The sequence below is a fragment of the Malus domestica genome, chromosome 15 (genome assembly GCF_042453785.1).
Source record: "Malus domestica chromosome 15, GDT2T_hap1".
Taxonomy (NCBI): domain Eukaryota; kingdom Viridiplantae; phylum Streptophyta; class Magnoliopsida; order Rosales; family Rosaceae; genus Malus; species Malus domestica.
Window position 1 is genome coordinate 6547068 of NC_091675.1, and position 113338 is coordinate 6660405.

Sequence of the window (113338 nt, forward strand, 5' to 3'; positions counted from 1 at the left end):
AAAAAATTAACACGTAAACGTGTTTTTTCCTTTCGAAAAATTAATGAGTATAATTGAAACAAACACAAATTTCTTATAAACTGAAATTCTTTTGAGAAATGCTAAGCACCGTAAAATCATATTGAGCTTGTAGCATTTGTCTTGAGGCTCTCTGCCATAGCACATCATGTAAATTTAACGTTGTTTACTATTAAAATTTAACGAATAAGGTTCACAATGAATGCGTTGAGTTGGAACTGCCGAGGACTTGGGGACTCTTGTGCAGTTCAAGCTTTGTAGGAAAGTATCTAACGGCAACGTTCCCGCTTGTTTATTTTTTGTGTGAAACCAAGTGTAGTTCAACATTTATTGTGAACTGTATTCGTTAACATCAACGTCCCCGTACTCAACGCATTAAAATTTAACATTTGGCATTTCTTTGTTGAACCGTATTCGTCAATTTTCTTCATTAATTACAACTAAATGTTTTAATAGTTTTGCTTTTGTTTAATTTTTTGTAAGGATGATCTATGAATGATGTGTTAAAATATAGATGGTTCGAATACTTAAGAAACATTGCAAAGTAAGCCCTTCAAAATAGGTGTTAAAATGTGTGTCAAAATGTGTCTCCATATCCACCCCTATATATAGTTGTAAGCCGCCGCTCTGAGAGGTAAGGACGCAGAAAGAGAGAGATGGCATTTTCGTGTATGCCATTGCAACTGAAATGCTTTGCTCTTAAGACCATCTCTAAACCTGGGTTAAAAGTCAAATTACCCCCCCCTCCCAAAAACTCTCCAACCCATGTTAAAATTTTAGGCTAAATGCCAAATGTTATTTCTGGGCCAAATACCCCCCCAGCTTTCCCCCCGGGCTAAATGTCAAATGTTTATCGGAATTTAAATTTTTTTAGATTAAAATGTTCATAAAATTAATTTACAATAATCTACATTTTTATTTTTTTATTTTTTTAAATTGATTTAAGAAAAAAATTAGCTTAAGTTCATTCTTTAATAATTCCGGGCTAAAATTTTAGGGGCAGAAGGGTTGGAGCAGAAAAGATGTTTCTGGGCTAAAAATCAAATTTTCCGGGCTAAAAAATTTGGCTTTTAGCCCAAGGGTTGGAGATGGTCTAAGAAGAAGCCCTCTGTCTCTAAAAATCTTTGTTACTTGAACACCCTCTCCTCAGCTTTCATGGTGAGCAGTTTTCAATAATTCAAATGCATATATATATATGTGTGTGTGTTTGTGTGTCTACATTTATGTTATAAACACATCTTATACCTGACTTGATCGACTATATGTAAAGAACAAGATTCAGCCATTTATGATGGGAAAAATGGAACAAGTAATTCCCATGCAAATAGATGTCACAAAAACTTTCAAGAACACTTCTGGCAAAGTGTTGGACTTCTTGGTAGATTCAATGTTCGAATTCGTCGATCAAGAGTTTCTTCCATCTCAGGTAGCTTACGATCACTTCCAGGCACTACAGTAGCTAGTTTCTCACAAATTAATGTTGTACAAAATTTCAAATTAATTACTTTGAAACTTGTGTTGATTAATGTAGAGCAACTTCGGGCCGGTCAATGAGTTGGGAGGAGAAGTTGCTGTCACCAGCGGCATCAGAGGGAAAATCCCAGATGATTTTCCAGAGGGTATCTACATAAGAAATGGTCAGTACTATTTATATATTATTCGTTAATTAAGATGTCAGATCAATACAATATTTTATTGTAATTGATAGAACATTTTACTGTTTTTTGTGCGAATTTCTCAAGGGAAACATTAACCTATATCGAAATTCTGCCGTACATCACATAATATTTAACGCTCTTCCTTATATTTTTTCTGGTTCTATGCATTTAATTATGTGTACATGATGTAGGGAAGGTTATACATGCTTAGCAAGCTAACTTCGGCAAAATTAAGTTTTTAATTTTTAGATCTTTGAACTCATGACCTTCTCTAACAAAGTTGAGATAGGTGCCGCTAGATGAACTTGGCAAACTAATTATGGTAAGATTAGTATTATATATTATACTAATCCAACTAAGTTGTCAAATATGAGTTTTTTTTCTTTAACATTTTCTTTATTTGGGCTTATACTTAATTGAGCTAATTATCAGTTCAACACAATACTGGTCAAAATTGAATATATGCCAGAAGAAGTAACCTGGCTAACAATATGATTTGCGAAATCAGAAAGGAATTTTATTAGTAGATGCTCCCTTACCACTCCAGCACTGGAGCTAATTGGAGACCACTCAACTGTTTGAATTATTTTGTGCATGTGCTGCATTGAGTTATATTTCAATTTATATATTTGTTTTGTGACAAATTTTCAATTTATATATTATGTAGGGCCAAACCCTCTATTTGGGGGATTGAAATCAACAAGATCTGTGTTGGGAAAGTCAAGTCACTTAGGGTGCGTTTGTTGCACCGGACTGTCTCGGACTGGACTAGCTACAGGGACTAAACTGGACTGGCTTAGACTAGACTAAGCTGGACTAGTTTAATGAAGCGTTTGGTGCAGTGTCAGTACTAAAAAACAGACTAATAACAAATTTTAATATTATATTATTTAATTCATATTTATTAATATTTTACATTATTTAATAAATATTTTGTAATATTTTATTATTAACTCTGCCTTATCTCCGCCCCTCTTCCATCCCAATTCCATTCATCCTCTCTTTCTGCCTTTTCTCCGCCCCTTTCCCTCTGTTTTCTTCCTAATGTTACTTCGTCCCTCTCCCTTTTTTTCTTCGTCCCTCTTCCTCTTCATCTCCATCTTCTTCTTTTGTTCTCCGTTCAAACGACAATGCAAGAAAGAGAGGGACGAAGCAAGAAAGAGATAGAAAATTTAGGAGATGGGATTGGGTTGCATGTGCGATTGGCTCGAAAGTGGGAGATGGAGAAGGTCTGCAATCAAGGAGTTTCATGTTTTCTGGGTTCGGTTTGCCTTCAGTCAATCCCATCGTCGATTTAAGCTTATACCCACTGCAGATTTTTTTTTTTTTTTTTTGTGTGTGTTTTATGGTTTCTGAGTTCGATTTAAGCTTGTAGATTTTTGTGTTTTATGGTTTCTGGGTTCGATTTAAGCTTGTGGGTTCGATTTAATTTTGTGTTTTATGGTTTCTGGGTTCGATTTTTTTTTTTTGGGTTCGATTTAAGCTTGTAGGTTGGATCTGAATTTGAAAAATGGAACAACTGCATATTTTATTTTTGTTTTGAATTTTGCGGGATGTGGGTTTGCAAATGGTTGTGGAAGCGAGGAAGAAGATGGAGCAGGGCAAAGAGGGAACGATGTGCAACGAGCAGGACGAGCGACGTTGGGTCTTGGACGACTGACTCTCGCGATTTTCTCTTTATCAAAAGAGGGCTTACGAATCCGGCCGAAATTGGGGTTGCTCGTTAAGAACGGCTAAGGAGGTAGTTAATCCAAGCGAGTCCGGGTTAAGCTCATTAAAGCTAATCCGGATGCACACCAAACAAAGGACTATAGTCTAGTCCAGTCCAATCCTTCTTAATCCTGTCAAACAAACGTGCCCTTATGGATTGAAGGAGAAGGCATGCTACATGCTTTATATTTTAGTAGGGACGGCGACGTCGGTGATGGAGGCTGGACTGTCCACTACAACAACAGACACGTTGAAACTGAAACGTTCAAGCTCGAAAAACAGCGAAACAAGCCATCTTTTCTTCCCGCCATAGGCGGCGACCCGCCGGCTATTTTATCCGCTTACCTGCTCAATTTGGTAGGCACGCTATAACGTAGTTTATTTCAAAATCTCTGTGTCGCTTTCATTAACTTGTTAGGATTTCATCCACTCCGTGCTTGTGGTTCGAGGAACCGCCAAATTTCACCATGATAATTTGTACGAGGATTCTTCTCCTCTCCAGTAGTCTAGGCTGCTGTGAATTTTGGGGAGGGTTTTGTTTGCCTTGTGTGCAGCTTTGGCTGTTTTAGGTTTCTCCGTAACGTATAGTTTTAATGAAAATCTATCGCTTGGGTTAAAAAAAAAAGTAAAAAACTTATAAGGGCTTTTCATATCTATCAACTTAAAGTACATATATAACCTGATATAATTATAAGTTTGTTCTTATTAATTTGTGATGCTTCTTACAGTTGAGGTTTGGCAAAGTGAACAAGTATTTGAGCAACACCAATGTTTTCGAACATTCGGGGGAAGTTCTACTCCATAGCTGAAAATCACATACCTCAAGAGATTGACATCATTACATTAGAAACTTTAGGCAACTGGGATGTCTCTGGAGCTTGGAACAGACCTTTTACCAGCCACCCAAAGGTGGGTGTGTGTGTGTGTGTAATTAGGGCTATATATAGCCCTTAACTTTCATTTTAAATAAAGGAAATGTTATTATAGCACTCCAAAAATTTCATTATACACTCATCACAACTATATTTTTTTTTTCTAATTATAGAAAGTTTGGAGTGTAAAATGAGATTTTTAGAGTGTCATTAACAATTCCTTTAAATTATATACTAATTAGGGGGTGTAGTCAAACTCGGATTTGAGAGGATTTTAAAAGACTTTAAAATCTTAGTATAGTCAATTAAAAGATTTTAAAAGATTTTAGAATCCATTCAAATCTAGGCATAGTCAATTAAAAGATTTTAAAGGATTGTAGAATCCATTCAAATCTATGTATAGTCAATTAAAAGATTTTAAAAGATTTTAAAGGATTTTAAAATCCATCCAAATCTAAGTATATTGAAAAAATTAAGATTTTGTAGGATTTCAATAAGTTGTGGATTTTGTGGGATTTGAGAGCAAAAAGTATATATAACCAAGACTAAAAGGAATCCAACCTTACCCCCTAGGATTTCAAATCCTTCCACCACAATCCATTCAAATTCTTTAAAATCCATATGAATTTATGTTTGGGCCCAAAATATTGGTTTGGGCTAGGCCTGGCAAACGGGTCGTGTCAGTCGTGTTCGTGTAACACCTGTTATCTTAACAGGTCGTGTCGTGTCACACATGTTATCTTAACGGGTCCTTAACAGGTTGGGTCACTTTACCCAACGGGTAAAGTGACCCGACCCGTTATGACCCGTTAAGAAAAATATTTTTTTTCTTCTTAAATTTGCACATACCACACATTGTCACATAAATATTACTTCAAAACATTAAAACACATTTGTCGTTTAAGTACTACATGTACACTCGAAAATAAGAGCCTCATAAAAAATACATCCATACACTACTAATCTATTACAAATATTAAATGTGCAAGGATATGCAAAATGAAAGCGTTTTTGTTTTAAAGGTTGTGAAGCCTTTCTTAAAAGTTTAGACCTTGCCAATGGAACTCAATGCTTAATGAAAGTGACCCACTAGTGTGTTTATTCATACTTTCATTAAGTATAACATAAGATTTTGTGGTATCCACTAGTGTAAATATTTTAAATTGAAGATCGAATTCATTCATTGTATTCATAAAGAGTCAAGGAGCGTAGTTGTAAAAAATCATCAAAATCGGAGTTAAAATAACCGTTAAATTGTGATTTTTCGTTTATAACCGTCGAAAAGTTTTGTCCCGTTACTTAATCTTTAAATGTTTATTTTTTACAATTTTTGGCGTATGCGATCTCGAAGGATATACAAACAAGTGACGGTTAGATCGTTGAAACTAGTTTCGTAGAATGCATATCTCATCAAAACAATAGATTCACTAACACTTAAGAGTTTATTCTTACTTTTATTAAGTATAACATAAGATTTTGTGGTATCCACTAGTGTAAATATTTTAAATTGAAGATCGAATTCATTCATTGTATTCATATAGGGTCAAGGAGTGTAGCTGTAAAAAATCATCAAAATCGGAGTTAAAATAACCGTTAAATCGTGATTTTTCGTTTATAGCTGTCGAAAAGTTTTGTCTCGTTACTTGATCTCTAAATGTTTGTTTTTTGCAATTTTTGGCATATGCAATCTCGAAGTATATACATACATGTTTGATGGTTGGATCGTTGAAACTAGTTTCGTAGAATGTGTATCCCATCAAAACAATAGATTCACTAACACTAAGAGTTTATTCATACTTTCACCAAGTATAACATAAAATTTTGTGGTATCCACTAGTGTAAATATTTTTAATTGAAGATCAAATTCATTCATTGTATTTATATAGGGTCAAGGAGTGTAGCTGTGAAAAATCATCAAAATCGGAGTTAAAATAATCGTTAAATCATGATTTTTCGTTTATAACCGTCGAAAAGTTTTGTCACGTTACTTGATCTTTGAATGTTTGTTTTTTGCAATTTTTGGCATATGCGATCTCGAAGCATATACAAACAAGTTTGACGGTTGGATCTGAAACTAGTTTCGCAAAATGCGTATCTCATCAAAACAATATATTCACTAACACTTAAGAGTTTATTAATATTTCATAAGTATAACATAAGATTTTGTGGTATCCACTAGTGTAAATATTTTAAATTGAAAATCAAATTCATTCATTGTATTCATATAGAGTCAAGGACTGTAGCTGTGAAAAATTATCAAAATCGGAGTTAAAATAACCGTTAAATCATGATTTTTCGTTTATAACCGTCGAAATTTTTTGTCCTGTTACTTGATCTCTGAATGTTTGTTTTTTGTAATTTTTGGCGTATGCGATCTCGAAGTATATACAAACATGTTTGACGGTTGGATCGTTGAAACTAGTTTCGTATAATGCGTATCCTATAAAAACAATAGATTCACGAACACTTAAGAGTTTATTCATACTTTCGTCAACTATAACATAAGATTTTGTGGTATCCACTAGTGTAAATATTTTAAATTGAAGATCGAATTCATTCATTGTATTCATATAGGGTCAAGGAGTGTAGATGTAAAAAATCATCAAAATCGGAGTTAAAATAACCGTTAAATCGTTATTTTTTGTTTATAACCGTCGAAACGTTTTGTCCCGTTACTTGATCTATGAATGTTTGTTTTTTGCAATTTTTGGCGTATGCGATCTTGAAGCATATACAAACAAGTTTGACGGTTGGATCGTTGAAACTAGTTTCGCAAAATGTGTATCTCATCAAAACAATAGATTCACTAACACTTAAGAGTTTATTCATATTTTCATTAAGTATAACATAAGATTACTAGTGTAAATATTTTAAATTGAAGATCAAATTCATTCATTGTATTCATATAGGGTCAAGGAGTGTAGCTGTAAAAAATTATCAAAATTGGAGTTACAATAACCGTTAAATCGTGATTTTTCGTTTATAACCGTCGAAAAGTTTTGTCTCGTTACTTAATATCTGAATGTTTGTTTTTTGCAATTTTTGGTGTATGCGATCTCGAAGTATATACAAACATGTTTGACGGTTGGATCGTTGAAACTAGTTTCGTAGAATGCGCATCCCATCAAAACAATAGATTCACTAACACTTAAGAGTTTATTTATACTTTCATTAAGTATAACATAAGATTTTGTGGTATCCCCTAGTGTAAATATTTTAAATTGAAGATCGAATTCATTCATTGTATTCATATAGGGTCAAGGAGTGTAGCTGTAAAAAATCATCAAAATCAGAGTTAAAATAACCGTTAAATCGTTATTTTTCGTTTATAACCGTCAAAAAGTTTTGTCTCGTTACTTGATCTGTGAATGTTTTTTTTTTGTAATATTTTGCTAATGCGATCTCGAAGCATATACAAAAAAGTTTGACGGTTTGATCGTTGAAATTAGTTTCGTTTAATTCGTATCTCATGAAGTTCAATGGTGTGTGTGTGTGTATATATATTTATTTATTTATTAAGTAGATTTAAATCTATTTATTTTTTATGTATAATTATTATATTTTTTAGGGGTATAAAATTTAATATATATATATATATATATATATATAACTATTATAGTTAATATTTTTGGGGTATAATTATTATAGTATATATAGTTATTATAATTATTATAGTTAATTTAATATATATATATATATATATATATAATTATTATAGTTTTTAGGGGTATAAAATTGTTAAATTAATATATATATAATTATTATAGTATTTTTTTAGGGTTATAAAATTATTAAATTAATATTCTGCTTATCGTGTTACCCACGTGTATACCCGAACCAACCCGTTATCTTAACAGGTGCTTATCGGGTTACCCGATAACGATCCGTTTCGTTATCGTGTCGACCCGAACACCTATTAATTTAGTGTCGTGTCGTATCAGGTTATCGGGTCGTGTCAGGAATTGCCAAGCCTAGTTTGGGCCGAGCACTAAGTTGTTTTCGGCCTAAAGGCCGTACTTAAGAGTCATTGGGGGTCATCCGGTTTATGGGCCACATAGCCAAGGCCTGCCGTGTCCTATTAGGAATCCATGGGTAGTTGAATCCTGATACGAGATGGAGTTTCGATAAGATAAGGATGTTGGAGTTTGGGATTGAATCCGGCTTAATAACGGGTTGAGTTCAAAATCCTAGTAGGAGTAGGATTGGTTGAGATAAGGGGGGATCGAGGAAATGAGTCTTACTCTGAGAATGGTTGTGATTTGATCGGAAGTAGGTTAGCTACTATAAATAGAGGGAGGAGGACATCATTCAACCCCCTTCAATTCAACACACAAACTGCCCTGCGCAAACTCTCGCTCTACGCTAAACCTCTCAACAACCTTGAGATTTTTACTTTCTTTTTCCGCTGACACATCTTCAGTTTGGATAAACAATACTGTGGAGGCAACCGACGAACATCTTTAGTTTGGATAAACACCACTGTTGCCATAGAATCAGCCGACCGTGAAGCACCTTTAGTTTGGATAAACAGCATTGCGACAGGGTCGACTGGTTATCTATCCAAGTCTCGATTGAGAAGGATTTTCGGATCTTTATTGGCAGAGGTCATCTCATCAGCCTTCTCAACGAAGTGATGTGTTACTCGGACTCGGCACATTGAACGCCGAGTTGTTTTATGATTGGATACTCACAAGTAAGCTTTAGAGTTCGACATTCTGACGGCTGAACCACATTTACCATCAAGACATATATCTGTTTTGATGTATGTGCCCCTATACTCTGGTGTTGATTTGACGTGCTTATACTCTTACGAATATAATCACTGTGACCGAATCTGGCGTCGACGATTTGTGAACTTCGCAGAACTAGTCTATAACCCAAAGGTTGGGACGTGTTCCTTCCTTGGCCGCAGTCGCAAGATTGAGAAGCCAGCCGCGCGGTCAACGCAACATCAACATATTTCACTCCTTGACCGACGAGTTGGCACGCCCAGCTTCAACCGAAGGATGTAGTTAGCTTATTAGTTACTCGGCCTGCGCGTCACATAGACTTGGTAGTTTTTAGGGTTAACAATTTTGTAGAAGTCTTTAATCCTCTTAAATCCTATAAAATTTACAACTTTTAAAATCCTTTAAAATCTTAGGAGGTGTAGTCAAACTAAGATTTTAAAGGATTTTAAAAGTGATAGATTTGATAGGATTTAAGGGGATTAAAGACTCCTACAAAATTCATATGGATTTTAAAGAATTTGAATGGATTGTGGTGGATTGTGGGGGAAGGATTTGAAATCCTAGGGGGTGAGATTGGATTCTTTTTAGTTTTGGTTATACATACTTTTTGCTTTCAAATCCCACAAAATCCACAACTTATTTAAATCCTCCAAAATCTTAATTTTTTTTAATACACTTAGATTTGGATGGATTCTAAAATCCATTAAAATCTTTTAGGGGAAATTTGATATAAGTCCATTTTTTTGAGTCAATAGTAGGAATAATCCAATTTATTAAAATAAGTCCAATTCCTTAAATTTAATTATTTTATTATCAATAATTATCTCTTCAATGAAAAATTTTATTGTAAAAATCAAATTTCTTCCTAATTATCTCTTTGATTATTTCTTTTTATTTATTTTTTTTGTTATTTCTTGTTCTTGCTCTTGCTTTATCCTATTTATAGATTTTATTTTAATTTTTATAATCAACCTATATTACAGGTTAATTGTATTTATCTACCTATATGACAGATTTTTTTCATAGTCAACCTTTCACGGATTAATGTGTCTTGCTTGTAGGTATATTTTGTTTTTTTCTACCTTTTAGTTAGGTTTCATATCTCACTTATAGGTATAATATACATTCATAAATTTGCTACTTGAGTTAGGGTATAATGTTTTGCAGATAGATTTATGTTAGTATATTAGTTTTTTTGTTATAAGATATTAATTAGATATTTTGGAGTTGGAAAATGCATAATATTAAAGATTTTAATTGATTTTTAATATTTTTAGAAAACATTAAATGTGTCACAGCCCGTCCCGAATAATTGATTTCTGACAGTGCGAAATGACGGTTCTAACCTTTGAACGTTAAAGCTGTAATGTGTGTGTGACTTGTTTTGGAGACTTGATATTTTTCCTTGGTTGGTTAGTGACCACGTGGAACTCACACACACAATACTCACTATCTCTCATCTCCCTTATCCTCTCATCTTTCTCAGACTATCTCTCTCTTTCCCTTACGTACGGACAAGACACAAAGCTCACCCTCGAGCACGGATCGAAGCTTTAAAGGTAAGGTCCTTGTTCATTGTAACCTCCTGAGTCTATTGATACCCTTGTTTGGATGGGAATGCGTCGGAAACCCGAGAAACACTAACCCTGATTTTGTGCATTGTTCATGCACACGTAAAACCTTGCATTATAGGGAATTCGAAGCACATAGAAGGCTTAAGGAGGTCCTCACGAGCCTTGGGGTAGTTCGTTGGAAGAGTTTGGATGTTGGAGGGCCGAGATCGAAGCTTTTCAAAGTCGACCGGATAATTGAGCTTCCTCAGGTAGATTCTAGTGGAATTCAAGGCTTAAAAATAGTATAACGTGATTCTACATGTTATTAGCTTCATTTTGGTACCAATTGCATGAAAAATGGTGAAGAAACAAAAGAGAATAGTGAGTTTGAAGTTTTGCCCAATTTTCGGCGCCGATGACAGTCGCCAGAGCTGGAGGTAGGAGGTAAAGGAATATTCCGTCAAGTATGACGGAATATTCTCACGCCGTCAGTTATGATTGACGGTTACCGTTAGGATTTAACGGAATATTCCTGACGCCGTTGAAGGATCCGTCAGGATCTCCTGAGCGTGGCTGCGCGTATTGCCGTGCCTTGGTCGGCGCGTGCGGGGTCAAAAAATTATTTTGAAAATTTGGATAGGTCCGTGGAGTTATGTAAATCATTGTGATATATTCATATACCCAAATTGAGCAATGTATGAGAAGTTATTAGCTAGTTTTGTATATGTGCTTTAAAATAACGTTTTTATAGTTAACTCGCATATAGGTGAGGCCTATCCCGAGGACGAGCGTATCCACGGGCAACTCGGGGGCTACTCTTCGACATACCAGTGAGTGGACTTTTGTTTTCAGTATATATCTATATACTTAATATATTTCCCAGAAATGCATTTTTTAGTAAAGTATGCTTTGAAATAATCTGCCAATTGCTTTTATATTCTGAATATGCATTTCATGGTTGCATATATATATAAATGTGGTGTTGTGGAGGCACATGTAAGTGTAGGTAAGTTATGTTTGGTTATGTGAATCATCGATGATGTGATATGTGATTGAATAATGTTGAGCTTATAAAACTGCACCTAGAGTGATTGTGATTTAGCCAGAGATATGAGGTACATGCCTGTTTATTTACGTCACCTCCCGCACTATAAAATAACGTTTTTATAGTTAACTCGCATATAGGTGAGGCCTATCCCGAGGACGAGCGTATCCACGGGCGACTCGGGGGCTACTTTTCGACATACCAGTGAGTGGGCTTTTGTTTTCAGTATATATCTATATACTTGATATATTTCCCATAAATGCATTTTTTAGTAAAGTATGCTTTAAAATAATATGCCAATTGCTTTTATATTCTGAATATGCATTTCATGGTTGCATATACATATAAATGTGGTGTTGTGGAGACACAGGTAAGTGTAGGTAAGTTATGTTTGGTTATGTGAATCATCGATGATGTGATATGTGATTGAATAATGTTGAGCTCATAAAACTGCACCTAGGGGGTGATTGTGATTTAGCCAGAGATATGAGGTACATGCCTGTTTATTTACATCACCTCCCACACTATATGCTCATACTGGATCCAACTTAAGTGCACAATCTTGTCATATAGACCTTATTCATGGTTCCGACTCGTAGGTGACTAGCGATTTATCACCCGACTATTATGAGAGAATAGAGTTGAGCATAATTATATTTCACCTAATCTTGTCGTACAGACCCTCTTTAATGGTTCCGACCTATGTGCAGTATATTGTCGTATAGGTCATTGTAGTGACTCCGGCCATATTGACTTTTGAGCTATGAATTCAGCCGTACAGACTACCTCAGGGGTTCCAGCTAACATATCATATTTCTATGAAATCATTCTTACCTAAATGGTTTACTTTGTTATATTTTGGCATGGCATACATATGAATATGATTATGTGAAGCATGAATTGAGTTGATATATTTCATATCTAATTATGTATATGCTTATATTCTGAATCTGGGAAAAATTATACATGTTTTATAGCGAGGGGTTAGTATATTGATAAATGAAATGATTTTGTAAAACATTTGTTTTTGCTCACTCACGTTTTCTGTTTTGCACCCCTCCAGGTTCTAAATAAGCTTGTTGTTGGTGGCTCGGGATTGTCAGCTATTCTGACCTATTTGATTAATAGTAGGACATTCCTAGTACTGTGTAATTAGTATTTGTCCTACTGGACTGCACCTAGACTTATTATGCTCTGATTAGGAGTGTTTACTGTTGTAACTAACTCCTATCACATTCTATTTAGTAGTGCACTCTAGTAATTTGGTTCTTAATTATTCATATAATTCTTATCTTTATTACTTCCGCACTGTGCACATGGCTACGTCACTCTCACGTGACAGCCAGCATGCCTTGATCTCGGTCGGGATGTGTCAAAATGAGTATAAAAGAAATAAATACATATAATTAGATAACTAGATTCATTATTAAAAACACTCTATGATTTTGGACATGGATCTAAAAGCCCCAATCTTTTAATTGACTACATCTAAATTTTAATGGATTCTAAAATCTTTTAATTGACTACACCTAGATTTTAAAGGATTCTAAAATCCTTTAAAATCTTTTAATTGACTACACTAAGATTTTAAAGTCTTTTAAAATCATCTCAAATCCAAGTTGGATTACACCCCTTAGTTTGATACACCCCCCAATCTCTCGGTTTCGTCACATGTACTTGGTTCTCTTTTGTCTTCTTTTCAATGTTCCAGAGAGCTCCAGGGTCAGAGGAGCTGGTCATTCTCGGAGTTGACGCAGTAAAACCATTATGGAAATTGGAATAATTTCAGGTATTGTTTTATTGACACTCTTTAATAGAGATTGACCTATCACTGTATGTACGACACTTATCTGTATTAAAGAGAGTTTTTAAGTGTTACAGATAGCATTGCCCATTTCATAAATATCATTTAAAAACAATCCAGGACTTCAGTAATAACAAAGAAGACATTCGGAAATTCTGACGTGTCACGTATTTTCCCCTTACTCAGCTGATGGAAAGAAACTAATTCACAAAGCAGATTTCAAACTCAACAGGTGCAGCCTTTGCCATGAATTAGGGGTCACAGAAAGGTACTAAAGCTAGTGATCATATTTTGTTAATCTCTAAGACAACTTTTGCAACTTAATTAACTGAAAATCGTGCATAATTTGCTTGCAGGTATAATGTAATCATGGATTTTCCTCTAACTTTAGACATAAACAGACTCGTTAACGGAGGCCCGTAAGTGATGCATCCTTCATAGTTCCACTCTACACATTCTGATTATATCCCCATAAAAACATGTGTGCAATGTTATATATATTGCTTGATCTGCTGGTTTTGATATGCAGATTAGTAGAGTACAATCATGAAGGATGTGCAAGAATAGGTGTGATGCCACGCTACGGAGATGCAGATTCAGTCCGCTGGTTTAAAGTTGAACCCAATTGCACATTTCACATCATCAATAGTTTTGAAGATGGTGATGAGGTAACTTAAACAAATTGGCAATTTCATTTGAAATTTCACCATGTTATTGGAGGAATTATCTCCAATTATTGTTGTTTGTATACAGCAAACTGGGACACATTTTTTGAGACGCTTTTTAATAGAGGTGTTCATTCCTTTGTATGTGAGACCACTCATATTAGTGTGTCAGCAAATGAGTAAGTTTTGTTTCCCATGCTTTAGACTTCCAATTAACTTGCAAACCAAACCGCATTTGGAATCTAATTTTGTTTGTGGTGGGAAGAGCAGGTTGTTGTGTGGGCTTGTAAAGCTCTGGACTCAGTTATACCAGGACCTGACATGGCATTGAATCAATTTGGGTGGTTGCCAAGAAAATTGAAGCCTACAAGTACAAGTAAAGAAAATGATATCTCACCAGATAAGGGAAACTTACTTTCTCATGCTTATGAATGGAGATTAAACATGCAAAGTGGGGAAGTCAATGAGAAATATCTCACTGGAAAAAGGTTATCCATGGATTTTCCCATGATCAACGGTGCTTTTTCCGGCTATAAAAATAGATATGGCTACGCCCAAGTGGTTGATTCCGTCGCAAGCTCTGCCTCAGGTAATTATGCTTTATCATTCCCAAAAATAACTTAACTACTCTCTAAATTGCACATCTCAGACCATTAATGGTTATGATATATGGCTATATGTCTTTCAGGAATGCTCAAATACAGTGGTCTAGCACTTTGAAGAACCAGCTGGTGTTTCTTCGGTAATTAAATTGGCCTGAACATTTTTTCAAGTGAATTTTTCTCCTGCAATTGTATGCATGGATATGTGACCACTATTATTTGTTCTTTTATTGCATGGATTACTAGATAAGCGAAGGCCAATTAGAAGAGGAAATAAAGGTGGAAAATCATATGTTTGAGGAGAACAGCTTTTGCAGTGGAGCTTCTTTTGTCCCAAACCGAAGGGGTCTTGAAGAAGATGATGGATGGGTTATCACTTTTGTTCACAACGAAGATACCAACATATCTCAAGTATATTTCAAGTCTTGTTTTGAGAAATTTTATTATTTTTCTTTAAATTGATTCACATTTATATGTGTTGAAGTGCTATCTAGTTAGTATAACTTTGTATATTATTTTTTCAGGTTTATGTGATTGACACAAAGAAAATTTCTAGTGAGCCTGTTGCTAAAATTACATTGCCACGTAGAGTTCCATACGGATTTCATGGAGCTTTCAAGCCAATCTCATCCTCCACGTAATGTCATCATCAAGTTCTGAGATTTCACGCTTTTTTTGTCGCAGTTTCGGGGTTTATAGAATGTTAATTGTGGACGAGTAATGCTATTTATATTATGTTTTTAAACCACATATTTATACCACCTTAGTTGGCATCTGATGTGGACAACCACATCATTTGGAAAATTTGCAAAATCCAAAGAAATAAAGGAGAAAGACTCATCGTATACCACAATCATCATTTAATTAACTAGTTTTTCTTAATTATTAGTTTATTAAATAATGAACTAAATTTAAAAATCTGATTAATTCAAATGATGTGGCTGTCTACATCAAATGCCAACTAAAATGGTATGCAAATGTGGTACAAAAACATGGTAGTAATCGATGGACTGCCATTATGTGTATTCGTTTGCTGCAGGACAATGTAATGGCTTGTAAATTTGTAATTAACTGAGAAAACGGTAGAGTGTAATTAAAGGGTCTAGATTAAGGAGTCCGAACTTTGGCATTAGATCTACAACGATTACATAACACTATTGCATTCGCCAAACTTAGTGGGAGAAGTACAAAATTAAATTGATGTTCCTACATATCTAAGATATATTCTGAAATCACAACAACAATAAAAACATCTACTTGTCTAATTATTTGTAAACTTTGTCATCTAAGATTGCCAACCCTCCACAATTAGTTTTTTCCCCAGAAAGAAACAAAGGAAATCCTTATAGGAAGGTCATGCAATTAGAAGCCAAGCTAAACTTAAGAGTAATGTTATTCATATCACGTTTTTATATCACATTTTCATATCATCTTAGGTGACATCTGATGTGGACAGCCATATCATTTGAAAAATTTGCAAAACCCAAGAAATGAAAGAGAAAGATTCCTTATATATCACAATCATCATTTAATTAACTAGTTTTTCTTAATTATTAGTTTATTAAATACTGAACTAAATTTAAAAATCTGATTAATTCAAATGATGTGGTTGTCTACATCAAATGACACCTAAGATGATATGAAAATATGGTATGAATAACATTACTCTAAACTTAATCCAAATCCTCCATGCATATCACCGGGCCACATGCAGACAGTATTGGGAAGGAACTATATAGCATTTTTGCTACTCGGTATTGTTTTAGTATTTTTATATACAATTAAAAGGAGATCACCCTTCCCCTTTACCCCTCCCAACACAGGTTGGTGGTCGATGTAGTGTATGAGAATAAATGGCTGGTGTGACTTCTCATTTTTCAAAGAACATAATTAAAGTTCTCTTAATTAGGTTGCATTGTAACTAAAAGATGTTTTTTTTAGTTTGAATTCTCTCTTCTATCAATGAGTATGTATCTTACTAACCCACCCTCTCTGCCTTTCTTTCCTTTCCTTCCTCCTGGCAGGACCCCCACTCTACCGCCATATTTCCTTCCGAACCCAGCCATGAAAATCTTAGCTTTTAAAAAAAAAAAAAAAAAATTTCTTCTTTCAACATACCTTTAAGATAATGGTTTATCCATTTTAATCCAATCCTTTACCAAACGAGGCATATCCTATGTGTTGAATCCAATACTGTACATAGCAGATTTCACTTTGGCTCCAAGAGATCCACATATATCCACTGGAGGCCTCTTAAAGAATCGAGTGTACTCGAATTCTCTCAAGTGGTTTAATTTTTAGAAGTCTAAAAAAATAAGATAAATTTGTTTAGAAGTGCTTTTAAGATAATAAGAAGCACTTCAGGTGCTATTTGGAGAAGTTTTTTTTATTAAAAATATGGATGTGAAGCTGAAAGTTTTAACTTGTCTACTTTTCAAACAAAAATGATATTCCTACCATTTTTTTGTAATACGATAATGTTAGGGAGATCAAAATTTAAACCAAATGATGTGTAACCAATAAAAAATAAATACGTTAATCATCACTTAAGTACACTGTTCCAAAAATCCTCGCCTAGCACTACCCCAATTAATGCCTAGGCGTTTGAAAATTAAGAAAGGACGCCTAGACCTGCTGAGGCGCCCGCTTAAACCGCTTAGGCACCCGTCTAGCCTACCCAGACCTGCCTAGACACCTGCCAAGATTGCAACTCGCTTAGATAGAAAATAAATAACTTTCCTTTTGCATTTTATTATTTCCAATATATTGTAAGAGACTTATTGAACACTTAAATAAACAAACATTATATGTTTGCTCCCTATATTTTCATTATGTTCCAATATTTCATAATATATATGTCATTCTATTTTCTAGTTTATGATGAAATTATATATATTTTAAGTATAAACATACACTTATTTACACAAAATACAATAGATTTACTTAAATTCGTCTAGTCCGCTCATGCGCCCGCCTAGGCTCCGTCTAGCTACCTAGGCACTAGGCCTCAATCTACTGTCCGACTAGCGCATAACATCTTTTAGAATCTTGCTTAATTAATAATCAAATAATCAACCATAGAGCGGAGGGACCTAAGGACCACAATAATCCTAGGCCTACCCTGCCTTTGTAAAAAAAAAAAAAAAATATTAGTACATGTTTGGCCGTCTTCCCTGTCCAACTTCTGTAATTCAGACATGTATCCTACTTGTAGCACAATGATTTATACCATTTCCAATGGGACCAGGATGCTCTCCTAAGTTAAGGGTGAGGATCCTCCTGAGCAAGCCAATCGGGCCATTAAAATTGTATTCAACAACTACAAACAAGGTACCCCTCTAAAAGTTATAATAATTGTAACCGTTGGATAAAATTTCAACGGTCCGATAGGCTTACTCATGAGGATATCCTCACCCTTAGCTCAGGAGAGGATCCCGATCCATTTCCAATGCACTTCCTAATCAGATTGGCCCCCTTTTTAATATTGTTATTAGTTGATATAGACATTTACTCAATTGGCCCCCTTTTCAATATTAAAATATTTAATTGATATAGACTTTTAGAGCAACTCCACCGTTGCTAAGGCCCCCCCAGGGCTATTCACTATTTAATCCACCTAGTGAACAGTAATTGCCCCTTAATAAACAGTAACTGTCTTTTGTATCTCCACCCCTACACTGAATAGCCCTGGCAATAGATAATAAAATAATAGTAATTTTTTTTATTTATAAAATAATACAAAATAATTATTTTAAGAAAAGTACAAATTAAAGATTAAAGATTAAGGATGCAAATTCCATTGCAAAGTTAATGCAACTTCTCACATTTTAACTAGTCAAATTTTGACTGAAGTTTTCATCTTTAAAACAGTTTGCTCAAGCAATTAACTAATCAAATCAAAACTTGCACAAACCCCATAAGCAAATTTCAATGGCGTTGAGAATATCTCTGAAGAGCAAGGGCAAGACTCCGGCGAAACCTTCCAAGGGCTCGGATGAGCACTCGGTGGCTCAATCCTTCAAGGAGTGGAGCACGTGGGCCCTAAAGAAGGCTAAGGTCGTCACCCACTACGGCTTCATTCCCCTAGTCATCATCATCGGCATGAACTTGGAACCCAAGTCGCAACTCTCCCAACTTATCAGCCCCGTCTGATTTGATCCGGGTCGGATCATCCAATTTCGGTGCTGTATTTTTGGTATTGTCTCTAATGGGTTTTGTTTTATAAAATTTGGGGTTCCTGCTTCGTAAAATTTGGGATTTCTGCTTCGTTGCCGCACCCATCCACCGTGAGACGACGATGTCGTTCAAGAACCATAAAGGTTGAGAGAGAGAGAGAGAGAGAAAAGGAAGTTCGGCCCATCCACCACGTGGCTGACGTCGCCCAGACGTCAGCCTTGCGTCACATGCCCTTCGGGCTGTCGAGCTGGCAACTCCTGCCTGGCCTCTCCCTAAGGCCAACTCGGGCTTCATCGATAGCACACGCCAAACCAAGTTGCTCGGGCTTTTTGGCCCTGTTTGAGAGCCAGTCCATCGGGCTATTGCCCACGATAGAACTGCTCTTACACAATCTGATCATCTCCATTCTGCTTCCCAATAATAAAATAAATATTTTATTTGAAACAAAAGGATTTCACTGCATCCCCATCATATAACTCTCGGTTTCTTTTTCTCTCACACTGTCTCACTGAAGCAGCAATTACAGTGGAGCATGAACTTCAAAACTCCATAGGTTCTCATCTTTAATTCTTTGTAATTTGTCAACGTTATATAGATTGTAATCTCTATATGTAAATTAATTCAACATATTATATTTGTTTTGTAGATTAGAAGATTAAGTCCATTTTTCCAACAAAGAAAAAGAAATTGAAGTTTAGTTAGTTAACCTACAACCCAAAGTATGCATTTTACTCTCAATCCCTCTTGCAATAGTATAGAGGATGAGGCTATCATACAATGGTTTCAAATAGTTTTGCAAATACTATCCGTTTAATTTTTTTTCTAACATTTGTACGAGGCCCCTCCTAAGTCAAAATACTGGCTATGCCACTAATCAACCACCACATCATTTAGTTTAAAAATAGGTCTTCATGACATTACTCTTTATACTATTATTTATACCATCTCTCTAATAGAGATGAAACTCACATGTGCTGATGGACCCTATCTTTATTAGAGAGATGGTAGAAAGTGTGTCACTGCCTACTCCTTTTCAAAATGGGAAAGGGATCCTCTTCGGATCCCTTTTTCTAATCCATCAAGTCCGGGGATTCGGGCCGTTGAAATTTGATCTAACGGCTAAAGTTATTATAACTTTTAAAGTAGATCCATGCTTGTAGCCGTTGAATTAAATTTCAATAGCCCGGATCCCCAAACTTGATAGATTAGGAGGAAGGAATCCGGAGAGGATCCCTTTTCTTCAAAATGTCCCTGTTTTGACTTGCTGAAGATTACAAAAGAGCTTCATCTTCTTTGTAATTTTATATGAAATAAACCCACCGTTGTTAGCCAGTTGGCTTATTTCTAGATCATATTCCAAAGCGTTCAACCACTAATCCAGAAGCATTAGACAAGGGAAGATGCTTTTAAGCTCAAACGAATCTTCATTTTTTACGTGAACAATTAATTAATCCAATGCTAAGATAGATACTAACGTCCAATAAGCAATTGCTAGATATTTTCTTTCTTTATACATGCATTATTATTGTGATAACTTTAACGAAAAACTCCCGATACTGTTTACTTTAACGAAAAATCATATTTTTACACTAAAAAGTCAATCTTTGTATTATTCACTTTACCTTTTATTTTGTTCTTATCGTTAAAATTTAAAATTTTCAAACTCTTTTTATTAGTTTCCCTTATTATAAATGCTTGAAAACTGATTAAGATTGGTCAGCTGCCTATTAAGACTGGTTGTTTTTAGCTTCTGCCTTCGTCTTGTTAACAACTTTTATTATATTGGCTGACATAATTGGTCTAAAAACAATGTGTCGTATTTGATGATACTGGTTACTTTCTTTAGACAAATGAATAAATTAATGAATACATTCTCTCTCAATTTTCTTTAAAAAAAAATATGTTAGACATTCTACATTTTTAAATTACGTTAGTGATCATTTGATGTACCACATGATGTATACATATTAGGTCAACTAATAAATCTATTTAATTGAATATTAGTTGTATGCATCCATAACACATGAGATAGTAATCATTATAGTTTAAAAATAAGGAAAACTAATGAAAATGGCTTGAAAATTTTGAGTTTTAATGATAAGGACAAAATAAAGGGTAAAGTGAATAGTACCAGGATTGACTTTTTAGTGTAAAAATGTGATTTTTCGTTAAAGTGAACAATACCATGTACTTTTCGTTAAAGTTCCCTTAAAAATAGTCTCCCTAATATTACTTTTCTTTTAATCACCAAAAAGTAGATGAGACCAAAGGTATGTTTACGAGTAATGTTATTCATACCATGTTTTTATACTATATTTTTATATTACATTGGGTAACATCTGATGTTAACAGCTACATCATTTGAATGCAAAACCCAAGGAAAGGAAGGAGAAAGACTTCTCGTATACCACAATCATCATTTAATTAACTAGTTTTTGTTAATTATTAATTTATTAAATACTGAACTAAATTTAAAAATCTGAATAATTCAAATGATATGACTATCAACATCAAATGTCAGTATAAAATTATAATACAAAAACATGATATAAATAATATTACTCGTTTACTAAAGGGGAATGAAACACTGGGAAACGGAATTGCACATTTACCAGTCGTTTTTTTTTAAAACGTCAGGAATTTAAAAAAAAAATAGTGGAACCCGCATAAATCAGGAATCCAACTCCTAAATTGGCCGGAGTCAAATTCTTGGGTGAAATGAGGTATTTGGATTCCTGCAAATGGTGTCCATCAGAATTTAAGTTAACAGTGTCAGGAACGAACCAAGGGATGGTGGTGTTTGCAGCCCTTGCGATGTGATGGCTGGCCATAGAGCTTGCCTTCAAGCCCTTGTTCGACAAGGCCCGCATGGCCGCACCGCCAAGGATAGCTCGACCCGGCTTGCGATCCCGACGAAGACCCAAGAACAAGGAAGATGGTGGTCTCGCAATCAGGAAAGATGGTAGACAGATAAAATTGCAACAAATTACTGGTGCCTGGGGAATGTTAGAGAGGGATGGGTCGGCAGCAGAGAAAGATGGGGAGAGAGAGAAGAAAGTGAACATTTTTTTGTCTACTTTATGCTAGTAAAAAAAAAGTTTTACTAGAAATAAAAAAAAAAATTTATTCTCTCTACCCAAAAAATAAAATAAAAATTTTATTAAAAATAATTAGCATATAAAATAGAGTTTGGTCACATTAGTTTTATTCTGATTCAAGTAGATTAGTAAACAATTTATATAGATCAATATCATTCTTACGTTGATTTCAGACATTAAACAACTTCAATAAGAATTTGATTCTGATTCCATCTCATTTTAATTCTTCCTCATAAATTTAATTCTTTTCAATCTGATTACGGATTAGTAAACGAGTCATAAGTGATATTTGTAGTTGTATTGTTAGCAACTATGGGATGTGTCATGTAGGGTTTGTTTGGAGTTTTAGAATGATTATGCTCAATCAACAATGCAACCATGGCATCTGAAACAATGCCTTGCGACAATACAATTATTATACAACGCAACCATGACATGCATAAACTATTATTCTAGTCATATTGGCTGCAAGATCATTAAAATATCAAATCGCTTAAATAGTAAGTTACTCGAAAATCAATTGATTCGATTGACAAGTACATTGATACTCACAATAATTACATAGACAATCAAATTGATGAGAACAAAAGAACAAAAAAAAAAAACCTATAGACAAGTGATACTGAAAAAAAAAATATTTGAACACATAACCTCATGTGGATACACAAATATACGCTAGAAATTTAATAGTCCTCCTTCGAGGCTACTTGTCTTTTATTTTATACATATCCTTCCTCTTACGGCAAGTTTTTTTAAAGAATATTACTAAGGTTGCTAGACCCAAGGCCAGAGCACTTTTAATGCAGCTTCGGTCTTCATTTTTTTGACATGTAGGCATTGTTAAGAACAACAACAACCAAAAAAATACCTCTACTTGTCCGATTATTTGTAAACTTTGTCATCCAAAATTCCTAACCCTCCACCATTATTTTTTTCTCCCGAAAGAAACAAGGGAAAACCTTCATTATAGGAGGTCATGCAATTAGAAGCCAAACTAAACGTAATCCAAATCCACCATGCTTATCACCGGGCCACATACAGACAGTATTGAGAAGGAACTAATATTTACAGGGGAGCATTTTACCCCTCCCAACACAGGTTCGTGGTAAACCGGAAACATAACCCGCCCTCTCTGCCTTCTTCCTTTCCTCCTGGCAAGACCCCCACTCCATAGCCATATTTCTTTCCAAACCCAGCCATGAAAATCGTAGCTTTTCCGTCGAGATCCTCAATCGCCCTCAAAGCGTAGCCTTTGCAACAGCACCTCCACGTCGCCGGTGCCAAACCCTTCTCCATGCCGCCCATGCCAACTCCTTCAGCTTGACAGTTGCCTCCATCGCCGTTCCACCTTACCTTCAACCAAGAGCATCGTGTATGTCAATTAGTTTTTTTTTGTTTTTTAGTTTTTAGTTTTTATAAAAATTTTGCTTTTTTAAAAAAAAATTTTAATATAAATTTTAATATTAAATATATTAAAAAGTAATGAACATAACCAACCAAAGTTTTCATTATGTTGGTTTTTCCGAGATTTTAATTATAATTTTTGAAACAGTTGGATAAGTGTTGTGTTTTGAGAGAACGGACATTATAGGATAACAAAAATACCACCCTTGTTTTTATCGTGAATTATATAAGAATGGGGCACGTGCAGACCTCATATACGCCTACCCTTCAAAACTAGGACTAATATCCAGAGGATATGTTAAGAATCTTGATGCCGTGCCTGTGATCGTTCCAACACAAAAATTTATATTCAATTTTGATGTCATCGTATATAGGAGTTTTTTCAGCGTATTACCAAAATATAAAGCAGTATCTTATGTATCATAATGTATAAATAAAAATATTTAAAAAATATTTAAAATGAAACATATCAAAATATATCTTCTATTATATTATAACATGTGTTGTCCTCTGTTGTATTTCGAGTTAGCCTAAAGATTCCTCATTGTATTAAATGTTAGGACTCCCTATTATAAATAGCCCGGAAGTCGGTCTAAGCAAGATACTATTTCTGATCCTAAACAGTGGTGTTAACTAGGGACGGAGATCCATGGCAAGCTCTGCTTATGCTAACTTACATGCAATTAATGGGTCTTTTCAAACCCATTTCATATCTCACAGCTTTAATCACCTGAAAACCTCTCTTTCCTTGACTGTTAAGGTCTCTCTCTCTCTCTCTCTCTCTCTCTCTCTCTCTCTCTCTCTCATTTATTAGGGTTATGCTTAAATTGACAATTATTTTCTGAACTTGATTTGAGATTTTGTTCATATTACTTTCTGTTTTTCTAGCCTCTACTCAAAGAGCTGGAGAAATTTTCATTGATAAAGGTGGATGTGTCTAAAAACATGAAAAACGCTTCTGGGAAGTTGTTAGATGCACTCATGAACTCCATGTTCCAATTCGTGGACCAACCATTGCTTCCATCTCAGGTTGGTTGTTTTCACACTTCCATCTTGGTACTAATTTCACTCGGTCACCCAAAAGTATTTAGCCTTGTAAGGTATTTTGAGAATGCAAATCTCACATCAAAAATTTAAGAGACTTTACCAGTGCTTATAAGAAGTTGTTTCTCCCTATATATGCCAATTGATTTCCAACTGAGTCCGATCAAGCTAGAGTTATATTTTCATTTTTTTTCAAGCTTAATTATTAGCTATATTTTTTTGCTAGCTAATTAATCAATTTACAGCTTATGAGACTGCATGGTCGTATTCCCATAATTTACATTTGATGTGGAAATTTATTTTCCAGCATTACATTAATTAGCACTTCACTACCATGGTCGATGCATTTGATATAAATCTATATCACGTTCTTACAGGAAAACTTTGCTCCAGTTGAAGAGATTGGAGACCTTGTTGAGGTCATCTGCACTGAAGGAGAAATTCCCGCTGACTTTTCTGAGGGTGTGTTCATAAGAAACGGTATGTGCAATGGTATAGTCAAGAATTATTTCGATGGGCAGGCTATAAGCTAAAATTATTACTTCGAAATCAAATGCTCAATTTTTTTGTTGGCTACGTAAAGCTATATAATAATAAACTTGAAAGTGGTAATTTGAAGTAAAAAATTTATAGTCTGTTTTCTAGGGGGTGGATTGTCTGCCCTCCCATTTCCATACCATTCCCATCTCCTCTTGTTTGTGTGGTCACAGTTAAGCCACGTCAACATTTTATATTAATTTTTTTATAAAAATAATAAAACAAAAAGTAATAAGAATATAAAATGTTGACGTGACTTAACCATGACCACACAAAACAGGAGGAGATGGGGAGAGTATGAAAATGGGAGGGCAGACAATCCACCTCTGTTTTCTATACTTCTAGCCTTCAAACTTTTAAATGAATAATATAATTAAGGGAACCATATGTGTGGTGTAGAAGTTTTAATTTATTGCTATTAAATTAGTATTGGTTAATATGATGAGTTTATTTAACATTAGTTAACTTTTATTTTCCTAAAAACAGCTCTAAAATACAGACTTTTCCTTTGCTAAGTGGGCTAAGACAATTAAAAATCATAAAATAACCCAAATGACTAGTACTTTTAAGCTTAAAAACTAAAACTCTCCGCTATAGCCTGGAACCTTGTACTTGGCGTATGTGACCTCCAAACACTTTCTTATTGTTGTTTCTTTATTGCCAAAAACTAATTTTCTTATATGTGACGATTAGCGTTAAATAATAATGGCTTGTGACTTAATGTTTGTATTGTTCGTTCTTGACTAATTCCATATTAGCTCAAGTTTTTGAAGTTTAGTGTAACATGGTATCAGAGTTCTCATCATCCGAAATTAGCTTGATATTGCAATTCATAAAATATATATGATCCTCCGATTAAGTTGAAATAATTATTTGCCACTAGACCAAATGAGATCACTATTAACTCAACGTACATATTTTTGTCAGCTTACACTTTCGGGGTCTAGTCCTTATTTAACATATATGTTACATATTTCCAGGAAACAATCCTTTATTTGGAGGTCTGAAATCCGCAGTTTCAATTTTTGGGCAATCAAACCAGACTTGGGTAGACGGAGAAGGAATGCTTCATGCAGTATACTTTAAAAAAGATCCAAATGGAAGTTGGATTGTCTCGTACAAGAACAGATATGTTGAGACAGAAACATTTAAGCTAGAGAAACAAATGAATAACAAGCCATGTTTCTTACCAGTCCTAGAAGGAGATGCTTCAGCAGTTTTAGCAGCGCAGCTTCTAAATGTGGTAGTTATATCGAAAATTACTATTTGTTTGGTGCAAATCATATACATATAACCCTATATCTGCTATTTAAAAAAAAATTGTTTTCTTACGAGATTGTTTCATAAAGTTGTTTTCTGTCATATTGTGACATTTGTTAGACAATAAGTCTCGCAAGAAAACATTACTTGTGATTTAGAACTATAATATATGCATCCTTATACGCAGACTATATAATTAAGTTTGTTTTTCTTCTGTAAAATCTCGCAGTTGAGATTTGGCACAGTCAATAAATACTTTAGCAACACCAATGTTTTTGAGCACTCAGGAAGGGTTTACTCGATTACAGAGGATCACCTGCCTCAAGAGGTGGACATCTCAACCTTAGAAACTCTTTCTGATTGGGATGTCAATGGTGCTTGGGATCGACCTTTCACTAGCCATCCAAAGGTTTTTTCGTTTCTCCTATGTATTTTCCCATTTACATATACATATATATATGTGTGTGTGTGTGTGTGTGTGTATAGTATTTAATTTGCCTAAAATAGTTAATTATTAATCTTGATTTTAATATGCAATGCAGAAAGCTCCAGGTTCCGGAGAGTTAGTCATGATGGGGACAGCTGCAAAGAAACCTTACTATGTTCTGGGGGTTATTTCTGGTATTTAATGAATTGGTTTGATTTGTAACTACATTGTGTTATTTATATATGTTGGAGTTTAAACATGTAATTAATTGGTTTTACTGTTATTTCAGCTGATGGAAAGAAATTGCACAAGGCTGATCTCAAATTCAAAAGAAGCGTCCTCAGCCATGATATAGGAGTCACGCAGAAGTAAGTGCTATAAAACTATAAATTGACGTTCCCCCACCCCCAGAAAAATAAGAGCCAAATATCAATCCTGCAAATTATTAATTACTTTCTATTATAAATACTGATTAAATTGTAAATTTATAACCCTTTTTGTTTGCTGTTCTCTTGGCACCAGGTACAATGTAATCATTGATCACCCCCTTACCATGGATATAAAGAGACTTGTCATGGGTGGCCCGTAAGTAAAAATACATGTCTGGTTTAGTGGCATTCAAGTATTATATGTATATGTTCTGAATTTAAATCTTGTAAGAATTGTTGAATTTAAAAAGAAGTAATATAGCTGTTCTTGTGATATTTTTAATGTGCTCATGTTATATATTTACACATTTATGTGCATATAGATTAATGAAGTATGAAACGGAAGGGTATGCGAGGATTGGAGTGATGCCACGTTATGGTAATGCAGAGTCAGTCAAATGGTTTGTGGTACAAACCAATTGCACATTTCACTTTCTCAATTGCTTTGAGGAGGACAATGAGGTAATTAATTAATTAAAACTATAGTGAACTTAATTACAGGATGATCAAGATTAAAATTTATTAATATTTACCGTGTTATATATAGTTTATATTTATTGATAAATAAATAATTGCACAGGTTGTTGTGGTGAGGGGATGTAGGGCTCTCACATCTCTCATACCAGGTCCTGATGAACGAGTTGGTAATTTTGGTAACAAGTTTGAGTGGTTCTCCAAGGGGTTCAATTTTGCACATCATGATGATTCTGCGGCAGATGATGATGCTGGAACCGGATATTTCTTTGCTCGTGTATATGAATGGAGACTGAACATGGTGTCTGGGGAAGTTGAGGAGGAGAAAAATTTAACTGGAACTGAATTTGCCATGGAATTTCCTTTTATCAACGAACGATACACTGGTTTAAAACACAAGTATGGTTATACTCAAGTCATTGATTCTGTGGCAAGCTCTAACTCTGGTAATTAACGAAAATATAAACTTTACTTGATTCTCAAATTGTTGATGATTTTAAATATTATTGACTTGATATTTATTACTTTGTATTAGGCTTGGGTAAATTTGGAGCTCTAGCAAAATTATATTTGGATGATCAATCACATTCCACACCATCTGGGGTAACGAATTCATATTTCGTTTTAGTTTACAGTTTTTTTTTAGTCAAATAATCTAAGGCTCAATTTGGGTGAGAGATTTCTAGGTGCCAAATGGGATGGGCATCAACTTAGTAAGGAATGATTGATCCAGAAAATGTTCGAGAGAGGGATATTAGGATTGCCCTTCATGACATGAGCATTGCAAATTAATGCATGTAAGAACGCTTCGTAGAATATAGATATATAAAACATCTATAGCAGAAGTTGCTAATTTTTTTTTACTTTACATCTTTAAGTCGGGGAGGCCATAAGGCTTCCCCAATTAGACAAAAGATTATTTACCTTAATTCCATATTTCTGTGCGAGGTGCAAACTGGAAGCTAAAACCAAATTAGCTTCTCCCAATTCCCATTGTCTTTGACCTAAAGAAAAACCCTTCTCCCATTGAACATACTCTTAAAAGGCATGACCCCAACAATTTATGAGACTTAGCTTTTGTCCTTATCTCAACAGGAATCCCTTACGTTTTTGTGATTGTTCATATTTATATTTGTGATACTGATAATAATAGGATCAGGAGGAAAGATGTAGCGATCAGCAGTGGATAAAGGTGGAATACCATAAGTTTGAGGAGAACAACTTTTGCAGTGGAAGCGTTTTTGTGCCTAGACATGGAGGCATAGAGGAAGATGATGGTTGGATTGTCACTTTCGTCCACAATGAAAACACTCATGTAACCCAAGTGAGTTCTGACCCAATTGTAACTTTGTTTTTCTGTATCACATATATATATATATATATATAAACAATTATATATCTTGCTGATGCAGGTTCATGTAATTGATGCAATGAAGTTTCAGAGTGAACCGATTGTGAAAATCACATTGCCACAGAGGGTGCCATATGGTTTCCATGGGACTTTTGTGTCAATGCTTAATTAGTCAATATTAGTATTAGGCATGGCATAGCTTCACAGAGTCCCATGCATATTCATACTCTCTAGTCTAAGGAAACTTCGCCAATACAAAGGACTGAAACAGAAAAAGAAAATTACACTTAGTCGGGGACATAAACTTTGTACTTAGTCCTGTGCACATGTGACAGGTGACAGGTTTCATTAGATTAGAGACTCTGGCAGTCAAGTTTGTTAAAGTTCTCATATTGTGAGTGAAAGATAAGAGTGGTTAGTCTTGTTATTAAGGAGTACTGTGGTTAACAAGCATACGTTCCTTTGTACGTAATTGTATCTGTAAGCATCTTCCTATGCACATGGAAATCATCAGTTTATCTCTATGTTTCAATCTCTCTATGTTGTCTCTTTCTAATTTAACATGGTAGAGCCGGGTTTCTCTCTGTAATTGTATGGTAATCATCTTCTTTTGTATAATGAAATCAGCCTCTCTCTATGCCTCTCTTAACAAAACGTACGTTAATCAGCTGAAGAATTTCTTTAATGAGTCAATGACAGCAGATAAAAATAATAATTAGTTGTTGATAGAGGTATGTGTTGATCACATTAATCCGACCTACCCCTCATCAAATGCTCCCAACCGTATCTTGCTACAATATTGTTTCACCGTTCCACCTTCACCTAATATGGATATAGCAATCAAAACGAACCACCAGCAATATGTTGGCTTATAGATCTTATACAAGCCTTTTCTGTTACCCAAATTAATGTTTATGGGATAAGGACGGTGGGGTTGGAACTTGGAAGAGGAAATTCATTAAAGGAAAGTTAGCAACTATGTATTGGATCCTACCTACAGATTTTCCAAATCAAAGTATAGTATATATATAGTCATTGATATCTCTAGCATTAAAGAAAAATTAGAAAGTACATAATACATCTACCTTTCTAAATTTTTATGTCTAGCGAGCCTTCCTGCTAATTGCTATAAACCCTAATTCCCTGGATTCCATGGCAAGAAATCTGTCTTTGGCTTCCTAGATGTAGAAGAAAGTGACGCAATAGAAGACTCCCCCAATGACCTCCCCGACAATGATCACCAAGTCATGTGTGACTTAGGTCTCCAACTGATAATTGGCAGCCCCTTCAATGTATTCTATCCCCCACACTACAATACTTACCCTAATGCCACCCCCAAGCCCCGAGTCCCCATGGACCCTCTCCCCACTCCAAACTCCATCCCCTTCACTTCTCTACCACTGCGCATCGCCTCACCCCACCACCGCAAAGGCACCATCTACAGCCTACTCCATTGCAATTTCAAGGCGGCATGGAGTAGGCTTTACTGGCTCCAAGAGTACCCAAATCTGCGCATGGAGGCAACCAGACTACATGGAGTTTGGATGCCTCCAGGCGACTCCAGCTGAAATAAGAAGCATTTTGGCTTATAGTAACATGCTTTTCACCACACGCAAAGATCAAAAATCAGAATATGGAATACAGCCTCGGACAATTTTAAATCCAAAAAGTTTTCCTCCATTTCCAAGAAAAAAAAGGCTTGTTTCCTTTATTTTCAGAAACCAACAAAAACCTAAAACACAAAGAATGTGTTTCCTACTTAGCATATTTATTGTCATGCAGAAGGTTTGATATACATCGGCTTACAGGACACAACAGTTAAACCCTGGAGAATTTTAACCGAGAACTGCGTGGACTCGTTTGTGGCACATGAACTGCAATTATGGTGAACCGATGATGGATGTGTCTTCACTTGCTCCTCTGATGGGTCAGTAAAAATTTGGAAAAGAGTTTTGGGGGAAAAACTCTCAAACTCTCACCATGACTGAAATTCCCCATAAACGCTATAGCCCCAAACACTTCATCACTTAACTCTAGTTGCTTCCTCTACTCTGGATCTTCAGATGGAATCATTCATTTTTGGAAGAAGGAGAAGTTGCCTGTAGATTTAACCATGGTGGGGTTTTAAAGGGTCACACGTTTGCGGTGCTTTGCCTAGTGGTTGTGGAGGAGTTGATATTTAGTGGGTCAGAGGATACAACAATTAGGGTTTGGAGAAGAGAGGAAGGGAATTGCTTATGAGTGTTTGGCTGTGTTTGATGGGCATAGAGGGCCTGTCAGGTGTTTGGCTCCTTGTTTAGAGATGGACAAAATTGTAATGAGGTTTTTGGTTTATGGTGCAAGTTTGGACCAGAGTTTTAAGGTCTGGCGTGGGATTGAACTATAGGGACAGGAGTTTATCTAACCCTGTTTTGTCTCCTTCATGGGTTGAGAGGAAGCTGCTTCAAAGGTATTTATTTTCAGTAGGTCATAAAGTATCAGAATAATCAATAATTTCTGTAGCTGCACGCAACCTTTTTATTTTATACCAAGAATGATTATGAAAAACATATTTTCCATGCACTTTGTGTATTTGATCTTTGTTATTTTAACTAAGTCTTAGAGAAACTACTAGAAGTATATAGAGCCCACTGGTCCGACAAATCTTCATTAACAATTACACCGACATGCAGTATTATAGTATTCTCTAAAATTTGATCATGTATTCTCTAAATTTCGACCATGATTGAAGATATTACCATTCCTATTGTTATCAGCCATTTATATTGATTAATTTGCGCATTGAGATAATTAGCACGAATGATGCTTACTGCAATTAGTATTGTCATAATTTTGGGTAGCTAAATTAAAATTTCATAAGCAATGATTCCAACAATGTGTACCAACCCATTCATCGCTGTTACTTCCTGACTTCTTTTTTTTTTTCAGCCACTCCAATGCCCATACTGCCACAATGAACAAGGAGATTTGTGAAGCTTCAGCTTGGTCCACAAAGAAAGGAGGGAAAGACTCGAAATTTTTTACATTAGTTTGAGAATAATGCTACAATTTTGTTGCTTATGCGTGCATGAATGAAAATGTGTAAATATATAAAATTGCTTTGGGGTTGAATTATTGAGTTACCCACCCACCAAATACAATAGTTACATAACAAGCAGAGCTGCAGATTAACCTAACAAAGCAGCTTCCGCTGTAGGAATTGGGAGATGAGCTTGCCCGATAATGAAGAAATTTTCATAAATGAACCCAGCAAGTCCACCGCCAATCAGAGGACCAACCCAATAAACCCAATGGTCAGTCCAATTCCAGCTTACCAAAGCAGGACCAAAGGACCTCGCTGGGTTCATTGAAGCTCCTGAGAAGGCTCCTCCAGCTAGGATGTTGGCGCCGACAACAAATCCAGTTAATGTAGGGCCTAATCCATTAAGAGATCCTCTTTTGTCGACAATTGTAGCATAGACTGTGAATAGCAAGGAGAATGTGAGGACAATCTCCCATATCACACCTTCTAAATAGCCCACCCCACTTGCAAGTGAATGAATTGGAGTAGTCTGCCAAAAAAATAACAATTCAATTATGTGACATGTAACATGACCATATAAATGAGATTCATGATGAATTTAGATTTGAATAACTACAGCGTGATGAAAAATTCTAAACATACCAATCCACTGAGGTACTCTAGAAGGTAACAAGCTGCAGCAGCTGCTAACAATTGATCGATCCAGTAGAGTATAGATCGGAAGAGGGTAATATGACCACCAAACAGGAGGCCAAGAGTGACGGCAGGGTTAAGGTGACCGCCAGATATGTGGCCGGCGGATATCATCACGGCCACAACTAGTGCATGTGTCACAGCTACGGCAAACAACCCCACTAGTGCATCTGCTGCTAGCTTATCTGCCCCACCACAACTCAGACGGTTACCATATACATAATATAACCAAAAATACATGACTAGTAATCATGTAGTAAACGACAGAGAAATTATGATCTTGGATCTGTGTCCATGATAGTGATGATGAACTACCAAACCCAAACATATTAGTGATTAAACATTAAATATTCGATATAAGAGTTTTGGTCATTAATCAACGAGAGGTTTTTCCAAGTACTCGGTATTTCACGTGTAGGGTGATTAATTAATAGTTGGAGAGATTATATATTTCCTCGTTTCTCTTTGAAATTATCTTAATGAACAATTCATGTGGTTTATATGAGATTTGAAATCAGAGATGTTTTCATTAAATGGAATATTTGTAGGTCACGAGACTAAATGGTTATTGAAAGACTGTAAAGGATAAAGCAATGGCATATAATTAATTGGGTGTGTGTGTATAAATTACCAGTAGCCATGGCTGATGCAACACCAGCAAAGACGAAGAGGAAGGTAGTGATAAACTCAACCACAAGAGCTCTCCAGACTTCTGGAAGGGCACCCTCACCGGTGGTTCCCAAGGCTATTTTCGCCATTATATGCTCTGGCCTATAGGGTCTCTCGACTTTGCAGTTGCTAGGACAATGAAAATGTATACACTATTTATAAGGATATCAACATTGACGAACCAGATTATATATATGTATATATGCGTATCTAGCTGGGTCCAATAATATAACTATTGAGTGCTTCAGACGTTCTCCAATTATCAAGCAAGCCAGATATGACAATATAGCTAGTCCAATTTCAGTACTATTGGAAATTTGAATGGTAACTTTACCTTGTTTGGCATCAAGATCAGAAAGGAGATACGATATCTTTGTATATAAATTATTTTGTAAACAAGGATCATCGTCCTCTTCTTTTAAAAAATTAAAATCTTGGAAGGGATTTGTGTTGAAAAAAAAATTAATTAGTTAACTAATTGGTCTATTATTGTTTACTTTAAGGTACAATGGTATTTGATGTCTTACATTATGTTTGGATGATGGAAATAAATTTGAGATTTTAACAAAAGTCAGAATTTATAAATTGATATACACCAAATCCTTTGTTTGGATTCATACACATATAAATTTGGAATTTCCTGGTGGAAAAAGAACTTGGAATTTGGGACCTACAATTCTCAAGTTTAAATTCTATGTAAATAGATGTCATTTTCCAATTTCTATGAGTGAGAGTTTAAAAATAACAATTTATGTATTCAAATTCCGTTGTTTTTTTAGGTTAACCAAACAAGAAAATTTACAAATTCTAGATAACAAAATTCCGTCATTTTGAAATTCTTTAGTAATCTTAAATTTCCTCATCCAAGGATTAAACTTGTGTTCCTTACCCATAAGGATTAAAGTTTACAAATAATGTTCTAATTTGTTTTAGGATTAGTTCTCAATTTATAAATACACTTTTTGTAACTCGTAAAAGATAATATGGCAAAATGTAGTACTATGATAATGTAGCCGTCTATGCACATGAAAAAAACCTTAGTAACACATTCATGTAATTGTAGCCAAAACTAAAAAGCTATATTAGTGTGCTATTCCACCTTCTACTCCCTAATTTGTTTTCTCGGTTTGCAGTGTGTTTCTTCTGTAACTCTTAAGCATAAAAAATAGGGTTTGAGTTTTGATAGTGCCATGCACCAACCCTCTGTGATCCCATCATCCGAAAAGCCGAGATTAATGGATAAAAGTTAAAACAATTGCGATATTCTAATATTATTAGTGTCCTCTGAGTGTGCACTTTGTGTCCTCTTCTTCCATATATGCATTTCCTTTACGTGATTATATATATTATATATGGCCAACTGACATTAAATAAATAGTAAAATAGTTTCAATTATTGATGGTTTCAAGGATTATTTTTGTTGCATTATCCTTTAGTGAACATTAATTTCGATCGTAAATATGAACTGATACTATATATATATGTTAGTTATCAGCGGAAACTTAGGCTTATTCAGTTATTCACATAATTATGTAAAAGGTTTATCTACCAAAAGTTCAAAATTATATACTATAATAACATTGCTGTCTGTGCAGCTGTGGCCAAACTATATAGATAATTTGCAAGAAAATGAACTATTAAATAAACGTTCATTAAACCAAAGGGATATACACAAAGGCCACCTCCAAAGACCCAAGCCGAATGCTAACATAACCCTGACCCATACACAACCCTAATGCAGAAAAAAAAAGACACAAAAAAGCAAAATTCCCAGCTGAAGGAGGCCGACGGTACCCGCCGCGGTAACCCCATGTAAATCAGCCAGCCAACCCCAAGTTGCCAGAATCGCCCAATTTCCCTCACAACCCTAGCCATCCTGATGAACATCTCTTAAGTAGCCATGTAGTTTTAGCATTACGGCAAAACGAAGTTTTAAACTCATTATTATTAAGGGAGGACCAAAACTACTACAATAACTTAAAAGAAGATTTAAACTCAGAACGCATAAGAATCAAGCATTATGTCTATTAGAATATTAAGGACTCATTTGGTAAGTGCTTTTAAATGACTGAAAGCACTTTTTAGATAAAATGTTTTTGAGTTTCAAAAGTACTTGAAGCGCTTTATGCTAAAAGCACCAGTTATGTGCTTCTTGTTGTAAGCACTTAAAGTGATTTTCCAGATTCAACTTGCATTTTTACTAGAGTTTGATTTCAAAAATATTTTGAGTAATGTTATTCATACCATGTTTTTATACCACATTAGGTGGCATCTGATGTGCACAACCACATCATTTAAAAAATTTGCAAAACCCAAGGAAATGAAGGAGAAAGACTCCTCGTATACCACAATTATCATTTAATTAATTAGTTTTTCTTCATTATTAGTTTATTAAATAAGGAAAACTAATGAAAATGGTTTGAAAACTTTGAGTTTTAACGATAAGGACAAAATAAAAGGTAAAGTGAAGAGTATCATGATTGACTTTTTAGTGTAAAAATGTGGTTTTTCGTTAAAGTAAACAGTACCGGGAGCTTTTCGTTAAAGTTTTCTATTTAATAATGAACTAAATTTTAAAATATGAATAATTCAAATGATGTGGTTGTCCATATCAAATGTCATCTAAGGTGATATAAAAATGTAGTACAAAAACATGATTTGAATAACATTACTTAAATATTTTACCTAAAAACGATTTTAGTTGTTTAGAAACACTTGTCAAACGAGCTATAAACCACGTATTGAAACTTTTGAAATGAAAATATTTCTATTAGAAGTTGGACCAAAATCCAAGTCATTAAAAAAACAAATGGGTCCATCATTAGCACATGCAAGGCCCAATTACAATCTCTCCAGCATGCAGATAACTCAGAGTGAGCGGGATAGAGTGTGGTGCAGAAGAAAGGGAACCAAAAAATGTCATCTTTATCGGCTACTCTGAATCTCTTAAGACCCTCTCTGGCTCCATCGCCACCGTCCGTGAGGTTTTTTGGTGTGCGAAACTCTGCCTCTTCTTATTCTACTTCTCGGAGACTCACTCTCTTTCAACTCGGCTCTGGTAATTACTTCCTCCAAAGTATCAAAAACCCATGTTTGTTTTCCATTACATTTTGTGTTTGTGAAATTTGTATTGATTAATTGTGGGTTGTTTTGGTTTTATAATTTTATAATGTAGCAATAGAATTTAACTCAAATGTGCAATGTATATGTGTTATGCTGAGTTCTGGGTTGAATAATGTATGATATAGCAGAGTGGAAATTTTTTGCTTCATTTTTTTCTTCTTGGGCAAAATCAATGTAGTTATATCAAATTTCGTAATGCGGTTTTCGTGAAGATTAAGAAAATTCAAATTATACGAAAGCTTTAGTTTAACTGTTATAATTCTGAAGATACATTGCCTTTGCATAAGTTCCTACATCAAAAAGAAAACCTTTAAATTAATTCCAATATAAAAATAAATAAAAGCTGTGACCTTTACATGATTCAGCATAAATTAATTTGTATAATGCTTCACCTTTGCAAAAAATTTACCCCTGTTTTTCATTTATTTTGTCTACTTTTAATCAAGTTAAGAATTTTAACAAAGATTTTGGGGCACTCGGTTTAATTAAATTTACATTTTGATTAACTAAATATATCAGTTGGTTATAATATGCCTTGCGCTTATGATTTGGGGTGGTTTTCCAGCTCTGCCTCAATCACAACTGTTAGGTGCAAAAGCATCTGAGTTGCTAAGAGGAGAGGGAAACCCTTCAGAGGCTGCCCCAGTTGCGAATTTGGCACAGGCAGGCACCGCTATTGCCAAGGAAAATGCACTGGAGTGGGTAAAAAATGACAAAAGAAGAATGCTTCATGTTGTCTATCGTGTTGGGGACTTGGACAAGACTATAAAGTATGCGTCTATTTAGTAGAAGAAATATTGATTCCGTATCGCGTAGTTCTTTGGACAAGACTATAATCTTTTGTGATGCAGATTCTATACTGAATGTTTGGGGATGAAGCTGTTAAGAAAACGTGACATACCTGAGGATCGATATTCGAATGCTTTTCTTGGATATGGACCAGAAGAATCCAATTTTGTGGTTGAACTTACATACAGTAAGTATTTTATAAGTAATTCTGTGTAATTCAAGATTATTTTGTAGTTTAATAGAAATACTTTTTATATTGTATGCTTTCATATGAATGTGAAATTGCATTATGTTATACTCGTAGATTACGGAGTGGACAAGTACAACATTGGGACTGGTTTTGGCCATTTTGGCATTGCACTTGAAGATGTAAGTTCTTTTTTTCTTAATATCGCTGTGGTTTTTCTCTCATGACAAACTACTCTTATTTGTGCGTTTTCTTGGTTTGGATTTTTAATTCATTGTCCATCTACTGAACTATAAAACCAATGAATTTTACTTACAATTATAAGCAATACTCTTCTCAGCTTTAACTTTTAAGCTGAATGAATTCATTGTCTATCTTTTTACCTTCTGCCCTTCTCTTTTGTCTTTTCAACATCCCTACTCTTCAGAAGCTTTGGAGCATTATCTCTTACAATTTTCATTTCTTATCCATAATGTTTTATATGCCAATTTTTTTTTTCTTTAAGTTACGCAAGTTTTTTGTAGGTAACCAAAACCGTGGAACTTATAAAGGCAAAGGGAGGGAAAGTTACCGAGGAACCTGGTCCTGCTAAAGGTGGCAGCACAATAGTTGCCTCTGTTGAGGATCCCGATGGCTACACGTTTGAGCTTTTGGAGAGAGGGCCTTCACCTGAGCCCTTCCGTCAAGTGATGCTTCGTGTAGGTGATCTTGACCGTGCTATTAACTTTTATAAGAAGGTGAGATGTCTTAAACGAATTTCTTTTATTTTTTAAATATTTGTTCCTGGTTCGGCTTTTTATAGGTAAGCTTTCCTGAAGCTTTGACCATTGTGTTTTTTTTTTTTTAACATGAAGGCTTATGGGATGGAACTTCTCCACAAGAGAGATAATCCTGAATACAAGGTAACTTCACACATGCGACCCACTGACAAATTCCCTGATAGGCTGATAGGCAGGATACCCTTGGAATAATAGAAATTGTGACGGAAACATGCCATCGCAAATTTGCCATTTATGTGGCTGTTTGTGTAGGAGTGATATGGGCATGAAGACCCTTATGAATTGATGTAGTGCCCGTACATAGTGATACCACTTTGTATTTAGAGGCCATCTTTTGTGAGCTGTCTGTTCATTATTTTCACAATGCTTCTTGCTTCCTGGATTCTGGGTACATGGCAGTAGTTGTGTACTGAAGGCATCCCATAACATACCTTCTTGCTGGATTATGATTTTGAGCCTGCTACTCTACCTACCTAATAGCTGGTTCTGCTTGTTTACCAGTGTACTGTTGCCGTGTTGGGCTACGGTCCTGAAGATAAGAACGCAGTGCTTGAACTGACGTACAACTATGGGATCACAGATTATGACAAAGGAAATGGTTACGCGCAGGTATTTACAAGATATTTTATTTCTCAAAGCACTGATATGAGCTATACCAGTCTGCTCACCAATTTCCATGTTATTATACGAAGAATACTAAATCTGCATCCCAAATTGTAACAGATCGCAATAGGCACAGATGATGTTTACAAGACTGCAGAAGCAATCAAACTAAGTGGAGGGAAGATTATTCTTGATCCTGGGCCTTTGCCAGGCATCAACACAAAGATAACTGCTTGCCTCGACCCTGATGGCTGGAAATCGGTATGTCCTGTCCAATTTAGTTGCATTTTTTCTTAGTCGGTAGTTCTGGTACCAATTAGAGTGCAAAATTCAGTATTGAAATAGCACATTGGTGTTATGTCATATTCGTACCTTTTATCATGAATCATTATCATATTTTAAAGCAAACGATCCGATTTTTTTGGCCTCCCCAATTTGCAGGTCTTTGTTGATAATGCTGATTTTCTGAAGGAATTAGAGTGAAGAAAAGCATCACCAACAGCTCAAAAATTGAGCCCGTGGAAGATTTGTAACAATTTTGACTGTACATTATCCTAACCTCGTTATCTTGAAGCAGCCATGAGAGAACATATTAAAACCAAACTTGTAGATGCATTACTTTGTATAAGATAGTAACAGTTGTTATAAGTTCCATTCTTTCCCACCGAAACGTAGATATAGAATTGGATTCTGAGATAACTGCACGTTGATTGTTGTGAAAAACTTAACACGTTCAATTTTACATAAATCCAAATTTTAACCTTTCTTGGAATTGTGTTATGTTGGCATGAAATTCAACATATGACGGATCCCTTCAGTCCACATATGTTTGTCACCTTGACTTCTGCATTCAAATTCTATTGTCCTTTCAGCTGTTTTTATCCCAAAGTATGCCCTTGGTTTGCTGCCGTCTTCTCTTTCCCTGCCGGGCCAAGCTGGGATGTCACAGTAGACTCCAGAGACCACACCTGTATGCATCACAGCGTGGCATCACGGTTGACAGGATAGAAGTCAATGTAAAATGTTTGCTCTAGGTATGAGAATTTTCTTACATTTCTTCTTTTTCGTAAATGTTCCCGCCATATGCTTGCTTTTCATTTTGGCTACAACCTGTTATTATTCCATTTCTGAATAAGTATCTGGTGATGCTGTTTTAGAAATATTAGGTCTATAACTAATCAGTAAATCTTCAACTTAGAAGTTGATACTTTTTTCCAAATTTTCGTGTATCGGGTATTTTACCTGCCCATTTGAGTTAGTATTGAAAGAAACCCTCTTCCAGTGAAGAGCACCTGCATTCATAAGTTACATGATGGTGAGTTCAACTTATCCATGAAGTTATTTAGCTGAATTCATTATTGCTGCATTAGCGTATCTTAATAATGCCGTTTGTTTACCTTTCCTCGTACGTTTAAGGAGCTCCCCACCCTTTGAGACAAAGTTCAATGCTGCATTTGATTGGTTGCCTTCACATCTCTCCTCGGCCAGAGCAACAGTTGTGCCACCATACTCCTTTTGCAGCCTCACTTTAAGTGTGGCAGCTCCGCGTAAAGCTGCGCATTGATCATAGACTGCTTTAGCTAATTCAATCAAGTTTAGCCATTGCTAATATGTTTTAAACTAGTATGCGCTTAGCTTTATTGAGTTCTGCGTTTGATTAGCTTAAAATTTGGTTGAATATACGTTTAAAACGATGGAATTTAGTACATCTTGTAGAGTCTTAGTGTACCTGTAGCTGCTCCTGCAGTTAAGGTCATGATATCTCCATTAGTCCTTGCATTAACTGCAGAACTGACAACTGATAGAATATGATCATGCTCAGCTCCCATTTCCTCCGCAATCTCAATGCAACGCGAAGCGACTAGAGCTGCTGCGGATGCTAGCGCAGCTGATGTTTCCGTCCTCAATTCGGATACTGGTGTTTTCTGGTGGGCAGCTGATGTTTCAGGAAATACAGTTGAAGCTGCAATTGATGCTACAGCAGCAGCAACCCCAGCCACAGAAACAGCAGCGTGCAACTGCGCATTTTGGGTTCGGATTTCATGCTTCTTCCTCTCCTTCTGATCTTTTAACCATCTGCCCATTGTTTTCCCTCGCAAAATGCTCTTGTATAGCTGCAGGGATACAACAATGAGGAATTGAAAAATTACGACGACAAATGATTTTCGGACACCCTCTTTCCCTCTGCCCGTATTTGCATTCTGGCATTTCGATTGAATTAATCAAAAGAGAATCAAGGGTCATAAATAAAGAGGCCCGCGGAAATCACAATTACGCTTCAGGAATTTCATGTACATGATAAGTTGAGTGGTGCAAACTGAAGTTACCCCATGATTGAGAAATTGTTGCTGGCTGGAAAGGAAGTCTGGGTGGAGTGCTTGGTGTAGTAAAAGTAACTCCTGCACATATTAACCGGCCTAAAACAGTAAAAGCTCCTGCCTCTGATTGTGCCCCAGTATACAATATTTAAATCGAAAAAGAAGCTTTTTGTAATCGAGTATCAGTAACTTAGCATATATGATAAAATAGTAGGTACGAAATTATAGATTTGGTTTAAAATCATGCACTCGTGCACATATACACATGATGATGATTCTGCACTCCCAAATCAAATTTCATAAATAATACAACCTCCAAGCAAACATTCATCAATTGTACGCGTTATTTGGTCTAGCAGCACCTAAGTTTTTTCTTTGTTAGACGAGGTCATATTTCATCAACTAAATCTCATAAACGATAGTTAATAACTATTCACAAGTTAGCCCTCAAAATTCATAGATATAAAAAACACTTAAAATCACATTTTATAGGGAAAAACTTGGAATATTAGTTGTTATTATATCCGAATACTATTAATTGTCAGAAGCATAAAACAATTATGTCGTCTACTCATATCATATTAAGTAGTGGTTATATCAAGTGCATGTGTTATAGTACTAGACAATCATTTTTCAAGAGAGAGAGTGAGAGTACCTTCATCTCTTCACTGTCTCTTGGCGAAACTGGAGGGCTAACTCCACTGGGTAACTGCTGAAGCAGCCAAGATGTTCATAAGATCACATCTAACACAAATATAGATTATAGCATAATTTGCTAAGTATAATTAAGAAACTAATTAACTTACAGATTCCATTAAACGCATGGCACTTCTGTCGTGTGATTCAACACCATCATCAGAACTGAACGCTGACTTGTCAAGGGTCTTGGAAGCAACGTTCACACGTGTGTGGGAAAGAGCTTTGGAGATCTCCATGGCTGAGAGACTCCACGATCTGGCCAGAAACTCCATCGACTCCGTTGGAGTTTCTGGCGGCGGCGCCGACGACCCCTCTGTTCCGCTCACTATACCTCCATTTTCATCTATGTTCTCCAGCACGCCATGCAGTAGTCCGTTTGTTGAGCATTTCAAACTGCAGGAGCTCACTATCACCAAAACACACAGAGTTAGATTACACCAGTCATTATTTAAATAAATAAATAAATAAATATTATGAAGTTTTTGTTTTCTTACTTTTGAAGCCAAATAAATATTTTCATTCAGTGATGACTCATCGGAAAAGCTCTGGTATTGGGAGCATCTCAGTTGAGCTATGAAAGCAAGAGTGAATGAATGAGATGATGAAGAGGAGGGTGTACTATGCAGTACCTATTTAACATGGCTTAGCAAAAGTAAGTTGCATGCTTTTTTTATTGAAAAATACTTGACTTCTCACGGCAATAAGGCTAGTAATATTTTATGGCACGGAAGTTGAGTGGTAAAAAATAACGAGTGCAAAAAAGTGAAAATGAGAATCTTTCGTTGGATGTGCAAACACATGATGATGAATAAGATTAAGAATGAGGATATTCGAGGTAAAGTAGGAGTGGCCGCAATTGAAGATAAGATGAGAGAAAACTGGTTAAGGTGGTTTGGCCACGTGAACCGAAGATCGACAGATGCTCTAATTAGAAGATACGACTATGAGACAGATGCTCGGGATAAAAAGGACAGAGGAAGACCTGGAAAAACTTGGAAAGAAACTTTAAAAAAAATTATAGAGCATCTGAGCTAATGAAAGATAGATAAGGTACAAAACATAATGAGATAAGGCTTGATTCATGTTGTTGTTTGTGTTAGCAAGTGGCTTCAATATACATATCAATTCTCGATTTGCAATAACAAATGAATGACTCCATTACACGTTAGGAATGGACATTTCTTCCTTGCAGACAAATAGTAATTTGACGAGTGTATATCTTTTTTTTCTTTTTGTGTTACTATATGACTTCAGTAAACATGTCAATTTTGATTTGTAATTACGGATTGATGACTATTCAGCTAAAAGAAGCCAAACAATGTTCTTATTTGTTGTGAAAAATGTTACTAATTTATTAGCAATTTTAATATTGTATTAAAAAAAAATTCAACCACTCGTAATAAAATCGACGCAGATAAAATATAAAGTGTAAAAATCATTTCCCTGCAAATTCAAATGGACACAAATAAAGCTGAATAATATTCATCTTTTGTCGCCACTTCATTATTCCTTCTCCTTTTCCTCAACTCAGTGCTTTATTATACATAAATAGGTAAAGATCCATTTTCAGAGCGGCCATTGTTCATCATTACCAGAGTTTCCTTTTGTCACCATTATCTACGTCTTAAAGTTATATACGGGGCTGACGGGCCCTTGGCAATACAGTGCCCTCTAGACTTCGAGTACAATTTATATGATATAAATATATTATCTCATAATGTTCTGTGTAATAAAATAAAATTATATAAACGAAAATTTACGTATATTTTTATTTTATTGATATAAAACGTCAGCGGTACACACGTGTCCATTCTCCTGAATTTGTGGGATCCATGGGCCATGGCTGCCACGTCCACTAAGCCTATAATCATGAAATCTATGGAATATTCGACCAAAATATATTATGCATGAAATCTAACAAATGTGTGCCCTACGTTAAGGTTTAAAGTAAGTCTGTATAAAGCTGCTTCTTCACTTTCTCTTATATATAACTTTTCTAGTCAAAACAATAAAACCAAAACGCTTTTACTGTTTCCGAGTAGCGTAAAGGGTTCTTTCTACAAGAAATTGTTCGGTGGAACTGTCACACAAACGTAAAATACTGCAATCCACTGATATGATAACATGTAATCGATTTACTAGTTTAATACTCTTAAAGTCTAAACACACAAATCTATCATCCATTTGCATTATAAGACATGAACTAATAACAAGACGCTACCACAATCACACCCGTGTTTCATTTTTGTACTTCCACTCCAACAACCCTAGAAGGCTAGAACTTCACCATCACAGTAGTGGTGGCATAACTTAATAGTTTCAAGACCCACGCACCAAGAGCAATTGGCATCAGTTTAAGATCCAACTTGTATCATTACTTGGAGCCTAATCATGTCTCGGTTGTGACTTGTGACAGTGAGGACCAACAATTCCGAGGTCCCCCACTCCTACATCCAATAATTTATTTAAAATTCGTGATTAATTATCTAAATCCAAATAATCATACCCCCTAATCTCTCAGCCTTACGAGGCTGATACACTTGCAATTTCCGACCTATAAAAATTAAAAGTGGCAATTAACAAATACAAAGGGTTATAGAATACCACAAGAAGTCCAGCAACAAAGAGGAGAGACAAAATTTAGCCTTGTAGAATGGATGGAGAAAAACATCTTTCAGACATTTGTATTTATGTGATGTAAGAAAATGCATCGTAAGTTCATAACTACGATTGGCATCGGAGGAATTAGGGTTCGTTACTGCTTCAAATTATGGACTGCTTAAAGCTTCTAAACACAAAGCTCGAAGGATTTAACGAACAATAGAAAGATCTCTAATACCCTCTTCAATGAGATCAAGACGCCCAATGAAGTTCTCCCATTCAAGATCTGAAGCAAAGAAAAATAAGATTAATGAGCATTTTATGTACAAATGAAACATAGCAACTCCAAAAGGGACATTTCCCTTGAGAAAAAGGTCAATGTAGTCGATACCTGAAATACTAGTTTACTCTTTTTTCCAGGTTCTGAAGGACCTGGTGAACATATCCAGGGCTTTGATCCGAAAAAGATTAAGAACAGAAAGCAACTCAATCCTGAATTGAATGAAATACATGGTCAAAACAACCTTATAACGCCGCAAAACAAAATGAAATAGTATGATCTATCTATCATCTATCAGAATAATGGAAAATACACTTTACACATCATCCACACAACACGATATGGGCTGTCATTTTTGCCACCTATGCACGCGGAAACTCCATCCTGTGGTGTGAAGTCCAAGCACATCCTGTGTGTTCAAGTTTTGCCAGTTGAAGTTTTCACATGTGTTATGCAATCTGTCATGGGAGAAACAAGCAACCCAAACTTCATGGCATTTGCTACCGAAAGACACATGCTCTGAGCAATCTCCTTCAGATCTATAGCTGAATAAAAATAAAAATAAAAAATAAAAAAAACAAGGCTGAATAGCTTGAAAACTATTTATGCAGTTTGGAGCGATTATCTTTCATTTGATACACAAAACAAATGTAAAGCAAACAAAAGATAATTTCGCACGATAAAAATCCATACCTATTACTTTGCTGAAGAAATTTGGTTTACTGATGACATCCAACTGCTTGAAGCACCATTTTGATTCCCAACTCTACGGCCTAAGTTTGCATTTTCAACCGGCCCCTCTGGTTTTTGAAAATGTCTTCTGAGAGAAAATGCAGTAGGTGGCATAGGTGCATTACTCGCATTCTGAAACAATTACCCAGTACAGCATAACATGAAATACATGAGTACATCTTCCGTGCAAACAGGAATAGATATTGGAGGTGACTCGAGAGAGATACATGCAAAAGTAAACATTAATGTTTTACATTACAAGTTACGTACGTGTTTCTCAACAGTATTATTAGCACCCGAATTCTGGGCTGTTGATGATCTATATTGCATATGAACATCTGGATGCGCATGATTGCTTGGCCGCTTATTTGCTGTGACCTCAGCTGGTCTAGGAACATCATGAATGCCTGGAATCCATAAATAAAACCTTAGACATGAAAAATATTTGATAAACCAACATTTTCTGGATAAACAGACTCCTCGAGAATGTAAACAACAAGGCTTTAGTATAACAAAAGCCTTCCCTCAAGTGAAAACCGGAGTACTGGACCTTTACCTTTAAGCCTCATCGCATCCGCAGGCACTGCTTGACCGCTAGGAATTTCTCGACCAGAGACAACTACAGGTGGCTGCGGTTTCTGAGATGAATTTAGAAGAAACAAAATCAAACAAGCAAGAATGATAACATCAGTACTTGGAAGGAAAATTAGATACATACAAGGAACAGAACTTGGACCTGTGCATACAATTTTAGCAGCAGTTAATAGGAGAAAGTAATAAAAGAAAGTGTAATGAAGTACTAACAGATGATTGACCCTGAGTCCTTGTATGCTGTGCCTGCTGGTATTTTAGAATTGTCCAGTCAAATATATAGTCAAACTCGTATCCTGTGAGATATGGAAAGCAATTTTAAACATCAATAGACAAAGATTGCCAGTTCAAAATACACCTAAATCGGCACATTTAATAATTCTATACACTTTTCCATGAAGCAGAAGCTCATTTGTACAAAGCACTGGCATTTTTACAACTATTTATAGGTTGCAGGAATATAGAAATGGTGAAATAAATATCATACCTTCGCGGCTAAATAAATCACGAAACAGGCGCTTCAAGAATGCATAATCAGGGCGTTGATCAAATGTTAAAGAGTGGCAATAATGGAAGTAGGATGCAAACTCCACAGGATGCGATTTACATAAGACCTGGAAAACAAATGGGCATCAGTACATAGAGAATACAAATTTAAAGACACAAAAAGGATGCACCATAAATTCTTGCTCAATTGTAATCAATCTCTGGAAAGCTTCCAAAAGAAATTAGTAAACCCCACTCCTGAAAGGAAAAAAAAAAACAAACAAACAAAAACAAAAAAAATTGGAAGCTGTTTTATAATTGCATACTTCTTGAGAAGAATTCTTAAAATCTGAACTCATTTAGATTATATGGGGCAATTCCCGGTAAACTCTATATGTAACATAAAATGGGAAAGAACTAATACAAATGCCTAATACAAAATTTTAGGAGACGAGGATGTAACAGAAACAGCATTCAACAAGTCAGCCCTGTTGGATTGAGTTCTAAACATGATCCTCCTATCCACAAGATGCACATACCTCAATGGGAGTTGATAGCTTCTTCTCACAAATCTTATCATATTTTTGCTTCTTTGTTGCAGCTTTTAGACCCTGCCAAGGAAGGCTAAATGCAGAAACCAATTAGTCAGCCAGGCCGAAAAATAGTATAGAGGAGTACCCAGATATCTGGTCAAAACATTGTGCGAAGAGTGCTTGTCATCAAAATGAAATTGCAATAGCCAACGCATTGGTTTCACCAATAAAAGTAAATCAGCAATTCAAAATATAAAATTCTCATTCAGAAAAGTGGTTCGACTTTATGGCATACCTTCCTCTTAAGAAGTACAGAAGAACATATCCAAGTGACTCCAAATCATCCCGACGACTCTGATCTAGAACAATGAACCCAAAAAATGAGAAAAAAAGATAGTCAAAACATTTCAAACAAAATTAAATAAACAGTACATCTCTACTTACCTATTCCCAAATGGGTATTGCAACTAGCATAGCGTGCAGTTCCTGTTAAGCTTTTGTTTTCTCTGTATGAGTTTGAAAAAGAAAAGATAAACACATACTGAAAAGCAAAATACCGTTGAGAGTAGGAAAAGCTCATTCAAGACACAAAATTCCCACTAGATTTAAGCGCGAACCAAATTATGGAATTTTACCTGTACGGAATATGCCGGTGTGTATTTTGGTCCCGAAATCTTTTTGCAAGTCCAAAATCAATAACATAAACCTGATTAATGTGTATTTAACAATGGTTAATAACAGAGAAATCCTAAAAGCTTTATTGTTCCTGCAAGTTAGATGTTGAAGAGGAATGCATTAACATTACCTGATTTGCTTTCCTGCCAAGACCCATGAGGAAGTTGTCTGGTTTGATGTCTCTATGCAAAAACCCTTTAGAATGTACATATTCTATTCTTGTAATCTGCAATTGAATGAACAAAGGAATCATATTTACCGATCCACAAACATTTAGCATTCAGTAATCAGGTGCGGGTTTTAAAAAGTGAGACCTTTTAAATTGCAACTGACGAAATAATATGGCAAGAATTTATGTAAGCAATCCATAAGACATAAGCAAAACCGCTTTCTAACAACAACTAATTATAAGCTTAACAAATTATAAGCCATCACAGAGAATATTCAAGATTACCATCTGATCAGCCAACATTAAGACTGTCTTCAGTGAAAACCTCCTCCCACAGTACACAAAGAGGTCTTCAAGACTCGGTCCCAGCAAGTCAATGACGAGGACATTATCGTCCCTATCAAATCCCGCCCATCTTATGCTTGCAATACCACCTGAAGGGTCATAAACTCAAGTCATTATATATATGTGTGTGTGTATATATAGTGAAAATAAGATCCAAGGTGATAGCTTATGAGAGCACGTAGTTCCCAAAAAAACACTACTTCTATTGAATCCTTACTTCCTCCCTGTAGAATTTTATAAAGCTTTGCCTCGTACAAAAGTTGTGGATGTTTTGTCTTGTTATTTTCCTGCCAAAATAAAAAATAAAACAAATTACAACCAATCGCTCGTACATCATTCTATTCGTCTGCAATACTATCCTAACACGCAGTCGCCCACCTGTACCAAAATACGTAGAACCTTACCTAATTCTGACACAAGATTCCACTAACAATCACAAGAACCATAATTTTATCAGCTCAAAATGCAGGCTATTAATTCACAAACAATGCAGACTCAATTTTTTCCCGGAAACTATTTTCCTCGGAAACAAACACTCAAACTATCCGATCACATTTGAAAAATGAATGGGATCGAATCGAAACTTACAATCTTCGCCGCCAAATTCTCGCCAGTCTCTATATGGGTTGCTGAAAAACCAAAAAAAATCAAAATAAAAATTTACAAAAATTAACCAGGAGGATCAAAAATAACAAAATTTTAAAGAAAAAGGGAGTAAATATAGCTAATTGAAGGATTCACAAACCAAGATACAATTCGCCGAACGATCCGCTCCCAATTTTGCGACCTAATTTGTACTTCTCTGCGATGATCCTCTCCATAAAAAGCCCTAATTTCTCTGGAACTGATTGAATTCGTCGACGAGGAGAGAGAAAGATAGGGTTTTTAGGGCAAGGTTCAGATCGAATAGCAGAGACGACGATTCGGTCAAATGCGATTTGGGGATTTTCAGGGAGGGAGAGGTTGAAAAAAATAAACGAACAGGACTCGGATGGCGGCCACAGAAGAGAGAGACGGGATCTAAAAAGTGAAAGTGAAAAAGAGTTGGGCGAATATGGTAATTACGGATCTTGAAATGAGGGGTAAATTTTGGTATTTGTGAAATTTAGGGGTGGGTATTGAATTCCTGAAAGTATTGGGAAGCGCAGCTACGATGGCGGTAAAATTATTTTCAAAGTGTTGGAAATTAAAAGTCGGTTGTGGAGAATTTTTTACCCGAATAAAAAAAAGGTAAAAAGTAAAATTCGGTTCTTCTATTGGTCAAAGAAACGAACAGTTTCTCTTTTTTTTTTTAACAAAGAAAGCAAAAGGTAATTAACTTACCAAACTTTGCTTTTGTTGGAACTAATTACCATATTAATTAATTAAGAGAAAAGACAAATAAATTAGTTCAAGCCTTTGAAATATTGTATAATATTTGGTTTTTAGAATCGACGACTGACCAAAATGTTTGAATTTGGACTAACGCTTAATGTTCAAGGGAGAAATTTAGACGATAATTATGTTGTTTTCCCTAATCATGCATTGCTTAACAAGTATATTTTTTGTCCTTTAATACTTCGATCTAGTGATATTCCTCTTTATTTGTAAGTGAGATGTCTTAAGTTTGATTATCGCCAAATGCGAATTTAAACCACATTATTGATAGCCCATTGTGAGGCTAAGCCTACTCCCTCCCCCTTAGTGTAAATAATATCGTTTGTTAAAAATAAAAAAAAATGTGTGATATCCACACACCCTTTTTTACTTCTCCCACACCTTTTTGGTTTTCGGTCATCGGATCGGATGAATTGAAGAATATCAACGGACATAAATTAATAAGGGGTGTGTAAGAAGTAAAAAATGGTGTGTGGATAGCACACCCCTAAAAAAACAAAAAAAACAAGTATATATTTTGGAGTTTGGTAAAGTAATTTGGTTGTTATGATGTTGTTGCCTATACTTATATCTAGTTGCATCTCATTGCATCACATAAACCTTACCCTTCACAGTGACTGTTACGGTAGCTCGCATGATAACCACAGTTAGCTTAGGTATTTTTTTTTCCTTTCCTTTTGCCCATTTCGATAGGGTTTTCTTTTGCTAACCTTATTGCTCGACCCACTTAATAGATTCAAGTTTTTTTTTGTGAGAAGTATATTCAAGTTTACGATGCAATCAATGAAAAATATGTATCAATGTATGTACAACAACCAAAAAAGATGCATGCAATCCTCTATGAAATTTGCACCCATATCCCAGAACTCAGAACTCCATTGTGCACAACAAAGATCAAATAAAAACCCGGAGGAGCAATCTCCGCCGATGGCGGCGCTACAACCTCCACCCGAAAAAATTCCGATTCCACAATTTCCAACTTCTTTATGGCCAATACCAAAAGCCTTTGGCCCATGGAAAAACCATGGGTTGTGAAAGAGAGTACATGGTCACCTTCAAATCTGATTGGTCCACCTTAGCTTTCTTCAACTTGAACTCCACCACAATATATCCTCTGTATTTTACCATGTTGCCCTTGTAATCGGATGTTATCGCAGGTCTGTCCGAGATGAGTAAAGGATCGAAGTATGGTGGGCAAAATTTCTTGACCCGAAGTTCTGTCGGATACTTTACTCCTGTGAAATTGTAGTAGTAATTTGTGTTGCTCCCAGCCACTAATATTTTGCCATCTAGCAATACCATAAAGGTTGAACCGTACATTCGTGGTATGGTTGTCGCCTTTAGCTCTGTGAACCGTTGGGTTGTTGGGTTGTCGGGTCTAAAAATTAATGGGGTCGGGTTCGGATCTTGTGCGAAGTTCCACCCGGATATTCCCTCTTTGGCCCCATTGACTATAAGGATATCACTTGTGGGAAGGATCAGCAGATCTCCCATAGTCCTTAGTGATGGCGTCATCTGCTTCTGCCATGTGGATTTAGGGTCTGTTATATCAATCCTTCCACAATCTTGCAATGCAGTTACGAAAATACCCTTCTTAACTAACTTTCCCGCTCTAGGATCCGCTCCACCGCATATTATAATTTCGGCCAGGATTGCTTTCGGGTTCGGGTCACTGAGATTTATAGGTAGCAATGTCGCCGTGCCGGATGCAGGGTAGTTTCAAGACCCACCATTAAGGATAGGAAGCTCCCGGACAATCTTATTGGTGGTCGGATTGAGTAGAATTGAACGGTTATTAGCAAAGATTAGAATGTTGCCATCCGTGGAAAGAAAGACAAACGGGTAGAGATTATTCTGAAACAGGTAAGTGGTCTCTTGGAGAAATGGTAATGGAAATTAAACATCATTAAAACCTCCCCCCTTAGGGATATACTCGTAATTGAACATGCGCCGGCCTCCGACCAATATGAAATTGCCATTTGGCAAGATATGTTGCGTAGAAAACCTATTTAAAATGTAAAATACTTAAAATTAGTAGTCATCAATATTCGTTTTAACTCTGCAATCAACAATTTACAGTTATTTATAAGCATATTGGATATAATTAATGAAGAATTAACAAATTAATATAACATACCATCTTGAGGCAGAAAGTGACATGGGGTGCTCCTCCCAGTCACAGGTATTGCATCCGGAGAGGTATCTCACAGACCTCCCTCCAACAGCCCATCCACCGGTTTGCACAAGAGTGCCATTAGCTGATAATCCACCAGATGAGCACCATGTGTCTGTCAAGATCTGATTTAAACTAACAAAGACAAAAGTAAGTTACAGCAAAACAAATGGAAATATGCACAAATATTTGAACTGGTTAAATTTTTTTAACCAAAAATTGAATCGAGACACTAATACAAACAACAGTTTAGTGCCTTTATATATTTTGTTTAGTGTTCCTCGTTCTTTTTTTTTTTCGATTTAAAGTTCGTAACCGATTCTCAAAATATTATGTAGTTATGAAACCCTTAAACTAGTTTATACATACCTTAAGCGGCCTAATAGCTGCAGTCCCAGTGTCAAATTCCACAGCATGAGCCCAGCAATCCACTTCATAGTATTCTCCAGTTTCATCCCTCTCATCGAAAACCCGACGACAATCTCTAGGAAGCAACGAGATCTCCGATGGACCGAAACCGGCAGCGTCAAACATAATGGCCTTGTTACTATTAGGCATGATGGTCATGTGCATGGCCGATACACCTGAATTCTCCGAAACCAATTCCCACCCACCTCTATACTCTCCCTCATCATACTTGGCGGCTCCATTTTCTTCACCACCTCCATTGTATATAACTATGACTGGGGTTTCACGAACCCTAGAGTTTCCAAACACATTAGGGTTTGTGAGACAGTAGGTGAAGAAGAAGAGGGAGAGAAGAGGGAGGGGTTTGAGAAAGATGGACATTATTTTACAGGGTGCGCAGAAAAAGGATCTTTTTGCAATGTTTTCTCTTATTTCTTGGTGCTCCTTTTATGCCTTCTAAAATTTTCCAGCTTTGAATGATTTTTTGGATGGCTTTGCCATCTTCAACTCTCTAAGTACCAGTTTTTTGGTCAGCTGAAATTCCCTTAAAAAAAAGTGGATACCAAAAAAAGCAAGCATTTGGCAAAAAAAAAAGCAACCCATGCCCATTTTTAAGTTATAAATTGAAAATGTTGTCCAAATAAAAAAGATTTAAGTTGAACATAGTAGTGTGAACTTGTAATTAAACATGACATTAAAGTAATTGATTGAATGATGAAAGATGAGTCAAGATAGTGAGACATTTATCATCATCTCTTGTTGAGATTAAATTAAGTAAAAAAAAAATTTCGGCCTAGACAATTCTTCGACAATTAATATAGTTAACGTGTAACATGATGGAGTTAGGAAAAAAAACTGTTTGTCGTACTAAAATTTAGTTTTGAGATTACAAAATTTAACTTTAAACACATTTGGGTTGGAATCAGCTTTAGAGCTCATGGGAAGCACCAAATTAGATTTCAATTGTCACCATGTTTCGAATTATTGGGTCAAATATTTGGATATTGCAGACAAAGAAAACGTGTGACAATGATTTGGACACATAATTAATAAATTAATAACAATGATAAGGAGATGGTGTGGATTATGACAGAAACAGGCATAACATTGTTTTGTTCCATTATACTGATTAGCCATTTATGATAAATTAATATAAGTGTTTAGTTTTTAATTCTGATTTGTTTAAGTTTTGGTGCTACATTTGTCAGATTATGATATCATCTGTCTGAATGTGTTTTGTATGTGCTGATTTGCCTATTCCTTGGCATATTCAATCAATTCTTCACTTTATATGCATCTTCCGGAGAAAATTAATCATGTATTTGATTAAGTAATAGGTTAAATTTTAAGGAAAACTAATGAAATAGACTTCAAATCTTTACATTTTAATCAAAAGTCATACACTAAATTTTATTTAATGATAAGAACATAAAATAAAAATAAATAAAAAACTTTTAAAAAAATCCAAGTGTGCTGAGCTACGTCCCTTCCCGTCCCAAACTCTGTAACTCCAACTCGCCCTCCTCCGTAAACCCCATCCCAATTCCCTCTCCCACAATACCTATAGTCTATCCCTCCTTCACTAATACCACTAATTGCGCTGCAAGATCACCTCCATCCTCCACTCCCGTCGCTCGTTACTCCTCGCCATCGTCAATTTTCGATCCCCCAGCCTTTACAAAAAGCTTCACCTACGACCCATCTGCCCAACACTTCATCGTTAGCTCCATCCACAAACGCACCATCCTCTCTGTCTCCATGCCTCCTTCCACGACAAAGCCTAGCAAACCTATACCCTAATTGCCTAACCTTCAAATCAAACTCAATTTCCTCCGTGCCTCATTTTCTAGAAAGCCATAGATTGATGCAACAAGGTTGCATAAGGGACGGTTTGCCAATAATAGAATGGAAAATATCAAATCAAATCGAGTCCATTAACTGCCTTTTCAATACAAAGTGAATTGTTTGAGAAAATTGCAAATTCTGATTAATCCATGGTACCACAGGTTTTAGATGGTTGCTAACTCTGACTGTATTTTCATAAACAGTATAGTAAGTTTCATAAACAGTGTCTAAGTTTTCATAAACATTGTAGTAAGGTTCATAAACAGTGTCGTAAGTTTCATAAACAATGTAGAAAGTTTCATAACTAGTTTGTGAGCGTGTCAGATTTTTTTTTAATATTAAAATTATGTCTTTTTCATTAAAATTTAAGTTCCCTTGTCATTTTTATTAAAAATTAAGGGATTTTCATTAAAGTTTAAGTTTTTTAATTAAATAAAGTTACAGCTTGGTTTTTTATTAAAATAAAGTTTGCCCAAGCCCTTTTCATGAAAGTTCCCTAAATTTTAATTTGTATTATGTTTTAGGATCCAACCAGGATCCTTTTTATTGTTTTTTAATTTCTAAACAAAAAACAAATGTGATTGAGGCCTATGATATTGCTAATTAAGTACACACAGGCCTTAAAAATCTTAGAACCCACATTGTGATTAAGAGCTAAGAACATCTTCAAATGAGATGTCAAAATTCTAGGTGGAATGCTACTGTGCATATTTGACATCAAAAGTCTATCCAACCAAGGGATTTGAAGGCTTTGTGATTTTGAGTCAAATTTGACATCAATGTTAAATTTATTTTTAATTCATTTAAATAGTGGGTCTATTATACCACTAACATTCCAACCAATAAAAATTTTGTTTCAACATTTTTTAATAGAGTAAATTGTAGTTATGGTCTCTTAACTTTAACTCAATTGAAGCAATGGTCCCTCAACTAAAAATTCATTACCATTGATCCCTCAACTTATCAAAACGTGCAGCTATGGTCCCTCAACTAAAAGTCCATTACCATTGGTCCCTCAACTTGAATTCAACTTGAGAAATGGTCCCTTAACTTTAACCCAATTGTAGCAATGGTCCTTCCAACATAACTTGTTTTGACAAAAATTTTGATATAGTTGACGAAAATGACCATAATTACACACCTTGATGAGTTGAGGAACCCTAATTATATAAATGGTTATTCCAACATAATTTATTTTGGCAAAATTTTGACGAAATTGATGAAAATGACTATAGCTACAAATTTTGATAAGTTGAGGGACCAATGGTAATAAATTTTTAGTTGAGAGACCATTGCTCCAATTTGATTAAAGTTGATGGACCATTGCTACAATTTACTCTTTTTAATAATTACAACCATTTAAAGCACTATTTAAATAATAAAATGACATTTGACAATTCGGTTGGAGAAGTACAAAATTTGATATAAGACTTCAAATTATACATCAATCATCAATTGTAATTTGAATCTTATAATTTGACATTCCTTTGGAGGTGGTCTAAGTTAAGTAAAACATGCCCTAGTTATTTGAATTCCAAAAGTCACATACAAGTTAATCAAAAGAAGCAAGATTAATCAATACTAGACATTTGTTCAATGAGTCTGCTGATGAAGTGATAACCGTCTGATAAATTCCACAACTGCCATAACTGAATTTTTCGAAGCGAGAGATATGAAGTTGGCAGCCTCGTTGGGTTCGGAGGTGCCGGATAAAGAAGACGAGAGAGCCTTGATGACAATGAAAGGCACCCTTTGCTGAAGACAAACTAGGGCAACAGAAGCACTTTCCATGTCCAGAGGGCTAATGTTGAACTTATCAAATAAGAAGCTACGATAAGCTGCATTGGATAGAAAAATGCCTGCACTTGTTCCCCTTTCGACTCTATACACTTTTGGTGTATGAGGCAAACATGTCGTTGAGTTTAGGCAACGTTCAAGTTCCAAGTCCTACGTAAACAAGAAGAATGCATGAGTTATAAGTTAATGATCATGTTTTAAATGTACCATTACATCTTTAATTACATATAAATATTGTTTTAGGGTTTAGGGTTTATATTTGAAAGGTAATTAGATCGAGACTTAAAGCGGCGTAGTTTATGAGAGCACAAGTATCATAACATAAATCCGGAGGGAAATACTTGGCTCCTTCTCTTGAAAGTGGTCAATCATGCTTACCTGTCAATCACAGATTCACAGTTTGACACGTGTCAAACTGTGACTGCAAGAAAACAGAATGACTGATTTCAAGGGCGGAGCCAATCGGTGTCCAAATTTGGACTCTCGATTAGGTAACTTTTACCTCCAATTTTTGGGAGATTTCATAGTAGAGGGGATCAACAGCAACCCAAAAGGCATGTTGTCTTTCCTCCGGAGTTCCATCTATGGGGAAGACTTCCTCTGGTTGAAACCAAATGTTGTTCAAGAGGTTGTCATATGAGCTTCCATCTGTCACATTTGTTGTGTAATTTGCAACATTTAAGTATCCAATTTCTCTGGTGTAGTCTCCATCTTTTTCAAGGGGTAGCTCATCTTCAGGCCCATTTCCATATCTCTACACCATGCAATTTGTAAAAATGAAAAATAGACAACCACATAATATAGATATGTGTATGTGAACACCGTGCGCCTCGTTGCAATCTTAAATTGCAAATCATAAACTAACACATCTACTTAACCGTCTTGCAAAAACAAACAAAAAGAAATGTTTTGCTTGTACTCCAGACTGATTTTTCTGCAAGGAGCCAAATATGGAGCTAGCTAAGTTAGGTTTGGGGGGGGGGGGGGGGGGATTAGCTAGTACCAACCTGCCAGCTCCAAAGAGCAGAATGAGACCAATACTGAGGAATGACCACATCTGCAAGACTGAGGGATGGGTTTGCATGCCCTGCTATGCCATAGTGCACCACTCCTTCTATATCAAACTGGCTCAGTAATAGCTGAGTAGTTATTGCTGCATTAATCTACAACAATCGAACACCAAAAAAGAAATATTATAACAGAAATGGAAAAAAAGAGAGGAAATCAAATGAAAATTAAGAAAATTGAAGTAAAGCAGATATACTACCATTGACAGTCCTGTCATGACCAATATGACTGGCTTATTAGCAATTGTTCCGAATCGAAATCTCCTCCCTTAAAACCCGAAAAATGAGAAGAAATTTAAGGTAATTTAGCCAGGGAAGAAGTTTAATTTGTGTTAATTTGCAATGGGATACATTTCTTACCAGAGAAATCTATGAACAGGTTACTTGAAGTGAAGTTTGGAGATTGCAGAAGAGGATCCATTTCATAAGAATTTGGAATGACAAGTCCTAAATAAGGGCCACTCATGTTGGCCTCCTCAATCAACATTTGTGTCTCAGTTGACAATGCAACATTTAACTGCAGTGGACTAAGCATCAAGAGAGTATAGAGAAGTATGGAAGCTACTGATAAAGTTCTCATTGTTCCTGCAGAGAGAGAGAGAGCAGAAGAATATAGAAACCAGTAGTGAAACTGGAAGCATCAGAAACTTGTGTGCAAACTGTCATACTAATCATGTCATCGGGCTGACTTGGTGAAGAAACTTTTCTTTATGTGATTTTAACGATTTATTTTTGGATACATGTCAGAGTGTGATTTGCAAATGAATGAGGACTTAAAAGAAGATTTGGTATACACTAGTGATATTAAAGAATGAAGAATCGAACACAAAAATATTAGAGTTGAAAGAATCGAACACAGAACTTCAAGTTCCCATATACAAAGTGGACAGCAGGATAGGGGAGATTCAAGAGTTAACAGAACCAAGCGCAAAGGAAAATGGAAGAAACTTTAAGACTGTACCGAGAGCAAATACTTACAAATAATCTTGAAGCTAGAAAACCAGATAGCAGAAACAAACTCCAAGCTGAGGGCAGGCAGTCTCCTCCTCACTCAGTCACAGATCTCAGAAATCGATAGGGTGGGGGTTTGAAATATAATATTTAAATATTGTGGTGTGTTGGGATAAAGAGAGTGAATTATTAAATAGGGTTAATATCAGTTTATTACTTTCGAGTCTTTTAGTTTTGGTGTATTAAATTTTTTTTATCCTAATAACATAATTTATTAAACAATTATTAAACCCGTAGAGACAGAAATGTGCAGAGAGAAGAGAGATGCTAATTATGAGTGTCACATTCCTAATGATTAGGGTGCAACATTTCCCTCTTTCTTCATCAACTCCCCCTTTCTCTTTCCCTCCCTCTCCACAACCACCACCTTCTTCACCATTCCTCTCCTAAACCCCACCCTCCTCCTTATCCTACACCCCAACCCAGACCCAGACCCAAACCCACCATGGCCATGCAGACCTCAGCCTCCGTGACCTCCGCGCGACACTCTCGCCTTCCAGCACGCACTTACATTCCAATTTCCAGTCTTGCCTCTTGTCCTTCCTGAAAACTCCCTTCAACACCTTCTCCTTCCTCAGATACACGTCGAACCAGATCCCGTCGCCGACCCCGACCCGTTCCCTGTACCCGAACACCACCTTTCTTTCCCTCACATTCCTGTTCACGACCCGGTACAGTGCAAACGCCAGCGATTCATGTCGGATCTTCGACCAGTCGATCTCAAGCTCGTTCTCGTTGATCCGCAGAAGATAATTAAGAGTGAGCGATTCAGGTGATGGTTCCCGAGTATTCAAACCCGAAAACTGCAGAAGAAAAAAATCCCGAATCTTCAATCGATCTCTGCGTGACTGGATTCTGTGGTAGTCCGTCGATCTGCTTGTCTGAGTCTGGGTTGGGGTGCAAGATAAAGATGAGGGTGAGGCTTAGGAGAGGATGGTGGAGGAGGTGGTGGTTGTGGAGACATAGGGGAGAGAGAAAGGGGGAGTCGAAGAAGAAAGGGGGTGAGAAATGTTTAGGTTAATTTTTTTAAATTTTTAAATTTTTTTAATGTTCATGTGACATGTAGCCTCTAGTTATTATTCATCTGAGCATCACGTCATCACTTAACAATTGATTTAACAATAACAACAACCTTAACAGAAGTATGAAATTGTCCCAAAATTTTAACTTCAAGTATCATCCTATGATGAAAAAAATTTGATGTACCAAATGTTGAAAATAAACTAAGATTAACCATATTAAATATTTATAGGTTAATTTAATTTAATAATTACATCCAACTCATTTAAAAAAGAAAGGGATTTTATTTTCTTCTATATCCCATGTGTAATGTGTGTTGTTTTTATAATTTGGGCCAACTAAACAATTTTTTTTTTTGACTAAATCAAGGGTATCCCAAAGGCTTCCTAGGCCCAAGGACTAATCCCTCCGGCGCATGTGAAATGCTCCGACCGTGCATTGCAGCACGGTGCCTTTCCATTTTGAGCCAACTAAACATTTTACACCATTCAAGTTTGTAGTGATTTTTAAAATGAATTGTCAAGTTCTAATTTTGTGACATTGCACATTTGAGATTTTAAAATGGTATCAGTTTGCACATTTGAGATTTTAAAATGGTATCAGTTTACACATTTTGTCTCTTGAACATCTAATCATTCATTAAATTGATTTGAGTTTTTTTGTCAATTTAGTGCAAATGTGACTTATATATTAGTCCATTAGGTTCTCAACCTCACTCCGTCATCAATTTAATGAATGATCATACATTCAATCAGACTGAAAGCACAAATTGATAGAAATTCAAGATTTTAGAGTGCAATATAAAAACTTGAAACTTTGTGGTCCATTTTAAACAAGTACCCACATATAAGGGGTATAGAGTAATTAACGCTTATAAATTCATAGCATAGAAAACATGAATTATAGCAATTAACAAACTGCTACCATATGATTATTGAGAATTGTTATTGGCTCTCAAAACATTTAATTTTACACTCCAAATCAAGGGATTCAATTCACGAAAGCCCCTCAGTTTTATTCAAATTCCAAAAGTGGCATACCAAAAAAAGTTCTTAGAGTGAGTGATCACTTTGAAGCTGATAACTGCTTGACAAATTCCAAAACAGCAGTGACTGAGTTTTTGGAAGCGAGAGTTAAGAACGTGTCGACCTCATTCGAATCGGCGCCGCCGTCGCCAGCTAAGTCGGAGACAGCCCTGATGACAATGAAAGGCACCCTTTGTTGAAGACATATCAAGGCAACATAAGCACTTTCCATTTCCGCAGGGCTGACGTTGAATTTGTTATATATTTTGGAGTTTGGTAAAGTAATTTGGTTGTGATGATGTTGTTGCCTATACTTATATCTAGTTGCATTTCATCGCATAAACCTTACCCTTTAGAGTGATCGTTACGGCGACTCGCATGATAGCCATAGTTAACTTAGGTGTTTTTTTTTCTTTCCTTTTGCCCCTTTCGATAGGGTTTTCTTTTGCTGACCTTATTGCTCGACCCACTGAATACATTCAATTTTTTTTTTTTGTGAAAAGTATATTCAAGTTTACGATGCAATCAATGAAAAATAGGTATCAATGTATGTACAACAACCAAAAAAAGATGCATGCAATCCTCTATGCAATTTGCACCCATATCCCAGAACTCGGAACTTCATTGTGCACAACAAAGATCAAATAAAAACCCGGAGGAGCAATCTCTGCCGATGGCGGCGCCACAACCTCCACCCGAAAAAATTCTGATTCCACATTTTCCAACTTCTTTATGGCCAATATCAAAAGTCTTTGGCCCATGGAAAAACCATGGGTTGTGAAAGGTGGCGAGTACATGGTCACTTTCAAATCTGATTGGTCCACCTCAGCTTTCTTCAACTTGAACTCCACCACAATATATCCTCTGTATTTTACCATTTTACCCTTGTAATCGGATGTTATCATAGGTCTGTCCAAGATGAGTAAAGGGTCGAAGTATGGTGGGTAAAATTTCTCAACCCGAAGTTCTGTCGGATACTTTACTCCTGTGAAATTGTAGTAGTAATTTGTGTTGCTCCCAGCCACTAATATTTTGCCATCTGGCAATACCATAGAGGTTGAACCGTACATTCGTGGTATGGTTGTCGCCTTTAGCTCTGTGAACCGTTGGGTTGTTGGGTTGTCGGGTCTATAAAGTAATGGGGTCAGGTTCGGATCCTGTGCGAAGTTCCACCCGGCTATTCCCTCTTTGGCCCCATTGACTATAAGGATATCACCTGTGGGAAGGATCAACAGATCTCCCATAGTCCTTGGAGTTGGCATCATCTCCTTCTGCCATGTGGATTTTGGGTCCGTTATATCAATCCTTCCACAATCTTGCAATGCAGTTACGAAAATACCTTTCTCAACTAACTTTCCCGCTCTAGGATCCGCTCCACCACATATTATAATTTCAGCTAGGATTGCTTTCGGGTTCGGGTCACTGAGATTTATGGGTAGTAATGCCGCCATGCCAGATGCAGGGTAGTTTCGAGACCCACCATCAAGGACAGGAAGCTCCCGGACAATCTTGTTGGTGGTCGGATTGAGTAGAATTGAACGGTTATTAGCGAAGATTAGAATGTTGCCATCCGTGGAAAGGAAGACAAACGGGTAGAGATTATTCTCAAACGGGTCAGTGGTCTCTTGGAGAAATGGTAATGGAAAGTAAACATCATTAGAACCTCCCCCCTTAGGGATATACTCGTAATTGAACATGCGTCGGCCTCCGACCAATATGAAATTGCCATTTGGCAAGATATGTTGGGTAGAGAACCTATTTAAAATGTAAAATAATTAGTAGTCATCAATGTTCGTTTTAACTCTGCAATCAACAATTTACAGTTATTTATAAACACATCGGATATAATTAACAAGGGTAAATCTCAGTTAACTACCCTCAAGTTTCTTGGTTTTTAACATTTAGTACATGAAGTTTTTTTCGTCCCAGAGTCATACATAAAGTGTTAATTTTGTGACAGTCTCATACATTCGTTAGTTTGGTGGTTAAATCAGCAATTAACTGATGATGTGACGCTCACGTGGATAATGATTGGACGGTGTCAATATGGGTTCATGTGAATATTAAAAAAAAAAAATTAATTTTAATTTTAAAAAAAAAAAAAAAATTCTGGGCAACCACCCATTCCCCCTCCTTCCTTCTCCCTGCCTTCTCTTCCCTGCACCTATCCTCCCCGCACGCCCACCCATTCCCCTCATTCTCACTCCATTCTCTCCTCTGCACTCACCAATTTATCACGATTGCTTCTGCGATTGGGAATTAGGGTTTTTGGGGTGCGTTTCAGATTCAGATTTTGTAAAATCAAATTGGGTTTTGATTGTTGGGGTTTAATTTGTGGTTGCAGATGGCCCGTACCAAGCAAACTGCTCGGAAGTCCACCGGACGCAAGGCTCCAAGGAAGCAACTTGCTACCAATGTTCGCAGATACCTTCTTCAAACCCTAATATTTACTCCCTTTAATCTGCTTTGTTTTCTTTCAATGTGTTGATTCTATTTTGGGATTTTCTCAGGCTGCTAGGAAATCAGCCCCTACCACCGGAGGCTTGAAGAAGCCCCACAGATACCGCCCTGGAACTGTTGCTCTTCGTTATGTATTCGAACCCCCATTTAGTTACCCAATTAATCTTAAAATTTGTAATTTTGATTGTGGGTAATTACGGAAATCAATTAAGGATTGGTAATTAATCATTCTTGTTTTGTGATTTAACGTTGCTGGATTGTGATTGTAATGTGTTTGTGAATATGCCGCAATGAAATCCGCAAGTACCAGAAGAGCTCAGAGCTACTGATCAGGAAGCTCCCGTTCCAGAGGCAGATGGGTGGGTGTGCGGGGAGGGTGAGTGTGCAGAGGAGAGAAGGGAGGGAGAAGGACGGGAATGGGTGGGTGTGCGAGGAGGATGGGTGCAGGGAAGGGAAGGGAAGGGAAGGGAAGGGGAATGGGGGTCATGGATCTACCGTCTCCAATTACGTGTCTTTTTTATGTCTCCTTTATGTTTTTTTGACATGTTTCCTCTAAGTTAACCAATACTTAAAGACTGTTAAATTTTATTATTTTGTGTTGAAAAAATAAATTTAGACCAGCTATATTATCTCTTCCCCCATCTTCTTAACGACGACCAAGGTACCCACCCTTCCGCCATCTTCTCATTGACGCCGGCGTCCCTCCATCTCCTCCTCTTCCTTCGTCTCCCTTTGCTCCTCCATCCTCCTCTATTTTAGCCCAAACAATTGCTCTCTCCAACTAAATCAATGACACCGACTCCAATTCGAAGGCCTACAAACTTCCGTCCATCTGTGCGGTGGTGCAGATTATGTAAAGCATGGTGGTAAGATCCTTGCAACTAGTATCGTTGCATCTGGTGGCTATGCAGATGATTTCGATATCAAATTCCTTGATTATACAGGCCAAGTAGGAAATGTGATGATTACTGATTTGGAACCTGAAGATTAAAAGCTTGAACTGGGAAACCTTGCTTTGAAGAATAAGTCTGGATGAAAAGAATGGATAAAAGATTGGAAGAAATCATGAGCTACACGGAAAAAAAGTGAAGAATTCTGGATTTACTAACTGAACAGTTAGTCTGATTATTTTGGTTTTTATTTATTTTTTACTTCTAAATATTAGATAAAAAGTTAACAGAGTTATATCTATGTTATGTTAAATGATATGTGTCAAAGTATTAGGAAAGAGACACACAAAAGGGGACAGCAGATCTGAAGCGGGGAATGGGTGGGTGCCCAGATTTTTTAAATTTTTTTTTTTTAAGTTTTTAATTTTTAATTTTTTTAAATTTTTTAATATTCACGTGGTCTCATATTGACACGTGACGTCCAATCATTGTCCACGTGAGCGACACATCATCAGTTAACGGTTGATTTAACAGTCAAACTAACGGATGTATGAGACTGTCCCAAAATTAACACTTTAGGTACAATTTTGGGACGAAAAAAACTTCATGTACCAAATGTTGAAAACCACAAAACTTGAGGGAAGTGAACTAAGATTTACCCAATTAACAAATAACTAACAAATTAATATAACATACCATCTTGAGGCAGAAAGTGACATGGGGTGCTCCTCCCAGTCACAGGTATTGCATCCGGAGAGGTATCTCACAGACCTCCCTCCAACAGCCCATCCACCGGTTTGCACAAGAGTGCCATTAGCTGATAATCCACCAGATGAGCACCATGTGTCTGTCAAGATCTGATTTAAACTAACAAAGACAAAAGTAAGTTACAGCAAAACAAATGGAAATATGCACAAATATTTGAACTGGTTAAATTTTTTTAACCAAAAATTGAATCGAGACACTAATACAAGCAACAGTTTAGTGCCTTTATATATTTTGTTTAGTGTTCCTCTTTCTTTTTTTTTTCGATTTAAAGTTCGTAACCGATTCTCAAAATATTATGTAGTTATGAAACCCTTAAACTAGTTTATACATACCTTAAGCGGCCTAATAGCTGCAGTCTCAGTGTCAAATTCCACCGCATGAGCCCAGCAATCCTCTTCATAGTATTCTCCAGTTTCATCCCTCTCATCGAAAACCCGACGACAGTCTCCAGGAGGCAACGAGATCTCCGATGGACCGAAACCGGCAGCGTCAAACATAATGGCCTTGTTACTATTAGGCATGATGGTCATGTGCATGGCCGATACACCTGAATTCTCCGAAACCAATTCCCACCCACCTCTATACTCTCCCCCATCATACTTGGCGGCTCCATTTTTTTCACCACTTCCATTGTATATAACTATGACTGGGGTTTCACGAACCCTAGAGTTTCCAAACACATTAGGGTTTATGAGACAGTAGGTGAGGAAGAAGAGGGAGAGAAGAGGGAGGGGTTTGAGAAAGATGGACATTATTTTACAGGGTGCGCAGAAAAAGGATCTTTGCAATGTTTTCTCTTATTTCTTGGTGCTCCTTTTATGCCTTCTAAAATTCTCCAGCTTTGAATGACTTTTTGGATGGTTGTGCCATCTCCAATTCACCTAATTAAGTACCAGTTTTTTGGTACAGCTGAAATTCCCTTAAAAAAAAAGTAAGTACCAAAAAAGGGGCATTTATAACTTGAAATGCCCGTTTTTAAGTTATAAATTGAAAATATTGTCCAAATAAAAAAGATTTAAGCTAAACATAGTAGCGTAAATTTGTAATTAAACATGACATTAAAGTAATTGATTGAATGATGAAAGATGGGATGGGTCAAGATGGTGAGACATTTATCATCACCTCTTGTCAAGGTCAAATTAAGTAAAAAAAAAAAAAAAAATTCAGCCTGACAATTCTTGTACAGTTAATATAGTTAACGTGTAACATGATGGAGTTAGGAAAACAAAATTTTGTCGTACTAAAATTTAGTTTTAAGATTACAAAATTTAACTTTAAACACATTTGCGTTGGAATCGGCTTAGAGCTCATAGGAAGCACCAAATTAGATTTCAGTTGTCACCATGTTTCGAATTATTGGGTCAGACATTTGGATATTGCAGACAAAAGAAAAACGTGTGACAATGATTTGGACCCATAATTACTAAATTAATAACAATGAATTAATAAATTAATAACAATGATAAGGAGATGGTGTGGATTATGACAGAAACAGGCATAACATTGTTTTGTTCCGTTAAACTGATTAGCCATTTATTATGATAAACTAATATAAGTGTTTAGTTTTTAATTTTGATTTGTTTAAGTTTTGGTGCTACATTTGTCAGATCATGATATCATCTGTCTGAATGTGTTTTGTATGCGCTGATTTGCCTATTCCTTGGCATATTCAATCAATTCTTCAAATTATATGCATCTTCCGGAGAAAATTAATCATGTATTTGATTAAGGAATAGGTTAAATTTTAATTTGTATTATGTTTTAGGATCCGACCAGGATCCTTTTTTAATGTTTTTTTGTTCTTTCTTTATCAAGTTGGGAATATCACTGACTGTGAGCTTGTACAACTAGTTGTTGATTCATTTTGAATAATCAACATTATTTCTTACAATGTTTTGGGCGTATGAATAACACAAAGAAAACGGTCATGATACAAGCTGAGTAATAGTAATACTAATTAGTAAACAACTTGTAGATGATATTTGCTTATAACCAAGTGGTATGAAGGGACAAATGTGTAGGTGGAATAGTATTATTAAATGCATGATGTTTGTTTGCTTATAACCAAATGGCATGAAAGGACAAATGTGTAGGTTTCATGCATGACCTGTAGTAGTATTAGTAAATGCATGATGTTTACTTATAACCAAGTGACATGAAATGACAAATGTGTATGTTTCATGCATGACTTGGAATAGTATTAGTCGTCGGGAGATTTTGCATCAATTTGTTTTTGTTTTTAATATGTGTATATTAAGTTTTATTTTAAGAGGATTGCTCATCATCCCTAAGTTGTGATAATGGCTTTATTTATCGTTGTTAAGTGAGTTTAATTAAATTTTGAGATTATGTTTATTCACTACATATGTTTCAATTTTTTTTTTTTTGAGTCGAGTGATATCATTACTAGTAAGTTAGATGTTAGATTAGTCACCGACATAATTCGAACTCACGCCGTCATGCAAGAGCACAACACTTTTTCACCACTGTGGTAAAGTACCACTTGCTAACAAGTTGATTGGCCTGTGTGACTTTACTCAACCACATAATTTCATTAAAGTCAAATCTAACGGTTAAGAGAGTGTCCTTTTTTTTTTTTTGAAAAATGGAGATCCATTCCCTTAAAGGGCCTATATAGATATGTGTGTGTGAACACCGCGACTCGTTACAATTAAAAAGTCATTCTTCTAAACTGCAAATCATAAACTAACACATCTAGTGATGCGTCTTGCAAAAACAAACAAAAAGAAATGTTTTGCTAGTACTCCAGACTGACTTTTCTGTTAGGAGCCAAATATGGAGCTAGCTAAGTTAGGTTTGTGGGGGAAGGGATTAGCTGGCACCAACCTGCCAGCTCCAAAGAGCAGAATGGGACCAATACTGAGGAATGACCACATGTGCAAGATTGAGGGATGGGTTTGCATGCCCTGCTATGCCATAGTGCACCACTCCTTCTATATCAAACGGGCTCAGTAATAGCTGAGTAGTTATTGCTGCATTAATCTACAACAATCGAACACCAAAAAAGAAATATTATAACAGAAATGAAAAAAAAAAGAGGAAATCGAAGGGAAATTAAGAAAATTGTAGTAAAGCAGATATACTACCATTGACAGTCCTGTCATGACCAATATGACTGGCTTATTAGCAATTGTTCCGAATCGCAATCTCCTCCCTTAAAACCAGAAAAATGAGAAGAAATTTAAGGTGATTTAGCCAGGGAAGAAGTTTAACTTGTGTTAATTTGCAATGGGATACATTTCTAACCAGAGAAATCTATGAACAGGTTACTTGAAGTGAAGTTTGGAGATTGCAGAAGATGGTCCATTTCATAATAATTTGGAATGGCAAGACCTAAATAAGGGCCACTCATATTGGCCTCCTCAATCAACATTTGTGTCTCAGTTGACAATGCAACATTTAACTGCAGTGGACTAAGCATCAAGAGAGCATAGAGAAGTATGGAAGCTACTGATAAAGTTCTCATTGTTCCTGCAGAGAGAGAGAGAGCAGAAGAATATAGAAACCGGTAGTGAAACTGGAAGCATCAGAAACTTGTGTGCAAACTGTCATACTAATCATGTCATCGGGCTGACTTGGTGAAGAAACTTTTCTTTCTGTGATTTTAATGATTTATTTTTGGATACATGTCAGAGTGTGATTTGCAAATGAATGAGGACTTAAAAGAAGATTTGGTATACACTAGTGATATTAAAGAATGAAGAATCGAACACAAAAATATTAGAGTTGAAAGAATCGAACACAGAACTTCAGAGTTTCCATATACAAAGTGGACAGCAGGATAGGGGAGATTCAAGAGTTACAGAACCAAGCGCAAAGGAAAATGGAAGAAACTTTAAGACTGTACCGAGAGCAAATACTTACAAATAATCTTGAAGCTAGAAAACCAGATGGCAGAAACAAACTCCAAGCTGAGGGCAGGCTGTCTCCTCCTCACTCAGGAGAAATTTTTTATTGTGACCAACAATCAATAGGTCTCCTCAGGAGAAAACTCTCACTCGGTCACAATCTCACAGATCTCAGAAATCGATAGGTTGGGGAGTTGAAATATAATATTTAAATATTGTGGCGAACAAGTGGACTAATATTGGGATAAAGAGAGTGAATTATTAAATATTTATAGGTTAATCTAATTTAATATTTACATCCAACTCATTTAAAAAAGAAAGGGTTCTATTTTCTTCTATTTCCCATGTGTAATGTGTGTTGTTTTTATAATTTGGGCCAACTAAACATTTTACACCTTTCAAGTTTGTAGTGATTTTTAAAATGGATTATGAAGTTCTAGCTTTGTTAAATTGCACATTTGAAGTTACAAAATTGTATCAGTTTATACATTTTGTCTCTTGAACATCTAATCATTCATTAAATTGATTTGAGTCTTTTTTTTTTTGTCAATTTAGTGCAAATGTGACTTATATGTTAGTCCATCAGGTTCTCAACCTCACTCCGTCATCAATTTAATGAATTATCGTACAATTAATCAAACCCAATGCACAAATTGATAGAAATTCAAGATTTTAGAGTGCAATATAAAAACTTAAAACTTTGTGGTCCATTTTAAAAAAGTACCCACATATAAAGGGTATAGAGTAATTAACCCTTATAAATTCATAGCATAGAGGCAATAAACAGGAATTATAGCAATTAGCAACCTGCCTCCATATGAATATTGAGAATTGTTATTGGCTCTCAAAACATTTAATTTTACACTCCAAACCAAGGGATTCAGTTCACGAAAGCCCCTCAGTTTTATTCAAATTCCAAAAGTGGCATACAAAAAAAGTTCTTAGAGTGAGTGATCACTTTGAAGCTGATAACTGCTTGACAAATTCCTTTGAAGCTGATAACTGCTTGACAAATTCCAAAACAGCAGTGACTGAGTTTTTGGAAGCGAGAGTTAAGAATGCGTCGGCCTCATTCGAATCGGCGCCGCCGCCGCCGGCCAAGTCGGAGATAGCCCTGATGACAATGAAGGGCACCCTTTGCTGAAGACATATCAAGGCAACAGAAGCACTTTCCATTTCCACAGGGCTGACGTTGAATTTGTTGTATATGAAGCCTCTGTAAGCAGCATTGTCTAGATAAATGCTTGCACTTGTTCCCCTATCAACTCTTGCCACTTTTGGTGTATGGGACAAACATGTCGTCGAGTTCAGGCAGCCTTCCAATTTCAGGTCCTAGACACAATGTGCAATTTTCCAATTTTAATTGAACGCTAAAGATAATTATATGCATCGCATTTAATTTTAGACCGCATTGGTTAACAACATGATGGTGTCATTAAATATCTAGGAGACTAGGAATATTGACAAAAATGATCACAAATCAATTTTCAATTGTTGAACCAATCAAAATCAAATATCAAAGAAATACCAATTTGAATAATGATGACATACTGATCATCGATATGTCATTATTGTGACGTGCTAATGTTTGTTGTAATTGAGATATTTTTTGACTTTTTAGGATGTGGAAATAAGCGTGCCTTAAACTATACTCATTTTAAGGCATGAAAAAAAAAACGTCGTGAAAGGAAAGATGTCTTTTACACCACCGCGAACTTTTTTTTTTGGTTTGCCAAAATTAAATTTCCCAGCATTTAGGCCTCTTCAAGCCGTGCTATTACCTCCAATTTTTTAGAGATGTTATAGTAAAGGGGATCAACAGGAACCCAAAAGGCATGTTGTCTTTCCTCTGGAGTTCCATCTATCGGAAAGACTTCCTCCGGTTGATACCAAATATTGTTTAACAGGTTGTCATATGAGGAGCTGCTTGCATTGACTGTATAATTTGCAAATTTTAAGTAGCCAATTTCTCTGGTGTAGTCTCCGCTTGCTTCAAGGGGTAGCTCGTTTTCTGGCCCTTGTCCATATCTCTGCACCATGTCACACGCACACACAAGCACACTAATAACCGCAAATTCATATTTACTAACAAAAAGAGGGAAATAAAGAAGGGATAACTCATAAGCTGAAAAGAAAAATTGACGTTACTCAAGGAGTTAAGTGAGGTCTAATTAACAACTATTGAATGTCAGGGATTAGTTAAGCGGCATTTAAATTTCGGGAGCTTAAATGAACGATATAAGTAGCTCTAGACAGTGTTTGCTCTAAATCTGCGAAACCTTGAGTTCAAGCTCATTTACTAATTAGGTTAGTTTCATGTGCTAGATGATATATATTTGAGAAAGTAACCCCTTCCAAGTAATACTTCCATCCCAAATTGCTTAACTTCAAAGTTTGTAATGAAATTCGTGCATCGAATTCTCTCTATGTACTTGCTTACATGTTTTGAAAACCTAGTTAATTAATAATAAGGTTGTGTGAATTTCCAGTTAGTTGGTAAAAGCGACTTGTGGCCGTAATTAGGAAGAGGAGGCACCTGCCAGTTCCAAAGAGCACTATGGGCCCAATACTGAGGAATGACCACGTCGGCAATGTTTATGGATGGGTTTGCATTACCAGCTATGCCATAATGCACCACTCCTTCTATGTCGAAGAGGCTTAACAAAAGCTGAGTAGTAATTCCTGCATTAATCTGCAAAAACATAAAAATGATAACACATGCAATCAGAAAAGAGGATACAACGAGAAACTTTGAGTGCGGCGATCATAACTTGACATGATGTTACTAATTTACGTATTATATATAAATAAACGATGTAATATATGTAATAGAGTATAACTAATGTCAATAAACATGCCACAACCTGAGTGAATCAATAACACCGTGTTGCGATGTGATTCGCACCCAGGCTGAAATATTACTCGAAGAAAAACTAAAGTGAATTAGAAAGTCAGAAGGTACATGATAATATATATGTATGTGTGTATGTACCATTGAGAGTCCTGTCATAACCAATATGACTTTCTTGTTAGCAATGGTTCCGAACCGAAATCTTCTTCCTTTGAAAACCACAGAAAGAAAGTATATAAGAAAGTATATATTTCATACTAATTATTTGCTTCATTTTGTTTTTCAAAAGGTCTAAGTTCGAATCCCCGTCTTCTTTTCCAGATGAAGAAGTAGAACACGATTTGTATGCGTACCGGAGACATCTATGGTAAGGTTAGTTGAGGTGAAGTTTGGAGATTGAAGAAGAGGGTTCATTTCGAAAGCGTTTGGAATGACCACGCCTAGATAAGGGCCACTCTGGTTCGCCTCGTCGATCGACTTGTATGTCTCTGCGGACAATGCAGCATCTGCCTGCAGTTGTCTGTTAAGCATGAAGAAGCTGATCATCATCAGAGAAGCTACTACTGATGAAGCTCCCATCTTTGTGTGTGAGAGAAAGAGAGAGAGGTGCCCTAAGGAATAAAGAATTAGAGAATTTATAAAGATTTTTCTCGGAATATGGACGATACACTACGTATTAGTACATAAATAATGAAATACTTCTATTAAAAATTAACAACTTATAAAATAAAACTTTTTTTTATTTATATAATGATACGTAGTATATTATTCGTGTTCTTAGTACTTATCAATCGATTCAAAATTTCTCCGGGGGCGTGTGTTACTTATCAATCGATTCAATCCCATGCCATGTGTTGAAGTACACTGACCAAACCCATATGTCTCTGTCTGCTATTATTTCACAAACACGTGTCATCATCTGGGTGGATTAATTAAAGCAATAATTTGTCAAAAGTTAATGAGATTAGGAAGTGGACCCAACCTTGATATAACGAACAAAAATTCGTACGCATTTAGTAATTATTGAGATTAGGACGTAGACCTAACCTCCAGCTCATGAACGCATTTACTCTTCTCGAGAGTAACACGTGATTGGCGTTTTAAAATAACTGAGACATTGTAATTTTGATAAAAATGAATAAATAAAACGAGCTCCAAAAATGTATTGCCATGTTTTGAGGCCATGCATAATATTTTGTAAAGTCTCATATTCCAATTGAGATATCAAATTAAAATGTTGTTTGGTTATTTATAAAACCAAGCGGGTCATAATTTAATAATAAAATAGTTAATAAGTGAAGAAAAATATACATGTGGACCCAACATTAAAACAAAACAAAAACAGATTTTACCATTGCCTTCAAATTTGGTAGTAAAGTGGAGAATGTCGGTCCATGTAGAATTTTAGCATCTCTTCTGAAACGAGAAAATCACCTAATTTTTAGCTCTCCTTGCCCTCATGCCATGTGTAGACTCTTACCTAACAACGTGATACCAATTGTACAGATTTAATAACAACACGTGAGCTAGCTACCACTTGCTCACAATATGAGTGAGTGAGAGAAGCATCAACAGCACACAAGTTTACTTCAAAACCAAAAGTAAGTTCCTTTTGTTACTTAAGAGTTTTGGAGCTTGTTTGGATATGCTTTTAAAATAATTAAAAATGTTTATAATGAAAATATTTTTGAAAACAATCCTTAGACCATCTCCAATGGTTTGGCTAAAAGCCAAATATTTTAACCATGGGCTAACTTTTTCAACCTTCAATCATCCTCTATATTCACCAATCTTTCAACTTTCAAATAATTTTTGTTTCCTAAAAATCCTCAATATCTCATCAATGGGTGATAAAAGAAGGCGTAGCATGGCAATGCAAATGGCACAATACCAAGCAAGGATTGAGATTGAGGATGAATAATTGTTCAACGCCGAAGTTGAACTTATCAACTCGTTTATGATTTTATCCCACAAAACTTTCTTATTTTGATTTGTACCAACTGCACCATCTTCGCTAACAGAAACCCATGCCAAGCATAGAGCAACATCTTCCTCACAAGTCCAATTACGACATCTAATATGCTCTCTTGCCATGTTGAACAATTTGGAAATGGAAAGAAATGGTAGAAAGATAAATTAGAAGATTTGTAAGAGAAAATTGAGTTTTGTGTGGATGTTTGAACAAATACATAGGTATTTATAGAGTTTTTGAGTGAATTTTTAGTTAAATAATATTTTTAAATTATTTTAGCCATTGGATTTAAATTTGGACCGTTAGATCTTTTTTTTACCGTTAGATTTAATTATATTCGATCTCAGCCATTGGATTCAATGTATTTTAAAATAACATATTTAAAAAAAAATCAAATTTGAATTTGGACCGTTGGATCAACCAACGGTCTGTGAAAACCAGCCATCAGATTGAAAATGTAGCTGTTGGACTGCATTGGGTGGCCGACAAACTGCTGAAAGCGGGGCCCACCCCTGTCGGAAACGAATTGCAAGCGCTTCGCGTGGGGGCGAGTTGGAGCATGAACGGGCCAAGGCTGGCCTAATGTCCAGCGAGTCCAGCCGTGGGGGGGGGGGTATTTGGCCCAACTTTAACATTTGGCATTTAACCCAATGTTTTAGCATGGGTTGGAGATGGTTTTGGGTGGGGGGGGAGGGGAATTTAACATTTAACCCACCATTGGAGATGGTCTTAGTAAAAATACTAATAAATCCTGAAAAAACACCTAAAGTGCTTCAATGCTTCTAGTAGAAAGCACTTAAAGTGATTTTGGAACCCAAAAACATTTTCACTAGAAACATTTTCAATTATTTTAAAAGCACGTACAAACGAGCTATCGAACGTTTGAACCAAAGATTTCGGATTTGACATAACCAACATTGGTTTTGTTTCTTAGGAACCGAAAATGTGTAGAAAAACCAACTCAAACTCATTTTATGGTTCCGAATTGGTTTTCGAAAATGTTACGAAGCTCAATTGCCGGGTTGTTTTCACTTTTCTGATGGAAAAAGACGACGATTTACAAAGACTTAACTTGGAAAAGTGCTCCCATATTTACACCGTTTAACATGACAAACTATTACGTATTTCAAACTTGAACTTTGTAAGCAAATGATAACACAAGTTTTATCGTCAACAAAGCGTTGATCAATGGGCTACAGACCAGGGGGTTTCAATAACGGAACCAGATTGTATACCCCTTCCACATCGACGGGCACTCTGAGAGCCCGGCTAAGGAGCTCGGGTGTAGTAGTCTTGCCCTTCCAAGTACTGAACCATGGTCCTCCTCCAACTTCCACTGCGGCCATGTTACTTGTAACATCCAATATCATCTAAAAGATAGACAAAATCAAAAGGTTCAAATCACACAAAAATTTTGCCCAAGTGATCAAATCATTAACTATATCACACTACAGTATATAGGTAAGCCAGAAACATACGTGTTGGGGGAAAAATGAAAAGGGGGAAACTATGCGGCATGGTCACTGGTTATGGCTTGTTTAATGTTCTTTTTTCTCGGTTACAGTGGCTTGTTTAATCTAGACGAACAGTTGGAAGAGCAAATAGTTACCTAATGATGGGTGTTATGACAGGCTATGTAGAACTAGTCATTCCTGCTAAAAAAATTTTGGGCTGATATCGGGTTTAGAAGTACTTTCAGCTAAAGATTGATATGTTCTAACCCAGGTCATCTAGATAACTGTTGCTTATTTATCCATGACTTCTTTATCTCTACTGTGGCAAACCAGGGAAGGAAGTGTGCTCTAATGGACTATGGCATAGTTTTTTATTCGCACGGCAAACTTAAATCAAAGTCACAATAGATCTTGTCAAATAACTGGTCAACTTAGAGTTGTATGTCTTGCCTAGAACCAGGTTAGCTCTTTCATTTTCCTCAATTTATCAGAGTCCCAGACATATTGCAAGCCTGGGACAGGAAAAAAAAATTAAAGAAAAGAAAAATTGAAGAAAAAAAAAGAACCGAGACCAATAAATACGTGTGTGTGTATGAGTGAAAAAATGTGCACCTTCCCCTTGCTGCCATCATATCTTCTTTCCCACATTTTCAATTTTAGATCACCAAAACAAGTATCTTTACAAGCTGGGGCAAGTCCAGCTTCTGATGTTGGGGCACGCAACGTTGTACCAGGATCCTCTGTTGTTGCCTCTAATTCAACCTGCTCATTAACAAGACCAATACGTTGGTGACTACAAAGGTTTTTATTACTTAGCACAACTATAGAGATTTCATTCCCAGGTGTAAACTTCTATAATGTTTGAGGGAGGGGCAAGATGAAAGAGATGTTCAATTACCATGTATGTTTCATTCTCTGCAACAATGGACCAATAACCCCAAGGAGCAACTTCCCAACTAACAAGGCCATTCCAGGGGACAAATTCATAAAACTTTCCACCATAGTGAACTCCAATCTGCATCATAAATGCATGAATTGTGAACATGTTAAAGGAAACAAATGCACGACTATTTGTTTGCAATAAAGGGCGACGTTTGCTCTAACTTTACTTGGAAATTTTATTTTCATGGATATCTATCCAATTCCTAATTTATCACGAGCAATTGTACAATGCAAAGGATGAGCCTTTATTTCATCTTCATCTATTTTCCTATAACATATCTTATGAAGAAAATTTTACAGAGACCAACACAAACAACAAGATTCTGAATGCCAAAGCAACTGCTCAACCCCTACTTCTCCCTCCTCTCTGAATCTCATTAAAAATATTCCTCTCAAAGATAATTTAGTGGAACATAAACTGCGCAGAAACAAACTAGGGAAAACAAAGCAATGTTTTAGAGCAAAATCCACCGGTGAAGTACCAAAGCAGCATTTTCAAAAGTCTCAGTTAATCCAGGTAGTTGCCTCAACCCGCCGCCTGCTGTCAGAGCAACTTCTCCCGTAGCACCTTCAAAGACATTACATTGAACCTGCGGTGTGACATCAATCCATCCAAAAAATCAGTGGATGCGATGCCAAACAAATAATACAATGAAGAGTAAGCTTAACCTTTACTATAATAAGCCTACCCAGAACCATTTTCTTGGAAATGCTCCACCCCAATTCTTTTCAGAATAAGAAGGAGCATCTTCAAACTCAAATCTTTCACCGTCCCACTCTATCCAACCTGAGATTTAAATGGAAACTGAGACAATGCCCAGAAAAGTGCGTACAGGTTTCTAAGACGTGCAAATTTTGGAGTATATGATATTCTAAAGACAGAAACACATGATTGTCCAAAAATAAAATAGCTAAATGGTCCAGGAAATATCTGCAAGGAGTTAAAGGAGATAAGCAAATGCCTGTTGACAATCCACCAGCCATGCATATTTGCCAATGGGGTTCAAATACAGGAAAAGCTGCTAACCAGCCAGCAGTAGATTTCTGCTTAGACCCAACATCACCCCATCCATAAATTGGGCGGGTGCTGTATTCCCAGCGAGCAGTTGGCACAGTTTCCACATAATCTGACCTGACATGAACAATAATGTACCTCAAAGAACTAATAAACTCTATGGGTTCAGGCAACCCAAATTTTCATAGGTAAATAACAAAATAAGAACAAGGAGAGGCATACCTGCCATCATCACGAATAGATCCTTGATGCCAGAGTGGGGTGACTTGAAAACCTTCTATCACTCGACTATCGAATTCCTATGCAATATATTCCACATGTGAGGAAAAATTAAAAGAATTAAATTGGGCGGCTATCTAGGAAGAATAATGAATATAAACCAAAACAAATAAGGAGGTTCAAATATAGTATATTAACCTTTGGAGGAACCTCCTTGTTCGGAGGTTTCGATTGTTTTTCTGCTATAAAAGTGTTCCCCAACATAAGCTCTTCCCTACCTACGCATTAAAAGCATTCACAACCAGCATAATTAAAGCGGATACACGGAGAATCCTAAAATAATACACAGGTCGAAAATACGAAATTCAGGACACCCAAAAGAGCAACAACATTTCTTTTATTAGTTAACAACACATCATCCCGAAAAGTTTCGAAATTTGAAATTCTTCAGAAACAACAGATTGAGTAACAAGGAAGCTATATGTAATGCAACTATGAATCTCATGGAGAGTTCGATCCTAACAGCAAAAGTTCTTACTTCCCCAAAAGTTCTGAGATTCTTCAGAGTACTGGCAAATGTACTTGTCGTAAGCACCCAGAATTTGAGCACCGACGCCCGTCGATCTCTGCCCGTTCTGAGCCAATTCTAAAGCCGTCAGCGGCTTCTGGAACGCAGGATTCTCAACGGAGTACATGAAACAGAAGCTCTGCCTCCGCTCCGGAATCGAAACCTTGAAGTACCATCCTTCAAAGAATTTCCGGGTAGTTCCATCAAAATGGTACCTAATTACAAAATTATCCACCAAAAACTCACTCAATTTACAAATTACATCCCCAAAAATGTCAAGAAATTAAGCTCAATGCACATACATACCCGCTGTGAGGAGTTCGAAGGTCTCGGCTTTGCGGTGTGGGGACGTAGACGGAGCTCGCGGCGGCTTTGTCCTGCTGAGTTGTGGAGGAGGAAATGGTGGAACTGATTCGAAACCCTAATTTCGGAGTCCTCAAAGAGCTGCGTTTTGAAGATTGAGAGCGGAGAGGGTTTCCGGTTCGAAAGTTCAAGCTTGGAGTGAAATGGTGGTGATCGTGCAGTGACGACAGGCTTGACTCCATCGATATACTGCGATGGAAGTTGAAGAGAGAAACGGAAGGAGGAGAGAGAGAGAGAGGGAGGAGGTGAGGTGTGTGTTGGTGTGAATTTTTGTGTTACAGCTTTAAACAACAATAGCTGGATGAGAGGTGGCGGGTAATGGAGGCAAACACGAAATAAATGTTCAGAACCCGGCCCAGATTACAAACCGGAAACAAGCCCACATACATAAACCCGAGCCCGATCTCATTTTAGGGCGATTTATAGTGGGTACTGAAATGTCTTGTGGTTTGATGAGTAATGTTCTCTTATTAGACCAGACTAATCCATCACTAATCATGTGGGATGGAACCATTAGTTTGGTATAGACTTTGTGGTTTAACGAGTATTTTCTTGTCAGACAGTCACACACGTTATATTATCAGATTTGTCAATTAACATATATACAAAGTATTATATTGATTATTTGACAACATGAAGGACGTCAAACTATTTGGTATAAAAAATAAAATAAAATAAAACGACCTCGCATTCAATACAAATAGTTGTGATTTTCATACTCGACTTTTTTTTTTCTTTGCATTCATCTTGTTTTTTATTTTGATTTATTTGATCGTACAATTAGAAATAGCGAAAAGTGCAAGGAGAGAAAACCGAGAGTACAAGTTTTAATACATAATGAAACAAATTTCATTAAGTGGCTGAAATTAAGAAGGCCTCAAGCCATCAACAACATTCATCACACTTCTTGCCTTTACTTTGATTTGGGAAATCTTACATTCAAAGAAAGGCTTTGAAGCCAAGAAAATGGCAACAACATGATACAATAGTTTGTAGACAATTAAAACAAAACCTAGTTCAAAATTGTGCTTCACAACCGTTTCGATGTAGGAAGAAAAACACAAGAAAATGTTGTACATGTCGTCTATGAGAAACAAAACAAGGCCAATGGCGAATGCAAGCAAGAGACTAGTCAACACGACGGAAATAACGAGAAGAAGAACGCATGCGATGAATGCGGCGTGGAGAAATGCAAGTAGGAAGAGGTCGAGATTCAGTTCCATCGGAGGGTACAATTGAAAATAGCGAGAGAGAAAGTTGGGGATGTTATAAAGGAAAAAGGTGGAGCTTGAAGAAGGAAAGAGATGAAGTGACTTGCACTCATTCTATTGAATGGCAACGAAGTCATATTTTTTTAAGTTATTTGGAGTTCATAGCAAGTCATTCCGTTTTGTGCAATTTGGCCAACCTTCCCTACTTCAACAAGTAAAATTTTCTCTTGTTAAAAAAAACATAATGCGAAGGAAATTTGGTATCTCTTACAATCACACATAATCATTCCCACCTGTGACTAGGGGAAATAGCGTTTGATTTAAAAACTAGGAAAACGCTGTGGGAAAATCCTCGACCAATTTTTTGAATGATCGTATGAAACTGCTGAAGTGTTTGAACATTTTAAAACGGTTAACTAATCCAGAAACAAACGAAAACAGTAGATTGAACTCTAAAAATTCATGAAAATACCATCTAAACGATGAATTGCCTTTCCTTTCTTCTTCTACAATACCATCTAAATGAAATGTTAAATTAAAAAGAAAAAAAATGTTAAATTAAGAAATATCTGATTTGTAAAATAAAATCAGAAAACAATGTTTAAACCATTTGATTTGCATCAAAGGCAAAGTCCAACCCAATTTGGGCAGAGCATGTCCCAGGCATAAACCCAAACTCGACCCAATCGTAAAATTTTTCAGCCCGCTAGGACTTAGCCCAAACATAAGGGCATTTATGTCATTTCGTATCCTACTCTCCGAAAAGCCGGCTCAATTCGCACTAGTGTGAAATTCTCTCTCCCCTTGCTCACTTCGAAGTTCCTACTTCCCCTACAAACTGAAAAGCTTCATCGTAGTCTCAGATCCATCGCTCATTCTCTCACCACCACCGATTGAGGAGGGAGAGAGAGAGAGAGAGAGAGAGAGGAGAGATTTTCAGTCGCCATGGGCGCGGCGAGCATGGCGATTCGAGGTTTCCTGCTTCTACTGCTGTTCTTATCAGCTGCACATCTCAGTCTTTCGCTTTACGAAGATCAAGTCGGTCTCATGGATTGGTAAATTTCAATAGCATACCCTCTCCGTTTGATGACTAAGAAATTATCGGAATATGATTAAGATTTGAAATTCGATTGAAATCGCTTCACTTGATTTCTCTGAATCCAAACGGAAGTTAATTTCTGTAGAATTTGATCTTATATGCGTCGAATTGAATCGTAACCAAACTGTTAGTCGTAAGTTTGAATTTTTGTTTTTTGTTTTTGCATTGATTTTTTACTCTGCGGGACTTTGAATTGATTTTTGTAAGTTTCTGTTTTGTTGTAGGCACCAGCAGTATATAGGGAAAGTGAAGGAAGCAGTGTTCCATACTCCGAAAAGCGGGAGGAGGCGGGTTGTGGTGTCCACTGAGGAGAATGTAATAGCATCGCTTGATCTCCGGCACGGGGGGATAAGTAAGTTCCTCACTATTTGAGATGTAATAATCATATATGGATATTTTTTTGTAGCCTCGGCTCAAACCTTGAACCGAATGTTAACCGGTGCTTTTGTTTTGTGCAGTTTGGAGACGTGTTCTTGGGAGCAATGATGTTATAGGCGGAATCGACATAGCATTGGGAAAATGTAATTGTTATGCGTGCATTCATCCTTTTTTGGTTAAATTTTTTCATTTGCCTCTACACTATATGATTACGTGAACTTTGTGGTTGAAAGACTCATTTGTCGGGAATAAACAAATTTCATATTATCACGTTAGCGAATTGGCTATAGAAAAAAGGGGGTTGAAGTGTGCCACATTATTTTTTCTCTATTAGGAATCCATTATTAAATGCTTCAGCAATGAACGTATATTGTTGATCCAAAGGTTGAGCATTCTATGTTGTTTTTTCAGATGTCGTCACCCTTTCATCAGACGGAAGTATTTTAAGAGCATGGAACCTTCCTGATGGTCAGATGGTTTGGGAATCCTTTTTAGAGGGCTCAGGATCCTCAAAATCTTTATTAAGTGTCCCGGTTAGTAAACAACATTTACACTCACTCTTCCAAAGCTTCATTTATGCTACACAATTCAATCCTACATTTAATGTTCGTGCAGACAAGTTTGAAAATTGACAAGGAAAATTTGATCCTTGTTTTCGGTAAAGGGTCTCTACATGCTATTTCTAGCATTGATGGCGAGGTTCTTTGGGAAAAGGATTTTGCAGTTGAAAGGTACTTTGACTTAGAATTTTGTGATTAATAATCATTTGTAATACAATTCTTTTTTTGTATTTAGTAAATATTGCTATTTCACTAATATTTTGTTTTTTCCATGTTTTCAGTGTAGAGGTTCAACAGATTGTTCAGCCTATTGGCGGTGATTTAGCTTATGTACTGGGATTTGTTGGTTCTTCCCACTTTGATGCGTATCAGATCAATGCAAGGACCGGAGAGTTGCTGAAGCACAACAGTGCACCCTTTTCGGGTGGCTTTTCAGGGGAAGCACTGCTTGTTTCTAGTGAAATTCTTCTGACATTGGATTCCACGGGGTCAAAGCTGGTAATTGTAAGTTTTCAGGATGGAGAAATTAACTATCAACAGACACCTATATCTGATATTTTTGGGGATTCTCTTGGAACACCAGTGCTGTTACCTTCAAAACTTCCAGGATTGTTTTCTGTAAAACTTAATGGGGCTGTCATATTCATAAGAGTGACTGGTGAAGGAAAGTTGGAGGTGCTGGATAAAGTAAATAATGTGGCAGCTATCAGTGGTGCAATCTCAATTTCAGATGGGCAACAGGCTTTTGGACTAGTTCAACATGGAGATGGTAAGATCCATCTTACAGTAAAGCCTACTATTGACTTGAGTGCTGATCTGCTCAAAGAAAGTATCGATATGAACAATCAGAGGGGGGTTGTTCATAAGGTTTTCATAAACAATTATATCCGGACAGACAGGTCTAATGGGTTTAGGGCCTTAATCGTCATGGAGGATGATTCACTTCTGTTGTTACAACAAGGTGCAGTTGTATGGAGTAGGGAGGATGGGCTTGCCTCAATTATTGATGTAGTGACGTCAGAACTACCTGTGGAAAAGGTAGGCGTCTCAGTTGTGAAAGTGGAGCAGAACCTCTTCGATTGGCTTAAGGTATGAATTGTGATATGGTTTAATGGAGTCGGAGACTTATAAGCAAGGCTAAAAGGTGTTGACTTTCTGCATGTTAACTGCATATGGGATCACACTTTGTAGAATTGCATAGCAGTGTGGTTTCATATGCAGTGTGTATACATATGCTCTTTTGTTAGTTTGTATACTGTGGTAGTCATTTTGGACCAGGGTTTTTTAGTTAACATGTCTGCTTGACTGTTCTTTTTCTTATTCTTTTTTCATTGATTTTGTGTTATTTTGAAGGGACACATACTGAAGCTTAAGGGAACCTTAATGCTTGCAAGTGCTGCAGATGTTGCAGCTATACAAGAGATGAGGCTAAAAAGCTTTGAAAAGAGCAAACTGACCCGTGACCATAATGGTTTCCGGAAGCTCCTCATAGTACTGACGAGAGCAGGAAAACTTTTTGCCTTGCACACCGGATATGGGCAAGTTGTCTGGTCTCTCTTAGTGCCTACTCTGCGTAAGTCTGAAACCTGCAAGTACCCGACTGGGTTGAATATTTATCAGTGGCAGGTACCCCATCATCATGCAATGGATGAAAATCCATCTGTGCTCATAGTAGGCCGATGTGGGCAAAGCTCTGAGGCACCAGGTGTTCTTTCTATTGTTGACGCATACACGGGCAAGGAAATTAACTCAATGGCTGCAGTTCATTCTATTGTGCAAGTTATACCACTGCCATTTACTGATTCGACAGAACAGCGTCTTCATCTACTAATAGATGCAAACCAGCGTGGGCATTTATACCCAAGAACATCTGAGGCTATTGACATTTTTCAACGGGAGTTCACAAACATATACTGGTACTCGGTTGAAGCTGATAATGGCATTATCAAAGGACATGCTTTGAAGGGCAATTGCAACCAGGAAGCCGTAGATAGCTACTGCTTTGAGTCCAAGGATATATGGTCGATTGTATTCCCATCTGACTCAGAAAAAATCATTGCAACTGTGACTAGAAAATTGAGTGAGGTATGATTGTGTCTTGCTGTCACATACTATATAGGTGTAACCCTGTAAGCGAACATACTGTTCTTGAAAATTTTGCATTTTTTCCTTTAATTGTATCCATTATATTTTTTAATTTCTTCACTTTGTTTATTTTTTTATATTATTGGTTCTCTGTATTTTTTGTTATTTCATCTTGTAGATCATTCCCTATTCACTTTGTCATGTAGATTCTATCATCCACAGTCAACCTTTTAACAAACTTTGGTCTTACTAGTCCTCTTGGCATGGCCAGTTTTATTGGAAAGAGGATTCTTGTGGTTTGATTTACTACCCCCTTATATGCTCTGTAGTGTGTTTGGTCAGAAAGGAATAGTAGGTTTCTTGAGGAGTGTGGTACTGTACTCATGACCTTAACACAAACTATTTTTTTAGATTGTTATGAGCTTAAGACAAAAAAAAAAAAAAAGAAGATAAATAAATAAAATAAAATATTGCTATTTCATTCGCTCATTGCTTGCGCATTTGAATTTGTTTCTTCACATTTTACTTCTCGAAAAAGGAGAAATTTGGTCTTTCAGTCTTTGGATATTCTTTCCTGTTTTATATTTTTGTAACAAAGGCTAGTGATTCTCCGTCCAGGTGGTTCATACTCAAGCAAAGGTTATTGCAGACTCAGAGGTGATGTATAAATACATATCTAAAAATCTACTCTTTGTGGCAACCGTTGCACCAAAAGGCAGTGGTGAAATTGGAACAGCTACCCCAGAGGAGTCCTGGTTGACTGTATATCTTATTGACACTGTAACTGGTCGTATATTGCACCGGATGACCCATCACGGTTCACAGGGACCTGTCCATGCTGTAAGCTTTCCTTCTGCTTTGTTTATGGTTGTGTAATTGAGAATTTGAGAGACAATTCTCTTAACAAGTTTCTACATCTTGCAGGTTTTCAGTGAGAATTGGGTTGTTTACCACTACTTCAATCTTAGAGCACACAGATATGAAATGTCAGTCATTGAGATATATGATCAGTCCCGAGCGGTATGGTTAAAAACTTAACTTTTTATGTATAATTTGTCCAGTGGTTGCCATTAAATATACAATCTGAATCAAAATGCAATTCACAGGATAACAAGGATGTTTTGAAGCTTGTTCTTGGGAAGCATAATCTTACTTCACCTATTTCATCATATTCTCGACCAGAGGTTGTGACAAAATCACAGTCTTACTATTTCACGTATTCTGTTAAAGCAATAGATGTAACCTTAACAGCAAAGGGTATAACTTCGAAGCAGCTTCTTATTGGTACAATTAATGATCAGGTAGGGTACTACCTTTGAGGATCCTGAGATATTATTTTGTTTTGTTCTTTGGGACTCTATTCCTCGTATTACACTTGCTTTTATATCTCCCTTTAACGAGGGTAAACACTTCGTAGGTTTTGGCACTTGACAAGCGTTTTCTGGATCCCCGTCGGTCACTCAATCCCACACAAGCGGAGAAAGAGGAAGGCATTATTCCTCTAACTGATGCATTGCCAATAATTCCTCAGGTATGCTAGTAGTATGTACTATCATCATTATGAGAGCATATCTTGCAAAGCAATTCTTAATATTTCCTTGATCCTCTTAATTCTCAGCATTATTGACCTTAAATATTTTACTGTATGATTAATTTTACAAAAATCTGAAACGCTATCAGTTTAGTTGTTGGACTTTAACGTGGGAGGTTTAAAGAAACGGTATACAAGATATGCTTGTTTGGGTTCATATTTCCTATGCTATCGTATATCTTATTTCAGAGTCCAGTTTTCAAAGAAGCAACTTTCTTGTATGTAAAGTTTTGTATAACTTCTGAGTGGTATTTGGATATTGATCCTTCACTTAGCAGGGAGATAGATAATTATTACTTTCAGTATTTAACAATAACATTGAGATAGCTCGATTTCTGAAAACCTGCATTGGAATTTTGTTGTAGCTCTAATTTTTTAAGCACCTCTTTCTTTTTGCTAATATTTGGTCTGAATGTCTTGTACAAATCTTGTACCTGCAGTCCTATGTGACACATAACCTCAAAGTGGAAGGACTTCGAGGCATCGTGACAGTGCCTGCCAAGCTGGAATCAACAACTCTTGCCTTTACATACGGAGTGGATCTGTTTTTCACTCAACTCGCTCCCTCGAGGACCTATGATTCGCTCACAGATGATTTCAGCTACGCGTTGCTTCTCATCACCATAGTTGCACTCATAGCAGCAATCTTTGTCACATGGATTTGGTCGGAGAAGAAAGAACTAAAAGAGAAGTGGAGGTAACCTGTCTTCTGGGTATTTCGATCTGACCTTTTTGCGTTTTTTTTCCCCTTACTTTTAACTTAAATTAGGAGGTTTACTCCCAAGTCGTAATTTTAGCATGCCTAGCCTAGCTTTAGAGGCATTTTATGTTGTAAAAAATCCATATTATTTTTTTGTATCGACATTCGACAATCTAGATTGTGTCTTGATGTTGTACATTTCAAGTGCAAGAAAATAGTGAACTCTTTCACGCCGTTTAGATTCTCTAAATAAGTAGAAATGCATCGTCGTGTTATTTGGTTTGAGGTTTCCATTCTTCTTCTAGAGACTTAAATGGCCCGGTTACTCTGTCACGGTGTCGTCTCGTGCCAATGGAATACAGACAGGATTTATCAACATGTTCTTGTTTCATTAGCACGGGATGCCAGATAATGGTATACCTGTGCCATATAATAAGTTGTTCCCGTTCTTCCGACCCTGAAGTAATCAATGTTCATGAAATAATGAGATTCCCCTCATTTGGTCAAATTTGTGCTTTATGAACTGGCATAGCATAGCCTGTCCATAATTGAACTGCAGAGTCTGGTGCACTGGTCCTATAAAAATTGTTCGCTCTCAGTCAAATGTCGGAGATTTCTCCGTACTTGTTGTGCAAAATGTGTTATCGCCGGTAAAAAGAAACTTAATGCAGTAAGGGAGCAATTTCTACGCGTTATTCTTCACGGTCTGCAATCCCTCTTCGAAGTATAGCACTCAATTCCTCTTTGATTTGTTCAATGACGAAAAAATGGGTGTGCAAGAGGTGAAAAATGGCATGCCGAAATAAACTGCACTTTTCTTTCTAGATCGTCAATTTACTTCAATTTTTGAAGGATTTTTACTAAGATTGTTCTTGAAATTGGCATAATTTTTTACTTTGATCTCTAAGATTTAATATCAATATAATTGGTTCTTAAGTTTGCCCATTGTCCATCATTTTGGTCATTATGTAGAAAATCTTCGTTAAATAATGGTAAAAAAATTAAAAATACTCTCATTTTTTTGTCCAATTATTTTGGCCTAAGTATTTATTAAATTGAGAGGAGTATTTTTATAAATTTAGTCCTTAGTTAGTAGCATTAAGCTTTTCCATTATAAATTGATTTGAAATATTTGTAGGCTTTTTAGTCAAAATGGTTCATGAGATTTGCATAACTTCTCATTTTAGTCTCTGGGATTTGAAATTAATAGAAGTGGTCCCTGAAATTGTCAACCATCAATCATTTTGGTACTTTGATGAAAAATTATGTTAAGTAAGGATCAAAATGATAAAAATACCCTCAATTTAATAAATAATAGGGCAAAATGATTTGATAAAATTTGAGGGTATTTTTGTCATTATATTCTTATTCAATGGAGATATTTCAGAGAATGACCAAAATGATTGATGGTTGACAAACTCATAGACCAATTTTATCGATTTCAAATCTTAGAGATCAAAGTAAGGAGTTATACAAATCTCAGAGACCATTTTGATTAAAAAAAACATATTTGTATAAGACATTTGATTTAGTACATGTTTGGCACCGTATGTGAAGTAGGTTGTAAGTGCATGTCAGATACTAATCTACGAAACACTTCAAGGTGACATTTCAAGAAAAATAAAACTAAAATATTCGGGGGTATTCACACTTGTTTTTTTTTTTTTTTTTTTTTTTTACTAATTTTCTTGTCCGTCTCTTTTATTTAATAAAAAAATTAAGAAAATCAAAGTGTCAGAAGAAAAGAATATTCTTCGGATCCCTTTCATCTAATTTATATAAGTTAGAAATCTGAATTTCTAAAATTTGATCTAACAATTAAAGTTATTATAATTTTTAATATAGCTCTCTGTTTATAATTATTAGATCAAATTTCAAGATCCAAATTTATAGATCATGAGGCTTAAGTGAAAAGGATCCGGATCCCCCTTCCGTGAAAAAATTACCACCCATGTAAAATGTAACCAGAAGAAAATGGCACGTCATGTTATTTTTTTAATTTGTGTTATTATTATTTTCCTCAAAGTGGAAACTGACACGGTACTGGAACCTCTATATATAGACCAGGACGACACTTCCCCACAATCACATGGCCACATCCTTGCAACTTTCACCATCTTCCTCTGCTCTCTCTGCTCTGTCTCCTCTGCTCTATCTCTATCTCTCTCTCTCTCTCTCTCTCTCTCTCTCTCATCGGCAACAGAGTTAGACTCTAGCACCCATGAAAACTCAGCACCCAAAGCTCAAAACCCATCTCTTCTCCTGCGGCTTCTTCCGCCACTGCACCCGCACCGTCCTCAGCCCCACAACCCCTCATCCTCCGCCGCTCCCTTTCTCCTCCTCCGACCCACTGCCACCTTCACTCTCATTAGATTCATCACCTCCTACTCCTCAGCCGCCCGACCCGTCAACCCACCACCACTACCCCTCCAAACCCAACTCCGCCTCCTCTTCCTCCTCCACTTCCCAAAGCTTCACCCAGTGGAAATTCGATCTCCCGGACTCCCCCATCCTCCCTTACTCACAACCCGAACCCGACAGAAAGCCCGAACCCACATCAAAACCGCCGCCGCCTCCGCCGCAACCCATTTCCTCCACTAACCTCCAGGAGCTCTTCCATGCAGCGGAGCTCCAGCTCAGCATCGGGTCATACCCGGAGCAGATCGCGGCGCTTCACCTTTTAGAACGCTCACTTGTTCCTTACCCGCCACCAGACCCGGTTTGCCCTCCCGAATTAATGCGCGGGGTAGTAAGAAATTTAAAAAACAAGGCGGCGGCAAAACCGGCAACGAAAATTTTGTTGGCGCTTTGTCTGGCGGAGGGAAACCGTCACGTGGCGGTGGAGTCCGGGGCGGCTGCGGCGGTGGTGGAGACGGCATTGGAGTTGGAGGCTGCTTCGGCGGAGCGGTCCCTTGCGGCGTTGGAGCTGATGTGTACTGTGGCGGAGGGGGCGGCGGCGGTGAGGGCGCATGCAATGGCGGTGCCGGTTATGGTGATGATAATGGGAAGGACGTCAGCACGGGGGAAGGAGTATGCGATTGGTGTGCTGGCCGTGATATATGGTGGTGGGGACGATGAACAGGCGGCGGAGGCTGTGGCGGCGGCACCGCCGGAGGAGGTGGCGCGTGCGGTGGAGCTGGCTTTGCAAGGGGATTGTAGTGGTAGAGGGAGGAGGAAAGGGGCCCAGCTACTGAAGGTGCTTCAAGAGAACTAATGTGGTCTTTGTTTGTTTGGTACTTGGTAGAGGATCAACAAATGTAGTAATGCTTCGTAATGTATTATTGTTCGTGTTTTAGTAAGTTGGTATTCCAATAAACTACTCTTATCTACAGAAATGGTAATTCGAATTTTACTATGAAAGACCGGATACATTACCCTAATCAATTTGATATTAAACTTGGACTAGTTTTATAATTACCATAGTTTTAGTTTTTATTTTTCATTTTTGTGCCACATATATAGAGATGAAAAAGCGTGAGGAAATGTTGATGGAAAAAATTGGGTATGAATAACACACACAATGATAATTGAAAATAATTCATTTTCAGTTTCAAAATTTTGTTTCCACGCATGATAGCGTTGTTCACATACCAATTTTTACTTCTCACGTCATCCCTCAATTTTTAGCTGTCGAATTGAATGAATTGAAAAAGATCAAGCGTAAAAAATTAACAAGAATGTGTGAAAGATAATATGTGTATGAATAATATTATTCATTCACGTAATCTCCTACGGCTACGGTTCTCACTCCTCTTATCACCACCGCCTCTCATCAGTCCTCTCTTCTCTTTGATATACATTCCATTTGGCGATAGTGCAAAAACGCAAAATTAAAATTAAAATAATTATCAAACGGTGCACTTGCGAATGGTCCAATATTTCCATGACAACTGGCCTAACTCCAAAATTATTTTCTTTTTGTATTGAAATCAAACACGGGCAACAAATAGCATCTTACCCCATCAACAGAAAAGATATTTAATTCCATTATTTGGCTCAATATCCAAAAAGGGCCATACCGACTTGGTATATACATATAATTAAGTAGACAATTCGTAACGTAAAATTCAAGTAATTAATTCCGAATACTCATTTCCCTTCAAAGCATTGCCTTCCTTGTCCCTTATTTTCCACTCCCTCCCCTTTGAAAACCTCCTTCAAACTTTGTACAAAAAGAAAAAGAGATCCCTAAATTAATTTGAATAGTTATGCACAGCTTCTGGTGGCTCCTTGGTGTTCTTCACCATGTCATTTGGGTTGCAACCATGCTACTTACAGTCCAAGCCATGCCGCCACCGCCCCCAATTCGCTGCGACGCATCAACCGGCTGCAACCTCTCCAACTCCTACGGTATATGGGGTGATAGGAAAGATTGTCACGCCCCATCCGCGGCATACCCACAAACCGAAGAGGACCTCCGCCTCGCCGTGGCTTTCGCAAGCAAAAACAAGGTCAAGATCAAAGTGGTGAGCAAATTTTCACATACCATACCAAAGTTGGCATGTCCCGACATGAGTTTTGGAGACGCAATGCTAATAAGCACGGCCAATGTCAATTCCACGATTGAAATCGATGCGGCGAATTTAGCTGTCACGGTTGATGCCGGCGTAGGGCTACGACAGTTGATCGACAAAGTAGAGGAAGCTGGGCTGAGCTTGGTGGCTGCGCCGTATTGGGAGGGTGTGAGTGTAGGAGGGCTTATAAGCACGGGAGCACATGGAAGCTCGTGGTGGGGAAGAGGAGGAGCAGTGCATGATCATGTTATTGGTCTTAATCTTGTTGTTCCAGCAAACCGATCAGAAGGGTATGCGAAAATTCTCAGATTAGATTCAAAAGATGAAATCTTTAAAGCTGCAAAAGTTTCATTGGGGTTGTTGGGTATCATCTCCAAGGTTGGTAAACAGTCCTGGTTTCTTATATTCATGGTCAATCATATTAAGGGTTGGTTTGGTATTGCTGTGCTTTGAAAAAAAGCTGATGTGAGAATAAGCTGTTGTGCTGTGAGAATAAGCGGCTGTGAAATAAATCAGCAGAGTGTTTGGTAAACTTTTTTGTAAAAGTGCTTTTGGAAAAAAGCAGTTTGATAGTGGGTATTTTCATTAAAAGAGCAATGTAGCTCCATGTGCTTTGAAAAAAAGCCAGTTTTCCAAAGCTGCAAATAGCCGCTTCAATTTTTTCCTTTGATTTCAGCTTATTTTCACAGCAGCTTCCAAAATAAGCCCTTTTTTTTTTCAGTTTACCAAACACCTAAAACCCTCACAGTTTTTTTTCATAGGTGCTTTTTGTTTAAGCACCTCACTCCCAAACCACCCTTTAGAGCAGTGGCGGAGCCAAGATTTCATGTGAGGAGGGGCCTCAAACAAGTATAGAAGAAGAAAAAACGAATAGTGATTATAAAATTACTAATGCAAAACATCATAATATTTATCCAAATAATTAAGTAGTCAAAATTAACATATGCATAGATAATTTTATCTATCCATAGTAATCAAAATTATTCTTGACGAATTGCAATGAAACAGTTGCATAATGTCATCTATAGTATTTAAATAATTATTAAACTGAATAGAGATAAGTACGAAAATCTTTGCAAACCCTAAAACTCAAGTAAGAGGTGGGATAGAATAGAAACAAATGTTTTATAGTGAATAATAGAGTATTACAAACCTTTTTGTTCTTTATTCAATAAATTTGGGATTTAGAATGGCTAAATATATGAAATTCAATAAGAAAAGGTAAAAACTCTCCCCGTGCATAAGTGAAAGATGATTTTATTTTAATTAAAAGTGAATGATGGGTTTTAATTTAATGTTATTGATTTGTGAGAGGGTTGTGCTATCCACACACCTCTTTTTGCTTTCCATACACCCTTTCAATTTGCGATCGTCTGATTGAATGAATTAAATATCGAATGACATAAATTAACAAGAGTGTGTTAAAGGTAAAACAATGTATGCAGATAGCACTACTCTTTGTGATAAATGACCATTTAAAATATATACTTATTTTTGGGATGGTATCTATGAGATGAAAAATAGATAATTATTGAATTTGTTTTAGTTGTTGAGAAGGGCTGCAAAGCAATAGAAATAGGTGTAGTAGACTAATCTTATTTTTTAAGTGAGAGTAGGCCTAGGACTACTGTAGTCCTTAACTGCCTCCGCCACTGCTTTAGAGTGGTTAACCTTACTAATTACACCCACTTTTGAATACTAATTGACATAAAAAATTCTTTTTTTGCGGTGAAAAAGTAAAGTCTAGAGTGAGCTAAAACAAAAAACAAATGGAACGCGGTTACATAATTTGAGATCTTAAAAATTAATGTTAATAACTTTGTGTTTCTAGTACTACTCATTGATAGGAAAAAAACTTCAATAAAGCAACCAAATCACGTAATTGTTAGATACTTTAAAAAAAAAATCAGACCCACGTATGTAAAGCTGTATAGTATCCACATATTGGGACCTATTTTTTTTGTAAGTATAGCCTAACTAATTACATGATTAGGCTACGCCCTATTGATCTCCATCAGTGGCTATGCAATGTTGGATAACTTTCTAATAGTTAAGTTTTATTGAATTATTGAAGTAAGATTTAATTAGAAATTGGTCAATGTACAGGTGAAGTTGAGATTGGAGGCAGCATTCAAAAGGAGTATAACCTATAACTTTACAGACGATGCTCAAATAGAGGACATTTACATGGAGCATGCTAAAAAGTATGAGTTTGGAGACATAACTTGGTATCCATCTAAGCATACAGCTGCATACAGATACGATAACAGAGTTCCTTTCACCGCAACAGGCGATGGAACATATGATTTCATAGGCTTCCAGTCCAATTCTGTTGTGGTCGCCAAGACTATAAGAGCAACAGGTAATCATGTCTTCTTTCATTCTCTATTACTTTTGTAATTTTTGGGCATATTACTTCTTCTTTTATTTGTATATAGAAGAAAAACATTAATTGTATCTCTTATGTGGGAACCCATTGCTAACAATAGATCTCACCTCCAAGGTAAATTTTAAGTACAACTGGATGCATCAATGTGCTCTCTTAATGTTATATGTATTGTGAGGAGAGAGAAGAGTACAACCATACAAAATAATATACACCAAGTTGCACTTAAGTTTATTTTCGCCTATAAAAATATATAGGTGCATGTGATTCACATATATATCATTTTTTCTTTTCAAGTCATGGGTTTGATATATCATTTAATTTTTAGTGTCGGTATTTGTATCATGTTAAATGATTGATATAAGAAGTACCTCTGTAATAAAAAGTGTTAGCATCAATTGCCAATATGTGCATAATGTGTTTTCATGCATATAGAGTACATGATCATCCATTACTCAAAATGCGTCATGTGCCCATTACGTGACTTGAGGCTTAATTGTGCCTCTATAAGCCCCAGTGCTTTTAAAAGAGTGGTATACATACTCGATAATCAGTTAAAATGGTGCAAATATATAATTTAATTTGTTACGTTATTATATTACTCTAGACTTAAAAACTAAAAGAGGGTGTAAATTCGAAATGTGCAGAGAAAACATTGGACAACGGACGAAGCTCGGTTTTCCAATGCACACTAGCATCTACATTTTTGGGGGCCAAGAAATTAGTGGCCAATGGTTTGAAAAATAACCTAATCTTCACTGGTTACCCTGTAGTAGGCCACCAGGGAAAAATGCAAACCTCAGGTTCATGTCTGTATTCAACAGGCACAGAGAATTCCTGTGCATGGGACCCAAGAATCAACGGCCTCTTCTTTTACGAGACAACAGCAATATTTCCAGCATCAAAATTTGCAAACTTCATCAGAGACGTCAAAAAACTACGAGACCTAAAACCAGAAAACTTCTGTGGCGTGGATATTTACAATGGTTTTTTAATCCGTTTCATTAGGGTTTCCGATGCCTATCTTGGTCAACAAGAAAACTCTGTGGTCGTTGACTTTAATTACTATAGAGCCGATGATGCATGGACTCCAAGGTTCAATGAAGACGTGTGGGAAGAAGTGGAGCAACTGGCATTTTTCAAGCATGGGGCAAAGCCACACTGGGCTAAAAACAGAAACGCTGCGTTTTTGGACGTGCAGAAAAAGTACCCTAATTTTAACAAGTTTTTGGGTGTGAAAAGACTGTTGGATCCTCAAAATATATTGTCGAGTGAATGGTCGGATGAGCTTTTGTTTGGGAAAGCAGGTGCAAAGGCTGATGGGTGTGCTTTGGAGGGTCTTTGTATATGTTCTGAAGATCGGCATTGCAGCCCTGTGAAAGGGTATTTCTGTCAACCTGGACTTATTTATAAGGAGGCTAGAGTTTGTAGGTACTCATCATCCTCTGTGGAATCAGAGAGTGACAAAACTAATTTGATATTGGATTAATCATTTCGGAGTGTTAGTAACAGATCATTTTATTATTTTACAAATATTATCCACAATCTATATGAATGCAGGTAGTAAATATATATGACTTTTCATATGTAAGTTATTGATAGCATCATACTTTAGAGGAAAAACACTTCAGACTTAATATTTTAAAGAGAAAAAATTAAATTACTTTGTCACATCAAAAAAATTTCACAACTAAAAGAATCAATTAGAGTATGACAAGTAAATATGAGAGATATTTTTTTCTCCAATTGAGCTCTTAAAGTAATTTTTATTAGGGAGCATTTTTGCTCACCACCATAAACTATGGTGTATACTCACCATACACCTAATCAATTAACACGTGTCATTTTACTTAACTCTAGTTAACTTTCACATTAAATGTTAGTTTTTCAATTTTAAAAAAAATTAACCAAGATTAAGTGAAATGACATGTGTCAATTGATTAGGTGTATGGTGAGCATACACCATAGTTTATGACAGTGAACACAAATGCTCCATTTTTATTAAGCTTAGAATTGTCAGGATGTTTGTTTTTCTAACCTACTACGAAAGTTTCGGTGGCATTTATAAAATTATTATTATTTCCATACCTTGTATCTATATGGACTGGAATGAAGGGGTGAGAGCAAGAATTGGAATACAGTTGTTGGATTTGTCTTTTTATTTTTTATTTTTTGTTCTTATATTTGTGTTTCTTTCTCTAGTTAAATTTCCATGAAATGCCTTGGTATTTTTGTGTCCAACTGTTATGGTTGGATACTTAATTCAGATTTTTCCAAATCAATCTAGAAAGTAGTGGTGAATTCCACCCTAGCTGTTTGTTTTTCAGAATTTTTTTAATACAATACATGTTTGATTAAAGGAATATAGCAACACACTTTTATTTTATGATAGAACAACACACTTTTATTTACTTAAAGATTAATTAAGATTAAAGTAATAATATCACCTTACACTATTGGCTCCTAAGTATATGCTAACAAATACACGGATCCGACAGCAAAAGGAGGATCCGATGATATTCATTCATTCATTCATACAGAAGGTACTGTACTGTGCACGCACATTGATCAGTCAACATCTCGATGTGTGCATGTCATGGCGTTCCTCTCGAAGTCTAATTTCTTTGGTCTCTATCATTTCAAATCGATAAAAGTGATCCCTAAGATTGTCCACCATCCATCTGTTTGATCATTCTGTTAAAAACTCTATTAAGTGTCCCGGAGCTCTTGGCCGGAAGTTTGGGCAATTTTCAAAACTTTGTAACTCAATCGTTTATTAACCAAATTCGACCCATAATATATCAAAATGAAGATAGGAATGTGTAGAATAAGATTATACATATTTGGAAGCCTAATGGTTGCCGGAGATGGCCTGAAAATAGCCTCAAACTTGACTGGTCCGAGCGAAAACTAGCCGGAAACTAGGTAAACTTTAAACGTTCATAACTTCTTCAATACTCAACAAAATCAAGTGATTCAAAAATGAAAATCATACTTCTCGACGAGACGAAGAGAATGGTACCTTTTTAGATGGCTAAATCACCGTGGTTTGGCCAGAAAATGGCTCGAAAGTGGCTAACTCGAGACCAAGACAGTCACTTTCGAGCCGTTTTTCGGCCAAAACACGGCTAGTTAGTAGTAAAAAAAGGTACCATTCTCTTCGTCGCGTCGAGAAATATGATTTTCATTTTTGAATCACGTGATTTCGTTGAGTATTGAAGAAGCTATAAACATTTAAAGTTTACCCAGTTTCCGGCGATTTTTCAGGTTTTCCCTCGCACCAGTCAACTTTGAGGCTATTTTCCGGCCATCACCGGCAACTATTGTGCTTCCAAATATGTATAATCTTATTATACACTTTCCTATCTTCATTTTGATATATTATGGGTCGAATTTGGTTAAGAAACGATTGAGTTATGAAGCTTTGAAAATTGCCCAAACTTTCGGCCAAGAGTTCCAGGACACTTAACGGAGTTTTTAACATAATGACCAAAATGATGGATGGTGAACAATCTCAGGCAGTGATGGATCTAGAATTTTAAACTCGGGGGGGGGGGGGTCCCAATAATAAGGGTCAAAAAATTTATAGACAAAAACAACATTGAAAATTTAAATATAATACATTTCATTAAAAAATCATATGCAAAACAATATTACAAATTATAAAATCATAATTCAAGCGTCCATTATGAGGTTTCATAAGTTACTAGGGAGTACCTAAGTTATTAATTATCTAATATGGACCACTAAATTTAAAACACTGGTCAAACAAAACTCTCCCCAAACTCCCTCTATATTTCTAACCAAACACACCATTTTTCTCTTTTACTAGTTTCCAAACATCCACTTTCTCTCTCACTAAGAACACAACTGCCATAACTCCACCAACCGCCTCCCTCCCCACTCTCCCGAAGCCATGGCAGCTCCACCCCCAAATTTCACCAACCCATGACATGACAAATCATATCCATCTTACTAACCTTATGTAGGAAATTTCACCCATAAGAAAAATTACTAAGGTGGTTGAAATAATTTGGGGAAATTTGGGCTTATGTACTGCCCCACCAGACGACAGAGAAAGGTTAGAGGAGAAGTGGGTGGCACCAATGGATGAGACCATGGCATAAGCAAGGAGGAGAGAGGCTGGAATGGTCCTTATTTTCTTTCTTCTCCATGCGCGATTATCTTCTCCAAGAAGAAGACAACCACTACAACTTGCAACCTACAACCTGCACAGACCTCATGCTCGAGTACGAGGGGTCCCCGGAAAATTTCTAGCAGCGATTTAGGATCACCGACGGGTCCTGGGACCTCCCAGGTCCCTATGTGGATCCGTCCTTGATCTCAGGGACCACTTTTATCGATTTGAAATGTTAGGGACCAAAGTGATGAGTTATGCAAATTTTATGGACCATTTTGGCTATTTAGCCTAATTTTGTATGCCAATTATATAAGCCAAAGAAGTCTGTTTCCGTTCCGTCTAATTCTAAAGCAGAAAATTATGCCAATTTGTACGAGGCATGCAACTTGCAAAGTTCTCAGCATCAAACAAAGTTGGGATCACTTGGCAAAGTTGCATGCCACATCCAGTTTTGTTAAGCGTTATCAATTAACTAATAGCTATATATACGTACCACTTAGCAAGGTGATAAACGTATTGAAGAGGCCTTTGGAACAAGTTTCCATTGGCAAAATCTGAATAACTCTATTAATTGGTAAGTATAGAGAGGTGTAGAAACTTGTGCAGTTTTTTATGGCTCTTTGGGATGATTTTGAGTCGCTTCGTAGTCCTATTTTGCGCCGCACCTCAATTCTTTCTGTTGATTATGTGCTTCATGAGTTACAAGCCAAAGAATGGAACCTAATTTCAGTATGTGACTTCAAACAACCTTCTTCGACTTGTGACTCATGACGCACAGAAGCGGGGTCTGATGCAGAATAAAACTACGAAGCAACTCAAAATCATCCTGAAGAGCCATCAAAACTGCACAATTCTCTGCTCCTCTCTACACGAGCAATACTTAGCAATAGAGTGAAGTGCCAATGCAAGATGGTCCTAAAGGCCAGTCATTATCTTTCCTACGACATATTTGAAGAATGCAGATCTAAAAAACAATAATCCCAACCAAATATGCAGCAACGGCAACCAATTTAAAGGGATAAAAAGCTATGCAAACTCCAAAGCGGTAGCAATAAGTACAAACAAACTATGCCAACTCCAAAATATATATCTTAGCAAAAAATTATAACGAACTTAATTTGCAAAAGAGTAAATTGTAGCAATGGTCCCTTAATTTTAACTCAATTGAATTAATGATCCATCAACTAAAAATTCATTACTATTGGTCTATCAACTTTAATCCAACTAGAGAAATAGTCCCTTAACTTTAACCCAATTAGAGCAATGATTTATCAACTTTAACCTAATTGTAGCAATGGTCCTTCCAACATAACTCATTTTGTCAAAATTCTAACGAAATTGACAAAAATGACCATAACAACACGTTTTGATGAGTTGAGGAACCTCAATTGTAGTAATGGTCATTCTAACATAATTCATTTTGACAAAATTTTGACGAAGTTGACGAAAATGACCACTACACATTTTGATGAGTTGAGGGACCAATAATAAATTTTTAGTTGAAAGACCATTGCTCTAATTTAATTACAATTGAGGGACCATTGCTACAATTTACTCTTTGCAAAATTACCAATTGCATATGTGATGCAAAGCCGAAAAAAGGAGATTGCAGAGGAACGGGTACAAGAAGAGCCAACCCGGCTGAATTTGATGCCAAGTTGAAAGTTAGGGTCTATTGAATGCAACATTTTAATTTTCTTACAAAGAGGTATTTATAGGAAACAAATGAATACAACATTAACTAACTAAAAATTAGGAAATAAAACCATCGTTGTTAAACAAGAAAACCTAAATCCACAAGGCTAGCTTTAAATACAAAACAAATTAAATTTTGGTTTAGCGGTAGGCACTTTAGTGGGTTTACGACCAACCCAACCAAAATTCGTGGGGTTGAGTTGGGTTGTAAACTTAAAAAAAAAATAAAAATAAATAAATAAATAAAATAAAAAATAAAAAAATAAAAAACATGACCACCCTTCCAATAGATGAGTGGTTTGGATTGATGTATTATTAACTTGATTAAAACTGGCTCACCCGAATATCAACAATTCTTAAACATAAATATATGCGTACATAGACATATACATAAAATTTAATAGTTACTAAACACACTCGTGAGGGAGCCTGCTGTGTAACGAAGCATTTTTCTATTATTCTTTTATTTTGACTTTTCGGTTGTTATATTGAAAATCTCATTTGACCAAAAAAAAAAAAAAAACACACTTGTTTATATATACTTTAGTTAAATAATGAAATTTAAATATTAAGTCACAATAGTGATTCTACAACATTAATTTTATATTATTTAAGTTGTATTTTGAATTATTTGTCACTAATACTCAATTTAAAAATAACAAAGAAAGTAAATAATCTCAACCCGTTGAACCAGTTCAACTCAACCCGCCTTAATGGTTTGGTGGGGTTGGTTAATTTGGCCATTCTCTTGGGTGGAAATGAGTTTCACTAATGTCAGCTCGAGCCTATTAAATTGACTCACGGATTAAAGTCCAATCCAATCCAACCAACCTAGCAATGCCCACACTTACTTTGGTTATTCAGTAAATTAATTAAGTAGTACCAATAAATATGAGCTGTTATAATTTACACCGATTAGAAAGCAGTTATCAAATTCTGCATGCACTACTTGCATGGAAGATTAGCAAACGAGGGAAATGAATACAGATCGTATGGGAGCTCACCAATTTATCCTATTATATATTCCAAATTATACAACAAATTAATCTCAATCGTGATTCATATTGGTGTCGAGCTAAGCATGGTTTCCATCTCTTTTGGTCCTGTAATTATACAGCAAAAAATTTAGTTAGTACACCACTTGTACATTCCACAATCTTAGCCTTAGGTTCGCAAATTCTACAAATCAAATATAAATGGATGTATTGTCCAATTTGGCATATTGTCCAATTGGAATAAGACTTGGCTGCTGAAATTTCAGCAGGAGGTCTTGCTTACATCCAATTCTAGATGGATATATGTCCAAGTTTAAAAAATTAAAATTTGGACACATGTTCATCCGGGATTGGTTGTAAGCAGGACCTCCTACTGAAATGTTCAGCAGCGAAGTAGCGTCCCAATGAACCTATTTATTAGAATGACTAGACATAAGCATCATGACCAATACAGTAACCTAATAACTAGCTGCAGGTTTAGGGAACCTATGCATAAGCTTCAACAACGCACACCCGAACATCAACCAAACCAAACCAGATATACAAATTAGGTCGATTTGCATAATAATTCTAAAAAAATATAATGCAAAACAAAAACCATGTCAAATAAGATTTCCATAAGCATATATATGAGATCAGTACCCTCATTCATACTGCAGCGCCTTACCATGGTTCCGAGATTGACGAAGAGCGATGGATGCAGATGCTTCAACTTTGACATTTCTAGCACTTCAAATCTTCAAAGTAATCCAAATTGTAACATTTGCAGTGGAGCCGATATGTCAAATAAGATTTCCATAGCATATGAGATCTGTACCCTCATTCATACTGCAGCGCCTTACCATGGTTTCGAGATTGACGAAGAGCGATGGATGCAGATGCTTCAACTTTGACATTTCTAACACTTCAAATCTTCGAAGTAATTCCAAGTTGTAACGTATGCAGTGGAGCCGAATTTGTTGCTATCAGTGAAGGCAGTCGCGCGTTCAAAAGGCTTCTAAACACTGGCAATTGGGGTAAAACATGGCAACAATGAACCTACTTAGATGTCTATGTGGCAGCTAGGTTTATGAGGTTGGACCGCACCTTTTAATTTGCTGTAGTGGTATAAACAAATGGACCGATAATGAAAAGCCTCTGATATATTTTTTACATATACTCCAGCCGACCGATGATGAAATCATTAATATAAGGGAACTTTAACGAAAAGCTCCTGGTACTGTTCATTTTAATGAAAAATCACATTTTTACATTAAAAAGTCAATCATGGTACTATTCACTTTACCCTTTATTTTGTCCTTATCATTAAAACTCAAAGTTTTCAAGCTCTTTTCATGACTTATATAATGCGTTAAATAATTAAAGCTAGGAAACGAAATATTAGGTTGGTGAAAAGCTTTGGATGATGTATAAATTATAATAAAATATATATTAATCTGTTATAAGAATAAGCATGTTTATCTATAAGATCTTTTTTAATTACAATTTCCTGTATTTAATTGGAATAAAAGTTTGATATTTTGGCTTTTAATTAAAATCGTGTGTGTGTGTGTATATATATATGTACATATTGTATAATATATTGGGGGCAATACTAGAACTCTTCTTTTTTAGGTTGAAGCAGTAGGTCCTGTTTTGGACTTAGGAGAGGGACCTAACCCATAAAGCCAATTGGCTTTTGTGCAACAACAAACGGAAAGAAGATTATGATGGGAGCCATTAGTTCTTACCCCTAGCTTTCTCCTTAAGCTGGAAATGACATTCTCAAAGAATCAATTATGCAAAAGAAAAACATTCTAATAAAAGTGGTAAATTTCAAATCTGCTCTAGCAGATTTGATAAAAATTCATAGAAATATGGATGTATTAATTAAGATTTTAAAGGAGTTATAGAAAAGAAAAAAAGAGGGTATTCACTTAGGATTTTATTTTAAAGTTTTTTATATTATTATTAGGGTAAAAGACTGTTTACTATCCTCATGTTTCGCGGTTTTGAATATTTAGTACATTAAGTTTTTTTCTTCCTCCTTCTTCTCCTTCTTCCTTCCTCCTTCTTCCTTCTCCTTCTTCTTCTTCTTCTTCTTCTTCTTCCTCCGAATCTGGGGAAGATATATATATATATATATATATATATATATATATATTTTTTTTTTTTTTCTTCTTCATCCTCCTTCCTCCTTCTTCCTTCCTCTTCTTCTTCTTCTTCTTCCTCCGAATCTGGGTTGCAGATTCGTTTTTTTTTTTTTTCTTCTTTCTTCTTCTTCCTCCTCTTCTTCCTTCTTCTTCTTCCTCCGACTGCAACTTTTTATTTTTAAAAATTTTTTTTTTCTTCCTCCTTCTTCTCCTTCTTCCTTCCCCATCTTCTCCTTCTTCTTCTTCTTCTTCCTCCGAATCTGGGGAAGATTTTTTTTTTCTTCTTCCTCCTTCTTCTTCTTCTTCCTCCGACTGCAACTTTTTTTTTTAAATATATATATAATTTTATTTATTTATTTAATAAATAATTTATTTTTAATTTTCACGTGGATGATACGTAGCGTCCAGTCAGTGTCTACATAAGCACCACGTCATAGTTAACGGGAGACTTAACAGTTTGACTAACGGATGTATGAGACTGTCACAAAATTTACATTTTCGGTATTACTCTGAGACGAAAAAAACTTAATGTACTAAATGTTGAAAACTACGAAACATGAGGGTAGTAAACAGTCTTTTACCCTTATTATTACTAGTGATAGTCCAAATATGAGCTATATTAAGTGAAGTGGGAGGATATATATAAGATCTTAACTATTGGGGGCAATTGACCACATGCATTTAAAGAATTTTTAAAAACAAAGGATTTTGAGGGATTTATTATGTAATTTAAGGTTTAAAAAGACAGTCTCTCCCTCCGAAATTTTAAAGAAATTATCTCAAAATTTACATGAAAATTGTATTATCATTAAAACTAAAACTCTTCATCACCATAATGAAAACATGTGCCAGTTTAGTACACTGTTATTGCAGTCATTCTCATGCGTCAGTTGTAATCATGTTTGACACGAAGCAACTCATAGGCTACCTCGCTATGCTTTAAGTTGCGTGCATGAGTTGATTTGAAGAATCGTTTGATATAATTTTAGACCTACTTTTGAATGTTTATATATGCAAAAATTGAAATAATAGTTTGTCTCAAGTTTGATTTCACATGTAAGCTGTAACGACTCAAACACACTAATTCTGTAGCACAAGCAAAAGAGTTACACTAAGGATATGATTTTCACACCTTATTTTCTCTCCCCTATACACCTCTCTCCATTTTTTGTCTACCCATTGAATAAAGCAAAACGAATCAAAATATAGGAATTGATAGGGGCTGTGCAAAACGAGAAAATGAGTGTAGAAATCATTTTCCTTTATCTATGTATTAAGTTGTAGCCCTCAAGTCGCATAAGGGTTAGGATCAGGGGACATCCATTATTTGACACACATTTTGTAAGGCACACTCCGTAACTTTCTTTGACAATCCAAATCTTCTATTTTTTAAGTCTTCCTCAAAATATCATGTCTACCAAAAATCACTCAAATCCAAAACCTTTTTATTTTAGGTTTTGCACTTTCACTTCAAAGCACCCGCCCAAATTCGCTTGCCACACGCCCAACTAAGATGTGCAAAATTACCAGAATAAAAGAGACTCAGAAATCAACTCTGTCTGTGGTGGTGGTGGTGGTGGTGGTGGTGGGGGGGGGGGGGGGGGAGAAGAGAGAGAGAGAGAGATGTGCTCATCTCTTTCAAGTGCTTGATAGAGATGAGGCAAAATCTTATTCTCAATTCACTCACATAACAGCATACTTTGTCTTCTTTCACATGTATTTGGCAACTATAGAATTGCAATTTTAAGCTTTATCCATGAAAGTAACTCATCAGTAAGAATGCCGTCTTGTCATTGCGAAAGTTTATCATAACTTTGTCCTCGAGAATGTATGACCCCGGATAAAAAAGAACAAGACTTGATACAAAACCAACAGCACAGGCAGGTCAAGACATATGAAGGCTATAATACAGGCCTTGACCTCCACCCAGTATGACTGCTATAAACTCCGCTTCTCAGCTTTCGAGTCTCTGACTAATATCAGCTTCATACGACTACAACTTGGATCCTCTCTAAAGCTTATTTTGCAGTAGCTAGCTGGGGAAATCTTTGCCTGTTAAAATTAAACAAATTAATCCCAAATGATGAATTTGTGATTTTGAATAAGAAGCGCAATAAGAAAACGTTGTATACCAGGCAGGTGAGTAAAGAGTTTTGTTTCAAGCACTTTAGCTATTATAGGGTTATACAGTACTACAAGTAAAGATATATCAGGAACCTCATCAAACTCATTGTTGTGCACGTCCCTTTCCTGTAGTCTGTTTCCTCTTCTTCGGCTGCTTGTTCTGATCTACTTGTACGAAGCCATGCCTCTGCTTCCCAACTTTTAGGTCTTTCCCACTAATCATGTACTCATTGCCATCTTCTGGCAAGCTAAACTCAGCTGGGTTTTTGTTTATGGCGCAGATTAAAGAATTGGGACTGCTCTTTGGAGGCCTCATGGCCCCATTAGCATTATGAGTATCCAATTTCTGCAGCATTGGATATTCAATGTTGTGGCCGTGCTGGGGAAACATCATAGAATCACCCAGCATAGCAATCCCCTTCTGCATAACAGGGATAGTTCCATGATTTTTGCCCAAGACACCACCTTTGGATGCAGAATTCTGGGATCCAGAGCCTCTATGCTCTACGGCAGCCCTTTTGAATCCTTTAGGATAAGAAGAGGTAGATGTACCACCCGGATTCATAGGAAAAAGGTCAAGAGACTTCTCAGAAATGTGATTTTTGCCGCAAAAACTGGATGATGGATGCTTGACGGTATCAGCCACCTTATAAACACCAGCATCCGCTGCAGAATACTCCTTAGAGTAAAGATCAAAGGACCTCTTGGGAAATTTTGGGTTTCCAGCAATGTTCAAGGTTGGACCTGACCGCATACCTGCATCCATGAGGCTGAGCAAATGCATTGCTGGTATGGTTTCATTAGAATATAGATCAAAAGAACCCGCTGAACCCTGAGGAGGCTCGGTCGCATTACGTTGACCAGTGAATGAGTACTCTGCATTTGTTCTGCTGAAAGTTTCAGAACCAACACCTTCACTATGCTTTTCCGGGTTGGTAGCATTTAAATTAAATAATTTCAGGCCATAATCCCCACGGAAGTTTCCCTTATGCAGCGAGCCAGGAGGGTGTGAAAGCATATCGACATTGGAAGGCTGAGCTCCATACTTAAGAGGATTGTAGTGTGTTAAGGCTGTTTGAGCTGGCAACGCAGGTGACCATAGGAGAGCTGCGTCTTCCTTTGATTGTGGAACAGACGGACGCAAGCTAGAATTTGACAACCCATCGCTCATCATATCTCCATTCCATTTGCAATTTTGGGCACAACTACAGCTGCTGTAACCAGCAGCAGGAAATTGCTCTCGAGTACTCATCTTCTTTTTAGGTTGACCAAATGCATTAAACCCTACAGCGCAATGCATTTGATCGAGACGGAATATGTCTTTTCCGGGGATATAAGTAGAAAAGTCAACTAACTTCTGTTTGGAAGGTCCCACATTTTTTCTTGCGGTTGCACCATCTTTTGCCTTTCTTGCCTGAGGTTTTCGCTTCTGACTGGTTTCCTCTAATATTCTTAAGTTCCCAATGCCATAACTATGATCCATCGCCTGAACATTCCTTGCATTAATGCCTGCTTCCAAAACTTTCTGATTTCTCTCATAATGATTTTTCGCCATGAATTCAACAATTTCCATCGGTATGTCATCTGCAGCTCCCTTCTGAGACGTCTTTTCAGCTCTTTGCTTGCTATCTTTCCTACTAACAGGCACAGCTGAATTTTTCGGAACCTCAATTTTCTCCTTGTTTCTTGCACGAGAAATATCCTGAATAGGAAAATCAATTATCATAGAAAAAAATTGCAAAATAAAACTAGAAATAGAGAAGATAGTTATGCATATTAGTGTTTACACTACAGATATGAGAAATGTGCAATATGATTCTACGGGCTACCTAGAAGTAAAAGGGAACTTTATAAATTGATCCGTTGAATCACTTCATCAATGCTGCTAATTTTCGCATATCAGCATGTGCAGCGGAAATAGGAAAAACATATTATTTAGTTATAACACCAATCAGCAGTGTTCAAATAATAAAAAACCTACTAGTTTCCACTAGAGTATTAACTGTGTCGATAAGAACTTGATACAGATGAGTGATTTATGATCTCACAACAATTTTATAACGGCACAGTTGCATATGCTAAACCTTATATACAGAAGAAGCATGCAATTGCTCTGGACGTATATCATGCAGCCATCGAGATGAAAACATTCATCCAGGGAATAGTAAGAAGAGAATAAAGCTCTTACCATATGCTGCAACAAACATCTCCCTTCAACCTGGGGGCTATAGTTTTGCTTCTCATTCGGGATAGGCATGCTGTAGGTGAAAAATTTACTACTCAGATCATCATGTCCTACTTTCCCAGAAAATGCATTTGAAATGGCTTTAGGAAGTTTGGTCAGATTTGCGCTGGCTTCTGCATTTTTCCTAATAAACTCATCTAGTTTGCCGGTTCCATCTTTCTGAATTGACCAGGAAGGAAATCCATCTTCAGACTGAGGAATAGATTTCCTGTCATCTCTTTGTGCAGACAAATAGCTGTTAAGAGAAAGATCCAACCCTTTTTCAGCGGGTGCATCTTCTGCCCAGTGAAATGGATTCCCAGTTTGCATGAATTCTACATCTTTCCTTGTATTTGGGCATTTCGTGAGCCAAGGAAATAGAGAAGCCAGTCCGTTATCAACTTCCGGCATCTTGTCTTTCCGCTTACAGGAACCGGACTTTCTACCTGCTTTTGGGGCAGGCAAAGCAATTTGATCCATCCCTCTACCTGTGGATGCATCATACGCTGGACTATAAGAAGCACTTGTAGTAGCATTACCCTTACTTGAATTTCCAACTTTGTCTAGGGCTTCTATTGGCACAATATCTTTGGGTGGGACTAAGGATGAACATGCGCCAATATCATTGGATTTCATAATTTTCTTCTTACCAGCAGCCGGGATTCTTTCATTTTCGGATCCATTCCAGTTGCTCCTCATATCTGCCTGCAAAGATACTCTGGCAACTGCATCTTCTTCTAACTCAGAATCTGCAACGCTTCCGGTGGTTTCTTCATCTCGCTTGGAAGTCTTAACTTTTCTATTCAAACTTTTAGGATGGCTCTTCTCTATGCATCTCTGTTCCTCTTCCTCAGGCAATTTCCTTTTGTTATTCTCACCGAGATCCACTCTAGCACTTTCTTGGATAGACACCTGGCCTTGGGAAACAGTTGCTTTCCCAGATGTATTGCTAATTCTGTTGGATGGAGAATCTTCTGTCCTGAAGCAATCAGGCTTTGCATCACCCAACTCACTCAGCAGACGCACACGCACCTTCCGACCTTTCTTACGATTCAAACTACTCGACTTCTCAGGATTTTCCGATGATGCATAATCACACTCATGCAGAGGATGATTAATGATGGTCTGGCCCTTGGTAGCATCACTTACCCTGTCAACCGTCCCGACTATCTTACATGTCCCAGAGGCAGTCATTGACTCCTTGTGATTTTCTTCTGCAGAAGGTCGGTGATCAGCTTCACTAGTCTGGGCAAGATTCTTATTCCAGAATAATTTTTTGTTTGAGAAATGGAGTTGAAGGTTGGTACCACCACGACTTTCACATCCTAATTTCCAGACTTCAACAGATCCATTGCTCTCCAAATTTACTGCTTCTGCTTCAGAAATCAAAGACAATATGATTCTGAGAGATCATATGAAGTTGTAATGTAATTTTGTTGTTTTTTCTTTGCAAATTAAATTTACCCGTGGCAATTACAGGTAAATATTTTTCAACCAAATTATTTTATCACTTTTTAACAAAGGGAAAGAAAACCTGTGTTATCTTTATGTCCCTCCTGCGTCCTTTTTGGGTCAACTTCTGGCCCAACAGAATTGAGTCTCGGCATTTCATGACTCGCATAATTATCTAAGACATTCTCATTCACTGGATGAAACACAAAAAGTAAATTAATCAAAAGACTATAACATAGCCAACAGTCTATTAAGTTGAATCAAGCTTGACTTTACCTGTGATGGCAGTGAGTGAAACTTCATGCCTCCCTTCTTTCTTATCAAAAGTAGATGACGAAGGATGTTGCTCATTGCCAATTCCAACAACAGAAATATGAGCTTCAGCACTTTTTCCATCAACAATTTTGGAAATTGAACCTTTCTCATAATCTAACAGAAGCAGTGAAGCATCACTGAGGGGTGGGATCTGAGCACAATTGTTATTGGAATCAGATCCTATACGCATGTCCGTACCATGATCTTTTGCAATACTCTCAGAACCAGTTTCCTGCACACAATTCTGGCAAGACCACCTTCTGAATTTTGGAGGATCCAAGGGAGGAAGCAAGGATGTTGGCTCCTGATCAAACTCACCATCCAAAGGAAATGGCCAACATAGCTTCCAATTCTTTTTGCGAACTTCAGCTACATAACCACTATATCCAAAACATAAAACAGAAGTTTCATTTGATGAAAAGATCCATGGGTAACGTAGAATTCAATTATTTACTACAAACAACTTATTCTTTAAAAAATAATGCTCCACACACACACATATATCTTCCCCATTGTTTAAGTACTTATGTCTTTTCAGACACCATCTTGTTATATTAGCAACATGCACACTAGTTAGTGTGCCATATGATTGCTGATGAAAACCTTTACCGCACCAAAGAGTCCAATCCCAACTTTAAGTGTGCTAATACAATGAACTAAAAAGTAAAGAGATTAGACTTCTTTATCCATAACATACTGCTGCAAAATAGCTTAATATATAACCTTTAATAATGGAGAAAATAATTAAACCAGACCAATCTATATCCAAATTAGAGTTTTGGAATTTTACCAAAAGAAATGACAGCTTCCAATTTTGAATATGAAGAAATATAAATCAGTTAAGTTGTTAGCAAAAGATTCATATTAATTTACTAGGAACAAGTGAGTAATTTCCCACAAGGCATACAATCTTACCATATAGTGAAATGCTCGCAGTTTCCCGCATGGCTACTACTCTTGTCATTCGCATCAGGAAGATCAATAGATATTGAATCAATTTTCACAAACGATCCCACCGACTTGGAGGCAATAATAGGATCGCTCCTCTTATGATTATTGTCGATCAGAAGCCCCTTCTCCATGTTATAGCATCTAACCAGATCACAGTGTTCCTAATACAGTACTTCCTACATTCACACAAATGAAACAATTACTTGAGTGATATCATTATCATATGATGGGAGGGAGAACACCGAGGAAAGTGTAAAGAAAGCACCGATCTATATCACGTGAGAGAAAATCTTGGTCCAAGTCACAAACACAATTATTAGGGTTTATAATCAACCGACTACAATTCTCATGTGCAATGAATTATTTTGAGTCAAAATTATCAAAGAAATAGATGACAAGGTAAAACACCTCATCATACAGTGACATTGCACATAAAATAACAAACTCCATTGATATACAAGCATAGATACATACATGTATAACAACCCAAGGGAAGAAAGTAGAAACCCTAACATTCCACGAATCAACATAAAGATGGATCTGCGGTGGCAAAACCTCATATTAGGAACGATCAAATTATTCACACGACTAAATGCACCTTTAAAGATGCAAACTCAATCACAAAATTAGGAACAATTAATAAGGCAAAACCTCATATTAGGGTTTTGTTTCAATTAGAGCAATCTAGGTCGTATGAATATTCCAAGGTAAGCAACAATCGTACAACCCATTTCAGGCTCGCCCTAGGAGACTCCGAATCGGAAAATAAAAGCATGTCAATCAACCAACTTAACAAAAAAAAATTAGGGTTCTTTCATTATATAACTTATAAATATTCAGTCACTAGACAATTAACTGAGTCCAAGCACATCAAAACGACATGAATGACACCCAAAACGCATAGAATTGTTTAAGCTGAGCGTAATAACAAACCCCAGATAATGAAATGGAAAGTAAAGCCCAAAACTTGACGTACTATACACAGTAAAACCCAGCTCAAAAAATATTTTTAAAAAAGATAAAAACTAATTAGTAGCTGAAAATATCAGCTCAAAGCTTCAAACTTTATACTAATTAAATCCAAAAACATCATCGATTTCAAAAACCCAATTGAATAAAAGAGTAAATCTAGCAGAAAAAAACCGACCTGAAACCTCAACGCAAATCGGCGACCACCGGAAACGACGTCGTACGAAGCTAAGCTCCAGATCCTCCACGGCGCGTCCGGAAAACGGCACTGGAGGATAGAGCGGCGGAGGGGGAAGATCGGGAGGCAATTTTTCAGCTGAGATTCGAAGCTGGGTGAGTGGAATTTGAGTGCGAACAATCGTAAAACCCTAGAGAGAGAGAAAAAAGGGGGAGAGAGAGGGGTTTCGAAAATGTAGAGAGAGAGCGAGGGTGATGGTAGGAGGAGAGAGATAGAGAGGGTTTTAACATTTCTTTTGTCGTCGAATGTACTGAAAAAACATCATCATACATACTACATGTCATGTCCAAACACATGCATTTTATACAATAAATTACTGCCGAAAACGGTGCTGGCCCAATCATGTGCCCCCACGTGGCTCAATGTGCGGCACTTGTGGCTTGGACAAGGGAAAAGGAAACCCTAGCGAAGGTAAAAAAATGCTACTGTTCCTCGAGCGTGGTTTGCACGCTCTGGTTCAGGTGGGGGGCATAGTTTATTTATACCTGTCGTGTCATGGAGGGCCAAAGATGCCTTTGCACATAAGTGGATTCTGATTGGTTCGTGTGGCTCAGGTGAGTGGTTGGAGAGTGTGGGTGCGATCCAATATGAAACCCTAGTTTTTTCTTGCGGGTAATCAAGAGCCTCTATCTAACCCTAGCTAGCAACATTTCGTTTCACGAAGAAAAGGTGGGAAATAAAAATGGGAAATAGGGAGATGGAGGAAAATGGTTAGGTTTTGAATTTTTTTGGTACTAATATTAATTTGAAATAATTTAGATATTATACGTGTAATATCCAACGGTAGTATTTGGGATTACGCTAATGAAATGTATTAGCTAAGAAATATAATTCAGTTATAATAAAGATTTCGTAGAATCAATAATTTTGAACGAGAAATAACTTGATTTAACGGCTAAAGCATGATACATTCTTGTCTCATACCGTGGGCGAACACAAAATAATACCAATTAGTTTTAGATGGTATGCATGTCCGAACTGTGGGCTAATAAGTTTTTTACCAGTGTAGAGCTACGTTACATATGTATGTACGTAAAATTTTTCAAACTGTGGGCGAATAAGAATTAATTACTGTTGCGGGGATTCATTAGATAAGTTATTCAGTGGGCAGACCTATAATTTTATTTTGTGGGTCAGAGTTTTGCAATTTATCCATACAATCTATGACATGACTTTCACACAGTGATAAACCCATGATTTTACTTTTATTTATGATCCTCAATTTAGTCAATTGCAATATATAAGACCAAAAATTTAAATTACCATGTAATCCAAACAAAAACACACACAAAATATATGAAAGTGATTCATTTTGCTTCTTACCTTTGAGAGAAATGAAAAATATTTACAAAGTTTGGATAAAAAAAAATATGTACAAAGAGAAAAAAGCTATATAGTATTACAAAGACTATATGTACAAAAGAATTAAATATATGGAAGGAGATATAGTAGAGTATCAACAATATTATTAAATATAATAGGCTTGACATGGGGACCGCCTTGGATTCATGCAGATTATGAAAAAGTGATCGAGGATTCTCTAAAATCAATGGTGATTGCTAGACATGGCAAAAATGTTGAATATGCATATTGCTTACATATTAGTAGGATGTTGATATAAACCTATAACAAAAGCAACATATGCCATATGTACGTTTTTGGTTAGGTTGCTGGCCAGATCCCACACACACACACACACACACACACACACACACACACATATATATATATATATATATATATATATATATACAACATATGCCATATGTACGTTTTTGGTTAGGTTGCTGGCCAGATCCCACACACACACACACACACACATATATATATATATATATATCTGCGTGTGTGTGCGCGCAACATTATTGGTTAGAGAGAGGAATAGCCGATTGGACCGACTTATTTATTTTAAGTTTCATTTCTATTGGACCAGATTCATTAGTTAATTAAGGTGGAAGAAAAGTTAAGAGGAAGTTTGGGAGGAACATATGCCTGCATGCATCATGCATGGCGACCTCATTAAGTTAATTAGTGGCTAAAGTTAACGTTGATTCAGCCACGCAAACATGAGATGAGAAAGCACCAGTACAAAAAAAGACAATTACAATCCTCAAACTCGTCATTTTATAAAGTAATGAAAAAGGGTGATCAATTAAGCTTGCCCATTGTTAAATAAAGATTTAAATGAAAAATATATATATGTTCATATATACTACTACAAAGCCAGGCACCGAAAGTAAAGAAACCTAATCATTCATGTACATAGCCACACTTGCTACAGTAGTGTAATCCTCTATTTGTACTCAAACCGAACTAAACTAAGAATCGTGTTCAAAAGAAGGGATGTTATTCGAACATCAAATCCAGAAAAGTAAGCTCTGTAAAATTTCAATGTGGGGAACAGTGCACTCCAATAATTGAATGTGATGTACTGATGTGCCATTTCTAGCACCAGCAATAGACATGTTTGTGTTATGCCTTATTAACTACCTGCATCTATCAATGTTGTCGACCCAAAAAAATGAAGATCATGATTCGTACAAAGAAAAGAAAACAAGCAATCCAGATCTAATAACTTTCAGTCTCTCATTTCTTCTTGTTTATGGAAATAGTCCGGCCTACATACTATGAAGAGAATTAAAAAAATACAGAATAAGAAACCGAAGAAGTGGAATATATATATATATATGTATGTATGTATGTATGTAGTTATGTATGTATATAATATATATATGTATGTATGTATGTATGTATGATATATATATGTATGTATATATCTGTGACTGAAGGCACTGGACCCATATAGTGATCCGTGTTGAATTGATGGCTAAAATTTGACACAAATTTTAAGAGATTGTTCATATTTTATTGCAGGAAATTGTGTAAGTTAATCTGAAAGGCTGACAGAGATAACCTCACCCTCTTATTAATTATATGGAGATCGGGGCACTCCCTCTTCAAATTTCCTTGTCATCATGTATATATAGATCTAATTAAAAGACCCCATTAAAGAAATATATTAACCTGATTGAATAATTAAATTAACAAAGTGCCTTCACGACCCAAGAACCCTGTCTGCTCATCAAGTTGTTCTTCTTCGGTTTCTTATTCTTTAATTCGGAGAGAGTTTGAACTGCAAACTCGGCAAAAAAAAGAAAAGAAAAAAAACCCAAGTACAGACCAAAAAAGGAAGAAAAGGTCTGTAATTAGTATACAGACCAGGAAGGACTGCAAAGACCCAAGTACGAATCAATTTATGTAATCAAAACACCGTATGTAGTGTATTTGTAATAATAATGGAACCCAATATATGAGTTGTCTGTGTTTACACTTTTTGTAGTCTCGCTATATGCTATACACTAGAGTGTGAGAGGTGAGCTAGTTGAGTTTGTTGTATCTATTGTTAAATGTTGCTTTGAGATCATGAGGGACTTGTAGTTCGATATCCTTCTTTGTTGTGCCCAAGTAGAAGCGTGACATTTTTATTCCGCGATAAATTATTTTGAGAGTTTTCATTTCTCAGATAATCTTACATTAATGGATGTATTGGTTTCTATAGTTCTTCTTCCTCTTTTGGAGATACAATATTTAGATTATTATTTTGTATTTTTCAATTTTTTTTGCTTGCAAGTAGCCCCTTCTCTTGGTACATATCAAATCTTCGTCTGGTTGTAGTTTTTGGATGTCTGCTGTAGTCTATTATTTTGCGCCTTTTAATTGCTTTATGTAAATCGTGTCACTGTGCTATTGTTCTTGAGAATTTTGCAGCTCAGTCGTTTATGTGAATTAACAGCCACAAATCATTCATGTGTGATCAAATCATACTTATTTTTCTTAATGCAAATCATTTGATCTTTGGTGAGTCAGGAAATGTTCATTAGCAAAGGTAATTTTGCAGAACAAGTTGAACCATGCACTTCAATCATGCTGTTTTTCTTCTAATTAATTAATTAAATTGTTCGTATAAGTAAAAAGGAACCGCTGCATAATCTCATGGTGATTTGTTCTTTTGGGTCGGAGCAGAATCTAATGATTCGGTTTATAAGAATCAACGTGAATTTAATTAGGAGAATGAACTGATCTTTCTTAAGCAAAAATTTAACACTTAATTATCTTATCCAAGTTTAAAGGATTTAAGTGGTCCTTGACCCATAAAATAAATGTTAAAGTGTTTCATGATTTAACCTAAATGATACTCGTATTAAATTTCTAATTAGGATAACCAATTCATATAAAAGTATTTAATTAGTCATTCCTACTTGTACAAGATAAAAACAATTAATACGTTGCAGCAACTCAATTTGAATTTTGTTGATAGTGTTTCATTTAACCAA

The 113338-nt window shown here is 36.4% G+C and overlaps 15 protein-coding genes, 1 long non-coding RNA gene and 1 pseudogene across 33 annotated transcripts; 8 read left to right on the forward strand and 9 right to left on the reverse strand.

The window, feature by feature from the left end:
• Positions 1–1311: 1311 nt before the first annotated feature.
• LOC114821291 (carotenoid 9,10(9',10')-cleavage dioxygenase 1-like) lies at positions 1312–15520 on the forward strand (annotated as a pseudogene).
• A 3067-nt stretch (positions 15521–18587) lies between these two features.
• LOC108169518 (mitochondrial import receptor subunit TOM7-2-like) lies at positions 18588–18809 on the forward strand. The gene has a single exon (XM_017322999.2). The coding sequence runs from the start codon at positions 18588–18590 to the stop codon at positions 18807–18809; it is 222 nt and encodes a 73-aa protein (XP_017178488.2).
• Positions 18810–22805: 3996 nt separating this feature from the next.
• On the forward strand, positions 22806–29390 carry LOC103424838 (carotenoid 9,10(9',10')-cleavage dioxygenase 1-like). Of its 4 annotated transcripts, none has more exons than XM_029094557.2 (14): positions 22807–23303; positions 23896–24095; positions 24224–24364; positions 24757–24859; positions 25897–26159; positions 26406–26585; positions 26719–26797; positions 26893–26971; positions 27126–27188; positions 27355–27493; positions 27612–27951; positions 28041–28108; positions 28659–28829; positions 28918–29390. In XM_029094557.2, the coding sequence occupies exons 2-14, from the start codon at positions 23985–23987 to the stop codon at positions 29026–29028; spliced, it is 1848 nt and encodes a 615-aa protein (XP_028950390.1). In that variant the 5' UTR covers positions 22807–23303; positions 23896–23984; the 3' UTR covers positions 29029–29390. The 4 variants fall into 4 exon arrangements, with proteins under 4 accessions (XP_070670122.1, XP_028950390.1, XP_070670121.1 ...); XM_070814020.1 differs by having other exon boundaries at positions 28665–28829; XM_070814019.1 differs by having other exon boundaries at positions 23960–24095.
• Positions 29391–31854: 2464 nt separating this feature from the next.
• On the reverse strand, positions 31855–33390 carry LOC103456030 (aquaporin TIP4-1). Its single transcript, XM_008395656.4, has 3 exons — positions 33203–33390; positions 32521–32756; positions 31855–32407 (listed from the first exon to the last, which is right to left on the reverse strand). The coding sequence occupies exons 1-3, from the start codon at positions 33327–33329 to the stop codon at positions 32024–32026; spliced, it is 747 nt and encodes a 248-aa protein (XP_008393878.2). The 5' UTR covers positions 33330–33390; the 3' UTR covers positions 31855–32023.
• A 2673-nt stretch (positions 33391–36063) lies between these two features.
• LOC103456027 (probable lactoylglutathione lyase, chloroplastic) lies at positions 36064–39493 on the forward strand. Its single transcript, XM_008395651.4, has 9 exons — positions 36064–36298; positions 36929–37133; positions 37215–37339; positions 37457–37521; positions 37864–38076; positions 38194–38241; positions 38620–38727; positions 38842–38982; positions 39163–39493. Exons 1-9 carry the CDS (start codon positions 36157–36159, stop codon positions 39202–39204), a joined length of 1089 nt encoding a protein of 362 aa, XP_008393873.2. The 5' UTR covers positions 36064–36156; the 3' UTR covers positions 39205–39493.
• On the reverse strand, positions 39314–42446 carry LOC103456028 (VAN3-binding protein). Of its 4 annotated transcripts, none has more exons than XM_008395652.4 (9): positions 42233–42446; positions 41846–42144; positions 41695–41751; positions 41049–41120; positions 40451–40835; positions 40119–40274; positions 39964–40013; positions 39774–39831; positions 39314–39689 (listed from the first exon to the last, which is right to left on the reverse strand). In XM_008395652.4, coding segments are annotated over exons 1-9 (1269 nt in total). In that variant the 5' UTR covers positions 42234–42446; the 3' UTR covers positions 39314–39498. The 4 variants fall into 4 exon arrangements, with proteins under 4 accessions (XP_008393874.2, XP_008393875.2, XP_008393877.2 ...); XM_008395653.4 differs by having other exon boundaries at positions 41695–41748; positions 42233–42383; XM_008395655.4 differs by lacking the exon at positions 41049–41120 and having other exon boundaries at positions 41695–41748; positions 42233–42370.
• Positions 42447–44392: 1946 nt separating this feature from the next.
• Positions 44393–49191, reverse strand: LOC103456026 (casein kinase 1-like protein 3). 4 transcript variants are annotated; one of them, XM_029094324.2, is made up of 17 exons: positions 48896–49190; positions 48739–48779; positions 48368–48437; positions 48091–48239; positions 47767–47862; positions 47597–47667; positions 47406–47467; positions 47257–47320; positions 46968–47052; positions 46430–46556; positions 46156–46238; positions 45908–45989; positions 45622–45758; positions 45313–45483; positions 44982–45164; positions 44731–44831; positions 44393–44625 (listed from the first exon to the last, which is right to left on the reverse strand). In XM_029094324.2, exons 1-14 carry the CDS (start codon positions 48969–48971, stop codon positions 45316–45318), a joined length of 1311 nt encoding a protein of 436 aa, XP_028950157.1. In that variant the 5' UTR covers positions 48972–49190; the 3' UTR covers positions 44393–44625; positions 44731–44831; positions 44982–45164; positions 45313–45315. The 4 variants fall into 4 exon arrangements, with proteins under 4 accessions (XP_028950157.1, XP_028950156.1, XP_028950155.1 ...); XM_029094323.2 differs by having other exon boundaries at positions 44940–45164; XM_029094322.2 differs by having other exon boundaries at positions 44933–45164.
• Positions 49192–51296: 2105 nt separating this feature from the next.
• Positions 51297–52536, reverse strand: LOC139187732 (aldehyde oxidase GLOX1-like). Its single transcript, XM_070814673.1, has 3 exons — positions 52070–52536; positions 51665–51825; positions 51297–51532 (listed from the first exon to the last, which is right to left on the reverse strand). Exons 1-3 carry the CDS (start codon positions 52487–52489, stop codon positions 51424–51426), a joined length of 690 nt encoding a protein of 229 aa, XP_070670774.1. The 5' UTR covers positions 52490–52536; the 3' UTR covers positions 51297–51423.
• Positions 52537–55355: 2819 nt separating this feature from the next.
• Positions 55356–68138, reverse strand: LOC103431319 (aldehyde oxidase GLOX1-like). Of its 8 annotated transcripts, none has more exons than XM_070814679.1 (6): positions 63920–64073; positions 57178–57402; positions 57018–57085; positions 56758–56913; positions 56253–56504; positions 55356–55900 (listed from the first exon to the last, which is right to left on the reverse strand). In XM_070814679.1, the coding sequence occupies exons 2-6, from the start codon at positions 57395–57397 to the stop codon at positions 55547–55549; spliced, it is 1050 nt and encodes a 349-aa protein (XP_070670780.1). In that variant the 5' UTR covers positions 57398–57402; positions 63920–64073; the 3' UTR covers positions 55356–55546. The 8 variants fall into 8 exon arrangements, with proteins under 8 accessions (XP_070670780.1, XP_070670781.1, XP_070670782.1 ...); XM_070814680.1 differs by having other exon boundaries at positions 57178–57334; positions 63920–64018; XM_070814681.1 differs by lacking the exon at positions 63920–64073 and adding an exon at positions 57796–58847 and having other exon boundaries at positions 57178–57334.
• On the forward strand, positions 62151–62561 carry LOC114821461 (uncharacterized). The gene is made up of 2 exons (XR_003768773.2): positions 62151–62289; positions 62384–62561. It is a non-coding gene; the product is annotated as an uncharacterized lncRNA (long non-coding RNA).
• LOC103415462 (bark storage protein A-like) lies at positions 66824–67478 on the reverse strand. Its single transcript, XM_070812639.1, has 3 exons — positions 67259–67478; positions 67099–67166; positions 66824–66994 (listed from the first exon to the last, which is right to left on the reverse strand). The coding sequence occupies exons 1-3, from the start codon at positions 67476–67478 to the stop codon at positions 66824–66826; spliced, it is 459 nt and encodes a 152-aa protein (XP_070668740.1).
• Positions 68139–68676: 538 nt separating the features above from the next.
• LOC103431322 (bark storage protein A-like) lies at positions 68677–71520 on the reverse strand. The gene is made up of 5 exons (XM_008369471.4): positions 71065–71520; positions 70853–70920; positions 70397–70552; positions 69642–69890; positions 68677–69192 (listed from the first exon to the last, which is right to left on the reverse strand). Exons 1-5 carry the CDS (start codon positions 71288–71290, stop codon positions 68815–68817), a joined length of 1077 nt encoding a protein of 358 aa, XP_008367693.2. The 5' UTR covers positions 71291–71520; the 3' UTR covers positions 68677–68814.
• Positions 71521–73739: 2219 nt separating this feature from the next.
• On the reverse strand, positions 73740–77686 carry LOC103456033 (tocopherol cyclase, chloroplastic). The gene is made up of 10 exons (XM_008395660.4): positions 77188–77686; positions 76852–77096; positions 76512–76591; positions 76317–76393; positions 76042–76211; positions 75769–75866; positions 75562–75669; positions 75036–75152; positions 74750–74899; positions 73740–74053 (listed from the first exon to the last, which is right to left on the reverse strand). Exons 1-10 carry the CDS (start codon positions 77424–77426, stop codon positions 73877–73879), a joined length of 1461 nt encoding a protein of 486 aa, XP_008393882.2. The 5' UTR covers positions 77427–77686; the 3' UTR covers positions 73740–73876.
• Positions 77687–79215: 1529 nt separating this feature from the next.
• LOC103456032 (uncharacterized) lies at positions 79216–85102 on the forward strand. Its single transcript, XM_008395659.4, has 12 exons — positions 79216–79510; positions 79779–79906; positions 80013–80075; positions 80344–80465; positions 80548–80663; positions 80774–81581; positions 81846–82577; positions 83196–83417; positions 83502–83597; positions 83684–83878; positions 83995–84108; positions 84609–85102. The coding sequence occupies exons 1-12, from the start codon at positions 79401–79403 to the stop codon at positions 84867–84869; spliced, it is 2967 nt and encodes a 988-aa protein (XP_008393881.3). The 5' UTR covers positions 79216–79400; the 3' UTR covers positions 84870–85102.
• Positions 85103–86941: 1839 nt separating this feature from the next.
• On the forward strand, positions 86942–88228 carry LOC103456031 (U-box domain-containing protein 26). Its single transcript, XM_017323000.3, is given in 3 exon segments — positions 86942–87190; positions 87264–87294; positions 87297–88228. Coding segments are annotated over 3 exon segments (918 nt in total). The 5' UTR covers positions 86942–87089; the 3' UTR covers positions 88083–88228.
• A 697-nt stretch (positions 88229–88925) lies between these two features.
• LOC103415463 (L-gulonolactone oxidase 3-like) lies at positions 88926–93313 on the forward strand. Its single transcript, XM_029095127.2, has 3 exons — positions 88926–89760; positions 91489–91744; positions 92416–93313. The coding sequence occupies exons 1-3, from the start codon at positions 89077–89079 to the stop codon at positions 93255–93257; spliced, it is 1782 nt and encodes a 593-aa protein (XP_028950960.1). The 5' UTR covers positions 88926–89076; the 3' UTR covers positions 93258–93313.
• Positions 93314–102501: 9188 nt separating this feature from the next.
• On the reverse strand, positions 102502–109244 carry LOC103456036 (protein EMBRYONIC FLOWER 1). 2 transcript variants are annotated; one of them, XM_008395667.4, is made up of 7 exons: positions 108945–109244; positions 107762–107973; positions 106808–107226; positions 106614–106724; positions 105044–106452; positions 102949–104557; positions 102502–102783 (listed from the first exon to the last, which is right to left on the reverse strand). In XM_008395667.4, exons 2-6 carry the CDS (start codon positions 107926–107928, stop codon positions 102959–102961), a joined length of 3705 nt encoding a protein of 1234 aa, XP_008393889.2. In that variant the 5' UTR covers positions 107929–107973; positions 108945–109244; the 3' UTR covers positions 102502–102783; positions 102949–102958. The 2 variants fall into 2 exon arrangements, with proteins under 2 accessions (XP_008393889.2, XP_008393886.2); XM_008395664.4 differs by having other exon boundaries at positions 105044–106455; positions 108945–109208.
• Positions 109245–113338: the final 4094 nt, after the last annotated feature.

Bases quoted from the DNA above. Each gene is read 5' to 3' on its own strand.
- LOC108169518 (XM_017322999.2), top strand. From the start codon at position 18,588: ATGGCGTTGAGAATATCTCTGAAGAGCAAGGGCAAGACTCCGGCGAAA.
- LOC103424838 (XM_029094557.2), top strand. From the start codon at position 23,985: ATGGCAAGCTCTGCTTATGCTAACTTACATGCAATTAATGGGTCTTTT. The intron at 26,798-26,892 runs GTATTTAATGAA...CTGTTATTTCAG, and splicing joins TGTTCTGGGGGTTATTTCTG to CTGATGGAAAGAAATTGCAC. The intron at 27,494-27,611 runs GTAATTAATTAA...ATAATTGCACAG, and splicing joins GCTTTGAGGAGGACAATGAG to GTTGTTGTGGTGAGGGGATG.
- LOC103456030 (XM_008395656.4), bottom strand. From the start codon at position 33,329: ATGGCGAAAATAGCCTTGGGAACCACCGGTGAGGGTGCCCTTCCAGAA. The intron at 32,757-33,202 runs GTAATTTATACA...GTGGTGGGGCAG, and splicing joins TGCATCAGCCATGGCTACTG to ATAAGCTAGCAGCAGATGCA. The intron at 32,408-32,520 runs GTATGTTTAGAA...TTTTTTTGGCAG, and splicing joins TAGAGTACCTCAGTGGATTG to ACTACTCCAATTCATTCACT.
- LOC103456027 (XM_008395651.4), top strand. From the start codon at position 36,157: ATGTCATCTTTATCGGCTACTCTGAATCTCTTAAGACCCTCTCTGGCT. The intron at 37,134-37,214 runs GTATGCGTCTAT...TTTGTGATGCAG, and splicing joins GACTTGGACAAGACTATAAA to ATTCTATACTGAATGTTTGG. The intron at 38,983-39,162 runs GTATGTCCTGTC...CCCAATTTGCAG, and splicing joins ACCCTGATGGCTGGAAATCG to GTCTTTGTTGATAATGCTGA.
- LOC103456028 (XM_008395652.4), bottom strand. The intron at 41,752-41,845 runs GTAAGTTAATTA...TGGCTGCTTCAG, and splicing joins CCATGCGTTTAATGGAATCT to CAGTTACCCAGTGGAGTTAG. The intron at 39,832-39,963 runs GTAAAATACCCG...GAATAATAACAG, and splicing joins ATACTAACTCAAATGGGCAG to GTTGTAGCCAAAATGAAAAG.
- LOC103456026 (XM_070814672.1), bottom strand. From the start codon at position 48,971: ATGGAGAGGATCATCGCAGAGAAGTACAAATTAGGTCGCAAAATTGGG. The intron at 48,438-48,738 runs GTAAGTTTCGAT...TTATTTTGGCAG, and splicing joins AGAATTTGGCGGCGAAGATT to GAAAATAACAAGACAAAACA. The intron at 47,468-47,596 runs GTAAAATTCCAT...AAACTCATACAG, and splicing joins CACCGGCATATTCCGTACAG to AGAAAACAAAAGCTTAACAG.
- LOC139187732 (XM_070814673.1), bottom strand. From the start codon at position 52,489: ATGTCCATCTTTCTCAAACCCCTCCCTCTTCTCTCCCTCTTCTTCTTC. The intron at 51,826-52,069 runs GTATGTATAAAC...AGTTTAAATCAG, and splicing joins CAGCTATTAGGCCGCTTAAG to ATCTTGACAGACACATGGTG. The intron at 51,533-51,664 runs GTATGTTATATT...CATTTTAAATAG, and splicing joins TCACTTTCTGCCTCAAGATG to GTTTTCTACGCAACATATCT.
- LOC103431319 (XM_070814674.1), bottom strand. From the start codon at position 64,743: ATGTCCATCTTTCTCAAACCCCTCCCTCTTCTCTCCCTCTTCTTCCTC. The intron at 64,081-64,323 runs GTATGTATAAAC...AGTTTAAATCAG, and splicing joins CAGCTATTAGGCCGCTTAAG to ATCTTGACAGACACATGGTG. The intron at 61,629-63,919 runs GTATGTTATATT...CATTTTAAATAG, and splicing joins TCACTTTCTGCCTCAAGATG to GTTCTCTACCCAACATATCT.
- LOC103415462 (XM_070812639.1), bottom strand. From the start codon at position 67,478: ATGAGAACTTTATCAGTAGCTTCCATACTTCTCTATGCTCTCTTGATG. The intron at 67,167-67,258 runs GTTAGAAATGTA...TCTGGTTTTAAG, and splicing joins CCTGTTCATAGATTTCTCTG to GGAGGAGATTGCGATTCGGA. The intron at 66,995-67,098 runs GTAGTATATCTG...CGATTGTTGTAG, and splicing joins TCATGACAGGACTGTCAATG to ATTAATGCAGCAATAACTAC.
- LOC103431322 (XM_008369471.4), bottom strand. From the start codon at position 71,290: ATGGGAGCTTCATCAGTAGTAGCTTCTCTGATGATGATCAGCTTCTTC. The intron at 70,553-70,852 runs GTACATACACAC...ATGTTTTTGCAG, and splicing joins TTATGACAGGACTCTCAATG to ATTAATGCAGGAATTACTAC. The intron at 69,891-70,396 runs GTGCCTCCTCTT...GACATGGTGCAG, and splicing joins GTGCTCTTTGGAACTGGCAG to AGATATGGACAAGGGCCAGA.
- LOC103456033 (XM_008395660.4), bottom strand. From the start codon at position 77,426: ATGGAGTCAAGCCTGTCGTCACTGCACGATCACCACCATTTCACTCCA. The intron at 77,097-77,187 runs GTATGTATGTGC...TTTTGTAATTAG, and splicing joins CTTCGAACTCCTCACAGCGG to GTACCATTTTGATGGAACTA. The intron at 76,394-76,511 runs GTTAATATACTA...TATATTGCATAG, and splicing joins ACAAGGAGGTTCCTCCAAAG to GAATTCGATAGTCGAGTGAT.
- LOC103456032 (XM_008395659.4), top strand. From the start codon at position 79,401: ATGGGCGCGGCGAGCATGGCGATTCGAGGTTTCCTGCTTCTACTGCTG. The intron at 80,466-80,547 runs GTTAGTAAACAA...ATGTTCGTGCAG, and splicing joins AATCTTTATTAAGTGTCCCG to ACAAGTTTGAAAATTGACAA. The intron at 84,109-84,608 runs GTATGCTAGTAG...TTGTACCTGCAG, and splicing joins CATTGCCAATAATTCCTCAG to TCCTATGTGACACATAACCT.
- LOC103415463 (XM_029095127.2), top strand. From the start codon at position 89,077: ATGCACAGCTTCTGGTGGCTCCTTGGTGTTCTTCACCATGTCATTTGG. The intron at 89,761-91,488 runs GTTGGTAAACAG...GTCAATGTACAG, and splicing joins TGTTGGGTATCATCTCCAAG to GTGAAGTTGAGATTGGAGGC. The intron at 91,745-92,415 runs GTAATCATGTCT...CGAAATGTGCAG, and splicing joins CAAGACTATAAGAGCAACAG to AGAAAACATTGGACAACGGA.
- LOC103456036 (XM_008395664.4), bottom strand. From the start codon at position 107,928: ATGGAGAAGGGGCTTCTGATCGACAATAATCATAAGAGGAGCGATCCT. The intron at 107,227-107,761 runs GTAAGATTGTAT...TTTTGGATATAG, and splicing joins TGCGAGCATTTCACTATATG to TGGTTATGTAGCTGAAGTTC. The intron at 104,558-105,043 runs GTAAGAGCTTTA...TTTCCTATTCAG, and splicing joins GATGTTTGTTGCAGCATATG to GATATTTCTCGTGCAAGAAA.